Source organism: Aythya marila (assembly GCF_965140915.1).
Source record: "Aythya marila genome assembly, chromosome: 4".
NCBI classification, from domain to species: domain Eukaryota; kingdom Metazoa; phylum Chordata; class Aves; order Anseriformes; family Anatidae; genus Aythya; species Aythya marila.
The window spans coordinates 37,016,615-37,159,482 of record NC_139045.1 but is presented as its reverse complement, the minus strand read 5'-3'; the positions used below and the strand labels follow the sequence as shown (position 1 = coordinate 37,159,482).

The following is a 142,868-nucleotide window of genomic DNA, read 5'->3' as shown; positions in this document are numbered from 1 at the left end:
AGGGACCTTAAAGATAATCCAGTTCCAGCCCCCTGCATTGGGCAGGGATGCCACTCCCCAGACCAGGTTGCCTGCCCAAGGTCCAGCCTGGCCTTGAGCACCTCCAGGGATGGGGCATCCACAGCTTCTCTGGGCAGCCTGTGCCAGGGCCTCACCACCCTCTGAGTGAAGTATTTCTTCCTAATATCTAATCTGAGTCTCCCCTCCTTTAGTTTAAAACCATTCCTCCTTCTACTATCACTATCTGACCACGTAAAAAGTTGCTCTCCATCTCTTTCATAAGCCCCCTTTAAGTACTGAAAGGCAACACTGAGGCCTCCCTGGAGCCTTCCCCAGGCTGAATGTCCCCAGCTCTCTCAGCCTTTCTTCACAGGAGAGGTGCTCCAGCCCTCTGATCATTCTTATGGCCCTCCTCTAACAGGTCCCTGTCTTTCTTGTGCTGAGGGCCCCACACCTGGACACAGCACTCCAGGTGGGGCCTCACCAAGGCAGAGCAGAGGGATATAATCCCTTCCCTCCACCTGCAGCCAATTCCTTATTCACCGAATGGTCCACCCTTCAAATCCATATCTCTCCAATTTAGAGATCAGGATGTCTTGTGGGACCACATCAAAGGCCTCATAGAAGTCCAGGTAGATGACATCGATGACATCAGTCAGTCTTCTCTTGTCGACTGATGCAGTCACTCCATCATAGAAGGCCACCAGACTGGTCAGGTACAATTTGCCCTTGCTGAAGCTGTGCTGGTTGTTTTGGATCACCTCCTTGTCTTACATCACCTCCTTGTCTTGCTTGTGCCTTAACATTGCTTCCAGGAGGATTTGTTCTGTGGTCTTCCCAGGCACAGAGGTGATGCTTTTTAAATTAATTATTACTATTATTTTATTTCTTGTAGATAAACAAAACTACCTGATATTCCCAGAACATCAGGGTCTTTACATTTGTAATCTACTGCCTTAAACCTACCTCTTTTGGTACTAATAATTAGGTTAATGGTGTTTCACTTACATGTTCTCTACACAAACATCCCACAGGGAAGCAGGCCCTTTTTTTCCCATTCTCCCCTCACATTACTATGTCAGTCGTAAAGGCTGTCAAGCTCAGTGCATCACATTTTGCCTTAATTTTTCTCTCCTTGCTTTTTCCATAGCCTGTGATGAAGACTGCAACAAGAGTACCGCATGGTATGAACAGATTCATTTTAGTGCCGCAAACAGTAATGAGAAGAGGGCTGGGAATTAATCCTGTCTCGTCGTGACAATCTCAAGATTGGAATCGCACAACCTTCCCTGGATGTGAGCATCCATCTCTCCTACCCCAGCAACACATATTGGGCAGCAGAAGGAAAACACTTTCCCTGTGCTCCCAGCGCATATGACAGTACAAATAAAATACAACTGGCTGCTGCTGAGAAATCCCCAAATATTACTTCCTTACCTAAAACATTAAGCAAAATCCATTTATTTCTAAAACTATCTCAGAAAGAGAGAATGCCCTACTGACCAAAATTTGTTACTATCCAATCCTGCTCCATGAACTGTGTCTTCACTTTGCTGAGCCCCAGCCATACATTCTTTTGCTGTGAGGAAACTCAGTAGATTTTTCAAGTGGTTAATGATATATATGACACGAGTACGCACAAGTATATTTTTCTTGTCTTGCGGATTCCTGGCTTGTTTATCTGCTTGAATTTCTTCTAGAGAAAATTCAGTCAGGGCACAGTATCCCTGATCAATTTTGGTTTTCCCGTTCTTCAGTTTCTAAGCTCTCTTGTCTTTAGTGATGGTCACCCCCTATCACCATGGTTGTCCCCAGTGGTACTGTGCCAACACGCAATGGTCTCAGCCACAGCGGGGAGGGCTCTGGTTTTTCTTCTCTCATGCCCACTGCCAGAAAATGGGTGTTTAGGGGGACTGACCAGTCTCTTGCTTGCTGTTGGTGACCAGCCCTTATGAGAAGATTCAGTATGCTTTGACTTCTTTTTTCTTTGCTATTCTCTTAAGCACTAGTGCCAGGCTTGGTTACAACCTAAGCTGGGGGGAAACGCTCACCTCAAGTAAATGATAAAATTGTTCATTGTTTATTTACATGTTTGGGGAAAAAAAAAAAAAAAAAAAAAAAAAAAAGGATAAAAGGAGTGTAAATGAACAGGCTCTTATACAAAACCTGACAAAATGTAAGAAAGAAGTGGTAAAATGTCAGCCAGGGAAGAACTACTGATAGAGAACATAACCTGACAACTTTATCAACTCCAGATATATTCTTGTGCCCTTAGCTTAGAGAAACAGGCTCTCCCGTCACAGCCTCTCTGCTTACGTTCAACTAACTGAGTAATCTCCCAAATCAACAGCATCATCCCCATCCCTATCATCTCAGTGACTTCATTAGGGCAGCCAGATCTTTCAGGGAGAGCTGAAAAGCCTACCTATGATTCACAGAATCCCAGGAAAATTAATTAGAAGATTTTCCCTTTTTAACCTAACACTGCAAAATCCGTGGTGTCTTTCTGAAGGGATGTGAGGAGCTGCCATCATTGTCCAGAATCAGCAGCTGTCACAGGGCTGCTCCATCAGCTCTATAATCTGACAAGGGAAAAAGCACAGTAACAGCACCGAAGGGAAAGTTCACACCGAGGCTGTCTGAAAGTTATTCCTAGCTCATAAAGGTAATCCTAGGTACAATCATCACCTTAATGGCTGATAATGTATTCATCATTAGAGCAGAAGAAATTAAAGTTTGTGTGCCAGTACTGAGTGTGCCAGGCTTGCATTTTCAGCTTCACTGTACAGGCATATCAGCGTATTGCTTTAGCTGCTTGTGTTTTATTATTTGTTCCTATAGCAATGGTTTTGTTATTTCCCAGGGAAATAAGACCAGTCTGTCAGACTACATGACCAAATTTCTGCTCGTTTCTATTAGGTGCTAGTGCACTACAAAAACATGATAATCATCCCCTCAGCCTGATGACTGTTCTTCAGCATTACCCAGAGGAGGGCTAGCTGACCTCCTACAAATCTTACAAACTGCACTTACATTTACTGTAAGTTCACATTCTGTTACAAGTAGTCATAAATACTCTAAGTAGTGGAGTATTTACTGCAGCTACAAAATCTTCTACACAAATTGGTAACAACTCAACTAACTATCTGTCTCCTCTTGTATGTTGTTATCCATTTGTTTTCACTCCTAATGACCATAGTCTTATATTGCCTGTCAGACGACTGTGATATATCATGTGATGCATCAGGCAAAATACTAAGTGCAACTTACTGGCACCACCAGTAACATAAAAAGCATCTAACGTAATGTTTTATTATAATCTGTCCTGCTCACTGTGATCTGCAATTATTTTTTACTGAGCTGTGCATTTTTTCTTTCAGACACGGATTTATTTTCAGCTAAGTTCCAAGGCTGGAAGAGTGAAATTAAGTGTTTTCACCTGTCATTCGAGAGACACTGAGGTGTATTCTTTATCTTCCCATTCCTTGTGCAGTTTACACCAGTACAAAATACTGGTTTGATGCAAGCAAAGTGATTGCTACAGGTATTGGCCATCGTTAGATGAGAATGCTAACGAAGGTGCAGTGGCACCTGCTAGCAACTGCAGTGCTTGTATGGGGTTTCTGCAGTGCTCATACTACAGTTACCCATTGCATAATAACTCCTGCTCTGCACAACTTCATTGCAGAGGTTACGGCTGGCAGAATTAAATCCACATTATACCTACCTGTACCGTAATTGCACCTTTGCCTGCTGCATAAATATATCTCTCAAATGTGCCTATTTAAAAGCAATAAATATGACTGCTGCAAGGTGATGTAGATTGTCTCCTCCCCAGCTTTGCTCATCTTAAAGATATCACGCAGCCCTTGCCTTCTTTCAAGACAACATTTGAAATGTCATCCATTTCCTGCTTTCAGAACAAGAAAGCATTGCTAAGGGCAAAGGCCTTTGCTTTACAGTGTACGAATTTGTCTTTCTCTTATTTCCTAATCCTATTATCTATATCTGCTTTATCTGTTAAACCCAAACTCAGCTGTATTCTACTGCCATTAAAACCTTCCAGCAGTGTATCTTCAGCAATCAGAAGCTCACTTCCTAATGCTACTTTTTGGGTAGCACACTCCAAACTGCCCTTTATGTACTCTTTTCTTCAGAAGTCTTTGCTGCTGCTCAGGATCCTTTTGTGATATGAGCACTCTTCTTTGAATCTGTCACCCGAAAGCACTTTCTGAGTGACTGCATTCATTAACTCAGGGAAATAAGTTGTGCTTGCCACAGTGGAGCCTTCTTAAGTGAATCCGTATTTGTTTGAAAGAACAGACCTCTTAAAAAGATAAGATCTGGTGCAGCAAAACCATACACTCCCCACTGACAATGTACTTACCCAACGTAAAGCAGCAGTCTGGCGATCCCAGTGAAAACAGGGCTGCACTGTAAATAATATGCAGAATAGCACCACACATTGAAGTTGTAATTTGATTTTCCTCTGGGTATCAAACATGTATTGCTAGTCTGCACAGCAGCATCAAGCAATAAGCAGAGTGCATGTCACATGGCAAAACTAGCTCTTAGCAATCATCTGTCTCCATCAGCATTCATTTTCACTGTATTTCAGGAGCATTTCTCTGACATTGATATTTGCACCTCCTCGGCATATGTATATCCATAGCAACATACTCTTCCCTATTTTCCCCTTCACCCCCCTTGTGTTCCTTACTAGCTCACATCTGTTTACAGAGGGTTTTATCCTACAGTCCTACCATCTATGTGGGTTGTTCCAGCACTAAGCTCATGTCAGTACTGTTTTCCTTTGATTGTTTGTTTGTTTGTTCTTTGAAATATGTGTTCAAGACCACGGCAGCTTTAATTAGAATATTTGAAAACAACCTGAGTCAGTAGAAAAGTTATAATCTTTCTGACCTGACTATTCATTGCACCCATTAAACATCGCTGTGTGACTTTATGGGGTAGACAGTCAGGCTGTCCAAGGGTAGGCTCTGTATCCTTAACTTAAGCTGAAAGCAGTCTTCTCATTATGTTTTGATAGCCCAAAGCCACAGGAAATAGAGAGCAGGCTGGGCATTTCTGTGCTTTGTTAGAGTGAAAGGACAATCAACATCAGGAACATTAGTGGTGGCAGAACACAAGATTGCTCAGCAGTGTATGAAAAGAAAACTAGTCATCTGAATTGGATTTTCAACAGGGGCCTAGGAGGCCAAATTTAATCATCCACCTAAAATTATCACACAAGTCAATATTCCCTGCTTCCCTTTGCGAGGGAAAGAAACTGATTCTCTATTTTTCAGTCAAGCAGGTGGCCTTGAGGCAGCTAACCAGCTGGCTGATAGCTAAATACCTTTGCCAAGACAAAAGCGAGTAGCATGATGGATTATCTTCCTATTACACTGGAAGTGGACCCTCCTTGCGGGTCAGGCTCCTGAGCTCCCGCTCTGCTAGCACACGGCAAAACTCGTCTGGGAGCTGATGGTCCCAAAAGCCAGCCTCTGCCTGGCCTCTGCTTTAGTTACCGGCTCTGTTCAGGTCAATTTGCTGATAGGGCAGCAATAAAAACACTTGAGTCTTAAATTTCACTTCAGAGACTCGGACGAGATGCCGGTAATATCAGCCAGGCGATGCATCCCGCAGCCCACCCATGGTGGGCTCGCCGTGCTGGCACTCGGGGCTGGGGGAGCACCGAGGTGACATACCTGAGCCAGGCTGGATGGGCTCCGCGGTGCTGCAGCACCACCAAGCTTAGCACGGTGGCAAAATTGTTCCCAGCAAGCTGGAAAAATACTTCAGCCGTGCAAGCAAAGCACAGACTTGCAGAGAAGGTCTTGGGGTTCCTATGTCCAGCCCAGGCATGGATGAGCTTCCCAGCCACTTTGCTCGTGCCTCAGTTTTCACATGTGTGAAATGGCTATGGCAAAAATAAGATGTGACATGGACATTAAGGGAAGAAATCAAGTGTAAAATGAAGAACTCTGAGGTTGCAGGCTCGTTTCTCGTTATTTCCCCGTCAATCCCCTCTTCCTATCCCAGCCTGCTCTTAATCACCCTGTCTACAGAGCCCCATCACTGTTCCCATCACTCTCCCTCCGCACGCAGGCACCACAGCAGTCTGTGCATGAAGATACCGTCAAACATTCCCGAACCTTTCTCGAGGCAGGAGAAGCTCTGCAGACTCCTGCACAGCTGACACAGGCAAAGGGCATCCATAAATTACAGGAGCATTGTCTGGGCCTGAGGACAGGTGGATCTGAGGTAAAATGCTCAGAAATAGCCAGAAAGTAGAAAGGGAAAGGAATTATTCTTTCTGTAAGAGATTTTCCATCTGTACTTTATATGACATTTTAACTGGGAGGCACACGAAGGGAAAATGTTTAAAATACAGATTGCTGCAGCTGCGAGAGGGTTTCCATCCTAGGCAATGCGAATCTTTAGGGAGAAAAACACAGGTTTTGTTACAGTTCTGTGTTACGAATGCACAAGTCAGGAGGTTTTTTCCCACTGCATCGATTTATGAAGACAAAATATTCTCTTTTGTCGGGGGAGAAAGGAGAGAGACCTGATCTGGCAGACAGAGGTGCATGTCTGATTAGACGCATAATTTCCACCAGCTCAATCAGTGAGCCCATTCATGAGCTAATTCACCTCCCACATCACTGTTTGCCGGATTGGGCCCTACAACAATATAAAATCCAAGGAACAGACAGGAGATGGATTGCAAAAACAGCTTCCACAGAGCACAAAACGCCTCAGGTTGATAGCTGAGAATGCACTGCGGTCTCCAGAGACAAATTCCCTCATACCAGCTCTCTTACCACGTCGCAGAAACATTGTTTTCTCGGTTTTAGTTTTTAGATGAAGGCAAGAAAGAGAAATTCTTCAGTGAAACTATGTGCCATTCATGGAAGGAGTTTGCTATAACTGCCATGTTATTTTTTGTATTACAAGGGGAACCAGCAAGGTGTGTTGGGAATATGGGAAACAACACAGAGGGAACCGAACACTTACAGTGTAAATAATTACGTTATTTCTTGTGCATATCTCTGCACCGCAGCTGTATGCTCTAGCTTTGCCTGAGGACACACTGTGAGGCTGTACCCAGAGGTGCAAGACTGGATTCTGCAGGGCGCAGCGAGTCCTCATTGGGACTGAAGAGATGTCAAGCAAATGCCTGCAGACTTTGCAGAACAGAGGGCAGAAAACTGGACAGGTGGCAAGAGAGAGCCTCCAGCAGTCAGGAAGCAACCTAGTAGCCTCTGTCTGCCTGTGGTGAGACATTCAGAAGTTGCAGTTTTCACACCAGCTGCACTTTTCCAGTCCCTTTTCACCCTTCCCTGCTCCATGTCTCAACAGTACACCCAGGTGTGCCCTCAGATCTGGTGCTGCTCCGTGGCGAACTGGAGCTGGCTACGTGATTTGCAGGCGGTGATTTGCAGGGCTCAGATGCTCAGCATTTGTTGAGCTTGCCCACTGATAATAGACAACAAAATGCAAGCCTCACTTCTCAATTACTTCACAGTTTTCCTTCTGTTTTACACAACCAAAGATTCAACAGCTGTCCAAGCCGGAAGACAGATGATTAATTTACCACCGCAGAGGCAACGAATGCCTTCCCCCAGCCCTGTTTTGACAGGTCAGTACCACCTAGCACTTCTGAGAAAACCAACCTGCATGCACAAGGATAGGTGGAAAGAAGCACATAGACTGATGAGAACATTGCCCTTCCTCAGGAGTTGCAAATGCATTTAGGAGATAGAGTCAGATTCACTACATTTAGCTAAGCAATAACTAGGAGGAGATCTCTATGTGGGTTTAAAGGTAACTAAATGCTGAGAGGACTGAAAGGGCCGACAGGACTTGCCTCAGTTCTGAGTAGGCAACATTCAGCAAACATTCACCAAGAAAATATGCTAATGTTGAAGGATTTGCATTTCATCAAAACAATTACATTTTCAGCTTGAAAATGAACATCCTGAGACCCCTTTCATTCACTTGGATTCCTCTTCTGAACACAAATCCAATTAAATTTCAAATTGCAAAATACACTTCTAATCTATCTTAGATATTTCACTTCTAGCAAAAATTAGGATGCCTGTGTGTTTGTGGTGAAACCTGCCACCCCATGAAACTCATATTTTTGATGTTCCTCAGTCTCCCTGGATACAAAAAGAAAAAAACACCAAAGATGTAAAGTACTGTGAAAACTAAAATGCATCTGAGTCAAAAGGAGCTATTTAGTTGTTTTTTTCTTGGTAGTCAGAGAGCCGTGAAGTACTTTGTGTTCTCAGTGTGTACAGTTTCCAGAATAATAGCACAGGAAATGTGTACCTAAGTATGAAATCAGTGAAAAGGGAATGGAGAAAGACACCAACATACCAGAACGATGCGATTCTTGCACAACCGATAATGCTCAGTGACACATACCTTGGGGAGCACAAGCCAGTCACAGAACTCATGCCCATCTCACTTTGGCTGATGTGAAGAGCACCCTGACACATTACCGAATGAATTTTTCATGAAGTATCTATTCCCTACCAACTGCCTCCCGCTACAAGGTCAAAGACCCAACCATGGGCTTCTAAAAATGCCGCGTTCCTGCAGTCCTTCCTTCCCAATCAATGCCCACACGCTGAAGGGAACTCTAAAGTCTAATTCTAAAAAGAATTCTAATTCTAAGAAGGAGCGAAGCTACTGTCTAGAACACCACAAATGGTTTGGGGACAAATTGCACGTCAAGCTCAAAAAAAGAAAAGAAAAAAAATCTATCATGAAGTCAGGTAGCAGGGAAGTAATGTTATACAATACCTTCTGGCCTGCAGGCAGAGTGGGTAGGTGTTACCGCACAGTACAGTGTCTCCAATTATAGGAAGGGGTAAAAGACATGCCAGGAACAGAGGGAAAAGAAGGTGAATCCCAACGGACTGTCTGGTTGCCACGTTGCTTGAGCCTTCCTGCAGGAAGCCTCTGAGGGGAACACAACAACAACCTCCAGGCCCTGCATTCACATCCCAGAAAGGCTAAAGAAGGGCAAGATGGGAGGAGGAAAAAAAAAAGGGTATATAAAGTTCAACTTATCCCCGCCTGCCTGTGAGAATGAGAGTGCAAAGCCAGGGTTAAGGCTTCTAAGATTATAATTCCAAAGACAAATTAAGTTTTATGTATGTAGCCAAGATACAGCATTGTTTGGGAGCAACTGAGAGTAGCACTTAGCCCTAGACTCTCATCATACGCTGCTAAAATCCAGAATATGCACAGAAATTCAAAACGAGATATGGATCTCTCCGGGCTGTAAGACAGTTCCCACCCCAAGGCGTATCATTAGCCAAAGTCAGCATAAAAAATGGCACTGGCTCGTGAGGAGACATTCAGGAAAGGTACATCAATAAAATAAGAATTGCTCACACAAATTTCCCTTGAACCTTTTCCTAATAATAATTAATTCTAAGATGTCTGCATTTTGAATGAGCTTTGGTAAATTCTTGGTTTAAAAAAGAAGAAGAAGAAGAAGAAAAACAATAGGGAGGGTTGTCTCTCCACACGTCTCCCACCCACAGAAAAGAAACCACCAAGGGCCACAGAAACCTGGAGAAATTCAAAATACAGATAGAGCTCTCAGGTAGGGGAAACCAAGCACTCCCACAGAGTGGAGAAAAGAGAATAAAATTAAAATGGTCTTGGCCTCAAAAATCCTGCTTATAAAGTCAAGCCTTTGAGACACCCTAAAATCCCAGCAATGCAGGCAGACTTTCAACCAGGCAGAACTCGAGGGGTTTGGTTCCCCAGTAACACCTCTCTCCTCTCCTTGCCCAAACCCTAGAAGAGAAGAGTGGCTCAGGGTAGGGAACAGCCACCCACAGAGCCCACAATGCCAGTTAGTTGGCATTTCTGGCCCAGCTGAAAGCAGAAGGACTGAGAAATGCCCCCAAACAGCCCCTTCTGCTGAGATCCCCATCCTTGTGCTCCAGATCTAAGGCAGCTCGTGCTGATAGCAAGGAGCGCTCCTGGCTGGCCAAAGCTTTTACAGTCTTCTCTCGCCCATTTTGTGCCCTGGCACGTTTCAAATGCTGACTGCCTTGGCATATATTCCCTCACCAACTTTATCAACAGCAGCTCACAGAGCCGGCTTAAGGAACCCAACCCTGCCTCCCTGCACTGCAGCTCCCCGGTCCCACATTACAAACAATGCTCTCAGAAAGGCTGCCTGTGAGCACATCACGTATAACACTGTGTTTAGTGCCATTCCCCCGTAAAATGAAAGGAGGAAATATCACTAATGGTTTTCAACCTATTTTTTGGTTCTGTTGCTGGGAAGGGCGGGCTAAATGTAATGCCAGTGATAGGAACAGGCTGCAGTGTGGGCGTGTGGCAGGTACACGTCTGCCTCTCTTCACCTTCACGAGCAGCAGTAACGCTTCTCATATCACACTATTATCAGGGGAGCATATCATGTCACCGTGTGGCAGGAGAGGATTTCTGTTCCTCTTCCCACCTGTTTTTTACATCCAAATTCCTCCCTGATAGCGGCTGATGATGACAAACCAAGGCAAAGCCAAGTTTCACTTTCCTCATGAACTATTATCCCACATGAAGCAGGTCTCTGTGAAATGCTTTGCTGTGCCTGCCTCAGTGGCTCAGCAGGAATACATCTGTGACAAGGGTGATGGTGGTTTTCAGGCAAGGAATCTCTCTGTCCTGCCTGCCAAAACTGCAGCCTGTGGGTTTGTACTGCTGCTACTGGTCCTGCATTTCCCTGCAAACATCCCCCTGACATCATGGTCAGTGCACATTAAGGGCTGAGCCCATCCTGTTCTTTGAAAGAAAATTAAATTGTGGGAAAATGCTAGGTGTAAAAAGGGAAGGGAAGGGAAGGGAAGGGAAGGGAAGGGAAGGGAAGGGAAGGGAAGGGAAGGGAAGGGAAGGGAAGGGAAGGGAAGGGAAGGGAAGGGAAGGGAAGGGAAGGGAAGGGAAGGGAAGGGAAGGGAAGGGAAGGGAAGGGAAGGGAAGGGAAGGGAAGGGAAGGGAAGGGAAGGGAAGGGAAGGGAAGGGAAGGGAAGGGAAGGGAAGGGAAGGGAAGGGAAGGGAAGGGAAGGGAAGGGAAGGGAAGGGAAGGGAAGGGAAGGGAAGGGAAGGGAAGGGAAGGGAAGGGAAGGGACGCCCCCCGCAGGATGGATGCCGCCCCCTGTTGCAGGCCGGGCTCTCGGCTCAGCAGCGAGCAACCCAACCGCACAGAGCCGCCGGCAGAGCTTCTTGCACGAGCCTTTGCTGCCATCTCGTGGCATTTTGGGATCTAGCACAGCGCTGATTTCTCCGCAAAGCTTCAGGAAGCTTTAGCTGGCTCTGCCGGCCCCATCAGGCAGGCGCTCAGGGCCCCATAGGGCCCAGCACCCTTCAGGATGAGCCCGCAGCTACTGGGGGTGAGGAGCAGCGTGCTGCACAAAGTCCTCCCGGGTTTGCAACGGGTGGGGAAATAAAATAAGATCACAAGCCATAGATCTATATGTGGAAGGGCTTTGCCCTGGGAGCAAAACCCAGCAGCGCTTGAGACGGTGTTCTGAGCTTTTACGCATCTTCCTGGAGAAACATCTTGCTACCATTTTCTTTTATTTATTTATTTTATTACTATTTTATTATTTTAGCAAACAGCTCCAGAGCAGAGTGCTTACCAGCAGCCGTGAGCTAGCTAGGAAAGAGCTGTGATACAGGAAAGATTGCAGGGAGCACAGCTGAACCCAGGGCCCTGAACGAGCACGTAAATGCACAAGAACAGAAACAGGAGGCGTATAAAGCATGAAACTATGCTGTGTTCACAACTCTCTTCGTTCAGTTTTCAAGGTCTGAAATGAATAACCTAATCAAGGCCAGGGGAAAAAAAAAAATAGCAATCACTGCCTCATTAGTATCATCTCGAAATGTCCAGGTAGTGTCAAATTCTTTTTTCAGGCAAAATTCCATCAGTCTGGAGATTCACGGATACAAGTGAGGAAAGGATGCAGCCCCAAATGGTATAATCATATAAAGATATCAACGTAATTAGGAAAGAAATAGATGGGTGCAAATGATTTCACTTTGAAATCAAAACCCCATAATGGAAGGAAGAGCTCAAAAATCAGCTCACAACTAGCAGCTGTCTCTAGTACAGACATGAGTACTACACTTTGTCATTCCCTTGCCTGGCTGCTTCTGTGCTCTTAATTACTAATTGTGAGGTGCATGTCCATGGCATTTCCTAAGGATCTTAAAGCATTTTTCTGACAGCAATAAGTACCATCTTCTGATAGTCTTGGAAAGCAGGCACCCCTTCAGACCACAAGCAGAGGAATCCAGGCAGGGTCCAGTGAAATATTCTGCACAAGCTTCCTTGGTACCTTGACATAACACAGCTGAGAAGCCAAATTTCTATTCACTTCACAAATTTTTATAATAGCTTTCTCGGCCCAGAAGTAATCAGTGACCTATATTATCAGTGCATGTGCTGGTGAATTAAGAGAATTTTCTCTTAGCTTATTTACAACTCCCTCCTCACAAGTATGAAAATTTGTGTTTGAATGACATGGACGTTTCATTTTGTGCTCATTGCTGGAATATGCTGTGTCTCCCAATTAAAAAACTTCCTGGTAAATTTGTGTCTGATAACCGGATGAACTCTTAAGGCCCATCAGATGAATGGTACAGCAGATCTCAGTAGGATATCTTGTAACATTACAAAGATAACTACTGATACAGCCCAAAATACCCATATTTTTCAGGCCAACATTACAAAAGGAAGCCTACAGTTCAGTTCCACAAATACAAATACAAAGTTCATTTGTTTAAATCACAAACTTACTTACACACACGTGTCTGCCCAGGTTCCTCAGGGTGCTACTGATGGCCCCAGGCACTGTACAACAAGCATACTGCATCCTCTCTAAGGAAACATAACCAGAGCCAGGAGACAAGGACTTCAGAAGGAAGAAAATGGAGCCTTTATGATACAGCATAAAAAATTAACATCATTCATACTGGTATTGCTTTCTTATTTTTCAAGAGCACATTGCTCTGGATTTTGGAGGGAGCAGGGAATGCAAGGCGTGTTACCTGAACCACCTGTAATACCTCAGTCACCTCTGGATGGAAATACACACAGACACACACACACACACTGAATTCTCAGCACAGGAGCAGAGATGAACGTAAATAAATGCGGATTTGAGCACTGGTTATGAACTGTGGGTGTGAAATCTGATGCCAACGTGGACTCGCCTTCAGTTGCCTCATTGATTAATGTACTGGAAAGCCTAGCATAACTTTCAAGGACAGCATGCTCTGTGATCAGTTGGCCGGATTTTCTTGAAACCTTTAATATACCATGCAGTAAAGGGATAATAAAATAATCTCTCTGCACTTTCAGAACCTAGCAGGAATTCGAGCTCCACACAAATACATTCTGTGTGATCCAAGACAAATGTGCTGTAATGACAGAAACGTTTCTGAGCCTCCCTGGTACAAGCCCCCATGAAGAAGCATTTCCAGTCTGAAAAACAAAAGGCAGAGAAAGAGGAAGGCTTTAAGATTCCTCATCCCCAGTCTCGCAGTAGCTAATCTCCTTCCTCTTCAAAGATTGCAGCATTTTTCCCTCAGCTCTGCGTATTCCCCAAATTGTATCTAGAGGGAAATACGTCCACTTAGACATGCATTTATTCCAGTTGTTTATTCTGGTATTACTTTAATCTCTTATTTCCCTCTGGTTTCATAGTATCAGGTACGAAGGCTGTTGCGTGGCCTTTTGCACTTTTTTAATGTTTGAGGAGATTGCTGTAGATAGCCTTGAGCTAGCTAACCTTCCTGTCATTATTTTTCCAAGGACACCAGGCTCACCTAGATCCTCTTAAATCTTCTTCACAATGTCCTGATGGACAGCAATGGAGTATTTTCAGCTCATGGATCTTTTCTTCAGAATAATCTACCTAGGCAGCAATAGCCATATTCAGCCTGAGCAAAAATGCATTTTTTTTTAACTAGGTCTTCCATTTAGTTATAGAGTCGTAACATGTCTCCCAGCTGTATCTGAATTCAAAATAAGAGGCCTTTCATGTATTTAACGCTACAGCTTTAAAAAGGCCTAGGAAAAGCTTTGCAGCTGAATTTGTTTCCTGGGAAGATAAGAGCGGGGAGAATAATTTCTGATTTTATGGCTGGAGCTCTCCATTAAGAGGTCTTCTGAGCTATTTTCTAGCAAATAAAAATATCCAGCTACTCCCCGCTGTTCTCCTCCAGGGAACCTCACAGCCCTGCACGCTGCGTCCCGCCAAGGGAGGTGTGAGGGATGCTGCAGACAGTGATTCACATAACACTGCCACAGCACCCATAGCACCCATAGCATCGGTGATGCTGGCTGAGAATGCCCACCCGGCCATATGTCTGGCCATATGGAGCAGGAGAACCACACACAGCTCCCTATCCTCCTTCATGCTCTCTCTGCCTTGAAACTGGGCAGCCCTGGGGATTCGTTCCTGCTGCCTTGAGGCCATTTGCCTCTCTTTTTGTTCAAGAAATACCTTTGTGCTCACAGTATCTTCTCACCCTGGAGCACCACAGCCAACACTACTCTCGCAGGCAGTGCCGCAGTGGCACTTCTGCCCCCTTCACCTTTTTTTTGGAGGTCTTCGAGAGCCCCATTTCCATGTAAGGACCCCCGTCAGGACACCCAAGCCCATCACCTCCCCTGAAATAACATTGGAAAGTTATTTGGAAGACCAAAAAGAGGAGGCTGCATGAAAGGAGGCTTTCTTTCCAAAGCCAATATTTGAGTTCATCTATGTGGGGAGCCAGAAAGGGGAAGAAAAAGGAAAGGAGAAGGGGAAGGAAAAAGAGAGAGGAGCAGAGAGATGCATGCTAGCGTTTTGTGGACTGTCAGCTGGATGCATGCTTCACTAAGTAGCCATACGGCACTTTTCACCTGTCAAAGCCAGGATGCTTTCAGAGCCTCCCTGCCTGTCAGTCCTTGCTAGCTGCTAGGTGACACCGAACCCAGCACCTCCTGCCCACCTGCTGCAGGGATAGACCACAGCTGCAGCAGCTGCCTGCCGCCTGGTAACATCCTGCCCCTCATTTTTCCAGGCAAAATGCTTCTGCTACTAGGAAACATGGGTAACAGGTTTCCTAGAGAAAAGGGCTTTGGTCGAGTTTCTCCATTTCAGTTGCTTTACTTGAAGCTGAGGCTTGCTATGCTTGCTGTTCCTTCAAAGCTCGCTGCATTTTGATAAAGGACATCAGTGCAAGCAAATCCTTTCATCAGAGAAGCATTGACTATTTAATTTTACAGTTGTGGCTCTTTTCCACAAGGAATACAGAGAATTCATTAGTAATCACACATCAGAGAGTGCATCCACCTACATGTTCCTCTCCTTTGGCAATTGTATAATTACACAATGATTTCTTATCAAAGAAACTTTTCCCTTTAACTTCCACACAATAATTGCCCATGGCTCTGCTTCCCTTTATCTCCCACAAAGAGAGGGAAACGCTAAAAACACTCGTGTCGAGGGTTGTTCTGTTTCCCTTTGAACAAGGGAGCACGGGGCACATGCAGGGAGAGGCATTCACATCTGAGGGGGGTTGCTCAAACCCTCTCCAGCCAGCTGGTGACAAATGCATGGCCACAGGGGACAGAGGAGGGACCCAGTTGGGGGACCCACAAGCTGCCGCAGTGCTGTCTTCCCACGTGGTGCCTTCCCTCTCCTTCTTCCAACTTCATCGTTAGCCCCCACGCAGCAAACGAGGGGCTGCAAATTCCGACAGCGGGAGCGGCCGAGACGATTATTCATCCCTCCGAGGGAGCGCCCTGCCAGCAGAGAGCCACACGCTCTGCGTTCAGTGACTGAGGCACGGTCCCGTGTGTTTTCCCGGCTCAATCAAGTGTGCGAGGAAACTGCCACAAAAGTCCCCAGTGCCAAGAAAATAAAATTTCGGGCAGAACAGCAAACCTGAGCTGCATTTCAATGGAATTTCGTTTGCACCTGTTTTCTCTGCTCGTGGTTTATTTTATTCTTTTTTTAATCTTTATTGACAATTCATTAAAGCCTTATCATCCCTCTCAACAGCAAAAGAAAAGGGAGTTGTTATTGTACCTGTCTGGATAATTGTTGCTGAAGTGTTGTCAAATTCTTAGAAGTGGCTATATATCTTTCATGTCAGGCAACTGGGACTGATACAAAAACATTTCCAGGCGTCTGTAGGTTTTTTTCTTGCCTTTAGAAGAAGACGTAAAAAGAACAAATAAGTCAAAATGATAAATTATGACAGAAAAAAAATCAACATTTGAATTACTTGATAATAGCGGGAGCGCAGGGCTTGAGGGAAGATTAGAGCAGCGTCAGGAAGGAACAGGACTGGAAGTTATTTAAAAGTGATAGAAACCCTCCAGGATCTGCAATCCCACCATTGTTTCCCTTCGGAACAGCAGTTCTCAGAAGCTGCAATTAACCGTAATTGAATTCTGCTTTAGCAAAAGCTAGAATTTTAATTGACTGGGAAGGTGATCATAAATCTCTGCTCGGAAATACAGCTTGGCCATCAGCAATCCCCAGCACGGCACGGCGACACATCGCAGGGAAGGACCAAGCTGTTCTGTGGGTAGGGCTGGCATTAGGCCATAAAACAACTGCTCAGGGGGGAAAACCCCAGCAGCAAGAGCCAGTCCTGTGGGCAGTCACCTCCTCCTGTGCTGGAAGCTGTAAGAATGAGCACCTCCTGCAACCAACATACACGTGCACATCCTGCCTGCAGCATCCTTGGAGACCGATCGCTTCATCCCTCACAAAAACAGCAACCACAGATGCAAACACTCGAGTATTTAACCTACACATCAGGATGTGCTGCATACTTCTAGTTGCTAGCAAGGTCAGCGGGTGGTAGAAGGCCTCAGCGCCTCTGAAAAGTCAAAGGTGCTCGGCGAGAAGTGACAACAGAGGCCCTACTGACCTCCTCAGGGCTGCAGTTGATTACTGCAGAGCACTGCAGGGCAAGAAAAAGCCCCTGGGGTCTATTTCTTCACTGCAAGACATAAACAAATCCCATTTCCTTTAACAGGAATTTATGTCCTGCAGCAGCAAGATGGGACCCCAGCTTCCAGTCGCACGCTCAGGAGGCATCTCCCCTCTCCTCTTCCTCAGCACCTTTGTCCTTTATGTCAAGGCTGCAGGTAACAGAGCCTGGTACAGACAGGGGCTAGGGGTGAGGGTTTAACAGCCTGTAGCCAAGGCAGCCGTATAAAATGGGGTGCTACAGTGAAAGCTGGATGTGGTTTGGAAATGATCAGATGAGTTACAGGCCATACCTAGGGCGTGCTCCAGACTGACACTTGGGAAAGTGACTGTAAGGGTGACAGCAGGAACGGAGGGCAACGCTCCCAATGGGCAGCTCGATGTTACCCTGAGCAGTTGCCCCCAGAGCATCTGCAGTGGGTGCAGGAGCAAGCTGGGGACGTCTGACCCCAGCGACACCACCAGGTGCCCATCTGCCTGTGTTTTATCACACAGCCAGGAAGCTGCAGCTGAGCCCGAGGCCTGCAAGGTAGTTCGGCATCCAGACAGCACTGCCAGCGCACTGATCCCCGCACCTGCTGGCTGCCACTTCAGGTCCCAGTGGGAGCTCTGACTTCAGAGGAATTTAAGGCTTTTTTCTCGCCTTTCCTCTGTGACTGGGGAGGGGGCAGCTGCCACCGAGGTGTGGCTCTTCTGACTTCAGTGCTCCACAAAGGAAGAAAAAGCAATTCCCTTGTGTATAAAAGGGTGCATGGGTATTCTTGAGCCTCTCTCAAACATGCTTGTTTCTCCCTGACATATAGAACGGACTGAGGTTTTTTTAAGGGTATATAGTGATTGGACAAGGGGTAATGACTTTAAACTGAAACAAGGTCGACTTAGATTAGATATTCAGAAGAAATTCTTAACTCAGAGGGCGGTGAGGCCCTGGCACAGGCTGCTCAGAGGAGCTGTGGATGCCCCATCCCTGGAGGTGTTCAAGGCCAGGCTGGATGGGGCTTTAGGCAACCTGGTCTGGTGGGAGGTGTCCCTGCCCATGGCGGGGGGTTGGAGCTGGGTGGGCTTTAAGGTCCCTTCCAACCCAAACCACCTTGTGATTCCACACGTGTGGTTTGCCTGCCCCCTTTTCCTCAGAAGGCTTTGTGGAGAAGCAGTAGGCCAGGAGGGCCAAGACACTAAAGGACACCCTAATGTCTGGACCTGCTGGACAAGTGACCTGGGCAAATCACCTCCAGCAGCAGCACCAGGGACGTCCTGGGGCCTGACCAGGTGTGGGAGGGAAGGACACAGGGCCAAAGCAAGCAGTGTCCTCCCATATCCTCACTGGCCGGCGAAGCCCAGCCCTCCCTCTGCAGGCAGCATTGCCCAGCAAAGCACCCAGACCAGGCCAGGACAGCCTTCAGATAGGAATATACAGCTACATTTTCCATGGCATCCTTCATAAAGCAGGTTATTACATGCCTGGCAACTCACTCATGATCTACTGAGCAATGGGCAGGTTTTCCTCTCTGACGCTAACAGCCCTACACTCACGACACAGAAATATTGATTGCGTCTCTGCAGCACCCAGGTTCGGTTCTTTCAATAGAGGTTTTGTTGTTGTTGTTTTTCCCAGCATAGCCAGAATGTCTCTTTTAAAATATATCCCGCTTGCTTGGTATCATGGATGGTCTATCTCCCTGGCAGTAAAATATCCACTCTGCCATCAGGTCCGGAGTCAAAATCAATCCCGAAATACACTGTTGGCTCAGTAATGACCCACTTGGGTGGAATAAATCACCGCCCAGCTCCCCGCAGGCGCTGATCACACCACACCCAGCCCAGAGCCCACTGCTGCCCGCGGCCCTGCCGCCCTCCCACTGCCTTTTGGGCACCCACAGGCATTCAGTGCTCGGCCCCGAGGGCCGCGGGATGGAGGCAATGCATCTTCCATGAGGAAAAATGACAGCTGCAATCAGGCAGCCGAGCCGCTTCATCGCTTAGTGCAAAGCGCTCGTGTGCCACAGCCGGGGCGCCGCGCCGGGATTGATTACAAATGGGATGACACCTCCCCATGGACTATCTGCTGCATTATTATAAATAAATACCCATTCATTCTGGAGCCTGTATTACAGCGGAGGACAGATTATAGCTCGGGTACACAGTAAATATCCCATTGAGTACAATGTCCCTTCCTCGCCGACAAATGAGTTTTGTATCACACAATACAGTTTCGTGAACGAGATAAGGGAATGGAGAAACACCAGGAGACGGAAGATCTGCAAAAATCTCGATGGATATTAAGGAGCTATTTCTATGAAGGACACGCTAAAAATTCAGTCACTCATCAGCAGAGAGGGACCGAGGGGGGAGGCAGCTGCAGAAGGCTCCTGAAAGGCAGCAAGCCCGAAAAATTCCCCCAGACTTCAGACATCGCCGAGATGGCAGCAAACCCTTCGTTTCCAAACATCCCTCTCACCAGCTCTACCCAGCCACGGCTGGAGGTCTCTGTCCCATACCTCAGGCCGCCCATATGTGGGGAAATAAGCTGGGGGGGGGGAGGGAATCCCATTTCCCAAGGCAATCAGTAAGACTGGAAGTGTTTTGTGTGATTACACACTTGTTTTATGCAATTACGGCAATTACACCCCTTCACCTTCCAGGCAGAAGGTTGGTGGGCAAAGGGGGGCCTCCTCTCAAAACCAACAGCATCTGATTTCACAGGCTTTTATTCCGCCTTCAGAAACCAGAACGCTTGATGTGGGGTTGGGTTGTCTTTTCCCCTCGTTTTCTTTTCATTGACTGGATTGCCAAAGGCAAACAGATCTATGGGAGCTAGCTGAGAAAGATCCTGGCCTAGATCTAGTGTTTCGCACGTCCCTTGATGCTGCTAATGTGGGTAGCAGAACATCAAGCAGACAGAAAATTGGCATTTTTCTTCCCTACTCCATCTTCTCCTTTCTGTGTTTTCCCTTGCTTCACCAGCATCACCCTTCCCTATGCAGACACAGAGAAGGTGAGGATAGTCAGGCAATTTTCCATCTCCAGTCAAAACGGCAGCTTTCCCTTTGGTTACACATTCCAAATAACATGAAGATTGCTCAGTTTCCTTTGAATGCTCTACAAAAAACAACTGCCATTTCCCATCTGTGGCTGCTGGCTTCCTCCCTGCCCATTATCTTCACCCGAGGCCCATCCAGGCACGTTTGGAAAAGCATTAACCGATACTCATCCGACATGGAGCTGCTCTTCCCATTTCTTTTGCTGTTTGACCAGCCCCTGGGGACAGCGCTGAGGGAGATTTGGGACTGCTGTGGTGTTTCTGCTTCTCCGACGGCCCACTGTCACCATTCAGCCACTCCATCACTTGTGCTCTTTCCAACCTGATCCTGAACACATACACATCTTGCTGAGGAGCCAACACAGGAACAGCAATGAATCGTAGTAAAATGCAGTATGTGAGGATGCAATTTTGTCCTCACTTTCAACATAGCCACAAAGCTTGCATGAGATACAGAATTTTGCTTGCATTCTGGTTAATAAATTTAAAAAAAAAAAAAAAAAAAAAAAACAGTCACCACAGTCCATCACTCCTTCCTGCAAGTGTCACACTGAGGTGCTCAGCACCTTTCACCAGGAGCAGATCTGCTGAAAAAAATCAATTATATCTGACACACATGGGTAGATCTGTGAATGCAATTCAAGCCCACGAGCCCCATCCAATGCCTTATTGAATGGGTAGGATCACTTGTTAAGCTTGCATTCGGCTGCCAGTACTGCCCATTCCCAAATTTCATGGTATCCAAGAGCCAAGAGCTGGATGAGACCACCTCACCCCTTCCTACTTCTGTTAGTGAACTTCAAAAATCACAAGAAAACAGCATAATGCATGAGGGTGTGTGTGTGACGTCCCTTAGGGAAGGGGGAAAATCGTCCAAACAGTGAAATAAAGGCAGGTTGGCACTGACAGCACGCTTACATGCTCCACCAGCTGCCAAACTGAGAAGAAGCAATATTCCCAGCGCAGCAAGGCACAGCTCTCAACTCTCTCTTCCAAGTTAAAATCTTTAAGGAAGCAAATAATTTACAGGACATCTGTGACGCTAAACCCACACCAAAATCTGAGTAAACAGCAGCACAAGCCAGGCTTGCCTTGTTATCAGCTCTGCCGAAAGCACTGTTTATTAGCGCTCTAACTAGCTGGTGGCAACGTCCCTGGAACTGATTAAAAACCTGGAGGAAAAAGAGGAGGGAAAATGGCACTATGCTGTGCAAGAAGGGTTTATTCTTTCCAGAAAAGATGGCACAAGCATGGAGGCTAATGTAGCCAGTAATACTGCCTGCCACACGCGCTCTTATTTCTTTGTATTCTCCTCCTCCTGTCAGCTGAAGGAAATGGTTAATCAAAATTCCCCACAACACTGGTGAGGAAAGATTTTTTTTAAGAAAATAAACGGAAGAGATGAAAACTGTTTCTCTGTGACAGTCAGAGGGCTTTTTATTATTTCCTAATATTTTCAGTCTGTGCCCCGAGAGGTGGCAGATCGCAGCATCACAGCCCCACCACCTGCAGGTGTCCACGAGGAGCAGCAGATGAGCAGGCCGAGGGGATGCTCTGCAATCCAGCCGGGGGAACCCTGTCTGCCAGCGAGGCCACACAAAAGGGGATTGCCACCAGCCCCACAAGGCTTTCTCCAAAAGGGCTCTGAGGGGCTTAGTCTCACCCAGCCGCACTGAACGTCTTGCAAACTGTAAAGGAATAAGGAAGGGGAAAACCTTCTTATTTGGAAGCAATTGTAAATGTTTTTCAGCCACTTCCCAGCCTCTCCAGGTAGGTTTTTACTTCTTTTTTTTTTTCCCAATTTAATCACCCGTTTGGTGTACAGAGAGCGGCACCTCGCGAGGGAGAGCCGAAGTGCTGCCGGCTCGGAGCTGCAGCCCCGCAGCAGGGGGGGCAAGGACAGGGCCAGAGCCCTTCATCCTATAATCATGTGGCAGCTGGGGGATAAAAGGGGATAAACGTGACGCTGTGAAGGAATGACAGAAGGAGAGGGACTAACAAAAGGAGGGAGAAGAGTCAAAAGAGAAAGAAAAGCGGTAAGGGACAGGGTTGGAATTAGGTGGTCTTTAAGGTCCCCTCCAGCCCAAGCCATTCTGCGATTGCACCTCGCTACGAGGGGATCGATAGCTGCCCCAGCGGCCCGAGGCCTGCACAAGTGGCCCCGGGACAGCCCCAGGCACTGTGCTTACCAGAAAAGCCATTATTGCAGTTGCAGAAGGCTTTGGGACAAGGTGAAGTTGGCCGCACCTACCAGCAGCAGCTGGAAGCAGTTTGGGTCTGTGCCCATTAACGTGGTTTAACACTCACACACACCTGCCCTGCATGGCACAAGGTGCAAGTTCCAGGAGGAGGAGGGAGCCCCGGGGCAGCACTAAAACCCTTCAGCTGGAACAAAAACCTGACTGTGCCAGTCCTCGGACCGAGGCAGTGCTGCAGGGGGGCTGCTGTGCCTAGGCACCAGCGGCCAGCTGGGTGGCCTCTCCCCCAGGAAGCTCCTTCAAGCCTCGCTGGAGCCACAATGATCAACCACCCCGGCTTTGTCACGCTTGCAAGCACATTTTCTGGTCCACGGGTTTGCTCTGCACCACCCCATCACCAGGCCAGGTCACTGGGCACCACTGTTTTACCTCGGACATGGGCTGCCCGGATGCTGGCAACGCAGGAGGGCTCCTCCAGACACATCTCCCTATGCCCACGCACCCCGAGAAGCCTCTTGTTCCAGCCACAGGAACCAAAAATCCCCTTTCCCTCTGCCATCTTCACATGCCCTGGGCTCACTGTTCTCCTGGGGGGCACTGGCTGCTGTCCCACACCCGGATAAGAGTGGGGAAATGGGCTCGAGACCAGACAAGGTCCTACCCTGCCAGGGTGGGGGCTGAAGGGGTTCTCACAGGCCTGTCCCTGTTTCTGCATGAGCTTCTACAAGCTGCTCAGTATTGTCCCTGGTCTGTCTAAGGTGCTGAAATCACCCCAAATACCTTTTTTTATTGTCACGCATGGCAGTGGAGGGATTCATGCACAGCAATGGAGGGATTTGTCTTTTTCCTTTAAAGTCAGGCACGCTAAGCAGAGTGATGTTCTCACACCACATCAGGAATCAGCTCCTGACCTTGCCTTTCTCTGTAAATTGTCTTCTAGGCTCACAGCTAATGAAAGTCTATTACTGAGAGGCCACATAAATCCCCTAATATCCCTGGAACAAAGAGGGAAAATTAGAATTTCTTTCAGAGAAAGGAACCAGAATATGATGAATTCAGAAAGCCCAGCTGCTCTCTGGGAAAAAAATGACAGCAGTTGTTCCCAAACCGAAGTACGTACGTGTGAAGGGGAGAGTGGTTTGGTGGAAACAAATGAGGAAGAAAGTAGCTGGACGAGACCTGAGGGAGTCACTCAAATGGGAAAAACTGGGAGCAAAAAAAACCTTTTTGCATCTTGTCAGTGTGTCCTAGAATTTGTAATGTTTTGTTTGATGCAATACAGAGAGGCAGAGGAATTTGCCATAAATATGGTTTGTAGGGTACAATATCTGTTTGAAGCACTGATGGCATATTCCACACCCCGTGTTTGTCATGACAAGTGGGGAGGGAGCTGCAAGTTCACCCCTGGCCCCCAGTTCTTGGCTCTGCTGCTCGGGCAGCCCGCGGGTTGCGACAGCCGGCACCGGGCGCTTGCACAACCGCCGGGACAGGCGGCACGGGCAGGGCTGGACCCTGGACAGCCGGACAGAGGGCCGGGCGGTGGGAGCTGCCTGCAGCCCTGCCTCCAGGGCAGCCAACCGGGGCAGGAGGCTGAGCACACCCCCGGGCAAAGTCCAAGCCCGGCTCTGGCCACTGGAGGAAGGTGCCAGAAGGAGGTCGGCATGTGGTGGGGTGGTGTCTTGGGGCACTGAGGGATGGGTTTGGCCATCCCATCTGGGGGTGGTGGCTCATGGTGGCCTCATGGTGGCTCATGGTGGCCAGGGGAGGGTCAGGCTGGAATGAGGAGACATCTCTCCTCAGAGTGGACAGGTTGCCCAGGGAGGTGGTGGCGTCATCGTCCCTGGGGGTGTTCAAGGAGGGGTTGGACGTGGTGCTTGGGGACATGGCTCAGTGGGTGACAGTGGTGGTTGGTGGCTGGAACTGATCATCCGGGGGTGCCTTGCCGACCCCACAGCCTGCGGGGCTATCATGGCGCCCTCACGGCTGCGTGGCCGCGTTAGTGAGGGGCGGTGCGCGCCGCTGCCCCGCCTGCGCGCCCCTGCCTTATACGGCGGCGCCGCGAGCCTGGCCTCCCCCCGTGACGCGCGTGGCAGCGCCCCGCCCCGCCGACGTCAGCGCTGGGGCTCTCCGCCGAGCCCTCGGCCGGGCGCTACCACTCGGAGGGCCGGCGGGGGGGGAGGAAGGACGAGTGCCGGTGCCGGTGCCATGTACCAGGGCCCCGCGCGCTGCCTGTGCCCGCTGCTGCGCCGCGCCGCCACCGCCAGCACCGCGCCGCCACCGCCCCGCGCAGGTGGGACCGGGACGGGAGGGGGGCACCGGGGGGGCAGCGGGGGAGGCACCGCGACCTTGCGGGGGTCCCGGCGGGCGCCTCACGGCTTCTCCTCCGCAGGGTGCCCCATGGGGGGCGGTGGCAGCCGGCTGTACGGCGCGCTGGCCCAGACGCTGAGCAGCAGCAGCGGCAGCAGCAGCGGCAGCAGCGCCGCAGCAGCAGCAGCAGCGCCCCGGGAGCGCCGCGGGCAGCCCGAGGCGGAGCCGGAGCCCATGGAGGCGCGGGAGCTGCTGGCCGAGTGCCGCCTGGTGCTGCGCCGCCGCCCGCCGCGGTGCCGCCGCCGCTTCGTGGACCTGCGGCAGGGAGCGGCCGGCGGCCCCCGGCCCATCCGCGTGATGCAGTGGAACATCCTCGCCCAAGGTAAGGGGGCGAAACGAGCCCCTCCCGGCCGGGCATCCCGCTCGGGCCGCCCGCTGGTAACCTGCTGGTAACCCACCCCCGCCCCTTATTGCAGCCCTCGGGGAAGGCAAGGACAACTTCGTGCAGTGCCCCATGGAGGCCCTGAAGTGGGAGGAGAGGAAGTGCCTGATCCTGGAGGAGATCCTGGCCTACCAGCCCGACATCCTCTGCCTGCAGGAGGTCGACCACTACTTCGACACCTTCCAGCCGCTGCTCAGCCGCCTGGGCTACCAGGGCACCTTCTTCCCGAAGCCGTGGTCGCCGTGCCTGGACGTGGAGCGGAACAACGGGCCCGACGGCTGCGCCCTCTTCTTCCTCAAGGACCGCTTCGAGCTGATCAACAGCGCCAACATCCGCCTCACCGCCATGAAGCTGAAGACCAACCAGGTGGCCATCGCCCAGACGCTGAAGTGCCACGAGACCGGCCGGCTCTTCTGCATCGCCGTCACCCACCTGAAGGCCCGCACGGGCTGGGAGAGGTTCCGCTCGGCGCAGGGCTGCGACCTGCTGCAGAACCTGAAGAGCATCACCCAGGGGGCAAAGATCCCGCTGATCGTCTGCGGGGACTTCAACGCGGAGCCGACCGAGGAGGTCTACAGGGAGTTTTCCAACTCCAGCCTCAACTTGAACAGCGCGTACAAGCTGCTGAGCCCCGATGGGCAGTCGGAGCCGCCGTACACCACCTGGAAGATCCGGCCCTCGGGAGAGTGCCGGCACACGCTGGATTATATCTGGTATTCCCAGCACGCCTTGAACGTGAACTCAGCCCTGGGCTTGCTGACTGAAGAGCAAATTGGGCCCAACAGGCTGCCCTCGTTCAATTACCCTTCAGATCACATGTCCCTGGTGTGTGACTTTAGTTTTAACCAAGACCCTGACAGACTCCTATAACTTGTTGGAATGCCACCCAGTATTGCAGTGTTTTAATTCACTACTGTTTTATTTTACTGAGAACTTTGGAAGCTGTTAAGGATGAGGAAGTACTGTTGACTAAACATTCTCTCAGGCACTTGTTTGGAGTTACGCTTGCCCTTCAGAGCTCGTTCATCTGTAGCCTCTGAGGGAGGAAGAGAGGAGTCAAGGTGGTGGTGGTGGTCTTGCCGTATTAGGGTGTGAAAACTGGAAGGGAAACGAGTTTTATCCTTTCACTAACCCCTGTGTCTAAGGATGTAATCCTCTAATGAATGCGGAGGCCTGAGTATTTAAATTAAAGCACTTGTGTATGTAAAACAACTTGCCCTGGCAGCATGCTAATTTTGTTTATGTTAGGCTTGTGCCAGTACCAAAGGGAACAAGGCTCGACTTCTCAATCAGATTCTCCGACCTCTCTCTGTTGCAGTACAAAGGAAGGTTAATGCAGTTCAGACATGAACAAATCTGAGAGCCTATTAGTGTAGTCTGCTAATTTTTACATGACTTAAGATAAAGATTGTATTCAAAGTGAATAGACAGCACAGTGTAAGGGAGGTCCCCTCTGGTATGAGCAAGTGAGGAGGCAGAGGCTCACTGCTGGGTGTCACACAGTGATAGCCTCGCCTGCCCAAACGAGCACGTGTGTGTCCCTGACACACAGGGCCTGTAGCTAAACACAGTAACCGGCACCTTTGTCCCTTCGGTACTTCCCTCCAGAGGGCATGCCTAACCACAGAGTATTTTCTCATCTGCTTCAAGCATTACTTTTCTAAATGGTTTAAAGTTGTCTCGTTAACTTCGCAGTTTCAGTAAAGGGCCAATCTCTGTGTTGAAAGACTTCTTTTATTTATCTTCAGAATCTAAAGCTACACTGGAACCTTATTAGAAGATAAAACCTATTTATTGAGGGAATTTGGTGATCCTGTACCTGACTTGAAATCATACAGCAGCAGCCTTCAGGAGCACACGCAGGTCCTTTCCATGGCCCAGTGCCCAGGCCATGACAGAGGTGGGGTTGTGTGGTAACTCTTGTGCGTGGCGTGGTGCTCAGTGGTATGATGTGGGTATTGCGTAGATGGATTGCAAACATGCCTCTGTGCCAGAAAAGGGCAGAAAAGGTAGAAGAGAGACCAATAGCTGGAGTTGGGCTGACGGTTAGATAGCTTGGAGAGACGAGGCAGAGCAAATAAAGCGGTACTTCCATGTAAAGTAAAGACTTAAATGTTCTGGGTGTTTATTAATAAAATTCCATGGAAAAAAAGTAATGTCTCTACTGTCATCTTTTTTCACTTCCCTATCATAAATGGGTGATCTCAACTGGTGACTTTCCTAGCTTCAAATCAGTAGCAATGCCATGGCTTCCAGACCTACTTCCCTAACCCTGTGGTCCTAATCTTACAAATGGCCTCAACTGCTCTGACTTCATGACAAGTGGTGTTTCTCAAACTCACGTACCCAAACTTCACAGCAAGCCTGTAGGGAAAGGTGTTACCTGTACAAAAGTTAAGCTGATTTCTCCCCAAGCTAATGATGAAGCCTAGACCTTACATTACTGCAAGTATTCCTCTTCCAACAGTTGTCTGCAGCCACAACCCCTGCCAGCACCCATCTCAGAGCTGCACAGCAGGGTGCAAGGATTCCTCCCTGAGGGCGCTGCCAAGCACAGCACAGCTGACTCCTCGCACCAGGCAGCTCTGTTTGTCATTTAACTTTTAAAACATCACCTGAAGAGCAAGAAAAGACAGGTGACTGCTTTCCACAACCCGTAAGTTACTATATTTGTGTTCCATACTAATCTGAAAAATATAAAAACACCCCATTTAGGCAAACTCCTCAAGTGCTGTGTTGCACAGCTGTAGCACAGGGGCTATGCTGCTAACCCTGGGCAGGGTGAAGGTGATGACTGCAGATTTTGTTGAACACTGTTAAGGGGCTGCTCTGGAAGAGATCAGATCATGGACCAGAGGTTCAGATTCCAGTGTTAGCAACCAGATTATGCAGCGCCACCTTTCAAAAACAAACCCAACAAAAAAGCCCCTAATTTCTATTTTTCCTTTGTGTACCAGCCAGAGCCAAGCTGCAGCACCAACACCGCTCCCATTGCCACTCCCAGAGGGGGATGAAGGTATTTGGGTGGTTCTTACACCACTTTACTCAGACCCTGCTTTTAAACAGTAATTGTGTGGGGACAAACAGCGTGATTTCTAGGATCACTGCAGAGCCTTTCTGAAGTAAAACGGGCTGGGACTCTTATTTCACCCCGGATGCTCGACATTAAGTGTCCCTGCTTCATGTCCTTACAGGGCAATTTTGAAGGGGTGCAGGGAGGGGGGATGTGAAAATCACACCTCCCTGCTAGAACACAGCAGTGGACGCTTTCCGATACATTTTAAGGAAAAGCAGACAAGACTCAGAAATTAACTGGTGATTTCCCTGTCAGTTTTGGCCTTTTTCCAGTACTTGCTATAAAATATGCTCTTGCAAATGGACTGTTTTGGAAAGCTTAAGTGAAATATTGCCCTTGCTTTTGTTTTACTCACCAAGAGGCAGGCCTGCAGCAGTGCAATGCTTTTGCCTGCTATAAATATCAGTACAGTAAATATTTTTCACAGGAAGGAGGAGGAAGGTTTTTAATTATTTTTTTTTCTGTGCAGCAGTATGACTCTTACAATAAAAATTTCTTCAAAGCCCTTCTTGTAGCTGCCTGCCTTATAAGCACACCAAGGCTAGAAGTCTCAACAGATCCCCTGCTCTAATCTTGAATAGAAGCTGCATTGGCTTTAGCAGTGGTGATTTTTCCCCTGCCCTCAAGCTAGCCGAGGGAAGCAGTGACCCACTTCATTAATTTGCTGAAAGGCAGAAGCTGCTGCAAGCTTATTAAAAAGCTAGGTGCCTTGGATAACAATTAGATCAGAAGTAGATACTGTCACTTGCACCTTTCCCATTTAATAAGCTTAATACCTACTATTTGATGGCTCTACAAGGCAGAAATTGAATTTCAGCTTGTTCTGGCTGTGAGCACCTTCCTACACAACCAAGATCCCCACTGCATATGTCACGGTACGAGCTGAGGCTTCAGGCACCCTGCCACTTCCCCACCAACTACCTGACCACCTCTGGCTCACTGATCCGTGATCAGCTCAGACATAATTCTCCAAAGTCCAAAAATTGATTAAATCAATTAGCGGAGGACCCCTAGGCCTTCCCCAGCAGCATGCTTTACTCAGCTCACTGGAGTTGTGCCAAGGCACAGAACCCTTCACTGAAGCACTCAACCTGAGATGCCAGCAGAAGTTTTTGCCAAAAGAAGAATTTTGGTTACAGGTAGGAACCTTGCTCTTCTACAGCTCAGCTGTAGAAATCCTCAGGGAGAGGCTGAATGCCTCCTGTAAGCACATCTCATTACCAAGATGACACAATTCTCGAGAATAACTCATCTCAGATTAATGTAGAGGAACCACATGCGCACACACAGACAAGCAATGCTTGTCTGCACCTACGCAAACACATTGAAATCCCTGCCTGTGAAAGGCTGTCCGTATTTATATCTAGCAGCTAAATATTTAAAAAAAGAGAGAGGGGTACAGAGGCATACAGTTAACAAAAAGGGGCTCTGCTGTCTGAAACCTGGCTGAGCACCCCTTCCATCTCAGTTACAACACATCTTCCTACAGATCCAGACTCCCACAGCACCTAACACATCTGATAAACATCCCCGGGCAGCTGGTACACAGTGTGCTGCTCACTGCGTGGCCAGGGGAGAGAGCCAAAGCACCGCCACCAGGCACAACAGGGGCAGTAGCTGCAGCACCTCGGGGCACAGCTGTGGGCAAGCAGCAGAGAGCTGCTCCTCCATTCCTTTCATTCCTGCCATTACACCACAAAGTCCTGGATCTAACTTAAGAGAAGGAGGTCGTCAGCTGGAAATCCTTTCCAGGAAGACACTTTGGCCCCGGCCGACCTCCAGCATGTCTAAATTAGGTGTGGGAAAGGTCTTAATTACAAATACTCCAGCGATATACATTTCATGCGGTGAGATACTGCGTCTTTTACACAAGATCAAATAACGGCCGTTTAAAAAAGGGTTTCTTACAGAAAAGACAAACGTGGGTTTAAAAATACTATTGATTTCCTCCGTGTTGTCATCTAGATCCTATCTGTTCTACCTCCACAGCATGCCTCATTGCCTGCCTGCCTCTCTTTGTACTGCTCCGTTTCCCTTTGTCCAGAAGAGTTGCCTCACAAACTTCCCAACAAACCTACCCATTGCCCAGCTTCCCCCTGCTTCCCTTTCCAACCTACCTCTTCCTTGGCAGCACAAATCCTCTTCCTTCTTGTACACTTCCTGCTGTGAAAGTCTTTGTCCTCTACTTCCAGGCTCGGAAACACAGTTCATCTGTAACCACCTCTGCTTCTTTGGATTAACTGCTGGTGGAAGGGATTGCTGCCACCTACACCAAACTCATTTTCCTGCTTCAGGTTGTTCGTTCATTTGTTCTTAAACTGTTTCCCTACTTAGAGTACAAAAAAAAAATAATAATAATAATCCTTTCTCCATAGGCTTCTAAGTTCCCCACAGGCTGGTTTGGCTGTATGGAGCTATCCCCACATTTCATTCCAAGGGAAGAATGGAGCTTACTGCTAGGACTCTGCAGGTAACTCCTTCTTCTGCATTAAAAGCTAACATGAAAAAATAAACTCTAGTGCAACTATTTAACACTGGTCCCCTTTATCACTACTCAAGACTTCAGTTCTGGATTTCTGTTTAATCTGCTCCTCCAGGCATGAAGTACCTACATGGTCACTTAGCCTTTTATGACTTTGAGATGACTTGTGTCCCTGCTGCAAAGGCTTTCCAGAGCATCTCGCTAGGAACTTGGGGTTCCTCTGGGCACCTGGGTACCCACAAGGTGAAGCGACGCTTCTGTGTTGTTTGCTGTCATACCCCCACGTGAATCCTCATGAAAACAGGGCAAGCTGCCATGCACCTATTTTAAGCAACGCTCTTGCGCATGGGCTGTAACTACCGAGTAATTCACAAACTGCGTGTTCTCACCCTAACCTACCCTGATGTGATGTATCTTGATACCCACAGCCTAAGTGCAACTATAAATGTAAACCCTATTTAGATCATTACTTCATTCAGAGAGGAAAAAAAAATATTATCTAAAATCATTTACTTGTGCAGAAGCTGAAATATTTACAGTTGGAGATGTCAAAGATAACTGCATCAAAAGAAGCAGCAGTGCAACTTCCTATTTCTCTTTCCTCACAGTTTCTACCTACTGCTACTTTCTACTCGCCTCAGTGAGATCAGAGAGATGAGTACACTCGAGTAGCTGGGTCTGCTCACTTCCACCTTGACTTTGCAGTGCAGCCTTAGGAAATTAAGGTGTAGCTGGAGGAATATTAAGTAGTTCACAGAGCTCTCGAAGTTATTGATTCTCAGAGTCATTTAAGCAAACCCTGTTTTCTTTGCATTAAAGCAACTGAGAGTGCACATAAAGTTACCACCTGTCAGCTGGAGGGCAGGAACTTCTAAAGCTACTGAAGTAGAAACTGCAAGTACTCATGTGATTAGCTACAACGCAAGAGCACTGAGTATGCTCACCCACCTAAAAAAGCACAGGAGAACTAGACCCCTGTCAGAAGTTACCTCACCAACTACTGCAAGCTTCTCAGATACTTCCGTGAAAAATATTTCAGTGTACTGTGTGGGAGAGCTGCTCAGCCATTCAGAGTATAGGAGTATTGGGGGGGTTCCAAATTTCCACGCTATGTCAGCTATCTTAGGCTGAATGCCTAGAAGATTTCAAATAAGCAGAAAAGAAGGTTAAGAGATGAAACCAACATATTAAAAATAAAAAGCAGACCAAACAATTAAATTTCATTTCTATATTTCATTAAAACCTACTTGAATACACTTTGAAACAAGAGTACAACAAAATAGAATATACTTCAAATGTTGAATATACAAACTATTATAGTTCATTCTGAACACTGGTACTTCCCTCTTTAACTAAAAAAAAATTTACAGGTTTAGAACTACCTGACAAAAGCTCATGCTGGGTGTGACCTTTCAAGTGACAGAGTAGAGCTGAAACTGAAATGTATGCACAGATGTCAAGGCTAAGTGAGAGACACAGGCATATTACAGCAAAAGGCCAAAAGCCTGCTGCCATTTTGTCCACAATTAAGAAATTTAGACAGACTTTAACTACCATACAAAATATGTTACATGTAATTCTATAACAATACTGTGCTAGGTACAAGATTCTTTAAAAATTTGTTTTTAATAAAAAAGCTTTACACAAACAAGCCATTAGCTTATTTCAAGAAAGATAACTGAAAATCAGTCTAAGGCTTTTGTTTTAAATCTGCTTAAGCTATGATACAAAAATCCCTCTAGGTTTCTGTCTTCTTTTAGAAGCTCTTAAATCTCCTCTTATATTTCACATTCTACAATACCTAGTAGCAGAGTTTTTCACATAGCACCAGTTGAGTACTGTGGGCACACAGTAGTGATTGCTGGTTTGCATATAAAACGCACCGAATTTGCCATTTTTAACAATGAGACTTTCCTCTCCCCCTGAAAGCTAAAAACCAAGGCAAACCTCTCACACAGCTCTTTTTTAGTGTTCCAGCTCTTAGTGTAACTTGATAACGTAGTGAACTGTTTGGTCCCTTTTCAGTTTCTCTATCATTCCTTCTCCATAGGTTCAGCCGTTTCCCAACTGGAAGAGGCAGTTTCTGTCAGCATAGCAATGTGGTTCAATTCCCACTGAAACACGGGAAAATATATATTTTTTTTTCCAGTAAGTCTTCAACATACGCGTGTTTATATAACAGTTCCAAACTTTCCTTTTCAACTTGGTGATCGCGTCCACTTCCCTCCCCCAATTATGTCAGTATAACCAAACGAGTAACAGTCTAGAAGTCCACGCAGCCTGTTCTTCATTTCTCGCACGTCATGATTCCTTCTGTTTTCACTGCTACAGGAAGGGCAATAGCTGAGGGCGTACTAACTACTACTACGTGGGTTACAGTCTTGCTTCCGTCTGCCGGCTTCTCTTCTTGTACAAGCTGCAGCGTTTTCACTTCCCGTTCCTGTTTTACAGCCGCTGTGTCTGATTTAACTTCTGGATTTTTTATAACCGCACTAATGACCCTGGGAGGAGTCTGGCTGGATGCCTGCTGAGCAGGCACCGATAGTCTCATTACTGGTGTCCCGTGAGCTATAGACACTGGGGTTAGTGCTCTCACAGCCAGCGGGGTTCCAACGATGTTAATACTTCCCGACCCTGACAGGGCCGTTTTCGTTTGTAACTGACACTGTGTGAGTTGCGTGGCGGGGATTGTAATGATTTTGGCAGGCTGCATTGTGATTTTGTCTCCGTTTTCAGCAGAGGTTGGCATCACAGTAGGGATTGTCTGGATTACTACCTTTGGAGTTGTCGCTGTTGTTGGGCTCGTGTTGGTTATTAGTGGCGACCCTGCGTTTACTGACTGTACTGCCACAGTTGAAATTTTCTGTCCCAGAGAGGTCATTACAACAGGCACTTGCATTGCCACTCGTACAGTCCTGCAAAATAAAGACATATGTTTAAGACAAAACACTGGGTAATACTAGTAGAGCTGAAAACAGAGATACACAGATCCAGAATGTGAAGGTTTTTAATAGGTTCTTAAAACCTTTTGTGCATCCATCATGTTTGGAAATTTAGCAGCATTCATCTCTCTCTTCACTTCCTCCTACATCATTTTAAAATATGCCTGAGGGCAAACACGTTGACAGTCAGCTCTGATCTCAAACAACTTTCACAGTATTTACCATATTCCATTGCTGCTTGCGAATCAGAAAACAATTCCAGCATTTATAGTGTAAAAACAAAACCTAAAAGACAGTTCCCCAGCCAAAAGACTCATTAGCAAATGGCAAGCCCAAGCCACGCAACACAAACCTGGGAGCTGTTGTTGCTGGGACAGTAGTAGTGGTAGTTGAGGGATGAGATGATGATGTATCATGCACTGGTGAGGCAATATTCACGACTCTGGTGACTGCTTTTTCTGTTCTGGTACAGGTTAACTGAGACGAATTTTTTCCTCCACGTGCAGAGGTTGCTGCTTTTAAAAGGTTTTCCGCAGATAAAGACACTCTCTCCAATGACTTTTCATCTGTAGGCATTGACAAATCTTCATTGCAGGATTCATTTTTGTCATCATCTATGACAACTATATTTTTTGGCATCTCCTTAAACTGATAAACAAGCCTCTGTCCCTCAACTTTTGCCAGGATTCCTCTTTGATAGTAATATCTGCAAGAAAAGCATAATTTAGTAGTAGTACCACAGCAAATTTTAAAGAAAAGCTCATTCTGTGCTAACAGGAAAACATTCACAGCAATACCTAACATGTGAGAAGGTACAGAAAGAAGCTGGCAGACAATACTGACATAATATCTGAAGGATCTAGCTAAAAAAAAGAATTGAAAAATGACTTTTTACACAAACTTCAGAGCTTAAATTGCAAGTTAACTGGTAACACAAAACGCAGTATGATCTGCAAGACTGCTGCTTTTTAAAGACAAGTCAGCAAGAGGACAAAAATCTTAAACTTTTCAGAATTTGCACTATTGCTATAGGTGAAATTATAGTAGCAAAGCTAAGCATATAGAAGATTTTACCTCAAAGCTCTCCCCATAGTTTCGTAGTTCATGTCAGGTTTGTTTTTGTGTTTTCCCCATAGTTTGGAGACGGCTTTGGAGTCCACAAGTTTAAAGATCCCCTTCTCTCGCTGAGTCCACTTAATGTACCGAGGACAAGTATTTTTGTCCTGGAGAAGGTCCAGGAGGAACTCCCATAAGTACGTTGTATTACCTATAATCAGAAAATACATGAATATGAGAAACCCACTTTTAAAGACAACAGAAAGTTCTCCATATATAGGTAACTCTGAATGGCCTGAACTGCAAGCGAATGCTACGCAGAGAATAGTATGTAATGCAACCTGCAAGAGTTCATTCAGTCTGTTTAGTAAAGCTTCCATAAATATTTACATTCTGAAAGGAGCTAATCCAAGTGAGCTGCTATATAAGCACAGGAACCTCTTCAATTCAGCACACATTCTTAGTTCCTGAGGAAAAAAAAAAAGTGTGAGAGTGCTCCAAGTCACTAGAACCTACAGCTGCTCAACACAGGGGAAGAGAGCTCGTAATTTTCTTCTGTTTTCTTAAGCAGGGAATGGAAATACCAGTGCATTTTACGATGCTGAAGGACGGAAGGGAAGATATAAATAAATCTATTTTTAAAGGCGTACAACCTTCAATAGTAAAACATCTCAAACTGCGATAGGGCCATAACCTCCTGCCCAGGATCTTCCTGCTTTCTTGTGCAGGACTTCAGCACCAAAGGAGCTCTCACAACTGTTGCTGACAGCCCCACATCCTGACCCAAATCTACCCCACAGAGTGACCAATGCTCTGCTAGGTGCAAAGCCTGTCCCACTACTCCCCACAAGTATTCACAGGGCTGAAATGCCACGGACCTTTCAGTAATTTGGGGGGTACAGAAGGAAGTCAGCCTACAGAAGAAGAAACAAACAGACTTCTGAAGTATTATAGGGCTGTACAATTTTCACTAGAGAAGCCCCAAAACAGGGTTCAGGATGATGACTATCAGAATGGCATAAAACATAATATGGGGGTTGTCTATACCAATTACACCTAGGAAAAGGGGTGGGGGGAGAAAAAAAAACAAAAAACAAAACAAAAACACCACACAGATCACATTCCTATTTCACATTCCTATTTGGAGAAGACTGCTGAAACAATCCAGAGTTACAAGAACAACCACCTCAGAATGGTAATCCCAATTCTCTCCATCATGCTTCCAAACCCCAGCAGGTGCCACAGGCCAAAAATAAACACATTAAAGTATTTTTGTGTGTGTGTGCAAAAGGTCAATAACACCTGAAATTTAGTGGCCCAGCATAGCATTTGTTATGCCATGCTGAAGACAACTAAATATGCACTAAGATGGGTTAAGGACCACTGTTGCAGACTCCAAGTAATTAGGTGTCTTTGAAAGACCTCAAAGGAGAAAAAAACTATAATTTTCATCTTCTGGATGACCACCTCAGAGACGGACAATAAATGTATTTTATTAAGTTCTCCAATAAACAGCAAGTACTGAGTCAAGAGCTATCAAAATCCAGCTTCTGCTGTCAATTTCAGAGAAATCCCAATAGGATCTATATAAGAAAAAGAATCAAGAAGAAAACTCCAGAATCCTGGAAACATCCCAGATAAACTTAATGCTCTATTTTAGGTACAGGAAGGGTAATTTTGACAAACTGCATATAACAAATGACCAGTAAGCTCTCACACCAGGAAGACTTTTACTAGTGAAAACGTAATAACTTGCAGCATATTCCTTGGAATTAATCCTTTATTCTCCCCCTTTTAGCTCCTCAGAAACAGAATTCCTGGGTTCACCAACAAATCCTGTAGGAGTCTGCAATAGATTCTTTGCAGAAACAAAAGTGGGCCACAGCATTAGGAAGCAAACATGAACTTCAAGAGAAATCATTCCCTGAAGTGCCTAATTTTTCTGCTGGAACAGTGCTGCTGACTCAACAGTTTTTTTTCTTTTCCCTCGTACTCGTTACTGACCTAAGTAATTTCTTTCCACAGGAAGGCTGTGGGATAGTTACACTACCCAGAAGCACTCTGCTATGCCAGTAAGTTCCAGCAATACCACAGGCATCCTGCTCTGCCAACTGTAGCTGCAATGCATTTAACACAAAAGCTAATTTTAGAAATGTTTAATTTTGAATCATTTTTTAAACCCTTTTTCCCTAGAACGATTACTTCCCTAATACTAGGAATCCAAGCCTACAGACCCCTGAGGAAGAGGAAGACATGGCTGTAGAACATATAATCTGAGCAAGTTTACATTTGGGCCACTCTTAAGCATCTGGAAGCCCAGCCTGGTAGAAGTGAACGCGTACTGCACGTGGCTAGGGAGAGAGAAGTCTCCTGTAAGAGCACGCAGTTCTCACCTCCACTCCTACGAGGTCCCCAGCTCACCAATACTAGAAGCAGGCACTGAGCCAGACACGATCATTACCTGTCTGCCTTAGCTTCATATGGAGCAGATTTTGCACAATGAAAGACATTTTTGTGGCTGGCTGATCATTACAACTGCCAGCTATTTAAGAACGTCAGCCACAGTCTCGAAATAGAAGGATTAATAGCCAGAAAGTATGCGACTAACACAAGGCATCGTGTGCAGCGACAAACTGTCACATTCGTACCAGCATCTACGAGGGGAGGCCCAAGGCCTGTTTTGCTTCCTCCAATGGAAGGAAAAATCTCCTGCAGCTTTATGCTAGCTACTCCACTCAAAGAGTATTTAAGCAAAGGAAAAAACAAAGTAAGAGAAGAGAAATTAGACCTAAACTGCCAATCCTGTAAGTGAAGACAAATAATAGTACTTTTATGCCACTGAATAAATAAATAGTCTTCAGTTCTTCCTGTATAATAAAGTGAAGGGGGCAATTAAATCATATTTACAGCTGCCTCACTTTGCACCACAGAGCATCAGGAACGCACAGGAATGAGTGCCTACAGACAACGAGAGATCCCCTTTCCAACTGTGCACAACCAGCTGTCCTCCTCCTCCTCGATTTAACTCTGTTGACAGTAACCAGCGCTAGGAATAATTCCTGGGCTTTCCTAAAACATGCTACATGTACAATAGCCTACATTTGCAAGCCATTTTTTTTGAAATAAATAGTAAAAAAAAGAAAAAAAAAAAAAGTAACAAACTATTTTGCAGGACATCAAGTTATCCTACATTAAGAAAGCAAATGTATTTTATGCCAGCTCTAGAGTAAAATGAGAATGGAATAAGAACAACACATATTACAACGGTCCACAGAAATTTATCAAAAAGTAGTCACATCTCGCACTTCATAAAACAGAACAGCTAGAGAAAGAAATCACCAGTAGAGACAAAGACTGGACCGGACAGAAACACAGGCCTCCTTTCTCAAAGTAATTTGTGCAGCAAGCTAGGAACCAAGCAGTTCACAAGTACTCCACAAATAACAGAAAGTTCTAATAGCAAAATCAGAATTACAAAGAAGGCTTTAAGAACACTAAAAACAAAATATGAAAATAAAAATCAAAGTATGTACTTTTAGGCACAGCAAATGTAAGGATCTGTGCCCTTCATTCAGGTCCGCTGCTACAGCCAAGACCAAAGCCAACAACAGTGGGCAATGCAGAAGTTGAACTACTTTCTGTACTGGTTTTCATGAGCTAGTGTCCGTTCTTCCTTAGCTCACAAGCATGACAACTCAGAAGCTGTACCCAGATAAGGAATTATGTGAACAGCAGAAATCGTGCTCTCAAAGAAATCTCTATCTAATCTATATCCATCTATATATCTCCCATATTGACAGCTGCACAGTCCTTCAGCTAGCACGCTGCTTCTGAAAACCACTAAAATCTGTCTGCTGCAGCAAAATCTCAAAGCAGCGTTTAGTGGGAACCAGATCCATCTTCTTCAGCCAGGGTAAGAGCTGATGCACTGTACTGCAACTGAGAGGTAACCTGTGAGCAGGTGCACCAGCCTGTCTGACCGCTGGGCAAAGAGCCAGGGCTTGCATACCACAAAATGACTGTTTGTCATGAAAAACATAAAAAACACGTGTCCCTTCTACACTAAACCCCTCACTCAAGCAGCAGAGAAACAGCATCATTTGTTTTTCCCCTTAAGCCAATCCAAATCTATTAGTCAAGCAACATATTCCCAGCTGAAGTTTGTGAATCAATTAAGAACACATTTCCAACCCTCAGCATTACAAAGGCCCATTAGCTGCTTCTGCTGGAGAACAAGCCTTTCAGTGGCAGCTTAACAAATTACGTGCCTAGCAACAAGGCAACGCAAACCACAAAAGACAGCACGAGGCAATAAACGCAAAGCAAATGAAAATTCACAAAGCCTATTAACTGCACAGTGTACTAGGGCTTTTATAAAACAGTTGCGCACAGCCTTGTGCTACATCTTGTACAAACAGCTTCAGAGACATCAAATGAAGTTAAAACTCTAACAAAGTCAGTGCAAACTCAGTCAGCGAACATTTCAAGATCTCTGCTTTCCCTGTGACATTCAATACTTATAAACTTCATGATCCTAAAGACTTAATAAATGGAAAACTATACCTTTGCCTTCTCTAGGCTTCTTCTTGATACCTAGATCTGGAGAGCCATCTGAAATAGCCGACTGTTGGGTCTTCGGTTTACGGCCAGCTGCACACAAGACACAGAAAAAAAAGATTGATCATATGCAGAATAAAACTATTTTATAGTTTGACTCTGCTAAAAAAGCAGTTTGTGCCTTTTTTATGCTATTTCCTTGCTACAGGTATGTACAAATTTACATTCTTAGATTACTAGTACTGCACATCCAATTTAATACAGTGTTTGCTTGCTTATTTCATAGGCAGCTTTAACTCAATTTCAGCTGCTGTAATGGCAGGTGAGCTATGCACCAAACATATGAAGTAAATCTTCAATGTACTTGCATGTTTTTAGTCCAGCGTCTGCTTTACTCTGAAACCTATTATTCCTCCTTCCTTCTGCTTTGTTTCTGAGGCTCTAGTGTGTGTGCTGACCAGAGCGTCAGTTTTCCTAAGAAATTTGTACAGCTGAAACCAGAAGCACTTCCTTCCACTTTGCATCTCTCCGTTAAAAGCTACAGACGAGCTTCTGCTCAGCGTGGGAGTTGTGCCGTGCAGGATTCGCATCCAGCAGAGCATTATGGCAGCTATGGCCCCCACGGCAGCCTCCCTGGTGCCAGGAGCTCTGGGCAGTGCTGGAGGCAGCTCTGGAGGCTTACCTGCACCCGTGCGAGGCTGCCCCAGCGCTCAGCAGGCTGGCAGGGCTCCCACACGCTGCCTCCTGCCCTCCGCACACCGCTCCGAGGCGGCTTAGCTGGGGACTCCTCAGCAGGCGGCAGGCTTAGAGCTGCCTGTGTTCCCTGTGCCAGGGAAATCCTCTCCCAGCGAGGCCTGTGGCTTCTTCATCCTTTTAGACTCCGGTGACCTTTTCACTCGAGGTAAACAGGCCCATGCAGGGAAGAGGATCCTACCTCAGGGCAGCAGACTGTAAACAGTGCAAGCTTCTGCCTTCAGTTCAAGGGAAGCAGCAGCAATTAACTCTCCTCCCTCAGGCACATGAGCATTAACTTTTGCTGATCAACAATATTCCTCACTAAACACTGACTTCAACAGGAATTAATTATGAAGACATAAGTTATAGCTCTATAACTACAGCTGAATGACCTTACACATGTAAGAGCTGGGATTTAGACCGCGTAATAGGAAGAAATACAAAATGCTGTTCAGAAAGTTTCTGAACTTTCTGAGCAGAACCCTGTAACTTCATCTGCTCAGTAATGACCATTCAAACAGACAATGAAAAATAAACAAGTGGTTTAAATCCAATGTACAGCTACAAAAAAGCAGTAATCATTTTCTTGCTTATGTCATTTACTGTTGTCTGCTACGCGCATGTGTTTTCACCAGATCTCAATCTTGCAGATCTCAGGTTTATACCACTTTATCATGACATGGCTTTTTTTTTTTTTTTCCTGAACTAGAAGCAAATCTTAGCACGTCTGTGTCTGGAAGCCCTAATAAAAAAAAGCATTTCTGTGGCTAAGTGAATTATACTGGTGCCTGTAAGAAAACTGCTAGTCCAGAGAGAAACCTTATCAGGTGCCAACCCTTCAGAGCAACCCCATTTGGCAGCTGAATGCTCAGACCTCATTTACTGTTATGATCAGTGTCTTCTCCAAGCCGTACCAATCAGACTAATAAGGAATTTATCTTGCCAGGAAGATCTTGTACTGACTTTGTAAACTAATTTATGTTTTTTCCCTGCTATTTCATTGGAAGATCGCCGAGACCACCTGCTCTCCAAATATATCTGTATTTCAGAGAAACAACATTTACCCACTCAAGTCCACTTTTAATCCTTCTTCACCCTTCCTTCACTCTGTAAGCCTCAAAAAACAGTGAGCAGTTAAATAGGAAAAGACATTCTCTTCCTGAATGGCTTGGTGAAACATATTTTCTTGCTACTTCCTGTTGCTCTCACAGCCTTATTCTCTAAGAATTCACATTGCAGACTTCAATCAATCTTAATAAATGATCAGAGAAATCAGATAATCTAACCTACCTACACCCCTATCGACTGCATCATCCGAGGCTGTGCACGTAAGAAATAAATTTTGAGATTGCTGCTCAGAAGAGCCATACACACCTTTTTTCTTTTTCATCGGTTCATGGATATCAGGGGATGTTGGAACAGGAGACGCATCCATTGGTTCAGACTCCTCCGTTGATACCTCCACCACAGTTTCTGTGATTACATCAGGCCTCATGGCCGCATGGATAAATTCTGGGGTTGACACACAAGGAGGGACAAAAACTTCCACTGTGAAGACAGACCAAAAAAAAAAAAAAAAAAAAAAAAAAAGAGCATCCAATGAAGTTTCTACCCAATTATTTTAATGTATCTGTAAATGTAGAATAGTATTGCAAGATGTAGAATAGTATAGCAAGATTCAATTCCAACAAACTATCATGTAGAAAATCAATCCCCAAAACATGCACACCTGTGAGTACTGTTAGGCATAGGCAAAGTATTATCAGAGAAATAGCGTTTAGAACTAAAGTCAGCTTTAAACAAAACAAATTAGAAAATCTCTCACCCTTAGTGAACTAAGGACTGGACCTGACTGCATCCCAATCTCCATTTCCTATTCTGTAGCTTTGTGGTTTCAGTTTAACCATTATTTCATCCAACACAGATTAAATAACTTTGGAAGGAACATCAAGCTAAAGGAATCATTTTTTTTTTTAAACTGGTAACACTTTGAAACATACTTTATTCAGTCTTTCTAAAATAGAGGAACAGATGAAAATAGGCTTCCCTTAAATTAACTCTATTTTAGCCACATAAAATATGGCCACAGAACCACAGAATGGCTGAGGTCGGAAGGGACCTCTGAGGCCACCTGGTCCAACCCCCTGCTCAAGCAGGGACACCCAGAGCCAAGCGCCCAGGCCCACGTCCAGGCAGCTTTTGAAGATCTCCAAGGAGGGAGGCTCCACAACCTCTCTAGGCAGCCTGTGCCAGTGCTCTGTCACCCACATGTCAGAGAAGCGTTTCCTGATGTTCAGATGGAAAAGTTCATTTTAAGCGTGTCACTATTCGAGTATCTATACCCAACAACTTATCTCAGGTGAATGGTACCACCTGGAAGTATGCTTGTTACAGGATGGAAAAATTGTGGAAAAACTCAAATCACCAGCACTGAAACGAGCAAGAAAATGTTTTAAACAGTATATAGGTCTCTACAGAAGCCGGTTTCCCAACTTGATTGTTTTACTAACAGGTGGGAAAAAGAAAGCCCTCCCTGAGCAGGACCTGTGGCTGACATACCAGGACTCCTGGCATCTCTCAGGCAGGTAGGAGACTCCATATGAAGCAAGGCCTCTGCGGCTTCAATTGTCTTATCTGTGCAGTGTACATTGCTTCCATGAACTGATGCTTCCACTGTAAAAAGGAAAAAAAAGAAAGTGTAATGACACCAGAGTACTCACAGCAGCCTACAGGTATCGCTGTACAGCAATGCTATTCAGTCTTAACCATGTAGATCCCCAAATTGCCAGGTGTCTTTGCACCTTGCTGCCAACAGAAATGTTCAGGGAAGACACGAGACAAGTAACTGACAAGAACCACCACTGGCACTTCTTAGCTGAGATTTCTGGTTCACAGCCAACTCCCCATATCTATCAGGAGTTCAGGAGCTTGCAGCAGCAAACTTTTGGGATTTGCTTTCCACCTCTGATTTAACCAGAATACACCAGATTGTACTAAAGATGGTTGCACACTGGCACAGCAGAGGAAGAAAGGAATCCCATCTCCAGCTACTAGCCCATTACAATATAAAGGTCACCTCTCTCCCGATTTTCAGTCTATCTGAACAAAAAACATACATATAAATACACAATGAGCTTGCAAAACAGTTATATCCAGTTTGGGGTCCTGCTGTTAAGAATATCTGTGAGTTGGGCTTAGCAGGGTTAAAAAAAAAAAAAAAAAAAAAAAGCATTCAAAGACTATGAGTGTGTTTTTTTAAGCAATAGGGGAAAAGGGTAAAAGTCTCTTTTTTCAAGTTCAGAAAGTTTCTGAAAGCTAAGCAATCAATCAAAGCTAATTTGAAGTAACTTGGAGAGAGCCCATTGAAACTCCGATGCGGCGCAGACGGCTGGAGCTGGGCACAACGAAAATGAAGAGGCTTCGCAGGGGGCTCCGATCCCCGTCGGGCCAGCTCCTCACCTCGGGGCAGTGTGAGGAAGCAGGACCCCGAAGGCACCTGGCACGGGGTGCTGCAGCCCAAGGTATGCGTCCCGCTGCTGCCCCGCTGCGTTACCAAGCCTTGTAAGGCAATCTGCCTGCCGCTGCCGGGCTGCTCTATCTTTAGCCGAGCAGGGTCACCTATCTCCGGCTCGGAGAGGGAAAGGGGATTCGGCACTGGCTCTGCACGACAGCTCCAGGGCTCCTATCCCGTTACCGAAAGTGTCCGAGAAGCAACTGGCGGCTGTTCAGGGGAAGCAGGGCCACGCTCCTGGCATGGCTTCTGCCTTCGGAAAGCGCTAGAGACACACAGAGATTTGTGCAGGCACATGTGGGGAAAAGACCCAGCATATCCCACTTTAAAAGCAAAAGTGGAAAACCCACGAGCCAGCAGAACACACACATAACGGGACCAAAACCTGGAGGAGACCTAAATGCAAAATCCCAGGTGAAGGAAAGGTCTGAACCATCCCAGCCGCCCACCGAGGCTTCTGCCACAGCCCTGTCCCCAAGCTATTTAGGGGGCTTTATCTTTTGGAACAGCAGACGCCTGATAAGGCTGAGCTTCAACAACAAAAGCCTACCCTGAGGGCACGGCAAATCCTGGCAACAGAAAGGGTCGGTATTACCCACACTGATCCATGGGCACGGCAGCCTGCTCCTGAGCCCTTTCCCTGCAGGTCCTGGGTGCTCTCAGTGTCTCTCTCCCAGGATACAGCTGAGGGGTGTCCCGGGCCAGGCGCTGAGCACCTGCAGGAAGCCCTCAGCCTGCAGGTTTCTTTCTGAGGTGGTGGGGTCTCACACGAATGGGTGACTTGGTTCCCCCTCACCTGCCAGACAACGCTTTGCCCTGGCCTTCAGAGCCCAGCAGTTACACCTGTATCAGTGCCACCCCAACACCAAAACCAGGAACTCCCAGTCAGCGTTTAGACTATTATTAATCTGCAGCATGGAAAAAATGATTTAAAGCAGGTCGACAAAGCTTTTCCACCACCCTCTCCCCCAGCAAGAATTTCAATTTCCATTCCTGCAGGTTACCACGGGGGTAAGGGGCAGCCTGGGTGCCGGCTCCGGGTGCTGAACCCGCTGGGCTTCACACAGTTGCCACGTCTCAGCAGCAAGGCAGAGCGCTGAATCGGCTTCCCCAGGTCATCCATTCCTAACTGCTTACAGGCATCCCAGGTTTTTCTGCTTTTACCCAAAGCTGCAAGGTATTTCCTGCAGGTAACGCCTGTGAGCTGCACCACGAGGTGCTTGGCACAGAGCAGGAACAAGGTGATAAAGGTAGCTTAAATCCATCTTTGTACTTTTCCAGTATTATGCCAACCTGATTAGGGGCTAGACCGTGAGGAAAGGAGATGCAAGCCCCCCAGCATCAGGGACCAAGGCTGCAATTGCATAGCGAGAAAACCAGGGAGCAAAGGAGCCAGCCCACCTTTGCCCTCAGTAGCCATCCCATTTCCAATAGAAAGAGCACTACCTGGCTGTCAGAAAATGGAAAACATTGGAAATCACAAACTTCACAGATGTCTTCTCAACAGAAGTTCCTCAGGTCTACGTGGAAATTGCCATCTAACAAATACCAAGCAAAAAATAGCAACGCTGCTGCCTGTGGCTGAACAGAGCGCACGCTGCCTGCCTGTCATGGCAGTTAACAAACTAACGCCGCCAAAAGACATCTCTGAAAACACCCAATAAAATAAGCACCACCATCACGTCTGAAGTCTTCTGAGCTTGCCAGCTTCTCCTTTAGCCAGCCCAGGGTTTGGGGCTCAGAAGCACTTGTCTCCCCAGGGAGTTTTCTGACAGTTTTTAGGTGTGATGAGGCAACATCACTGCACCGACACACCTGGAAATGCTCCGTGTCACATCTCAGTGCAAGTCACATCTCAATGCAAGCTTTACATAAAGTACCTTTTTGCCACTCTAGAAAGTGTGTAATTAATAGATGGGAGCGAGTCCAAGTACTCCATCAGGAGGTAAAAAATAGAGCTAGAAAAGAAGAACCAAGGATGAAGTGAGGGCACAGGTTCACAGAGAGTGGATGGGACAAGCAGAAGCTGGGAGGCTGTTCCTGAAGAGGACCAGATAAAGCATGCTCGACCAAATGACGTGCCACAAGGCTTGGTAGCACTTCTCGTGAGAAGGACGGGGGAGAAAAGCAACCTAGAGCAGCAGGGTTCCTCAGTAAAGCGCCAACTTTGATGAAGAGGCACCAGCACGGAAAACCACTGGTGGTTATTCACCGTGCGGTACCTTTCAAGCTCCCGTAGCTTGTGCTGAGACAAGCACTGCTCCACAGCAACCCCGCTCTGCTCTCCGTGCCTCCGCAGCTGTGGCACACGAGCACGGTACCATCAAGGCAGAAGGTTTCCAACTCGAGAACAACGTGTGGGACCACGTTTTTGAAAATCGTCTGAGTCACCAATTTCCTACTGCGTTCGTAACGTGATGTGGGCAGGCATAAAAGACTCCCCGAGCTAAAACAAACTGCTCGGCTCGAACAAATCGCTTAACATTTGGCTGTGCTACCTTACAGGCTCATTTCAGGAGGCACAGCGGTTGCCCAAGCCCCGCTCGGCAGGAGGCCCCTCGGCGCCTTCCCCAGGCTGTGCCAACCCAGCACCAGACCCCCCCTCACCCCCCGGGCCGTGCCCACGTGCGGCGCGTGGCGGCGCGGCGCCACTTCCGTGTTTACACCGCGCTGCCCCCGGCCCCGCGCGAACGCGCGCGCGCCCCGCCAGCGCCCCGGGCGGCCGCCGCTCCGCCGCGCTCCCATTGGCCGCCGCCGCGCCCCGCCCCGCCCCGCCGCCCCGCCGCCGCCCCCCATTGGGCGCCGCGCGGCCGGCACTCCCCCCTCACCCCCCCCACACCCCCCCGCGGTACCGGGGGCCCGGCGGAGCGCGGCGCTTCCGTTGCGGGGCGGGAGGGGGGGGGGGGGGTGTTGGGGGCCCCACGCGTGCGGCGGGAGCGCCCGGCTCAGCCCGGGGGGGGTGCGGCAGGACGGGCGGGCGCCCCGCGCACTTCCTGGTTGCGGCCCCGCCGCTGCTGCTGTGCCCGTGTGCAGGTGCCGCCCGCCCGGTGCCGCCGCCGCGTCCCCCGCCCGGTGCCGCCCCGCCTGCCCTGCCCTGCCCAGCCCAGCCCCGCCGTGCCCTGCCCTGCCCTTACCGGCGCGGATGAGGAGGTCGAGCTGGTTGGTGGGCCCCTCGTGCAGGGCCGCCGCCATGTTTACGCTGCCCCAGCGCCTTCACGTTGCCCGCCGGGCGCGCGCGCGCGCGCGGGACCGGCGGAAGAGGAGGAGGAGGAGGAGGAGGAGGCGGGCGGGAGAGGGAGGGGGGGGGGGCGGGGGAGGGGGCGCGCCCCCGCGGCGGGGCCGTGGCGCTCCCAGGCGGGGCCGGGCAGAGCCGGGCGGGCACCGCGGCGGCGGCGGCAGCGGGAGCGCTTCCTGCGGGGCGGCCGGGGCCGATCCTTCCGCCGCCGGCCCCAGACAGGAAGTGCCGCGCCGCGCCGCGGGGGGAGCCCGAGCCGCTGCGGCCCCCCCGGGCCCCTCCCGGCGCTGCCGAGGAACCACGCTCGGGGTTGAGGGGCTCGCGGCCCCGCTCCGCAACGCGCACACCCCACACACGCGGTGTCTGCTCTGCCCCCGGGCTCTGCAGGGAGGGGGAGCGCAGCAGTGCCGCTAGGGGACCCCGCGGTGTGCTCCCGCTGGAGTTTTTCCGGTGGGGACGAGCCCAAGGACGAGGGGAGGCAGCCCGCGTGGGCACACGCCTGAACGCGCAACCAAACTTCACGGCCCTTCGTTAAAGATCCCTGGAGGTGAAGTGGAAGCCTCCCGCAGCGCGCCCTAGGCTAACAGCGCTGCTAACCCGGCTATTTCAGTGCTCGGTATGGAACCATGTGCTCCTGTCACTGTCCGGGCACCTACCGGCATTAAAAACCACCATTTACCCAGCGCATCTCTTCAGCAAGCAGCTAGGTCCACAGCCCCAGAAATACCCTTGAAAATAGGTGGGCAGCTTAGGTATGGACCCAAAGGGTGCGCCGAGCCACCACACACCTTGGAAGACCCAGGCCTGTGACAACAGCAGCTCACGCCCTTGTACCCTCCAAAAGATGCATTCACACTTTGTTGCCTTACTGATCCGCACGGAATTCAGCAAGGACATCGCTGGCTGCAACTTCCAGCCACAAAACGAAGTGTCTGGCAGGTATCCCAGCTGCTCCCTCTACCCCCTACAAGTAAAGTGAGGTTTTGCCTAAGGCATAAAAAAGAAACACAAAAACAAAAAACAAAAACAGAAGGAAAAAAAGAAAAACATTAAAAAAAATAAAAAAAAAAACAAAAACAAAAACAAACTTTTTGAATAAGCACTTCCAAGGAACCCACGCATGTGATTTTTGACCAACACCATGCATCTGAAAAGAATTATGATAATAATTTGAAAAAGAGTACAAAGTATCGAGCTTTTGGCTTAATACCAGTTTTCCAAGCAGCATTTATTTACTGCAGCAGTCTTAGCATGGTGTTTGCCAATTCACGTGGAATGGCCAAGAACAGCTGCACACATCATTCGAGTTCTTCAGTCTGATCCCACAGAGAGATGGATGCCCAAGGGATTCCTATCAGCTGAAAAAATACAGGCCTACACATTTTGGAGACTGTAAAGTAGACCACTACAATAAACCTACAAAATGATCATTTTGCCCTGAACTTACTTATATACAAGTAAAGGCAAAGTAAAGCATTCAAGCATAACACTGACTTCAAGGAAGAATGTGATTTTCCCTGAAAGTTCTGCAGCTCCTCGGGTTTAAGCTGTATGGTTTACAGTATTTTATGTTAAATACCAATTGATTTGTCATGCTATTAAATCTTAGCAGTTCAGGGGAAAAACACGGTCCATAGGGCAAAAAATAAATGGGCACTTAATTTTTTAATCTCTCTTTTAAAGCCTTCTTTCTAGGCAGAAGGCTAATAAAGAGGGCTACAAAGGCTACTCTGGAGGAGCAGTCAGAGGCCCAAAGAGGCAGGAAATATTCACCAGTGTAATACGACCACATGGAATTGCAGATTAACTGATGTTCCTCTGTTGTCAAGTAGAGAAAATGTATAGAAACGGCATCACTCTTTGTCAGGCAGGAATACGTTTGTTATCTTATCTTTTTATTACTATTGGCTTTTAGTGTTAGAATAATGCAAGTTACACATATGAATGCTGGAAGTTATAAGTAACTTCGAGATGATAACGAGCAAGTGCGTTTGCAGCAAACACACAGCTCCATCCCTATTCACTTCAGAGTTTTTGGCAAATAGGTAACTTGGGCAACAGGAATACTGTCCGAGTGAATTATATCCCCTGACATGTAGGGATGCAGGAGTAAAATACCCATCAACTCAAAGGGATACGGACAACTGCTCACATGAAAAGAACTAAGTTTCACTTTGGCTTTGTAAATCATACTAGTTAAACTTCATACAGATTATTCTGAAGAAATGAAAGACAATCGAAGAGAATAAAATGAATGAGACTGATTGCATGCAAGACAGCTGATATAAAAATTCAAAATACAAAAAAAGGGAAAGTTTCAGCAGATCTGCAGAAGTTGGTGGGAGTGGAATCATCTACCCATAACTTCCCTGAAAAGTCACCTTCAGCAACTATAGAGGAATTAAAAGCCTCCTCTCCCCCAGTTTCGTAGGCAAAATTTCCTTTTCTACCACAGTTCTGACAAATACGTGGAAGAGATCTCTGGCAAAGGAGTCTAGCTTCCCTCAGGAATCTATTCCACAAACTCTGGAACTTCAAATACTAAAATTACAGCCTTCTAACAACACCTTTTTCCTTCACTGCCCATCACTGATGGCAAGCACTGAACCAGAAAGAAAAATGTTTATTTAACTATTTTTAGCCACAGAAGATTCCGGTTGTATTCTAGCATGATAATGCTATGCTCGGAAAAGGCAATTATCATAAAGCAGTTATTAATTCTCAGAGAGGTAATTGGTTTGACTTCATTTGATTAAACAGCCAAGGGTAGACAGCAATCTGTCACTGGGTGATATCTGCAGCCCACATGAATGCTCACAAGCAAAACCATGAGAAATTGAAAGCATGACAGATGAACTATACCCAAATGCCAACCAAACTAAAAAGCTTCAGGTAACTTGACAATTCCAGGAGTGTCTCGACCCAAGTGCAGAGGGGCCACCTTCAATTTCCAAACAGTTACAGAAAAGTCAGATTTGCCCAGAATCCTGAAGAAATTCACCTCTAGCAGCTACAGAAGTAGCCTGCTGTTGAGGACAGCAAATACCGAATGCCTGGTACCACAGGCAAACAGAAAGGAGTTGTTCAAAAGAACAAGTGTCTAAATTCCAGCACAATCACTTATGAGTGCAGAACAAGAAAGACTTGTCTGTCCCCAAAAATACTGAAATATGGAATTCCTTGCCTTATAATTAAATTCTTTAACTTCAGGGAAGTCTAGCAGACTATCACAAATCAGGCATTTCCATAGCACATGACCTGAGTTTGCAAAATTGACAGCATTTGAGATTGGTAACAGACTGGCGTATGAGTTAAACCACCATTGAACAACAACTGTTCAAGACCTAGCATTTACAATTCCTAAGACTTCTTCTCTGGTACTAACAAACGTCTACTCTGTAAATCCACAGAATCTTTGAGCAGGAACTTCAGCCCCTGTAAATACACATGGCTTTACTGAGATCCTAGAATTTATTAACTGCCTTCTCCCTTTTAATATGCAGTTCACCTTTAAAAATGATTACTTTCAAGTTTGTCATCATATTTTTGATCAATAAAGACCACTAACTTGTGCACTCACACCAAGATGGTTTTGGCATGTAAGTGCATTCTAACTACAAGATACAAACTGCAGAATGGTTCAACTTAGATCAGTATCATGACTCTTCGTAGTAACGTCTGACAATTTCTTACTCCCAGTTGGAACCAGAGTTGGGAGTGTAGAGGGGAGCGCAAATCCGTACATCTAAGGTCTAATTCAACACCCCATTCTAGGAAGACGTTCAGGTAGCCTCATCAGCCACAAAAAAAAAAAAAAAAAAATAAAATAAAATATAATTGTGCCTGAAAAGTGTATGTTAAAATAGTTTTTATAAGCAAATACTTAGTCTCAGTGTTCTTTCAGAACAAATGGAGCACTTAAAAAGCAGCAAGGTAGAAACCCGAAGTCTACAAAGAACTGTTTCCAACAACCAGTCTGTTACTGTTACCTAAAAACATTAACATCCATAGTGCAGCTCTTACCATTACGTTCTCAGAAAAGGAAACACCAGCAAGGATGACACAAAATTTAAGCTGCAGTTAAATTTTGTTTCTGAATTAAGAATGTTGCTGAGAACAGATGTACATGCCCCTAGCCTAAATGCTACAAGTAGCACGTGCAACTGAAGGGGCATCATATTGTTTCACGGTCATTGGCATTTACCTAGCAAAAATGCAACGGATTTCATGCAAGTGAGAACTCACACCAGTGTAGTAGCAACATGGTGTAAAAACCGTATAAAATTAACTCACATTCTTAGTCCACAAATGTGTTTGAGACATCAAATTTTTGGCCAAGAGCAAGTACTCCATCTTCACTCAAAGCTTTATCTTTTTTTTTTTTTTTTCCTTTTATCTAGCAAATGGGCTTCATCTTAGCTCTTTGATGAAGATGGTGCCAGCTTAAGCTGAGAGTTTAACCAAGTTCACAGAACTTCCAAATTCTGATTTCTAGTCAGCACAGACAAACTGTTCTCTGCTTTGAAGAATTCTTATCAAGCCATCAGAGTAAAGAAACAAAGTTCAATCAATAGGATACGTCAGCTCCACTGAAACGTATGCTGGATGTTAATTCATCTTTTCTAAAGGCAGTTGAATCAAGTAGCGTATGGACAAAAGGAAGGATACATCGCTTTCGTTATCCCCTACATATGCATGCCAAAAATCAAATGTAAGATTTTAACCAGCTCTAAAGTCAAGTTCTAAGTATGTGATATTTAACAACCAACGCAAACTTGTCTTAGATAAACGTAAGAGTTCACAGGCTCACACTCACATGAAAGAAGTCAGAAGAAAACAATTTTAATAATAATGAGAAAAGACAAATAGCAGCAGAAACCAGAACAGGTAACAACTAGAGACTTTACGCAGATACACAAAACTAGTTCCCATGCTGATAACAGCGTAATAACCTGAAATTTCCCCTGTAAAAGAAGATTTGCCTTAAAAATATACATTTCATACATGCATTTGTTTAAATCAGGGGAGGAGTTAAGCCTAAATTCACTGTTTATTCCTCTCCTCCCTCCTTAAGGATGACTACCAATTTACACGATAGCTTCAACTGAAATTCCTGGTGGGAAAAAAAAAATTAAGAGATTATAGACAAACGTACCATCATTGTTGTCTTTGTGGCCCAATATTTTTCCATCAGATGGTAATCCTGGAGGGGCTCATTTTCAGATCCCCATATTTTCCTGCAGATCTTCTACCCCCCTGTGGCAATAATATTTTTAGAATTAAAACAGAATTTCAGCTTATACCACAGGAGGAATTCTGATGGAACATCAAATTCAAAAATGTGGGGACACTTCACAAGTCAAATGGTATCTCAGCTTCTCAAAAGCAGTTGTTTTGTTTCCTCTTCTTTGATCTTAAGGTTATGAGAAAGAAAAATCCCAAGCCTATACTTGTCTCTTTGATGATTAACCAAAAGCTAGAGGAAAAACACTATTGATGCAAGAAATTAAATTCACTGAACCAATTAAACCAGGGTATATATTGGCAACATGATGTTGGTGTACTTCTCAGGTGGATAAAGTTTTACTGTACGTACAGCAGTATTTGATTAACAGCTGTCTACTGTACAACAAGTTTTGTAAAAAGCAAGGAACACTGGTTTTGCAAATTCATCATAAGTGAGGGAATACAGAAAAAAGTAGCACCGGTGTAGGCTTAAAATCAGTATGAAGAGAGTTCAGAAAGTACTAACCAATTCTCACAATGAAGTTCCAGATAACTCCTGGCAGTTTTAAATAGATTATCCTATCACTTACACACTCATCTAATGCCTTGTTCAATTAAAAGACTAGAAATCAACCATGTGTAAGATCAGCAGATCCTAATTGTGGTACCTTCAGCACTGCACATATGGCAAACCCAAAGATCAGGTTATCCCATTAACTAACACACATCCACAGTAGGGGTTCTGTGTCATGACAAATTAACAGAACTACAGAAACTTAATTTCAGAGTGGTTGCTTCTTTAACGACAGCACCTTATGGTGTTAGGTTAGCTGCAAAGATTTTGGTGAATAAACACAGATTTGAAGGGCTAAATACTTTAAGGACAGACAAGTTCTCAGGAAATGGAAGCCAAGGAAATCTGGATACTATAAACCAATCATTAAGAAGGATGTATTATTTATTACACAAACACTTGGACTGTTGCAGTAAACAAAATTTAAAGATGTTTGTTTTAAAGATGTTGACTCCATCCCCAATAATCTAAAGGTATTATGCCTAAGAGTGATATCATACACGTCAGAAAATAAATTTAAATACTATTTCTAAGGCTTACACTTCACCTATAAAACATTAAAAAGGCACTAACTACTTTCATTGAGAATGTCATACAGACACTTGGAAAGATCAAAAATCTTGTATTTCATTTTTCCTAGAAAACTTTTATCAAGAATTTTTCCTGTTCCAAGCAATCAGGCAGCTTTTCTGGAACAGTACAGAAAAAATACAACTCAAAACACTAAGTGGTTCTTGTTTCTTTAAAAAAAAAAAAAAGAAAAAAAGAGAAAAAAAAATATAGTTAATGGATTAATTTGATAGCTAACTGATTAATTATAATTAATCATACTTGACTCACGAATCAAGACAGTAGTGGGAGACAGGCTGGAAGAAGTATATTTTTTTGCCTTTCAGACTCCTCTCAAGTTAACTAAAAAAAAAATCATTAGTTATAGGCATGGTTATCTATAATGATTATATAGCCTATTTGAATCATGATTTCATGAACAGTAAGTTTTTAAAATACTTTTTTTTTTTTTTAAATACAAAACCACATTACAGGTCTTGATTCTGCCTTGGATCAGCACTGGCGGTCCTTGCAGTACACAGTCTCAAATCCAGTCACAGAGCAGCAAGCCACAAACAAACCACTCAATGCACAGTACAAATCATCTCTTCAGTGTCTTAAGTAAATGCTACCACCTCAGTTACTCCTTTACTTTTAGCACAAAGGGCACTGATTCATATCTCCAAAGGCTAGAAACGTTGCATTGAACTAAAATTATAGAGGATTAGATTAACTGCAAAGTAGCTCGGGGCTCTTGGAATAAATATTTTGTGAAGTTATAAAGCATGTAAATCAGCAGTCATTAGAATTGCAAATAGCTTGTTGCAAAAAAAAAAAAAAAAAAAATGCCACCTTTGGCCAACAGTAGAGATACTGGCAAACATACATGTATTATGTTAAGTGGATAAATGTCATTTCAAATACAGTCAAGAATTCTTTATGATGCCCCACAAGACTGCCTCCATTGGAACAGTCTAATCCAAGCAGTTTTCATCAACATTAGTTAAAAACTCCATCTGGAAACATTACACACTGTCATATATAATTGCATCATGAAAATTGCAGTGGATCGATATTGTACATACTGTACAAATAATAATGAGAAGCTGGAGTACATGTATAGGAAAGGATTACATCTCTCCCCAAAGACCTCTTGGAATCACAAACTATAATATCTATTTATATTTTTTAAAATCATTATATTTTAAATTTCTCATCTACACTACTAAAAATTGGCTTTTCTGTGCACACTTTCTTTATAATTGTATCAAGAATATTAAAGTTTTAAACATTTGAATGAAATGCAGTATTTTATTATGCTGTTACACTAAATTTTTATGGACATATTAAAGGTATTCTGACATTTATAAATACAACCTATCTGTAGCCAAGACACACCCCGTAACAATCCCAGCCACAAACTCACCAAATTATTGTGTAAACTGACCCATAAAATTTAAGACTGTACTTTCAAATATCAAGACTTGGAAGCAGTCACGTATTTCCCCAAACAACAGCTTAAAAGACAGATCCCTACAGAAGAACTATGAGTTTTTAACTGTAATTTCTACCAATTTACTGTAGCCAGAAAGTGATACTTAAAAACTGAGTTCATTTGCAGTAGCTCTTCATTCTGAGAGTGTTGTTCTCCTAGCCCTCAATTTATCAAAATCTTACTCACATGAAGAGGGATACTTAACGTTTAAAAAGCAACACCTCTGAATGCAGAAGGTATCAAAGTACAAGCACTTAACAGTTGTCAAATACAAGTTTAATTTATAAAACTCAGCTTCTGGGGAAGAACACCCTCACTTCTCACTTACCTTACCCTCAGAAGTTTTACTACCATAGTCAAAAATAATTTTTAAAAAATACACATTTTTCTTTACATTAATTTCACTCATAATTGGCATATTTAATTCAAAACACATTCCAGTAAACTGGAATTGCACGTATTCTCACAAAACCCAAACCATTAGTTCATTCGTATCTTATAAAGTTGATGCATATAGTTTTTGATGCAGTGCCACGGGAGATTAACATCCACATTCAGAAAACGTATGAGAAATTTCATCCACTGGTTAGGGAGCAACTTGAACTTAAACCTACCAAGTCTGATGGGAATGCACATATATTTATTGGGCTATGAAGTTAAGCTTATGAGAGGAGAGTCTGTCAGTTTTGTTTTGCCTATCATGAATTCAAACCTTCAACTCTAAAGTAGGCAGCACAAGGATATGAACTTCAGCTCTCCGTGCTCTGCTCAAGTGGTCTCTCCAATTCAGTATCGAAAGCCCAAGAGGACCTGTCCTCCCTTTGTGTGCAGCCACCCCTCCCAACACTCATCAGGTCCTTCGCTGAACCATGTCAGCATGGTAAATCAGCAAAGTTAACCCTGCAAAAATACTGAGCAGCTGAGGGCTTCTCTACTATTTTTTCTTGCAAAATCAGCATACTGAAATGGTTAAAAAGAAGTTCAACAAGTGTAAGCACAAGAAAGCAGGAGGGACCATGGCAATTGCTGCACAGCAGCAGCCTGGCAATTAGATGTCATTAGGCTCCCATAGGAGCACAGCCTTTGTTTCTTCAGACTGTTTAAATAGACTTAGGTGTCCCACAGAAAGATCAAAGCTAATAAGCATGTGCTTTGGAAAAAAGGTGCACAAAAAGATAGACACATCCCTAAATAGGGAAGTCGATTTAACACCAAAGCTCTATTGCCTTCCTCATTCATAATTTGTTACCTTCCCATATAGCTGAGTTGATTTCAGTCCATTAGGCTTTTTGCCCATAAAAGGATAGTCCAACTCCATTCCCTCCAGCCACGCTCTCCTGCCACTAAATCAGCACTAAAATCACTCTCAGAGCAAAGGAAAAAAAAAAAAAAAAAAAAAAAGCAGGATAGCAAGGGACAGAGCAGAGAGCTCATGGGCCGGGGGAGAGAATTGGAAGATGGGGTAAACCGAACAGCGCAGTCTATTGCCAGCTGCCCTGCAGTTAGTTGGCTCAGACACATTGTAAAAGTATATTCTAACCAGGTTCCTGGCTCATCTGATTTTTAAGAATTCCATGTTTAGCTGCCTTGCTAAACCCCTGCATAACAAGGTAACAAACACATAAATGAAGATTCCCCTACTCATGAGGGCACGCAGTGTTACAATTCATTACACTAAACCTAGGGTGACATTTTTATCAGGACAAGCCCCAGTCCTGCTGCCACTGAAGCCAAGTAAAAGTAACTTCAGTGGCAACAGATCTGATACCAGGTCAGGATCTCTACTCTGCAATTAAATACAAAAAGTCACACTCCTCATGGACTTCTAAAAGAAATAAAATCTAATAGGAAAATAAAATAAGTCTACCTGTTTCCACAGTTTCAGTCTCAATTTCTTGTTCCTCTGCTACATCTTGCATCAGATAAGTCTCGTCATCATAAACCAGGACCTGAGCAGCGTAACCCTGTTCTAGTCTGGCACTAGGAACTGGCTCCACAATCACTGCAGGGAATTCAGAGACTGGCTCATTTTCCTATAGAAAGAAAAAATAAAAATAAAAAAAACTCTAAATACTGCACTGTTGAACTCTAAATCAGTACTTTCCTTTTATGCTCTTACATATTTTATGGAATAATAACAATGTTGAAGGGTTTTAGAAGAAAATTTCTTTTAAAGGGAAATATTAAAAAAAAAAAAAAAAAAAAAAAAGCTTATTGTCTACCAGAGGGACATTCCTGAATCTCACTCCTGACTCTGAGCACTTGAGATTTAAAGCATCAGACAACTTTAAGATACTGCAAAACAGCAAGCTTTTTAGTTAAGACACTCAGCTGTGGGAAGTATTTCTTCTCTCCCTTCTCCATGAAACATAATCAAGGCTTTGCCTGTAGACTGCAACATACCTATGGCTGACCTCTATCTTATGAACACTCATGTTTTGGATTAAATATATAAGCTATCACAAAAGAACTAGCTACTTCAAAGCCCATATGCCTATCTCTACTTGTTTAAGGATCAAAATGTCTGTTACAGCATACTTAATCTGTTCAAGTGTTGCAGGAGTGGAACTCTGCCAAACACAAAATTTACCGCAACCTACAGGATAGTAGAATATTATTATTTTTTTTAACAACGCAAAATAGAAGCAAATACACTGAAAATGGTCCTTGTACTGTTTTGCTTGTCTCATCCTACCTCAAGACACATCTGAGATCTTTACTTTAAAGAGGTGCTTAGTACAGAATTTCTTTTTGTAAGCTCAGTCCACAGTTGTACCACAGACTTCAAAGCTTACTGCTTCCACTCCCCTGCAATAATATATCAAATAAGAGATCCTTGAAAAATGGTCTGCTCTATAATACCCCATACAACAATCTCTGGTCCATTTCACACACGAGTTCACAGTAAATTTTTCTTTCAAACTGAGATAAAAGTTATTAAGTGTGTTAGTAAATAAATTCTGTGGGTTTTTTTTCCTTTTTTTTTTTTTTTTCTTTTTTTTCTAACCTCCTCTTTTTTTATTCCATTGCTGTCGAACTCCAGGCCAGGACCTCCAGTGTCAATCACAGCTGATGTCATGGTGCATCCCCTGAAGAGGCTTTGAGAGCTGCTATCTGTCCCGAAGACTCTAATGCTGATAGGCTGAGGTTATCAAACGCTTAAATTCACAATCCACTTCTGTTAAACAGCTAGGAACAGGTGGCTGAAACACAAAATAGTTTTAAGTTATTTGCACAGTTTACACTCGAACGACTTTCAACATTTAGAAAAGTTATTGCCTGATGCATCTCTACATCAAGAGAGGACATCAGTGAACACAACACAGAAAGATGGTGAAGGTAGGTAAAGTTAACTCTGAATATTGTCATACAACACAAGGTTCAGATTAACTTTTAATAATACAGTAATAAATTTCATTTTCATTCTTTTCAATTTGTTGAATTTCATACGTTAATTTGAAAAACAAATAATAGAGTTACATATTTTCAATCAGCCAAAATAATGATGATTTCTCACTGGGGTCAAACAGCAACAAACTCTGAGATGCACGTTTGAGTTAGTATGGTTTTTATACGGCAGCTGTTTCCCTATTAAGTTAGGAAATATTTTTCAAATGACATTTTCTTTTATTCTATTGGTTCCGTAGTCATTTCATAAACGTGTAGTTTCATTAAATTTCATCAACTTTTCAAACATATTGCTCTTCTACAGCAATTCATACCTAACATATATCCCACTAATACACATCTAATTTCTAACCTATGGTTTTACTTGAAATAAAAAGCATTGTAGTAGTTCCACTTCTTTCTTTTTCTATAGAGGAAATTGTTATGATTTAAAAAAAAAGTTTCACAGCATAACACTTTAAGTGAAGTAAACTGTGGACTCTAGCTTATAAAGATACACAACCTCCATCTTTGTGAATTTCTTCAAAGTAGACTAACTGCAGAGCTTTGTTTCTAAACAACTGCTATTTATTTATTCTGTATAAATCTTATTGCTCATATCCTGTCTTTCCAAGAGACAAATAACCTGTGTTCATAAACCCTGGGCCGTGAAGAGCAGTTTACTATTTCAAGATGCAAACTAAGAGGCTTGGCTTCGTAGTCGTACAACAGAAAGCACATATTCCACGTGAGACATAAGAAGCCAATCTGATATCAATTACCCTTGCAAGTAACTCCACAGAGATCAATGCATTGTAACAGAAGTCAGAAACCCATGATTCTTAATAAAATCCACCTTTTTAAAAAGCTAACGCAGTCAAAGAGGTCTAGAAGGGGAAAAAAAATGCATCTTCCAACACACATAATGACGAAGAAAGAATTTTATAATTAATAGACTAATGAGTAAACTCAATAATCCTGCTTCTCAACAGCAGGCAGCCAGCTTCAACTGACTTAACCTTGCCTATACAGTGAAATGCTAGCTCAGATTCACGCAGCAACAGGAAAATCTTCATGGACACAATAGCTTAGGTATGCTAGCAAAAAATATTGTTACTGTTCTCCCCAGCTAGATGGCAACCAAGTAATAAAGTCAAGAAAATAATACTATGCAAAAGATGCTTGAAATGCTTCATTTACCAAAAGTATTAAGAATCCTTCAGCATGCCACAAAAAGGGGTTTAGAAAGGCATTTCTGTTATCAAACCAACTCAGCACAACAAGTCAGTAGCCAAGAAGAATAAGTTCTGACGGCAGCTTTCTAGGCAACTGATCCTCATGTCTTGGAAATCAAAACTGAATAAAAGGACACCACCTTAAGTCGTTGTTATTGCAGCAGCAGAGTAAGCACAAGACATATTCCAAAGGAAAGGATAAAACATATGCCGTTTAGAAAAAAGCAAGGTGCTTTTGCTTATGTAGGCACTCAACTTCAGAAAAAGTTTGATTCATGCCTAAAAATACTTCACTTGCATGAAAAATCAACGTAGTATTACTTTCTTTTTCATCAAGGAAAGACTAATAATCAGAAAGTAATTCTAGCCTTACTAATGAAACAGCGGAAAATAAAGCAAAGACCTCCTCCCCTCCCCACACAGGATTCAAACTGAGAAGACTTCAAAAAGCATCCTCGAAGCCATGTGCACCTCTCACCCTCCAGGCTGCAGCATAAAAAGCCTGCTCCTTACCTGCCCACCAATTCCCACATTTCAAAAGCCTTTAAATTCAGAAATACGCAGAGTGGCAAAACAGCTGTATATGAATACACCCAAATAACCAATCCAAAGGAGGAAAAAAAAAAAAAAAAACCTTTCCCTGGAAACAGACCTTTTTTATTCTAGTTTTCCATTTAGATCCACATTAGAAACACTGCCAAGCACAATCATAACCCAAAAGAGGAGTCCAAAGAAGGGAAAATTTATTTTTAACTTATTTTAATCCGATCAATTTCAAACACTGGCATTATTCCTGCAACTCAGACTTAGGTCCACGCAAGAACATAAGAGCACTACAGGTAGCGCTTTTGCACAGTTTAAGCACGACACAAAGCTAAATTGGTTCCCATGCAGTGCGTTAACACAAATAAACACCCGCACACCACACCGTGCGCACTGTACATTCATATTGAATCTCCTATAATCCCACACAGGTGGCCAAACAGCTGCCAGATTGCAGCAACTGAAAACACTTCATATGGTATACTAGATGAGATTATGTCCAAAAAAAAACAACCTACCCTGCTATTTCTCTGTCTCCTAGGTTACAAGAAGTTTTGATGCCTTCTGCACTGATTTATCTCTACAGGAGTAACCAATTACCTGCAGAATCGAAGTTAGAGGAGTGCAGGAGCACAGATGCTCCTACAGAATCCTCATTTTCCAGCAAAATTCCTAACGAACAAAAACCTTACAGAGAGAAATATACAGGGGGATGACTAGGATGCTCCATCTCTGTGTTCATTGAAGGGGTGGCATCGTCAGATGGATGGCACGGAACCACCCAGACAAGGAATATACAAAAGGCCCAGAGTCTTTAGAGATCGGGATTTGAACTTTACACTCAGACTCTTCCTATCCAGCAAACTTTTCAAAAACCTGACAGGGTGGAAAAAGAGAAAAGCCCACCGAGCAGCAAGTGGGAAACCAATAGCTGCAGCTCAGCGTGGTTTAACAGCTCTAAGCTAGAACAAGGCACAGACTGGTAGGTGTGTGGACACCAGATTCCTGCAGATGCATCCCCTCCTGAAGGAAGCAGCCACGCGTGGGCTCTTTCTGCCTTCACTACACAGCGTGTTCATGTGGAACCCTTTCCACGTTGCTCGTGATTTTCAGCAGCATACCAGATCTATTCCCCATCCTCTCTTCTCCCAAGCAAGAAACACCTAATTCAACCTCTGTAAAAGGAAAAGACTCCCTAACTACTTCCAAAAAATCGCTTCCAAAATCTGTGTTTTCTAAGCTTAAGTGAGACAAAAAGGCCAAAACACAAGACTGAGTTTTTAAGTAAGGGGTGATCAGCAAGCACAGAAGCTCAATCAAAGCACGATTATTGTTTAGTTACAGTACAACATGCAGAAAGCTTAAAAAGGACTACACTTCCTTCACTTCTGGGTGGGTGCTCACACCAAAGCAAAACATGGAATTACATCAGAGGGAAAAAAAATAAATAATTAAATAGACTGAAATTTCCAAAATAGCTGACCAAATCATTTCACTACAGACCTGACATCCAGCTTCTTCTGTTCTTCCTAATCACTGGAAAACGCAGACAAACTAGTTCTGAATCACTTGAAATACCCCTTATAACAGGGAAAACAGCTTGGCTGCACCATCCCCAACTATTTTTATGCATATCTTGCAGGAGAACAGAAACAAGCCTAGGTGCCCCCAACCCCCTCTCCCCCCCCTCCATATAAATAAATAAATCAGAATCTCTAAGCTACAGTCCTCACCTCAACAGCAAGAAGTTTCTGTTCATCACTACAACAGACACAAAGATACAGAACACTGGTCTTCACAGGCTGCACTTGTTGTAAAGGCTACAACATTTCCAAACAGCTTATTGCCATGATTAAGACTGTACTTAGAAGGTCTACATTATGTACCCAAGCATCTGCCTACAAGAAATCCAAACATTCCTCTTATGTTTTGGGTAACTACCAGAGATGGTGAAAGACACCGCACATCGCAACTTAAACAAGTGTGTAGCAGTCATACAAAACACCAAATTGTAAGTCAGTCCCTCGGTGTGCAACCACTGTCAAGTTAACAGAAAAGCAAACAAGCAGCTTAACAGAACTAAAGAAGTAATGCAAAATGGTATGAAAGGGATGGCACCTCTCCTGTGCCAAACTCAGCAAGAAACTATTTAGGACTGGCTTCAAGACTAACTCTGTGTGTAAGACTGCAAATAGTTGTAGTATAGTTTTATTTAAATTATACGCAAACAACAAAATCTGTGCTTGAAAAAAAGATGCACACGCTTGTACCCACACAAGAAAACAAGAAAAACATCCAGAAGACTGTGCAGTAGTGATCAGAGGCAGCTGCTCCCACAGCAGTCTGAAGAAACATAACAGCGCCTGGAACAATGTCTCCCTTTTATTCAGCTGGCATCCAAAATCCTGAGGACGGATTTATGCAGATACCTACACAGATGCAACCGCAAGAGCAGGGCTGCAGCCAGCATTAGCATCACATACAGCTTTTCTCAAGAAAGCCTTTCCTTAGTTTGATCAAACCAGTTAAAGAAGTCAGCTTGAAAATGAAATATGTTATATGCACAGAAACACACCGGCCAAGATCACTGCTGAATCCCCTTAACTGCAACAAGGCTCCACAAGGGCACAAAGGTGGTCTTTCATGGGCAACACCTCACACATACCAAGGACCTGTCACCATCACTCTGATACTACAAAGTAAAGAACACTAGGAAAAAAAAAAAAAAAAAAAAAAGTTTGGCCAACTGAAAGTTCTTCTTAAGACATTTTCCCAGACAACTTCACAGCTCTGGCTGACTGATTTACACTGGCATCTGCAGGCGAAACTGTGAGTTAACTTCATTTTCTTGAAACACTGAATTAGTCTAAAAACTAAAAAGGACGAGTTAGCGCAACAGCTGATGGAGAAAAAAAAAATCAAAGAGAATCACAGGGTCCGCTCAAAAAGATGGCACAGGGAAACCTTTGCATCTCCAGCTTCAGAAGAACAAAACAGACAGCCATGCAATTTATAGCAGCTTGGCAATTACACCGAAAGTTACAGAAAGAGAAGTCAAAATAAGGAGTGGTCAAAGCATAGTTCAAAAAGTATGGCCGCAAAAAGTGGCCACAACATACTTCAGAGCACCAGGAGCATCCATCCAACAAGGCATCAAGCCTATTGCTGAACGTACAGGAATTATCACGTCGGATTGAGCTAATGGTGTACCCAATCCAGTAAGAAACTCGAGGAACTACTTCCACATATATGTAACCAGAAAATCTGTCCATCCTCAGTTTGTTCTGAAACCTCAATCAATAGCTAAAGCTGATGAGCCCCAAGAGCTTATAATGACTTACAAACTCTCAACGTTCTGCAGAAAGCTTTGTGACTTCAGCACGCTTCTCCTGGCCCTTCCCGTACTTTATCCTATTAGCAGGCTCTCTTCCCACTGCTCTCTATTTAAAGATTCCCTGAAACCTTCTCTTCCCTCTCTCCCATGCCCACCCTTACTTCTTACCAGCACTTCTCTTTCCTCCACGTCAATTGCCGGTCCTTAACATCCATTTCCACCGCCCCACAGCCCAGAGCAGGGAACAATTATTCATCGCTTTACATAATAAAAGAGCAGGGGCAGATTAAAAAAAAAAAAAAAAAGATGCAGGTTTAAAACAAACAAACAAAGGAAGCAGTGCACACCAAATACGTGATTCATTTTCAAAGGATGTCCTAGAGAACAAAGGAGCAAGACCTCTAAGTTGGCTTTACGGAGATAAAGCCCCTCGGTGGCTTAACCGATGATGGAGCACAGCAGGCTGAAGTTTGGGGACTTTCTGAACCTGGTAACACTGAAACCTCAGAGAGGAACAGAGCATGGCACTGAGGCCATCATACAAAAAATTATCACCCTGTTCCCAGCACCCTTCCTAAAGGGAGTGATGCTGCCAGAGAGGGAGTGAGGGGAGAAGGCAGCCCCTCAGAGCAGCCCCATCACAGGCAGATAGGAAGCCTTGCATTTACCTTCCCTAGCACCACGGGGAGCAAAGTTTTGCTGTGAGGACTGGAGGTTCGGACCTGCCTCTCCCGCAGCCCCCAGAGGGACGGGCAGCTTTGCTAAGCCCCCCTCAGACCGCCACACGGCGATGCCAGCCTACCCCGGGGTATTCCTGCGAAGCGGGGCGGAGCTGCCCCATCCCCGAGCTTCCCCCACAACCCCACTGCCTGAGCCGCACACCCAGGGCGCCCCTCCGCCCCGACAGGCCGCACGCAGCCTGCTGTCACGGCGCCGGACCAAGCGCCACCACAGAGTCGCGACAGAGTCGAGTCGCGACAGGGGCGGCGCGGCGCTGACAGCTGCTCGCGGCAATTCAGCGCCTCACAGGCGGCCGCGGGAGGCGTGAGGGCGGCGGGGGCACCCCCACTGCCTCTGCCCCCCCCCCTCGCCGCCGGTAAACAAGGCGCCGGGCACGGCTCGGCTCGGCTCGGCTCGGCCAGGCCGCGCTGACAGCCGCCCCGCGCCCCCCCTCAGGCGGAGCCGCCTGACAGCGCCCGCTCTGCCCCGCTCTGCCCCGCTCCGCTCTTACCGTGCCCGCAGGCCGCCTCCCTCCGCGCCCCGGCCCGGTGGGCGCCGCCCGGGCAGAGCCGCCGGGAGCGGGGCGGGGCGGGGCGGGGCGGGGCGGCTGCGGCGGCCAAACCTGCCCGGCTCGGCTCGGCTCGGCACGGCCCGGCCCGGCTCGGCCCCCCCGCCGCCTCTGCACATGCTCGCGGGGAGCCGCGGCCATGCCCCGCGCCTGCGCAACCGCCCGCAGCCGGTGGGGAGGGTGCGGCGCGAGGCTCGCCTCAGGGAGCGGCCGTTGGGGTCGGCACCCGTCGTGAGGCGGCGCGTCCTCAGTGCGGGGGGAAAAGGGAAAAAAAAAAAAAAAAAAAAACACAGCGCTTTAATAAGCAGACGAAGGTTGCGAAGGCAGGTGCTCAAAAGAGCTCGGCAGCCTCAAGGTTTTGTGTGTCAGCGCTGTTGAAGTCTGACGTGCCCCTCAGAGGAGCCCCCAGAGCAGCAGGACACGGATAACGCACATCACAACGTGTGCTCAGCTTCACCAGCGTGCGAAAGCGCTTCTCTGGCAGTTCCCATCTGACCACCCATGCCTCACACTCACCTGTCACTCCTCTTCACCTCCTCCTCCACCAAGGCCAATTTCCAGCCCTCAGCTTCCCCCGTACAGGTCCAGCTCCTCCTGTCCCTTACGCACCTGAACTGGATATTTCTTCCCTCTGTGTCCTCAGAGCAGCAGCATCCTTCCCCAGGGAGGTAAGATCCTTCAGCTGTCATTCAGCCCCACAACCTGACTGGCCCTCCTAGATTACCTCAAAGTAATTGGATATTCCTACATTCCGAAAGGTGTTAGGCAGTATTAATAATATATTAATAATGCAGCCTCTTGTGGAAGTTGTAAACAGTCACTTTGTAAATAGAGCATACATAATAGCCACAAACTGAGTCTGCTAGATGTTTAATAAAGAATACACTTGGATGTTGGAAATTACAGGATTTAATATACCAAATTTTAGCAACAAAGTAATATCTTAACATTTGCTGACAATATCTTGACCTCAATGTTTCTGCTGGAAATTACAGAAGAGCATTCAATGTTTGCATGTTAGTAATGTGATTATAATCATTGTTGTGTAATTATGTTTTAAACTATAGGTGTGTAAGTTTCTTTTTCTGACAGGAATGTAAAGGTAAAGTCTCAGTGGATGATGGACATTCACATTTTATAGGGATTGGAGTTTGATCAGAGATGGTAGCTGTCAACATAAAATAAATTAAGACTACTTACGGCAAAGGAAAGTGCATGTCAAGGAAAAGACTACAGGAAGAAAAAGGTTAGGAGGTCTCCCTGACAGTAGTTGCCTTGTCATAAGCTGGGACTGAGTCTAGCTGAATTTTAGCCATCAGTGCAATTTCTTTTGCAACCTGTCAGAACCAAGTTCTGTCAGCTTCACCTCTGTGCTTAGTTAATCCTGACTTGACATACTCCTTTAGTTATTTTTCTTTCAATGAGTTCAAGTTAAAATTCAGAAAAAAGAAGGAAACCTCTTAACCATGATCCTCTTTAAGAAGAGCGAACAGCTTCCTTCAAAACATAGGCCCACTGCCAACCAAACAAAAACCATATGAGCTAAGGCTTCTCTGAACATCTCAGAAGCCCCTTCATGGTGTCGCTGGGCATGAGGTTGCAAATTTAGAGGTGCTCTGAAGACAGACATTAAGTGACCTCTTCTGTAACACCAATGTTTGTTTTCCTGCTACATGGCCCGTGCAGTCCTCTTGTTTATTCAGTTTTACTTCACTCTCAGCATGGATGCCAAGGTATAAGCATTTTTGCACCCCTAATCTGGGTTATTTATGTGACTCCCCACTTCTCACTTTTTCTCCTAATGAGCTGAGCTGCACAGCCCTCTTCAGTGAAAGCTCAGTGGCACCTCAGCTGTGGCAAACACACACTGACTGCAGAGACCTGTGCTTCTCTGCAGAGAAAATCAGCAATGTTTTGAGATCATCACAACGGCATCCTTTCTTTTCTTTTTAAATGAAATTAGATTAACTCTCCATACGCAAAATTGTATTTCTCTTAAGAACAGCTCTTTTCATTTAACTTAAGCTAGTTGAAAAGCTAAGCTGAAAAATATTAAACTTGAAACTGAAGATAAAGCAGGGCCACTTAGGGGTTTGGACCAGTTCAGTTGGATGATTTTTGAAGTTACGTAATTGATGCAGCTATAAGGAACAAAAAGATAGCCCCCAACACCCACTGATAAAGTGGGCTTGCAAACAATTCAATTCAAAACTGCTGCTGCAGGGATACTGCTGTGTGATAATGTAGGGTCAGCACTTCAGCAGATGCTGCTCTGTCCCTTTTGTAGAAAGCTGTGCTCCACGTTGTTTTTTAAAACATTGGTCCTCAAAAATCTGTAGCCTAATTCTATATGCCAACCTCACTGCCCTCAGTCATGCAGTTGAAAGGGGAAACTTATACTGATTCAGACCCAGAAGTATGACCCAGAAGAAATGGCAAAGAAATGACGGAGTTAAGGTCCCACAACTGTCAGACAGTTCGCTCTGCAAATCATTATTAGTGAAGTAGCAGTAACTCTAGAGGTGTAATAAGGTTTTATTTTTTCCCGTTCCTAGGATAAATTTTCAGGACATATAAACGATTTTGTGAAAAATCTAGAGAGCACAACAGTAAAAAACATTGATAATTTCTAAAATAGGAATTACAAGGTCTTAGTTTTCTTGATTTTTGCGTTTTGGTGTTGTTTTCGATGTGAACTTTCAATAGACTCTATATTGTGTTTACAGAGTCATGTAAAAGCATACTGTTCTTTCTGTCCAGTTTTCCAACATCACTAAAATAAGATATGCTTTCAGCTTAAAAAAAAAGCTTTGAGGCCTAGCTATCTTTGTATCTGTCCATCTGTCATTCCTCCCCTTTTGACATCATTTGCAAATTTGAGGTCCATTTTATAACAGGATAGAAATCTCAAAAGGTAAGTTCCTGTAAGTTTCTGGAATGCAAGCAGTTGAGCAGAGACCTCCAGCAGCATGCATCCCCTCTGGAGGAAGCAGCTATTGTTTGCGCTGACCCACAGCAGCCAACTGATGTGTTGACACATGTATGGCTGTTTACCAGCTACAGCAATGCTATTTCTTAGCTGACTTCCCGTCTCTACCACAACAAGGAAAGTGTTTGGGTTATCTGGGTACACAGTGGAATACTGGTGGCTTTATGGGATTAAAAGACATGAGGAAGGCCCGATGGCACAGCAAAAGGGTCACACAGACCACAGAGGCTACAGCAATCACTTCATATGTACAATTTGGAAGAATTTAAATGGTCTTGTTTTTATTTAAGATCCTACCAGACAATTTATAGGAAGGAAAAAAAAAATTACTTTTTAAGCTGAGAGATCAGAGTCTATTGCTGGTGGAAACAACAAAAAAAAAGTCAGAATGGTGGTAAGAAGCAGGGGTAGAGTTTGTATGGTATCACCTCTCTTAGTTCTTATCCCCCAGTGCAGAGAAGAAAAGTAAGTCAGGAGACCAGTTCCCAATCTATCCTGACAGTAAGTTTTTTCTTTTTTTACCCCTCAGTGAAACAACTTAGAGGGATCTGAAATAAGAATGGCTATTTTGACAGTATACTGGTAGCTGGAGCAGATCTTGAATACCAATCCCTGTCAACTGCAAGTAGCAACACAGAAATTTTGAGCCTAGGAAGGGCCACTGAATATCTACATGTGACAAAGCAACAAACATTTCCCCCAGGCCTATAACTTTGTACAAGAAGTGTAAAAAGTGTCAAAGAACTGGAGAATGGTACATGTGAGGTACACAGCATGTTGATTTTGTTCATTTAGACATACCATTAAACAGGAGTCTCACAAAGGGCCTTTCTGAAACAGGAGAGCCCTTTGAAAACTGATGTTTTGCAAAAAAAAAAAAAAAAAAAAATTTTAAAAACAATTTATGTAATTCTAGTTTATTTTCAACTGTTTTTTCTTTAAAGAAAAGAGTGTCCTCAAATATAAATTTGTCTTTCATAGCATATTATTTCAACTTCTGAAAGTACTTTGCATTTATGGACATCTAAGCTTCGCAACTAGGAAGTGTCTTCATGTGGATAGTGTCTGAGTGAGGATATCTCAGAATTAGTACCTCAGACAAGACTGAGAAGGGAGATGCTGAAGGCAGACAGGAGAGGGAAGGGACAATTCCAATCATTAAGGTTTTTCTTATTAACAGGTTTAAGTTACAACGTCAAGTGCTTCAGAGTACTTCTGTATTTATAACCAGGGTCAAACACTGTGTAAGCTCCTTCTACTTCTGATACCGCAAATAAGCAAAAAGGGGCAAGACCACAGTGATTTTGATTTGATACAACTCCATTAATCATTTATCATTTAAATGGCAACAAAGACATTCACATCCAGCCTCATTGTACTCCCATTGGCAAGAGCTGTCAGCCCTTCAACAGTTACTCCGGGTTTGGCTTCTCTCTTGCTCTAACAGCCTCAGCACCACATAGTTTGCATTGGAAATGAGTTGCTTACTACAACAGTGGGACGAAAAAAATCTGTATGATTTGGATTTTCTCCAAACCACAATTAGCAAAATAAAGAGCCAATTTTCTCTAGCGAGCAAAATCATGCATTATTCATTTCTTCCTGTATTGTTCAGCTCCAGGTTTGGGGAGATGCTGTCTCTGTTCTGGGTTTTAGTAATCCACTGCCTTTGATTTAGTGCCCTCTTCTGTTTGATGATGTGAGTGCACGTTAGCCAATAGTTAATTATTCTCAATTAGCCCTCACTGGAGAATAACATCTCCCTGTAACTACTGAAGAAATAAAATATCCTGATGCAGGAAGAAAGAAGCCATAAGAAAATCGCTTTAAGGGAAGGTGATATATGAAGTCTCCACAGACCTCTCTAATTTAATTAAAGACAGAGGAAAGACACAGAGAGGAATTATGATCCTGATATATATTACTCCCTCTCTTCTTCCACTTATTCTCCATATTTTCCCCCTTAATTCTCTTGGTTTACATACTGCAATCAGTGCTGAACTGAAAGGATGAAGTACAGATAGCAGAGCTTCCTGAGACAAAGCACCAGAACCTAGCAACATATAGCACTTTTCTTAGGGCACAAGCAGAGCTCACAGATACATCCTTTGAAAGGTTAATAAGTCTTGAAGATTTAAAATAAGGAAAATTACTTTTCACTGAACATCCAAGATCTTTAGGTGATTAAATAACAGTGGATCTGCACATGGAGCTGATACCAATCATTAACAAAGCACACGAAGAAGAGCTTTAATTCCATTGAGTCTTCCTATTTTTCAGAGCTCCTGTACATCAAGCATTGATCACTATCAGCCTGAGTTTGCTAAAAAGTCACAAGGAGGCAGAATACATTTGCACATAGCTAAACCACAAAGCAAGTCACAGTTTAAACAATATGTTTAATTACCTGCAGTTCAGATAAACAGCAGTAATAACTCCAGCACAGAAATCTCTAATTTTAGCCCTTCTTCCCCTCCCAATAAAGCTAGAAGACCCACCATCTCCTGCAGCATCACAAACAAAGGAACAAAGACCAGGACACAGGAAGATCCAGTTACCTACTGTGCCAGGCAGTGGCTGTAGCTCTGGGACAAACTTTACTTCCCTCATTCTGCCACCTTCCATTTGCTGCAGCAGGCAAGCAGGGCAAAGTGTACAACTAAGACAGGCCTTTCCTAAGGGCAGAAGTACCTGCAGCATGTTAGGCAGATATAAGCACTGCTCGCTCCTATGTCCTTTTGCACAAAACACCTCCTGTCCTCGCATCTCTCCCCTCACCCCATACGTGGCTGTGCCATCCAAGCACTCACACACTGCAGTGACACAGCCTAAGCCTTCCATCCCCTAATCACAAGCAGAGAGGAAACAGCACCTGCAGTAGATGATTACGGCCTCCAAAGTGGAACTCAGCTGTGCCATGTACTTACATTTACCCACCTGCTAGTGAGCACAGCAAAATCAATCACTGACCTCCTCAGTCATCACTCAGCTGCTAGGAGATTTGTGTCCTTCCCACTTCTCTGGCATAGCAATAATTGGGGTTGGCTAGTTGATTCAAAATTAGAGGGAAAGGAATCAACACAGGAAAAAAAAACAAAAACAAAAACAAAAAACAAAAACAGCCCTGATGCTTGGTTTGTTCTTTTTCTTTCAGAAAGCCAACTATTCTATCCCATTGAAGCTTGATGCTTTGGCACAAGAAATCTTGGTTAAGGTATTTCACTTCCAGATTTTCCAAATTTTGAGTACCAATTTGTAGTTTTAGTGGTCTATTTAAATATTAGTCTTAAGTTTTTAAGAAGTAAGTAAAAACTGAAACTCTATATTGACATCAACACACTGATAAAGAGTAAAACTTCAGCTGTTAGACAGACTTTGCCTGTCTGCAGTACTTAGCTAAGTGAATTGTGGCCAACAGCGACGGGTTGTGATCCTTCACGAGAACCAGCGCTAGGGGGAGGTGAAACGCTTCACTGACTGGTTTCACAGACAGCCTGCTAGCTGCAGAGAAGCATTCTGCAGTTTGGACAAATTCAGGACTCGAATTTTATTCTGAGCTTTAAAGTATATTGTCAAACACCACCTTTTTCCCCATCGTCTTTAATCTTGTCATCTCCCTCTAACATCTGCTGTAATCTTGTTCTCCTTAATGAGTTTCTCTTCACCATTTTCTACGCTTCATCACAGCCTTGGTGTTGCAGCTCAGAAAGTCACTTTTCTGGAGGTGAAGGAACAGAAAAATATTCATCTTGGCGGTAATTAGACTGCATGCTAACATGGCTGATAAAAGTGATCAAGCACCTAAAGCAGTAAGAAAAAGAATTTCTGAGAAAGCAGCAAGGCATTTTGCATGCAGTAATTGGCTATTTATTTCTGCACAGCAGCCTCTGCATGTTACAAAATCTCTCTGCTGTTAATCTGGGATAATCAAGTGTTGAAGCAGGCTGTGTTGTGCTACCTGTCATCACAGCTAAAGTTCATGATGCATTCCTAGTTCCCTTGGCCTCAAAGAGTAGTGTCTTTGGGGTTTTGGATGTGGTTTTCTGTTTGTTTGTTTTCTTTTTAAAGAGGATCCCTGACATGAAGCATATATACAGGTTATCCTGGGATTGTGAAATTTTTTTTTGAAACTGGGAAGATTGCTTTGGAAAGCTCCCCGAAGGTTGTGCTTCAATTCTTCATTAAACTGTTCCCATGGGCTAATATATTTTGCTCAACACCCAAGCAATTCCAGAGACAAAGGGACAGTCAGAAAATCCTACAATTTCAGAAACCCTACAGCCAGCTGTAGAAATCAGAGCTTTTTTCACTGGGAATTTCTGAAAATGAATAAATAAAAAGAAGAGAAACCATCCATCACAGAATGTTTAATCTACCAGATAAATATAAACAGACATCCAACAAAATATCAGGCTAAGACTTTTATTCCAGTAGCTTTGTCTACAAAAAAAAAAAATGCTCTTAATCGCAGTGGCTTTATCCTCTAAGCAGAAGGCTATGGAAGGGCTTCTTGAAGCTCAGGAGCCTGATTTTGCTTCAGCATTATTCCAGTCGTTCTTACAAGCAGGTGCAGGGACAATAGGCCACATTCTTGTTGGAGCACTGTTATAATTTGCTGTGTGACAGGTGGAGGAGCATGAGTTTCTTTGTGCAAGGGTGGGAATTTTAAAATGCCATCATTTCCCCTTCAGCATCTTTACAAAGTTCTGCTCGAAGAGAAAGCAGACAGATACACCTTTTAGTTCACAGTTTCTATAAAGTGTTTATAATAAGTCTTATTTGGGCCTCACTTAGAACTGTTGCCATTCATGACGGCTGTAATGCTTTTAGCTGATGGGAACCTCCGTAAATACTTTTAAATAGATACTCATTCATGTGCATGCATAAAGCAGAATGGAGGGCTAGGAGAACACAGGCTTACAAACTAATTATTTGTTATAGATTTTTCCATTATTAATACTAACAAGGCAAGGCTATTTAGTGGCTGTACATTTTGAGAAAGAGCGAAAAAGGCCACTGGCCTGCAAAGGCCCTCGTAGCAACTTTACCATGATCTGTTTCACAGTTAGCCCAGGTTGCAACATGCCCCTCTCTGGGGGAGAGTATTTTGACAGATAACAGCTTGTTCTGAGCTTCCATAGCCATTCTGCTCTTCATTAGCCCCTAGGAACCCTTGTCCATCTGAACACCTCTGCCATAGCCTTCCCTGGGGATTTTGCTGGCCACTTGCCAGCTCCCAGAAGAGCTTAACCAGAGCCTGAGTTGCTCCTGGTTCGTACGGGAGCGTTCTCTCAATCCTCCATCATGTTATGCCACCGCTGCAATGTCACTGCTAAGACAGAACAACACGAAGACTACAGCAAGCTGAACGAGGGTTGGGAGGAACGGGGCCCAGCACCCCCAGGGCAGGAGCCACCACTTGGATCAAGCGTGGTAGCTCCAGCCAGCGTTACTTTGATTTTCCTCGTTTCTGTGATTTGCCATAAAGTCCTTATTGCTACTGTGTGCACACAGTTCTTGTTCTCAGAGCAGAAGCTTTACAAATGTTTTCTCCTGGCTACTATTGTGCAAGGAAGGATAGCATCTACAATGTTCACACAGGAGGAAAATCAGATTTCGTACAGCCAAATGTCCTATGGTAAAAATTGCAAATCCAAATCTTAGGAGCAAACAAGGTTATTATTTCCCCGTGACCCGATGTAAAAATACTACCAGGTAGTTTTATAAGGTTTTAGCTTAGTTAGAACTTTTCACTCCATGTGGAATGTTACAATGGTATAAATTGTGCACCACAGTTTGGACCAAAAGGAGGAAATCAAAGTAAACACCTAGACAGCCAAGAGCTAAAACAAGTTCACCTGACATGGATTCAGTTATGCCTACTGCTTCTCTTGGTACATCTAGCTATCGTTACATGCTGGGTGGTACTTTGACACTTGTTACCAGGTGCTACTTTCTAAAGCAGAGATGTTAATTGCAGAATAAGTGTCTGCCTAGCCAACTTAAATCGTATTAGGTTGTCTGCTGCAGCAATGAATACTGGTCCTAGTAAGTAGCGTGCAGTGTGATGAACTGCACGGATTGTTTTGCATCTTCAGGGAGGAGTATGAGGTTTCACACAGGAATCGGCTGGTTGATTGCCACAAATATTTCCATCAAACTTTTCAAGGGCTTCAGTGCCGCTCACTGGGGAAAAGAAAAAAAAAAAAGTGTTTTAGAGGGAGCATCAGTAAATGATGTTAGCAATAGACTTCATTCAGCAGGCCTGTTTCTCTGGAACTGTCAACACGCACCGTAGTTTTGACTGCAGGTTATCAGTTAAGTGATTGCAGCATATAAACGCTACTGCTGTGTAAATGATACTTATCTGATGGCTTGTAAAAACTTGTTCTGCTATAAAGTACAATTTCAAGGAATCCCTCATCTTCAGCCACGTTGCCCAGGTGTCAATGATTTCCCCTGCATGCTGGGCAGATTCACTAAGCCTTATGTCTACAAATAGTCACTTAACTTTAAGCATGAGGTAAAGCAATTGTGTTTGTTGAGATTACTGATATACGTAGCTTCACAGCAGTGTCAGTATGGGGCCAAGAGCCACACACAGAATAACTGCTGTACCCTGAAAATTAAGGGGAACAGTGAGTTCTTACTCAGACAAGCTCTCAGCATAAATTCAAGGCTTGAACTGAGGATTTCATCCACTACTACTACTTGTACCCCTTCGCTGAATAACTAGTATTTTATAGAAAGTGAACTGGAATAACAGTGCAACAATTTAGGGTTGCAAGACATTAACAGGAAAACAAAACAAACAAACAAATCAATTCCTACCCCTATTACTTTCTTTATGTCATCGCATTTGTGTGTCCCAGAGTGGAGAGAATTTCCTGGTATCTTGGCTTTCTGATGTGATGTCCTCAGGTGCCCGTAGCTTTCATTTTGAGCAAAACCAGCAGCTTTGAGAAGCACACTCTTTCAGCTTTTCTGCACATCTCACCCATATTCATTAGATATATGTTCCCCTTCATACCATAATTCCCAGTAAAATACAGACATTGTATTTGGTAGAGGAACATTTTACACAAGTATTATGTAAATTATTTTATAATGTTGGTGTTGGTTTTATTTTTTTTCCTTAGTTTCAAATGCTAAAACAACATGTAAAAAGACCCAAGACATTTGGTTTGTTTACTAATGCAGCTTAAGGACAGCATTTACCTCTTATCAAATGAAGATAAGAGGCATTAAGATAATTTATATTGCAGTGGATGATGGAATAAGTAAACCTGCACTTGAGGCCGATTCATAGTACCGTGCCATTATGTTTCAAGTGCTCACAGACATACAGCATATATTTTGAGGACACAGTGAAAAATCAAAGTTTCTTTGCTCTGTTTCCTTCTCCTCTTGCACCGGTGCTCCAAGAATTAATGCATGAATTGTTAACTGGAAGTAAAAATAATGTAGAGAATTCCTGACCTGAAAGGTTTATTTGCTTAGCTTTCATTTGTCTCTATTCTAATTAGTGTCGTTTCTACCAAGCTTCATGTTCATTTCTCAGCCAATCTATCAATCAATTTCTTTCCCCTTAGGGTTCTCTCACCATCTTACAGTCCATTTTGGAAAGGGGGTCACACAGAATAATAAAACTCAGACAAAATGTTTTATTCTATGAAGTAATACGTCCAACTGATAATATCTAAGTATTCCTTAATCCCGGTCTACTGCAACAATTAGTTGAAGGCTATCAGTCACACATTTCAGGAGGAGCTGCCTGATGGATCAGAACCAGTAACAATATTGTACTCGATATTTTCCCCTAGCACAAACTAAAAGTGCAGAGAGCTTGATCTTGAAAAATGTCTTTAAAAAATAAAAATAAAAGGCGGGTCACTTGTATAGCATAATATCCCAGAAGACTAGTATCTCTGTAATTGAAATCAGCATCGAAAGAACAAATTTGGCCTTGCAGAGAACCATAATTCTTGGGTCTTAATCCAGTTTGCAGGGAACTAAGCTAAAGACATAAATAAATAACCAGTGTGGCAATTGGTAGTTTTGCTCCCTAACCTCTAAAAGATGTTCCTAACCAATAAGAAATGCTTCAGTTAAGTTCTTTTTTACAGTGCACTTGTTACATGTGGAAATACCAATTCACCATCAGAGTGCACGTGCAGACTTGCCACATCCTGCATTTGCCACTACCCGAAAAAAACAGAAAGGTGAATTGCAGGAAACCTCAATGCTGCAATTGCACTGTGTACCTTTAGGGTTCCTTAGCAATTTCTTCGGGTATCTCCTTGTCCACAGAAACTGCAAATGGAGACAAAATGCTAGTGAGAAACATTGTATGGTATACCTGCAGAAGAAAAGGAAACAACTTACTCAGCTACAAATAAGAAGGGTCTTTTGGACTAAAGGAATATGATTTTTAAAGTCATATCTGGTATACAGACATTTTTCTTTATACTGTTTATATCTAATTGTAAAAGAGTTAGCAGCCAAACTGAAAATCTCTGTGATGTTGATTTTAACACACATTTTTCTTTGCATTCAATTATATTGTTCAACTTCAAGAGCAATATAAGAATGAATCATTTATAGCTGTACTGAAACATTGTAAGGCTTATAAATATCGTTTTCTACATTTTTCTATACAGCAATGTAATTTAAGAAAATTCTATCTTTCAAATGAAGTCAGACTTTTTAAAGAAAAAGTGTTACATCACATAGAGCAAAAGGCAGAGTTTCATGTTTTTACTGGACTGTATGTCTAGCCACTTGGCAGGGCACTGAGCTCAAAATGCCTCCATGGCCCACCTACTGGCACCCATTTCTAATGCATAGCAAATCACTTCAACATTAAATTTTCTGCTAACACTGCTGAAGGCAGTCACCACCAGCAGACACATTGTGTCACTTCAGTTCTGCATGCTCTTGCAGCTAGTTCAGTGCAAGCTGCCACCGGTGGTTTTCACAGACCAAAGGTTTCAGACCCAGCTGTACTCTTGCACCTTTTGAAGTCTGCCCCGACTCCTCAGCATCAGCGTCCTGGTTCCTTGAGGCTGTGTCAGACATCTCTTGAGCTGCTGAGGCTACTCCTTCCTCGACACTGTCTAAGTTTTCCTCATGGTCAGAAGAAGCTGCAACATCCAAGACTTCACTCACAGTTTCTATGAATCAAATCAGAGAGATAATTGTCTTGTCTTTCCTGTCCATTCACTGGCACAAATAAGGGAAAGCAGTCAAGGCTCACAAAATGTGAAGTACCTGCCTAACATACATGCTGGAAGTAATTGGAGGCAGCAGAGTCTATGAGATGATTAAATCTTATCATGCAAATACACTTTTGCAAGTGGAATTCCAGGAAATATCACAACTAGTATCTGACTCTTCCTAGCCCTGGGGCAGAAAGCTATAAACATGAGATGTTTTTATGTCCTAAAGAAAAAGTACACGTTCTCCAAACTGTGTATTCTCTTACAGATACAGATTTTATCTCCTGATGCCTATTTATTAGTGTATCTGTGTACCTGCATTTTACAGGGACACCAAACACATCACATTTTAAAATGTTACTCAAGCAAAATGTCTCTTCTCATATTCTTCTAACCTAGGCTTTGCATTTTTGAAAACCTGTGAGTAATTGTCCCTGCTTAATACCGAAAACTCTAGCTAGTGCTTTCCCTCCTTGGAAATTGGAGTGGTGTTCACACTCAGTCTTTGAGTGCACATGGACAGAATTTTGTAGGAGCAACCTTTTTGATGCCACAACTGAAGTGCTCCTTTCAGCTCCTGGCTGCATCAGCTGGGGCAGTTTAAACCACTCATTATCTATTGCTCCAGACACTATCTCTAGCAAAGATTCAGACTAGCCCAGGAAGACCATTTTAGCAGGTTTTTTTTCCTTATTGCATTTATGACAAGCTACTAGGTGTCATCTGTAGTTCTGAGCACCATGAAAATGCACCATGAAAATAAATCCTGTTCACTTTGTAATTCTGTTGCTATCACCACGGCTTTCTTGACATGTCTATATTAAACTGAAAGTTGCCCAACAGCAACCTGATAAAACTGTACTTTACATCAGGACATATATGGAAAATTATTAAACACCTAACAAGATTTTAGCTTCTCTCTGTTGTTACAGTTAGAAACTTAGGGAAAAAAGAAGGTAAAAAAGGTAATAAGCCATTCTGTGTGGTCTGCTCTTACATTATTATCATTCGGTTCAGCATGGTGACGTGACATGTTCTTTACAGTCAAACATGCATACAGATCAAGAGAAGTCTTTGAATGTGGTTTTTGTTGTTCAACTTGATATTGATCATCTACCAGTTTTCAGAGAATTTCAGTGTGCTTTCTTCCTATTACCATTGCCAAAATATCATACAAAAATGGTATCAACCTGAACATGGTGCTGTACAACTCCATAACCATGACTGCTATTTTGCATGTTAATCTGACCTTCCAAAACAAGTCTCTATTTTTTAGTGGTTTTTACACAGCTCAGTCTTGGAACAAATGCAGTGTTCCGCTCACAAGATAAACACATTTTTCCCTGTTCTAGGGAATTCCTGTGATCCCAGGGCAAACGAAGTTTAATGATTACCTGGCAATCTGAGAACAAGTCACCCTCCGCTTGCAGAATCGGGTCTGTGACACAGTCACTTGTCTGTGAAGGGCATTACAGATTACAACAGGGTCCATCGCATCTCCCTCTTCTATTGATCAGCTAACAGCACAAAGCATTAAGAAGTTCAGGAGTTTCTCCTTTTTGTTTCCTTAAATATTAATTTAATCTCAGTGGGTTTGCTTGGGGTTTTTTATTATTTATTTATTTTTATCTGCATGCTTTTCATATTTTTTTCAGTGCTGTCTAACATCTCTGTTGTTCTATGTACAATACTGCAGTAACACTACATAAAAGAAGATTTTAATCTGTGCGAGGTACAGTGATGACTCGTTTTTCATAATCCTTGGAAGCACTTCTCTGTCCATTGAGTTTTCATGAAGCTGATAATAAGCCTGTCATGAAGCTCTGTAGAAGTTAATAGAGGAATAGAGGGTGTATTGAAATCACTTCTAACTTTTGTTAGTTCTACAATTCCACAAGATTTAAGCTCATTTTTCAAATAGAGCCATAGAGGTGTTATAGCATCGTAACTGATTGTGTAATTTTCTGAAGGCTGATCAGTTTGAAATTCCAAAGTCCCCATATGTCTTTGTGCAGTGATGACTGTGACCCATTTTCTCTATTTACGTGAGCTTTCTGGTGATTTCTACATGCTTTGACTGAAAATAATCTGCCTTGTGTAACTGCCTCTCTGCAGTGAAGACACATGTTATTTAAGTACTGTTTATATAATGCTCTCCACTGAATGCCCAGCTGCTTTCTTATAAATATTATACAATACTACGTCAGCTCCTTAACGTCTTCATCAAAACACCTCTTTGAAGTGTTCCAGTCAAATTAGTCTTAAATGACTGTAAACCCAACCCATATAACGTAAAATCTAAAAATGGCAATGCTCTTGATATTCTTAGTTTTTCTGTATTCACGAGTTTGTTTTTTTTCTTAATTCTGTAGATAACAAACAAAACAACCAACAACAGCAGCAACAAAAAAACAAGCACATCATGCATTAGCAGCACTGCAGTTAATGATTTCATAATTTTACAGTTTCATTCAGTGCTTTTTCCTGTCCCAAATCTTTGTAGGACGTATTACTCTACAGAAGCTGTACACTTCATAATTTTAGCATTCTACTGTTGCACCTGAAGATCTGAATTAGGAGCTTAGCTTTCTAGTCCTTCCAACAAAAGCTAACAGAGAAGAACTTCAAGCCTCAGAGAAATCAAACTAATCATGTTTACCAGCAAGTAGCCAGGCTATACATATTGCATTAACAGCTGTTCTGAAAGTGTTCAAAGGGATTATAACATACTGAAAATTTAGAGAGTACAAAGACCTCAGGATATTTGAACCACTGGCATGATGTCACTACACAACCATCAGTACAGAACTCAACACCTTTATAATATCCATTGCTTCAGTGTAACACTGAACTCAAACAAAAATATCCCCTACTTTTGCCTAAGATAATTACATGCACTTTTAAGTGGGTTTTAGCTCCCTTTGCTTTACAAGATAACCATTTCAAGATAAAATAAGCCCTTCCAAATTGTGCATGCAGAAACATGACTGGGCAAGAACCAGCTGCACATTAAACATGCACCAAACAATACCAAACTAGTTATGTTATGAAAGCCCATCTGTTTTAAGTTAAGTAAATATAAAAAAGGAAATTGATTTTATGGACAAAAGGAAATTAGCTTGTTTTGGTTTTAGACAAGGCAGCAGCATTAGGAAGCTCCAGTAGCTTATAGGCACTATGTCCAACATCCAGTTCCACCCAGCAGTATAATTTTTAGAAAACTGTATTCCTATAATTTCAGTGAAAAAAAGCTTCTTCCTTTGTAAAATATTTATTCCTGCAATCTCTAAGGATACAATTGTTACTCTTACAAATGCTACAAGCTCTAGCATTGAGAAAGCAGGACTGTACATTTCTGCATTCAGAATAGAACAGGAAACATTCCAAATCCATTGCATTTCTGCATTTTCATGGTTTTCCATTGATTGTCTTAATATTAGTGAGCTCAGCATTCTCCCTGCAGAACAAAGCATGATAAGCAGGGACTTGTATGACCTCTATGACTGATGTTTGCTCCAGCTAACAATATAAAAAATAAAAATCAGCAAAAAACACACATAGATTGATTTTCTCCTGCTAATAACAACAACATATAGATGCACTTTCAGAACCCAGATCCTACTGCTTGCATAGCATCATCCCCCAAAGCTTTGAAGCATTTTAAACAAGCTTTAAAACTGTCCTGAGGGACTTTTCAAGCAGGATCAACTTGGACTTTTGTCTGGGACTCAAGAGTTCCAGTCTGAGGTCAAACCAACTTCCCTTGGCAGTTGTGTCCCGCCACGTGGCAAACAATATGCTATAGTGTGGTCCTGAAGCAGGCAGGTGAAAGGGAGGGATGGCACAAGCTGAGTGGGCACTGATAAGTTCGTCTGAAATCTGCTAAGAACATGGCTCCTGCAATGTTTTTGTAAATGATAATGTTTCTGATAGCACTTTCTGCATGGGAGATATTGTCAGGTTTTAGAGTTCAGTGTTCATAAAGCTGAATTTTCCATATTGTGTTTCATACCACATACCATGCCTGAAAGCTAACAAACCAAACCAACAATGGTCAAATGCATACGTATTATTTCCTGTCAGGTTTCATTGTAACAATTCCTGAAAAAAAATAGTAAGATATATGAAATCAACAAGAATTAAAAACAAAGTTAACTTCTTTACCTACTGCACTCATCTCCTGTAATGTCAGTATTGTCAAGAGGTGAACTCAGAAAGTCAGAAGTGAGAAATCTGACTCCCCTGTCTAGTGTGCAAGTGTGAACTACTCTGGAAGCAAAACTTTTTTTTTTTAATTTTTTAGAGAAAAAAAAAAAAAAAGCAAAAAGCAGAAGTCTTTTTTAGTACTAACTTAAACTAAAGTTTAAACCTTGCAGCAATTCAAGAAAATCAACCATGTTAATGTGAGGGTTAGGTCTTCTTCCACTAAAGTAGCAGTTAACAATTAATTGCTAAGAAAAACAAAACAAAACATTTTACACGTAGAAAGAAGTTATCTGAAAAAGGAAAGAACTGCCGTCCTCCTTCCTCATGCATGTGAAGGACTTTACCTTGTGAAGAAATACACCCTCCTCTTAAGACGAACAAATAGAGGAGACTGACACGTTAGGAGCGGCATGAAAAAAAGAAAAGTCCAAGTTTAAAACAAAAAAAAACAGTTGGAGAGTGGGGGGCACTCCAGGAATTCAGTTTCATTCCTACAGCCAAACTTTCACTACCTTTGGCCAGTTGACTCAGCATTGCTTCGGAGTGCTCTCCTTGTACAGAGTGCTTTAGTGTTGAAACCTGTTGATCATTCTTGACATCTAGGGATAACAATTTATAGATGACCAAACAAATAGCCAGCAGGTGTAATTATACAATCTTGTAAAATAGAAGAATATAATAAACAAGACTTTACATTTTACTGTGTATTTTTGAAGCATTTTCTTAAGCATGCTTTTCCTATGCACAATATACATGGATAAGAGAGGTGTTCCTGATTTTAAAAAGAAAGTAACATTCAATTTTTCCCTTGCTTGGGGATACGTGGAGATTTTTTTTCCCTCAGGTTGGAAGTTTCATAACAAGACCATATAAGATAGCTACAGCCTTCTTAGTAGAGACAGCCTGCATTTTTCCCCAGTTTTGCATTTCCCTACTAATACATTTATACCTATCCTAGTGTAAGATAGCTTTAAATGTTCTTAGCTGCAAAAAATATGGATAGCTGTAAATGTTCCCTGTTCTTTGATCCTAATCTTTTGATTCATTTTAACAAAATGTGTATTTTGGTTAGAAAAAAAAAATCAACTGACATTCACTTTCTCCATTTAAAAATATTTTTAAATTACATTTTAAAAAATTGTACTTTTCTGAGTGAATCATTTCACTTACAGACGTATTTTTCATGTCATGTTTGTGTTTTGCTTTGAACAGTCAAGATGAGACTGGTATCTTTCATGCAGAAAGTCATGCTCAATTACTTCTGAAAATATTCTTTGCAGAAGAATTTGGCTTTATAAAGCTAAAATAATACCAGATAGCCAGCATAATATGAATGGAATCTGCCTGGAGCCACAGAATGCACACAAACCAAAATACCAAAAAAGGCTTTGATATTTCAAGCTACCTATAACATAACCAATGTCACAAAGTAATTCCAAAGGAAAAAAAAAATCAAATAACTGAAAATAGGAAACAGTATTCTATGGACAGTCCTTGGGTGTAAAGCTTCTCCCCATTAAGCTCCACTGCAGGTTTCTAGGGTGTCCCCTGAAACATTAAGATAGGCAGAGCAAAACGTTCCCTGTTCTTAGTTTAAAGAACTGCTCGTGAGAATCTTGCAGTGAAGTAGAATTCATTTAAAATCTGACACATTTTAAAGTAACTCAAGAATGCATATGTGAGATGTTGCAAAATAGATCACAAAAGGCGGGAGTACCTGTCTCCCTTAGATCCTGGATAGGTTTTACCCATGCCAGACAGTTGCCCAAGTGGCAACCAAAGTTGTTGGTTTTGGAAAAAGAAGTTTCTCTCTGCAGTGAGAAACACTGGCCAAAAATTAATACAAAAATCCCAGTGCTGGTTTGCACTGTCACCACTGGGGAATAAAAAGATGTCACTCATGCCATTTTCTCTAAAGCAGGACACTAACAGTATTCCTCCACATGCTGTATTTACAGAACACATTCAAGTAACACACATATTAGTATATAACATGAAGTGAATGCTAACGGTGTAGACTGACCAACGTAAGTCCTTGCTTTCCAATTTAAAGAAAATTATTTTTCAAATTGTATTTTTTTTTCTTATTATTCTTGATGTGGAGTTATGAATATTTTATTAGTAAAATCAGTACTTCCATTTTCTCCTTAGTGGTGAAAACCATTTATACATTATTCACTTTATGCCATTTCATCAGCTCTAATATTCCTTTAGTGATTACTTGTCCCCTTGTTCTATAGTAGACAAACAGGAAGACAGTTACTTTATGTAGTTCTCACACACTTATTTGTTTGCACCCTTGGCTGGGAATTACTAGCATTTTTCCATTTTACTGGAACCGCCACTTACTGCATGCTGTAAAAGTCTCTGTTCGGCTGAGGTGATCAAAACTGAACAGTCTTTCTGTTTACCAGCTCATGTCTTCAGATACTCACAGCTTCTACAGAATTATTTTCTAAACATTGTTCATATTCATCCCACAGATTTTTCCAGTTGTTTATGCTATGATGACGCATCTATAAGCTCAGTTTTATGAAAGAACAACAGGAGAAAGAGATAAGAGAACAGTGGCCGATATATGGCAATCAAAAGAATGGAAAATAAACACAGCAGCCCAAGGGACAGATCGAGAAAGGGACAAACATGAAGCAGAAATGGCCAACAGTAGTTCCATGGACATAGATGCTGCCCCAGTAGGATAACATTCACATAATTCTATTTTCTAAAGCCTAATTTAGCTCACTTCATCCAGTATAACCAATGAAGAGAAAAAAAAATCTTCTAAAAGGAGATTCTAAATAGAAAACCCTTATTATAGTTGACAATTAAGCACTAATTTAGTCAGATGAGAGGAATACTTTCCCTCATTCTATTTGTCTTGTGTCACAACATTCTCTATCTACAGACCCATTTAATGCCATATATATAAAAATGGCAAACAGTAGGCCTGTTAGGAGATGCTTCTGATTTACACAGGCAAGGATGAGGGCTGCAGGGAGAGTACCAGTGTAGTGACTTTCCCAAGCTCCAACTGTTGACAGGTGATGTAGTAGTTAAGGTCTGTCCAGCCCTATCCATGCTGCATCCTGCCCCAACACGACTTTAAGGTCGTAAAGAGCTGCAGGTAGAACAGCTTTTCCTCCTTCCTACATCTCATACAAACAAATGACTGGGAGGATGCATTTGTTCTACTGAGCAACATCGTTATGAAAACCTCTGACTAAGTATGAGCAATCACTGAGGAGTTCTCAGCAATATCAAAATACTGCCAGTGTCACAGCGCAGATCAGAAGGCATTTGAGTACGCACCCAGAGTTTGGTAACTTACCAAGCAAAACCAACGTACACTGGTCACGTAGGGTGTTTTTATCTGCTTGGCATCATTGTGTGATGGGGTCAGCAAGAGTTCTGTCCGGAAAGCAGTAACTCCTGCCCAGCACAGCCTACATTTGTTTCTCTAGGTTGCAGACAGCTGGCATTATAATGTCATTCAAAGCTTAACACAGAAAACACTGGCACATTCACACACTAATCCTCCCCAAACCTAGTTACTCACCCCTCCTAAATCCAGTCATGGAAGAACAGTGTTTGAAATAATAAATGGAGAAGAGACCGTGTTCTTCACTACTTGCAAAATTAGAAAGGAACCTACACCACGGAAGTCTACGAGCAAATGGCTTTGAGCTAATTGGTTTTGCTATTCCAGCTGATAATGGCAAAACCAGAGTTGGAACAAAGTTTGTAGCAGCAATCCAACAAACTAAGACAGTCGCTAATGCAACAACTCTGCTGAATCCAAATAGTCTCTTGCCAATTTGTGAATTTTATAGCATTTGTTCTATCTGAGGACTAACTGATCTTTATTTATCATCACACAGTGTACACTAAAAGGAAAACAGCGTGAAACTTACCAGCATCAGGCAGTAACCAAGAGTGACAGTGCAATTGCTCAAGTAATAGAAAAAGCACAGGAAAACAGAATTTAGAGTAACAGTGAGACACAATACTTTTTTTAGCAACAACAAAATTCCAGATACTAATACTGAGTTGTAAATTGCATAAATTGAAGCAAAGAGAAAATTTCAGCCAAGTGCAACTATAATTAGCTTTCTAAAATTGAAATGACCCTGTTTAAGTACCTATATCCAAGGTTTTGTGGTTTTTGAGCATTCATAGATGCTCACTCATTTTACTTGCATACATACATATGTATCTATGCATGCTTGAGCTTGAGATGAATGTCCATTTGTTGGCTACTTTACACTTCCAAATATATTAAAGCAAGCTTTATAAATTAAGAAAATCAATTGCATTTGAGAAAGTAGAGGTGTGATGGTAATAAAAAATACTTGCACCTTCATCTGCAGAAGTAGTATCTAGCTACCTACAAAACTAATAAAAGTTATTTAAATAAGTATTCTTTTTCAACTTAAATCTATATTTCCCTTGTAAATTCTGAGAGAAAATACTTCTCTGCCTTAGTAAAAGTGCAGACACTTTTTCTCTAAATGAAGAGAAAACCATAAATGATCGACTATTAAATACATAGTCGACATGTATTTAACAGAACTGAATTCTGTTAAATACAGAATTTATTCTGTATTTAATAATACAGAACTGAAAGGTATTTCCAGAATATTTTTAATAAATAAAATTTTAATTTAATTAAATTTAAATTAAATTTAATTTGATAAAAGAAAACATTTTAAATTCACAAGTAGCTGCTTATTGCAAGTAAACACTCTGGACAAAGTGCATACAGAGAAGAAAACTTCTGGCTCACAATAGTAACTTCTTATATTTAAAATATTTTGTTGATTGAAACTGGCTTGTAGGAAAGGGATACTTCTTTACGCTTTTGTGTGCTGCTTGTTAAAGCCTTCACGAGGTCAAGAGCCAGAGGCATCTGTCAGCTCCTTGGAGGTCTGAGGAAAGAACTGCCTCAGAAGCCCTGCTGTTCTACTGCAGGCGGGCCTGGATGGGAGGTGCAGATGCATGGCATGCTAAGGTGACCTGGTGACAGGCGGCCCCGCTGACCTTGCAGCCTCCCACTGCAGGATTCAGGTTACGCTGCAGCCAAGGCAGGACAGCCCCAGAGGAGGAACCTCACACGAACTGCTTATGGGATTCACACCGTTCGTCCTTGGCTTAGGCATGACTATTAGGAACGATTATTTAAAATTGACTTTAATAGTGACCAGCTGCACCAGAAAACTGTTCTCAGATCCCAAGTTTTAACACCCCGGAAATGCCAGAGATTGGGCACTCCCTTGCCTCGGACACTAGTAATCGCTGAGGTGAAGTACAAGTGCTGCTGCTTGACACGACACGTTCTTGCTAACATGTAATTTCCTGATGAGAGGTTGGAAGGAAGATGGCTGGAACAACAAGCAGAAGTCTCTCAACAATTTTACGTCTCACAGGTTTCTTTCTGCCAGCTTACCACTCAGCAAAGAATAATTGCTGCAGCAAGATTTGACAGAGGAGATGGCCCTCATAAATGTCTATGCAACAGAAGCTCTGTTCTAGTGCTGGTTTTTCAGTATGTTGCCTGAGAAAATAGATTTAGGAAATCAGTAATATCTCGATACCTCATCGACTCCCAGTCTACACGAGCAGTAACAAGGCACAGGTTTGCTCTTCTAAAAATAGTAACCAACTACACAAAGTCACTGTGTCTGGAATTGGATACTCAGACACGTACACACATTTCTCAGGCAAGATTCTAGAGCCTTAGCTGCTTCATCTTCAAAAGAGAGATGAGAATATTTACCATACAAAGATCCCACCCTACCCAACAATTAGTAACTATCCATGGATCAGGATTGTGAATAGAATATTCAGCCACTTCGGGATACAAGAAAGCGTCCGCTTCTTAAAATGAAATTTTGCAGTTGCTCTGTAGAGCAACAGAGGTAAAGACTTTTTAAAAAAATCTCTATTTATACCTCTGATTCACTAACTTTGCATACACCAGACTGCTTCCTTTCTAAATGAAATAGTGTAAATATTCTACAGAAGTAGATTTCTTTTTAAAGATGTAGGTATTTTAATTATTACCTCATAATTAATTTGTTTATGTAAACTGTAATAATCACAACAAATATACTTACTCATACTTTTATGAGCTATTATTACATTTACCAGGTTGGACCAAGTATTGTTTTAAAACATGTTATTTTTAATGGATTGTTTTGCAGACAAGCACAAGGAACCATTCACACATGAATTAAATCCCGTTTGTATATAGAGCTTTCACAGAAGTCAACCATTTGAAGAGCTGCACCACCTCTCAAGTTGCTTTGTTAAAAAGGCAATTAAGATGCACCCATACCTCAATAGAGCCTCCAAGGAAAAAGGTGGAATACAATTCAGGAATCAACTAATACCTTCCAAGGTACTACAATTACCTTCCCACACACTAGCAGCCAGAACACTTGTAAACTCAGTTTGACTCATATTTTAGATGCAGGTAAGTGTGCATTTGTTTTCTCAAAAAAGAAGTCAACCACTGGCACGCAATAAAGGTTCCATGTTTAAGTCAAGCTTAATACTCTCATTGGTTTTTACACATGGTACAGCCACACTGAAGTCTTCCTTTCCAAAGAAAGAATTTCAGTGAAGTTTCTCCTTCATCATAGGCTTGTCAGTTGCTTCCTTTGTTTTTAAAAACTGTGAATACCAGATGCAAGTGTTTGCTGCTTTCCTACTAAACAGAAATTCCCATTGCTTTGTGTGTATCCCTTCCAATTTTAAATTGAATCATTCATGAGGAAAGAGGAAAAGTCATTGCTCTGTACTTACAGGATAGCAGTAAATAAATTTGATTGCAAAAAAAAAAAAAATCAAACTAAATTATAAAATTACGTTTTATGCAGCTTATGGATAGGTTTGAATACTTATATTGCCGTGATTTTAAAATGGAACAGTAAACAAAAATATTTCAGAGTTCAAAATGCTGCCTCCAAATGACTCATGTTTAATGCCAGCTTGATGTTTTATTGAATTTTGAAATTTTTAACCTGATCTATCTTTAAGACCGAGACCATAGTGACATGTTGGTTGTTTTGCAATTCCGCTGAAGTTAACTGACAGAAGAGCTATATTTAGTGTGCACACCCTAGGAACAGCCTGTGAAGTAGTGGACCCTTAGGAATCTGCTCACAGAACAACTGTTTAACCAATCACATTACCTGCTCACCTTAACGTAAGATCTTGAAGAAGGAGAATGGGGTCGTAAAACAAACTTAATTCTTCTAGTTTTAGACTAGCTCTGGTGCCACAGGCAGCATGCTTTTAGAGACACTGATTAAATGAACTTTCTTGAAAGTTCTGTTACCTTAACACTTATGATACGTCAAGGTAACAACTGAATTAGCTTTCACTGCAGGACAGCCTCCAATAGGAATACTGGTGTTTGTTCTTTGTGTTCTGTTCTAAGAAGCAGAGTTTAAGAACTCACAACATATACACACACACAAAAGTGCATTCATAAATTAACCTTGCACTGCAGCAGCTTCTGAATTAGCAGCAACTTCCGAATTAGCAGCAACTTCTGAATTAGCAGCAACTTCCTGCTGTGCTCCCTCCACAGCAGGGGGTGCATCCGCAGCTGGTAAGTCACTCTCCCCTCCAGCTTCTGGGGACACCCCAGAACTCTCATCCTGTGCTGCAGGTCCAGCAGCAGCTAATGCATCAGCTTCTTCCGTGGCTGTGTCTTTTCCAGCAGCTTCAGCTGTTTCCTCTTCATCACCTTTTAAGGATTTATTTAATACAAATGAAGAAAGCATAAAGTGCATGCATGCAACACAAATTCCCCAACTACTTCTTACCATCATCCTCATTTAAATTTAAAAATGGGAAGCTAACTAAGCTTTGAGATCAGAATATACAAACCAAGTCAATAAATCAAGAATGATTCCCTCCTATTGTCTAATGTCACACCAAAAAAACAGATGTTTACAAGATAAGGAAACCATATTCTTAATTACCAAGTTCCACAACTGCTTCAGAGTAGCAAGCAAGAGTGTGGCTTAAAGCAAGTGACTGTGAGAGGTGGGGGTGCAGGGAAGGATAAAAATAAAATGTGACAGGGACCAGACCAGACCAAGTGTTGCTCCAAATCCACTCTGATGAAAAGGCCAGTGATAATGGACTCTGACCTCACAGGGAGCAGGATTCTTCTCCTCTTCGCACCCAGTAGTGACGTTACCGTACTGGGAATAAGACATTTGCCACCATACCTGGGAGCTCTTAGGTATTGCATTATCAATCGGGCTCACAGCTCAGAAGCACTGCTTTCCAAGGCGCAGCTTCACTTTGTGCAGGGCTACATTCAAGGTGGCTAATTTGGCTGGCAGTAGCTGCAATAGGGCAAAGCCCAATACAGAATTAGTTTTCAGATGGGTCTTGTGCCATCTCTTAGCTCTCCTTTGCCAGAGGTATTCTGCTGTCCCTGTTTATCCTGCTTTCTTTAACGTTATACTTGCTGCACTGTGACCATACTTGGGACTGCAAGAGCCATAGCACCCAAGTAAGAAAGATAAGACCTGTGGGACTGAATGAGACAAGGGACCCTTACTGAAACGAGGTATATAAATCAGAAAATTAATTGCGAATTTTAAGTGAACAGTGTTCACTTTACTGGAGATATGACCACTTACAACTTTTTTTTTCTTTTTCTTTTTATTTTTTTACCTAAAACAGTCCTATCTGTCTCAAAGAATTGCCTAACTGCTGTGGGTCAGACTCTTTAGAAATTGAAAATCACAGTTTTTCCCAAGCATGCAATACTTCATTCTCAGCTGAGACAAGTCATTACAAACAGCACAAAACAGCAGAGAAGATGCACAAACAGCATGCAAATATGCACTAAGATCAAGAAAGTTATATAGCAAGTGTTCATTGCAAGTTTACTACTAGACCCAACTCACCAAGTGAAAAAACAGAACTGGAAATAAAGTTTGCAATACAGTGTAAACTAAGTGAGAAAGAAAAAGGAAAAGAAAAAAACTTAAAGAGACATAGTCAGAATTTATTTTATTCTTTTATATTTGTTTAAAAACTGAACAGATCAATTTTACGTCTTAGTCTTGCATTGGCATAAGAAAGCCATCTGTTTGTGTTTAGGTTTTAACACAAGTCTGCTCAGTGTTCAGTACAAACCAAAGCTTTGTACTCCACAACCTGATCATGTCCCTTTAAGAGAATGCTATCTTTCAGAAAAATACATTGATTACTTAAAGAACAGACTAACAGCCAAGCTCAGCATTCAGTACAGTTTATTGGACAGTCAGATATAGAGTGCATTCATTCAGAACAGCCAGCATCTCAACCTCAGAACTGCCTTCTACAAAGCAGGTTCAGTAATAGCTCAATATGGTTTGGCCTTGCAAACATAGGTGCTTCTCATAAAGTCTCACAAGTATGGAGTTTACAATAGAAGGCATAAAGTCATCCCATGGTAGGTGAAATGGTGAACGACTGTCCTTTGTTTGTATTTAACTTCCTCGGGTTTGGAAAGAGATTTCCCTTGTATTTTAGTCTGGAAAGTGTAAAAGCAGAGTACAGATTAGAAAGATTGAATCAGCTTGCATTAAGGTAAAAAGAAAAATCATTGCTGAAAAGGAGGAAATACGGAATAAGTTAAAAGGAGACACAAGCAAATGGAAGACAAAGCTCTGTATTTGCTAAATAAACAAGTAGAATGTTCCACAAGGCAAGCATCATTTTGCAGTTCAAGTGATGTCCCAGATTTCCAACTGCAACTTTGAGTCAGGCTTCTGCCAGGGGCTTTTTAAAATCCCTCCCTACATTTGAGAGTAGATTTCAGTTAAAAAGAAATACAGAAAATTTGCTATTAGATTTTCTTATAAAGGTCTAATTTCATCATTAAATAAGATACCATTAAATATGATTTCAACCTGCTAATAAACAAGCAAGCCTGGAATAGTATTTGATGGTTTCTCTTGTTTTGACAGCACCATTTGCTGCATGAAGTTTTTTGTAATAGACAATTTGGGTTTGGGCACAAGGGGAGAACTTTCCTCAGAAAGAGAAACCATGAAAATTACTTAGATCAAGAGAGTCTCTCTCTGATCTGCTGCACCCTAGTAGTAAGCTCTTCCAGCTAGAATGTTCTTCTTACCATATGATAGGTAGCAAATACACCATGAACATTCTGTTTGGCATACTACTTTTCTATCTGCCATTTGGTTTCATTGTCAACGCTGTTTTACAGGGCATTTTAAGCTTGAACTTAAGTGATCCTAAAAAGTATTAGATTACTTCAAGAACTTAATTTTTAATCACTCTTATCAGCAATGCTTACTGTGAAACAGTGTAAGGACTTGACCAAATCTAAAGAATATGTGGAGAAAGAAACTCCAGTGGAACTTCTGGGAAAAGCAATACTATGGTAACACACCACAACAAGATACACAAAAAAATGTGACTATGCAGGGCACAGGAAAAAAGGGGAGGAAGGGATGTTAATTTTTTTGAGAAAGCACATACAGGATTCCATAGGAAAAGTAAGAATAGAAACCTCTTTGGGGAGGATACAGTTGGGAATGAAGAAGGATATTTAAAAAGAGCTGATTCAACAGTAGTTTTGTATTGTGAATTGGAATTGGTCACTCAAGTCCAATTGAAAACTCCGGCTTGAGCATCTAGCCAGGAGTCCAGTATCCAAAACAATATAGAAAACAAGTGTCAAATGTCTTCACTGAATGGCCCCAGAAGTGTTTTAGTGTTCTTACTATCAATAATGAAATCATCTGCCATTGGTTGTTGCATTTATGGAAATTTCCAAGCAGCACAAGGCATCAGATATGGGATATCTGGAGAGTACCTGAGCTGACAGTTAAGTTACAGAGCACTGGCTACTCTTACCCACGTCTCAGGCAACACAACTATAGCCTTCAACAGGTAAACAGTACCACCGACTCTCTTGGTATCCTACTCAGACATTTTGGTAGCCTAGGGTTAAGAGGCAGTACCTTGCAGAAATGAACCCTCAAAGAAAAGGGGGAATATACTGACTACATTCTGAGTGGCCTGGAAGGTTCTGTTACTGGTACCGCATTCTTCTGACTGCCTTGGTTGGCATAACCCTTGTTTCTTCCCTGAACAGCAGAAGGCTAAGTCACTGGGAAGAAATACGTACTTTGGTCCTGATCAGATTTTTTGTTTGATGGACAAGGAAGGATTGCATTAAAAAACTGTGGCCATCTCAGCATCCAAAGAGTAAGTTTAAAACCTTTATTATTTCCAGATGCATAAAAGAAAGGAGATTAAAGTATTTTGTCATTTAAAATCTTAAGTTCTATAATTTTAAAGCTAAAAAAAAAATTAAAAAAAAGCTTTAAAGCTTTCAAGCTAAAGGCTACATTGTGGAACTTCAAGAAGAATACTTCCTAAAGAAATAATTTTAGAGGCTAACAATATAAAGCATGTTCTCACATTGAAAAAGAAATTAAACTCAGCATACTTTAGGCAAATCTATTCTTTGTGTGGAGGCAAATACATGAAATCAATTCTCTAGATGTCAGCCTCTGAAAAAAATAAGGAATAGCTTCAAGTGCTATGGCTTCATGTTTTTAAAAGTTTTTTGTTGTTGCTCTAGCAATAACTCAATAAACATAAAGAGACCCTGAACAAGGCATTTTTATAATTGCTTTTCATAGCAAGGCCATGCTTGCCAAGGTCCTATCTTTCAGATTAACTTCATTGTAACACTAATTGATGTAGACAGAGACAACATTCCACTACAAGTATTTGAACTAACTTGGTCTAATTATTTAAGCATGAAGGATTTGCCATTCATTTAGGTGGTGTCTGTTTTTCATTTAAATCTAAAATGAAAAGGATTAAATCAAAGTTGTGGGACAAGAAATAGGTTCTATTTACAATATTTAAATAAATAAATAGATATTTCTCCCAGCTCAACACATCAAGATTGAACTGCATTCCCTGATGACATGTGGCCCGGAGCCAAACTGTCGGCTGAGAAAGAGATATTATCTCTTCCCACCCCTCATCCCCACCAAAAAAAACACAAAAGAACAGAACTGATTTTGACAGCATCGTGCATTCAATCACGTTTCATTAAGCTTTCCGTAAATCAAATGAAAATGCCCAAGATAAAATCAATGGTTCACACATTAGCTCTTTTCATCCAAAGATACCGCAGGTTGATCACAGGACAGATCCACTGCCTAAGCATTAAGCCCATCTCCAAAATCCGAGCAGAACACCTTTGTCTTTACTCCCAGTCACAGATCTTGGACTCGGACAGGGTTAAGGCCCAATTACATAATCCAGATATCTGCTCCAGATCCTCGTGTACCCAGAGAACAAGAGAAGAGCTCGACTCACCCTTGCCTGACCTGTACGAGCTTTTCCGCCCTTCAGCTCTCTCCTGAAGAATATGCATATGCTCAATGTAGTTGCTGCGGGAGGAACCAACGGTTCTGTAGGTCTGAAAAAGAACATATCTAAAGATATATCTAACTAATATATCTGCATGTCAACTAATAGCTAACTACAAAATTACAAAAAAAAAAAAAGGAAAAAAGGAAAAGGGGAGGGTTTCAAACAGCTACTACTGCTTGTCTTAAAAGGCATATCAAATTATTATAAGCAAGGTAAAAATATCCAAAAAATCTATTTTGCTTCAGTAACATATTTACACGTTACCTATTTATAAAATGTGTAGATGTCAGAGAGAAAATACAGTGTTTCAGGAATTGAACAGAGTATTAAAAAAATATATATATGGCCAGATATTTATTTTTGTACAAACTATGTTATGCAAAAAGCTGACTGCAAGAGAACTTAAAATTCTTTCAGACATGCAGTCACACAATCTGATAATATTTTGAACCAACAGATGCTGCTTACCATTTTAGAGGATTATTTTGTGGGAGATAGAAACCTGTACCTCTTTGGGATGTGCTAGTCACTATTTCAAATCTCGAGGGAAGAAAGCTATAAAAGAAAGGCTTTAGGGGCATGAAGCACAGAGCCTGATATATTTAGAGGCCAGGTGGAAAATGATTACTGAACGTGTTTGAAAATAACTTGGTGTGGTGGTTTTACACTTGGTGTTTACAAAACTCGAACGTGCTTTTTCCGAGTGATTAATATTCATATCCTTCTTATTGCCCCAGTTAACCAGGTTCATAATCTTCCCCTTCTGGGTTCACATCCCTCTTTCCTTCTGCAGCGCGTCCTTAATGTTTGTAGTCACAAGAAGAGGCAAGGTGTTAGAGACAGATGCCTCACTCTGTCTTTAGACACATTCATTTCACATGGCTTTAAATGCGTTTCCCACTGAGAATCACTGTAGCCATGCACATCAAAATAACAGTAAAATAGGCAAGCACTATACATTGTCTCATTAATTCTCTTGGACTGATTTTTATGTTAAACTGCTTCAACTCTATGCTATGACAACCACATTTTATTGACAGAGTTTACATCCTGGCCATATTTTTTAAATGCAGAACACGCCTGAAACCACATCAGCTAAGAAGGATAGAGCAGTGAATAGAATGACGGAGCAGAGGGAGCTCCGCTGCCAATCACTTACATAAAATAAAGCACTAAAAGCAGCAACGCCAGCAAGGAGATAGTAAATCATGTTCTCTCCAGAAGAGCCAGGAACACTCCCAGATGACATCTGGCGAAGCGGTGCTAGAAAAAAATGTAATTGATAGCGATGTAAAATGGCTGCTAAAATAGGATCATAAAGCAGAATTTTGCAGTCTGAGCTTTGCATGGGAAGGGACGATCAAAAGAGCTGTATCAAAACTGGGGGATGCAGCTTAGCGGTGTTTAGCACAACTGGCTAAAACGGGGTGTGGTGGCTAACGTGAATGGGGTACACGGCTGAGGTCTTCCTAAGGGCATTAGATTTTCTGTTAGCTGCTGTCTGCCTGCATCAGCTTCCAGGTGCAGGGTGTCACCTACAGAGACATGCTCTGCCTAAGAATCAGAAGAATTAATCTGGTGTTATTCAGTCACGATCAGCAGCGGTACCACACACCAGCAGCGCGCTTTAAGCCGCAGCCGTTGCCTTTTAACGCCCCTCGCTTCGTTGCGGACCGGCCGCTGACCTTTAGCTGCACACCCGAACCCTGCCTCCAGCGCTGGGCGGCGGGGCAGGGCGGCAGCGTTACACAACCCGCTCGGCGCACACCGCGCTCGGCAGCCGCCCCCACGCAGCGGGGCTGTGGGGAGCACCACCCGCCCCCTCCCTCAGGCGGGGGAGCCGCCAACGGCCCCCGCGCCAACGGCCCCAACGGTCCCAACGGTCGCCGCGCGCGCCCACCGCACCTGCCCCGTCCCATCCCGTCCCATGTCAGTCCCCCCGCCCCAGCCGTACCGCGGTGCTGGAGCCGGCCGGCCGCTGAGGGAGCCCGGCTGAGGCGAGCGGCCAGCGCCTGCGAGGCGGCCCGGCACAGGTACATGGCGGCGGCGGTAGCGGAGCGAGGAGCGAGCAGCGGGCGCTGCGGGAGCACCGGCACCGGCACCGGCACCGCACCGCCCCCGCCCCGACCCGCCCCGCAGGCGGGCGGAGCAGCGAGCCCGGCCCCTCAGCACGCAGCACAACGCCAAGGGCGCTGGGGACGGGCAGCGGGAGGCTTCTCGCCCTTGGCTGCCCTTGGCTGATGGCAGGTGCGGCTGCGAGTGCTGCCTCATACACCAGCACCACAACGCACGGCTCTCGGGGGCTGGCACCTCGCTCCTGCCGCTCCTCCAGACATAGCCAGAGCGCAGCGCTGCACGCACTCCCCCTCTGCTGCCCTTCAGAAATACTGCAGAACTGCAGCACTGCCCCTCCAGCTGGGAGCTACCGCAGCTTCACGGCACAGGTCCTCGGGGAACAGCTGGGCACGACCCTCTGGGACAGGTCTCAGGGAGCCGTGAAGCAGAAAAGCGCCTGTGCCCTTCAGAAAATATGCAATACCAGTTAGGAAGGGGTAACTAATAACTAATGAGCCATAGGTCAGTTAAACAGTTCTGAGGGCTGAACTTTCATCCTCACTTTCTGTAAGCACAAAGTACGTTTATCTTCCATGCCACAGCAAAAGCAAAGCAAGCTTACTGGTAAGGAAATACTAGTAGTCATCAAACCCACACAATTTAATGGTTGGCTATTTCTGATTTTTATTTTTTTGTATTATCTCCAATAATGCTTCTTTTCTGTTCTACAGGACAGGAAAAAAAGAAATCAATCCAGACCACAAAGAAATGAAGAACAATAGTCAGTATTCAAAGAACTACAAGTTTGCAAACAGATGTGTAACTAATTACAGCAGGTCTTTAAACCACTGCATCAGCCTTTGAAAGTCTATCTAGTGAAAACTGAGCTGGAAGCTTCCCCTTTGGCATGTGAGGTAAAAAAATGCATTTTCAGCATTTATACAAATTACAATTTTATTAGGATTCTGGTAAATGTCATTCTTTTATTTGCTTATTTTGGAAATTCAGCCATGAAAATAATGGCAAGAGCACACTCAATTTTTGAAATATTTGATAAAGAGGAAATATAAACTTCCTCTTAAATCACGCTTGAATTTGTAACGCAACTTCCAGATAATAATAAAGACAGTTTGTGAACATTATTTTCAAAACTGTGAAAAAAGTAAATGCTATATGAAAGCAGTTTATGAAAGCCAGTAGAATGAAAACACATGGCAAGAAGAGTCTTGGTAAGTTTCTTCCACATTTTATCATTTATTTTATAACAATGCACATGAAATGTATGAACAGGTAAGTGTTTAGATACTTTGTACTTCTGCTGTGCTCATATATTCACAGGACACAACCAATGATGGTATTTCTTACCAAGCCTCTGGTCAACCTAAGAAAGGGGAAACAAAATTAGCAAGAAGGAAATACACACAGTGAAGTGGGTTAGAAAGGTCTCACAACGTACTATGTTTTTAGCTGGACAAAAATATTTTAGGAAAAATAAACTAATACAGAGAATCTTGTAGTCCTATGGTTGTTTCTTTCAAGTAGCATGTTAACTGCTGAGTTAATAACATTTTTATATGGCAGAATCACAATTGTGTTTTTTAAGTCAATAAGGACAATTTGCTTAATAACACAAATCCACAAGCACTGATTTTATACCATTCTTATGCATAACATGCAACAACAGCTAAGAAAAATGGTTCCCACCATAGAACTGTTAAAAAAAAGAGGCAAATAGAAGCTATTTCTAGTGACCTTGACCTCCTTGCTAATAAAAGCACTCTAAGGTTTTCTTTTTGGCACCTAAATTTATTACAGACACTGTAAAACATGTTATTTTCAAAAAGTCTGCACATCCAAGACAAAAAGCTGGCAGTGAATGCGCATACAAATTAATACCTGAAACTATCGGTCACTATTGAACTGGGGAAGAAGTTGCAGAACAGCAAAATATTAAAGAAAATAATATGGGAAGAAAAAAAGCCAACAATCAAGACTTTGAGAACTAACCAGTCAAAAAGATCTGCAGAATTCAGGTTTTTAAGTCAAACAGCATCTGCATGTCCATACTCACTATGAACATCCTGTACACTTATGTTTACTCGCTTCTTTTCTTCTTTCATATTCCATTACATCTTCATTATGCTGCTTGAATAGCTGTAAAAGTAGCATATGTTAAATGTCTATACAACTAGAACCAGAGGATGAACAAATCTGCAGGAAATTAAATTCCCATATTCAGAACGTAAACCAGTATATACCTGTTAGGAATCGGGGTGATAGAAGTTAAACCACATGTAAATTATCAATTGTTCAGTAAGGTATGTTTTATCACACCTCCCTCCAACATTTTCTGCTGGCTGGCCAATTTTTTTTTCTCCCCCTTTTACTGTCAATCCACTACCACCCCAAAAATGGGGATGGGAATCCATCCCACCATGCAAATCACTGTCATCATGCAAGTGCTGCTTATTCTCGGTGTTTCCTCAGGAGAGCTACCACATCCTGCTTGCTCTATCAACATCAAGCCCAAGAGTTCTCTGAAACTGAGCATCCTGCACCTGCGTTTTGTGCAGGAGAGGGGGGCCCTAATCACCTGCATGCAGGTGAAAAATGCTTAAGGAAAGAATGCGTGAACAGTATGATAAACCAGAATTGTTTGGGCACATCCTTACATTTTATTTAAAGTGAGTTAGGAAAAACAATGTTGAAAGCATTATGCCAACAGGCCTGAGGAATTCATTCCTCGCTAGTGGCTGTTGTGAAGTTTGCAACAGGGCCTTAATAGGAGCTGAATAACTTATTATTTTTTGTAAATTGAACTGCCTCATGGATTCAGGAAGGCACAAGTCACCCACACGTGACGTGCTGCTTCAGTCCTGACACCTGCTATGCCTATCCATGACCACAATCAATTAACTACGCTGTAGCCATTATCTTTGGATCAGTACGATCTGGGAATTAAGTTCAACAAAATCAACGAAAAGCACTTACGAGAGCCCACAGGGCAGCACTGGTGCTAAAAGCCAAGCCGACTCCAAACCAGTTCGGATGCTCGTAATTATTCTTTCTCGCTACGAACGCAGACCGGGTAAAAACTGTGAAGGCAGAAGGTTCCGAACACATTATTTTTTTTAGTGCCAATTACTCGGCAGTAACTACCGACTAAGTCAATTACTGGCGCTAATAGGAAAGGGCTCTAAAGGAAAGGGATCTAATTGCAACATCGTTACAGGACACCCGCTCCGAGCCGTGCCGCAGCATCCCCTCCCGGGGCTGACGGAGGAGGAGGAGGAGGAGGAGGAGGAGGAGGAGGGCTCGAGCAGGGTTCCCCTTCCCCTCCCTTCCCTCCCCACAGCCCGGCCCCGCTCACCGAGCCCGTGCCCGGGCCCCGCCAGCCGCAGCCCCGCCGCCGCCCTCAGCGCCGCCGCCATCTTGTCGCACGGGCGGGCGGTGAGCGCGCTGCCGGCCGCCCCCTGCCGGCCGGGCGGAGCCGCCATGCGCCGAGGCGGGGCGGGGCGGGGCGGGCGCGGGGTCGCGGCGCAGGCGCTGCGCTGGGGCTGACCCGGCTGGGGAAGCCGTGCGCGGCGGCGGCCATTTTGGCGGTGCCTCTCTCCGGCCTGCTCGGTTACCACGTGAGCCGCCGCCCGGGGCTCGGGGCAGCCCAGCCCAGCCCAGCCCAGCGCGGAGGGCAGCAGGGCAGGGCCGGGCAGGGCCGGGCAGGGCAGAGGGGGCGGCCAGGCTCTGCCCGAGGAGGCTCCCGGCGGCGGCGGTGCGCGATCGGCGGGCACGGGGCGCAGCCCGCGCACCCCCCCCCCTCCCCGGAGCGCCCCCTCGGCGGCGGCAGCGGCGGCGGCAGCGGGAGCGGGAGCGGCGGGGACGATGCCGGCGGTGAGCCTGCCGCCCAAGGAGAACGCGCTCTTCAAGCGCATCCTGGTGAGTCAGGGCCGCGGGCTCCGGCTGCGGCGCCCTGCCGAGGAGCCTCAGGGGGGTGAGCGGGGAGCGGCGGGGTTACGGCCTGCAGGCCTCTGTTAGCAGGGTCAGGCTCTGTACAGTTTTCTCTCAGAAAAACTCGGTTTTTGTCTAAAAAGCTCGCGCCTTCTTTCAGCAAAGCGTAACCGGCTCGGTTGGGTCCTCGCAGCGGCCAGGAGTAACGCCAGCACTGTAGCCCCTGCAGCTGGGTGCATGTCTGCCATCTCAGCGGTGTGTACGTGTGGTCTGTCACTGCGCTCCCCAAAATGTGCTGTGGGCGTGAAACACGGCTGTAGAGCTGGAAATCCTCACAGACCTCTCGCCCTGAGACGTGCCTCTTCCATTAGGGTTAGAGCACGTACAGCAAGCTGCGAGGTTTGTCTCCAGGAAAGCTCCAGTCCTTGTTCTGAGCACCTAACTTTGTACGCTGTGAGCTGGGAGAGTAATCATCATGTTGCTACTCCCTCCTTTTCCTCTGCATTGGGGATGAGCAGTGTGGTTACAAGGCAGACTGAATCAAGGTGCCCATCTGTGTTTAACGCTGTCACATTTTTCTAATTTCTGGTCTCAGGGCTCAGCACGTGGCCCTCTGAGTATTTGTGCGGAGGGCAGGAACAAGGGAGGAGTAAGTTTCTTTTGGAGAAAATGCTGGCGAGGCACATACGAGATGAGTAAAGCTTCACAGTTTGGTTCGGGTCAGGAGAGACAAAGGTCTGCTCTAGTCCAATCGGATTTCTGTGGGGTGAAGCAATTCTAATTTTGCCCTCTTTTTGACTGAAAATCTTCAATGAAAACATAGGAGTTTCAGCTTCTGGCTGAACTAAAAGTTATTCTGGCCTTTTGTTTTTCTGTATCTTGCAGGAATAAACCTGCATTAAGGCTGCCCCATGATTAAATGCATTTGTGAATAAAAAAGGGTTGAAGTCAGTTTCCATCACTGAAAATACAGCTAATGAACTGCTTGTCTGCCTCGTAGATAATGACCCTACTTTGTAAGGCTTTGATTACGTGGTAGACACGAATGTGAGGCGTCTTTCAGGAAGTCCCATTTATCAACGCAAGTCCAAAGGAACACGACTTATCTGCTCCTGTACCACTGCTCCATCTCGCTCTTCCCTTCCTCAGGAGGCTGTAATCTCCATGATGCCGTGTCCTCAGCCACCTCCTCCGGGGGCCCACGGGTGGCTGAGCAGCAGGACGGGGAGCCGGAGCCCGCCTGGGCAGCTGGCTCACCCGTGGGACTCGGGCTGCCTAATGAGGTGGCCTGATTAGCTGCCCCCGGGTCAGCGCCTGCTGTCTGCCGGCCTGGGCAGGCCCCCGCAGTTGTCCCGTTGAGCAAGCCTGGGATTTTTTTATTTTTTTTTTAATCAGCAGATGCTTTGGGAACCAGCCCAAGTGGTATTGAAAGGATGCATTACCCATCAAGTAGGTAATTACTGACACACAAGCTGCTCACAGAAATGTGAAATCATTCACACCCTAATTTTCATGGAAGTGGTAAACATAGGAGTTAAGTAGCTAAGTGGCTTTATATTCCTGTAAGTGAAGTATACAACATCTTTTTTTTTTTTTTTTTTAAATCCACTGTGTATTTTCCTGAGGCCTTATGTTGTTTTTCAGTATGCTTGTGGTACAAAATTTAAATGTTAAGGCTTAGCAAAAACTACTCTCAGCTGCCTAGCCTGAATTTACCTTTCCATAGTGAAAGGCAATAATTATTTCTTGGTTTATTGTTTTCATCTTGCATGATCAGTAAGTGTCTTTTGCATAAAAATTGGCTTGCAAACCAGCATTTCCACCTAAATGACAAATTCTGAGTTCAGAAAGGTGTGCACTTTGCCTTTGTTTGTTGCGACACGCTAACTAGCCTAACCTCTCCTAGTCACTTTACAGGTATGTGGAGGTACTGATAGGAAAAAAAAACATGTGAATGGCATTTCACAGGTTGGTGTTCCTACAGTGCAGAGAGAAGGGAATTTGCTTGACTAGTTTGAATTAAAAAAGCAGTCGCAGGATGATCGATCACCATCCTGCTTAAACATGGGCTTCCACTGAAAAGAAAGTTTCTAGGTTATGTTGTTCTTATGCTTAGTGTCAAGTCAACACGTCATTATTTCTGTGCTGTTGCCATTGCTCAAAGGTCCTCTGGAGTTTCGAAGAAGAAAAGTGGATCTGTACATTTTCCCCCCTCTTTGTTTTTGATCCGTTTGAACATATTTGAGCCCATGTCATTCTTCTGAACACAGAAAATCTTTGAGCTGCCTACAGATTACTCGAGAAGACTTGAGGCAGACCGAGGTAGAAGAAAGGGTAGAATAGCAAATGCAGAAGATGAAGGAGTAGAAAAGTAGACTTCCAGGTACCCAGAAGGCTGAATGTACTTTCTTTCTAGACAAGATAAGACTAGTAATTGTAGGAAATAAGACTGACTGATTTATATCGAATATAACTGGTGAATCTTACTGGCGGTTTGCCAAATTACTCAGCCACTCTTCCTGGTCAGATACCATTCATCAAATATGGTCAGTTTCATTTTCCAAGTCCCATTAACAACATCCAATTAACTTTTGTTTGGATGTAGAAGTTGGACATTTTGAAGATGTGCTGGAGAAATATTAAATCCAAAGCTGTTTGCTGTGCCAGATACTACGTGGAAGTTGCTCACTTCCTTGAAGCAGCAGAGGATATGACTCTCAGAGTCTCGGTGTTCACACAGAGCAAAAAGGTGCAAAATACATCTCACCGTAGCTGGTAGGCTTGGGCAGGAAAAAAGCAACTCCTCCATGTTTCAGTAAGTTAAATATTTTATAATGCAAATGATGAATTAGGTGAGGAGCTAGGGGTCTTCAGGCCTGGTTTAAAAAGTTCCACTGATCCGTAACTGCGGCGTCTCATACAGGTGCTGTGCTGAAGCAGCCAGGCGCTGTGCTGGCCTAGCCTCCTGTATGTTCTGCTGTATGCAGATCAGAGGCTCCCGAGCTTGTCGGGACTGGTGATTATACGTGGTCTTGGTGCTGGCTGGGGAGGCATACATCTCAGAGTCAGCTCCCTCGTGCTCGGAGGGTTTGATTCAGCGCTACTCCAGCGGGGCGTTACAAGGGCCCAGGTGTCTGTTGCAAGAGGAGTTGTGAGTTTCACCTGGAGTTGGTCAATTTTACGGTAACGCTGCAGTGTGTGTGTTTGTCTTTGAGCCCTTCTTCTTTTCCATGCTGGCGTTGACAAGTGTTCTTCTACAAGCTACAGGAACTTCCTAATGACATAAAAAAGCCTGTTGAACAGCGTCTCTACAGTGGCTCTGCTGTAAATCTGCCAAGTCCCTCCTGCTGGGCCATCTTCCTGTTTCTCCATTCCAGATTCTGCTCCCTGTCCCTCCACTTTCAAACTTGACAGACCTGCGCTTCTCCTTCACTAATACTTCAGCCGGCACCAGTCCTTCAAAAATAATATTCTGTCTCAGCAGTTCAGCTGCTGACTTTCAGGCTGCTGAGGCAGCAGACTTGGAATAGCCTTTTAAGTGATCTGGAGTCAAGATTAAAGGCTAATTTCCAAAATTTCACTACTATCAGTAACCAAATAAATTAGCACATTTTGTATGCGATCATCGTTGCATTTACATGACTGTACAGTAATCAAGTGTATTCGCCTCTGAAGTTTCACCACACATTATCTCATCTGAACCATGGAATTGCTAACAAGGCTTTTCCAATATCGTGGCCACAGAGATGTCGATCGTTCCTTTTTCCTTTGCCAGAAGGAATACCCCACTCGGCCTTCCTGAAAGTAGGAGGAAAAAAGTATTTCTTGGTTGAAACATTGGGATGGAAATAAAGTACGGACCTTCTACTTCAAGTGGAGTTGCTGTGTCTTACCTGTTCTTGTTTGGTTTTGTTTGTTTATTTGTTTGTTCTGTTTTTGTTTTTTTTTTTCCCCAGAAATATTTCTCAAGCTTGCTAAAGAAATTAATTACTGCTTGAGCTGAGGATAGCATTAAGGAATCACTTGAGCAATACTGCTATGACTAGGGCTTGTTCACCAAATTAGGTCACTTTTGTCATAAAGGCTCTCGGAAACTGTACAAACAGGATTCCCCGCTGTACGTTTCTGAGGAACACTGTAATTCTGTTCCTTATCTGTTTCAGTAATGAAAAGGAAAGCGTTACTGATAAAAACACATTTATCCTAGTGTCTTAGTGGTTGTAGTATCATAACCAGTCTTGGGTTTTTTATGGCTGTAAGTACTTGTAGCCAAAATTCTGTGTTGACATGAAACATTGTGGCAATGTAATTGATCTGTCTTACCTAGTGTATTTTGCCAATAGGTATTGTCATTTATTTTGATTAGAATTTAATCAAGTCTTCAAGTCTGTGGTTTTTTTTTTTTTTCCTATTTTTCAAAGGTGTTTGTGGTGCATTTTTGCTGATTGCACTTTCTGGGCATCCCATGTTTAAATCTGTTTTTCACAGCAGCCCCGTGGCACTGCAGCAAGAGCCATGAAAGTTTCTGATAATGCTGGTAAGGGCCTTTAGAGAAAACGTGCAGTTATTCACTGCTACCTTGCTAACTGGGGTCAGTGACATTCGTTACAGGGAACCTGCCTGCTCCCACGATATCACACCATCAAGCTAGCAAGCCTTGTAATGCTGAAGAACAGCCTACCTTATCTTAATACCACATTAAGTATTTTGCAATGTCTCAGAGCTAAAAGACAACATCTCATACCTCAGAGCTAAGGGTGAAGAATACTCTGGACATAATACATAGGTAGGAAATGTCACCGTGTGTCTCCAGCTGTGTCACGAGTTACAGATGAGTTGAAATGTCTGTCCAAGTCTGGAATGACCTTTTGTGGGGGCTTCTTCATCATTTCCTGTATCATATTTTGGAATTTCTATTTATTTATTTGACTCTTTCAGAAGATGGTGAAAAACCACATACCTGCCATCCATACCAGATCTCTTGTGAGGTACCATCAGTTCTGTGCAGCATTCAGAGATGAAGCCTGAACACAGGGGATCTACAGGAATGGGCAGAAAGTCAGCTGATCTGAGCTTGCATGGAGCCAGATCCATGATAATTTTTCCCAAGAAGGGAAAGGTTAAAATAAGCAAGTAGCAGCCGACGGAACTGTTGTTGAATAATTGATTTTTCAGCAAAAGCCTTGCTTCAGTGAGTAAGAATTTCTAGTTTTTCTTCTGGAAGAGATTTAACTACATGTCAGCAGCTCTTGCCAGCGAAATTTTGTCAAATGCAGGAATGTGCGGCCAATTCAGAACTACAGGCTGATTTTTCCTGCCTTGGCATTAAATGGAAAGGTCTGCTTATTTCTTATCCTCTTCCTAACTAACTGCAGCTTGAACCTGTTCTGTACCGTTGTTAAATTCTACCAAGGAATGCTCGTTATCAATCACTCCAAAAAGTAAGGCAAGCACTGCAGGAGGAGGGTTTCTTAGTCCCTTCAGTTAGGCATTTGCTGAAGCCGTTCCTTAGGCACAGCAATTCTGTTAGTTAGCGCCATACGGCAGTGGAAGAAGGTGGTAGGTTTCAGTCTGCTAGCAAAAAACGATGCAAGTTTGCCCCAGAGTTTTTCAGTGTTAAGATACCTGTTAGGTCTGACTACTTTTTCAGTCCGCTGGTTTATACATCTTTTATTTGTCATGAAACTGACTCGGTGTGGTTGAAGCCCTTGCCTAGAGCTGTTGAGCTGTTGGATATGGTTAGTGCTCAAAAGACACACTAATTCACAGTGAGTGGTTGCTCCTAATGCTTCCAGCTTTCAGAATCTTCTTTACTACATTTAGCTTGAATTAGTGCACCTTAGTGACTTGACCTGATCTCGTCTAGCTGCAGAGAGTAACTGTGCTGGAAAACAGCCTTGAGCTGCGCAGCGCCTGGCCTTGCTAGCCTTTAAGTTGCTGCATCTGAACGGTGCTGGAAGAAACAGATAGCATCCCAGCGGCAGACGTGCATGTCATGCATGGTAAGTGCACGCCTCAGCTAACATGAAGGCCAAGTGTGCCGAGGCATTCTGCTGCAGAAGCTCTCACGGCATCGTAGTTGCCAGCGCTGCGATGTGGTGCCACAAACACGTGTGTGCACGGCTGCTGCTGGGAAATGCTGCGCGGTCCCATGAGGAGCTGGTTCCTGGAGCTGAGACTCGTCTGCCTTGCTTCTGCTCAAGACGAACAAACCCTCGGGGAAGAGGTTAGCAGAAAGTGGAATCCCTCAGCTGCTCTGGCAGGGACAGGCTCCTCTCCATTGTACTTTCTACTGGGGATTCTCAGATGCACCGGCAAAAAACTTGCCTGTGCATATATGTCGATCAATTATATGGCTTCTTACCAATGGCACTTACAAGCTATGTGACCTGCTGAGGAAGAGGGGTTGAGTACAGTGGGCTAGTGATGAGAAGTTAAGGTTGCATCTTCGCTGTTTTCTTCAGGCTGAATCCAATTTTGGTTCTCATTCAGTGAACATGATCTTACTTTGGCTAGTCTGTCACAGCCTTGACTAAATTATAATGATAGCTTTGCTAGAGTTACTGCCAGTTATAAATATTTGGGGGGAGATTTTTTTTGAGTGCTCAAATTTACTGTAGTTTTATTTCAATTATCTATAACCAATTATAAAATGCACTTGTGAACGTCTATATGACTATACAATATATAAAGTAAGCCATGAATCGCTGAATTAAGTCTGGATAAAAGTCATGTCTGTGCTCTTGTTGGCAGCCCTTAAGAGTGCTCCTTGATTCAGTAGCGTGGCTTGTCAATTTTCCCTTGTATACAAGCTCATGGGTCACCAGGGAAATAGCTAGTGGAGTCTTTTCACCTTTCTTGATGGGAGCCATCAGGGAAGAAATGCAGAGCACGGTGGGACAGTGTGTGTGCGAGGCAGCTGCTGGCTGAAGACTGCTTCTGCCCAGGTCTCTGGATCCAGTTCCAGTGTCTCCAACACGGCAATGCGAGTCCTCCTTCCACCTCAGACCTGGATTTTAGAGAACATGGGCTAGCTCGCTCTTCTAATTTCACTTTCAGTCTTTGCCTAGCAATTGCTATGTGCTCGAGTCTGTTGAATAAATGCTTGGGTAGGAAGGGAGGGTTATGAAGGCAAGCTCTGTCTTACCAGCTAGGGTCTTAAGTGATTCTGATACATTGCCTCATTTTAATTCTTCTTAGAATTACGCTAATTAAAGCAGGTGTTACATCCTTACTGTAAATATGGAAAAGTAATTAAATGTTATAAAAAGCATCGTGGTGTGTTTAGAGTAGGCTGTCATTCTGGCTGCAGCATGTATGGAAAAGCTCATTAGATGTTTTTAAACACCTGGTAACTTACTAAAGGGAAAGCTCAGAAGGACAGCAGATGGGTAAAAGAGAACCAGTGCTGATAGGGAGTCAGATGGCTTTCTTTTGAAGCATTCAGCTTAACCTTACTGTTCAGATGTTTAGCTCTCCTGTTCTATCATTGCGAGGTGTCGCAAGCCTAGCTGGAGCGCTTGTCTGTCAGGCATCACAAGCCGGTTGTGACTGAGGGCTTTGGAAGTGTAAGTGCCCAGGAGATCCATGCGGAGGAGTTTTGTTTAGAGAAGGCAGCTCTGCTCTGTAGAACAACCTCTTGTAGAGCAGCTGTCCCCAAGGAAGAGTCCGATGCCAGGCCATAACTACTGTGGGCTTACTCATCTGGGAGGAGAGCAGCTACACAGATGAAGACTTCCTGCTGTGTTTTTGTCCTGAGAGTACTTGAGATATCCCTATTCCTACAGCTGTGTTTCTGTTTCGTGTTTTTTTTTTTTTTTTTTTAAAACTTTTACTGATTCTTTTCTCTCCTCTTACTGAAACTGACTCCCTTGAGTGCTTTCTCTCCCAGGCAATTTTCTGTTCTTCACTTCCCCTTTTCAATACCTCCTGTCTCCTTTCTCCTGCAAGATTTTTTTTTTTTTTCCCCGTGTTTCTGTCCCTGTTCTTCAAGCCACAGCTTCAGGAAGATTTGTGTCAATAAGATTTCAGTAAGGTTCAGTAAGCTGCTGTGGTGACATGTGCTGCATTCCCCACTTCCTTCTCTCTCATTCACAGCTTGCTAGTCAATAACCTTTTTGGAGAGGGAGATAATTATATACATGAATGAATGATAGTGGAATCTGAGTGCTGCTCTTGGGCATGCTGGGGTGAAATAATTTCATCTTTTCTGAAGCAGGACGAAACGTGACCTTGATTGGATTTGTTCCCTTCTTTCTGCTGTTTGAAGTATAGGATGTGTGTATACCTAGAATAAGGAAATTCTTAAAACTACGTGACTTGAAATGCTTTCAGTAACAAAATGAAATCGAGTAGAAGTATTAACCTGAAAGGTTGGAGAAATTCTCATCGCTCATGCTTTCAGTGATCTGGCAATGCCTGAGAACAGAGACCATACGATAGTTCACTGAGGGTATGTGCAGCTGTGACCAGTTCTTCATTCTGCACTTGGGGTGATAAAAGTGCCTGATCAGTTCCTGGTAATTTCTGGCTTCTGTCCAGTGCTCTCTGGGTTGATGGGATCTTATCCGCAGACTTCAGTGGATATAAGCCTCTAAGATTTTTCCTCTTTGCAGCCTAGAGGGAGAATTTGTTACAATTCTCGGTGAATTTGCTCTGTTAGAGAGTGCTTCATATCATACATTTTGTATTACCCTGGAAAAAAAAGTCAGTGCGCAAATATTTCCTGTTTTTTAGCATATATACCGTCTTGGCTGACTTTCCTTGAACTTCAAGGTGAAAGAGCGGTTGTTAGACTGCATAAAATGAAACTGCCCAGAGATAAGGTTTCACGTTCATAGCCAGTGTCTGAACAGCTGTACTTAAAGGCGAATCACACAGCCCAGGAGCACCCTTCCTACCCCTCCTGCCTGTGACACTGCCTGGCTTGCAGCAGGGACACGCTCGTCAGTTCCTGTGGCCGCACCACTTCTGTGGCAGGTTTTGCTGCTTTCCCACCCACCTAAGTGGGAACAAACAGCAGTTCTGCTTGCAGGGAGGGTGCCTGGGCGGCAGCTTCTGTGACTGATGATTTCAAAAAAAAAAAAAAAAAAAAGTTGATCCTATTGTGTCATAAGCTGGGAGAAATGGTTGATTAAAGTGACTCAGCCAACTTCTTCAAAGCAGGTAGCTACTAAAAGGTGTAAATAATAATCAGTCAAGCTTTTTTTTTTTTTTTTTTTTTTTTTTTTTATACAGGTTCCTCTTACCTAACCCTTAATCTTTCTTTGTTAGGTGGTTACCCTGCTAACCTTTTCCCTGTCTTTGGAGATAGAGGGAGCCACCGTTTGTATTTGTTCCTCTCCGAGTCCCTCCTCCTGACCACTGTCCTGTCCTTTCCCAGGACTCTTCTACCACTGTGGGGAGCAAGATCCTTGACTTGTCATGCTTTTCTCTCTTCAGCCTTGGTGTTTCACTTGTGTGGCCCTTAGTACTTAGAAAGTACTACATTCATTTAGTTATAGACTTTTTTAAACACCTTTTGGAGTTTGTTCATGCTTTCATCAGTGCTTTGGAAGAGAAGACAGGGCATTAAACAGCGCTCTTCAGGGTGCCAAAGCAGCATGAAACAAAGAAGTTGAGGTAGATATGCCATCTTCTTTTTTAAGCATTCCCATAACGTTCATGTAACTCTTCAGTTTTTGAAAATTCCTGCTTTCCTTGAAGTCCCCTTGGGTTTGCCTCACCTAACTTTTTGTATGGGACTCCTTAGGGGACACATACGATATATTCTTATTGATGTGTTTGCATGGTTAGTTTTGAGCAGTGTGAAGAAAGATGGAATCCTTGACAGGCGCTTCATTAGCAGGACTTGAGAGCTGTTGTCTCTTGTGTGGTTTTACACTCCTGCCTCCAGAACTGGTAAACCAGAGTCAGTAAAGATCCTGTTACGAATGGCTTCCAAGTTACCCCAGGAGTTGGGGCTGTGCTCGAGTGATGCGTGTTCCTTTACTCTTATACTCGAGTTATGGCATTGGTATTTCAGTAAAAATGAAACCTAAGAAATTCTTCGAATTTGCTTAAGTGACTGAAAGTGATTGTGTTGGTATTTGCAACAACAGTGCTTCTTCCTTCCTTGGGTTCTGTTTAAAGATTAGCACAGGCAGTGGACTGACAGATGTAAAAGATAAAAACCGGTTTTAAAAAAACTGGTTTTAAAAGTTCATTCATCCTGTGTGCCACTTTTTATGTCACTTTCATCTTGCATAATGAAAGGAGTCCCACACAGGCAAATTGTTAGACTTAATAAAACTGGAATTGAATGTTTATCATTTCAGAATCAGGACAATCCCATTTTAAGGAAAATGAGGATTTAATGTTAAGGCATATAGTAGTACGCTTCAGGCCTTCTTCATTGTGAAGGTAAACGTGTTGGTCCCATCTCTTTTCTTTTACATGTGTCGTCTTGTCGTGTTAAGGTGACAAGCTCTGTAAAATAAAATGGAGAAAATTAGGAGTGTGGCTTGCACTTCAACTTTTAAATTAGGGTGCTGTTAAGGAAGGCTGTGATACACAAAATGTCATCTTTGTCTTTCAGCGTTACGGTACAGCAGGCAAACAGAAAGCAATTTGCTTCAGAAATTGATACTAGCATTTATTTTTTTTAATAGTTTTTCCAAAGTAATGCCAAATTCTCTTCCTTGCGGCTAATCCTGTTCCACTGTACACCTGGGCCAGTTGTGTGAGCAGGGAATTCTGAACACACATGGATTGCTCTGGGTAGCATAGCACATTGGATCCTGTGCAGGTGACTGTGATGGTCTTAGCTGCACCCAGTGGTTTGTGTTTCTGCAGGGCTCTCCCTTCACAGCGTAAAGCTGTCTTGCAAGGTTCACTAGGCTTTTAAAAAGTAGTTTCACGTCCCAAAGCTTTGAAGTATTCCAGTCATGGGGACTTCATGCAGGTACCTAATTTTTGCGGTGTTAGCATCTTTGCTGAAAAACTTCAAAAATGAAATGACAAGGTACGAACGTGGGTATCTTGGAACGAAATGTAACGTTAATACCTGAGGCTGCAAAAGCGTGGATGTGTGTGTCGTGCACATGAGTATTCCCCATGGGTTTTGTACTTGGTGGCGGTGTCCTAAGTCTGGAGGGCATTACCTCTGCCCTCTTGGTAATACTCCTCAACAGGAAATTGTCTGGTGTGTGTCTGTGCTTATGCCTTTCTGGGTATTGATACATATCTAAGGGTTGGTGTGGGTGTATTTGTCTAATGTCTCCAAATTTCGAAAGATGGAAGAATTTTCTGACGAATGATGTAATGTCATCTTCTGGGGAGGAGCTTTAGTCGGTGTGATAATGAGTATCTTGGTAAAATAGCTGCAGAAGTTTCATGTTACACAACAAGCACATTTATAAGTATATTCAAAGGTGTCTAACTGGAAAAATGAAAACTGGCAAAGAATATATGGGATTAGCAGAAAGGATACACAAAATGGTTTTAACATATTGAGTCTGTGACCTCTGAAAGCCTGTTCTGATGTGTAAAAATAGTGATGTATATTTAAATGGTACTTCCAGTATTTTATATACGTAAAATAGCTGTTAACACCTCGTATATGTGAACATTCAGGAGCTTTTGGGAAAGGAAGAAGTTGTAATGTATTCTAAATTGACTTGAAATCAAAAAATGCTTCCAACAGCTAAAATAACAGATCTTTAAGAACTGGGAAACTCCTAATGAATGGACCTGTGTAGATACAGGTCTTGCATTCTTTTCATGTTTTGAGTCGCTGTTTGGAAGGATGGAGGCTCTGAGCTGGTGATGCCAAAGGTAGGTCATACCGGAGTTTTGACTCCTGAGCAGTTCAGAAGCTGTTTGGCAGGGGCTCATACCTGCCACGTAGAATTCCTTGTTTGTTTTTTTTTCTCATGTCAGAGCTGTCTTCCACTTAGCGTGCAGTATCCCGTAACTGTACAATATCCCCAGTTGGAAGGGACCCATGATGATCATTGAGTCCAACTGTTGGCTTCAAGTGGGACCACCCAAAAATCAGCCCCTGTGTTGCATATCACCCTGGTTGTGTGGAGTTCTGCTGGAGAACTGCAGCGTGCTGGTAGAGCTCGGATCGCTTAACAATCTTCATAGCACCAAGACCCATTCATTAATTTTGGGGTTTACTCAGCTTCACTGTGGACGACTATCTGCGGCAATAAAAACCACCAGGAATTAGTAATAATTCCATTCTTGGCAACCAAAGGCAATAATAAAAAACTGCTGTGAAACATGCTATTAAACATATGCTGACAGTGTATTACTTGCTCCCTAATTACTGTGAAGTATTTTTCAGGTTAGAAGTGAAATACAGTTCTGGATGGGAATAATGAAATACAGTGGTGCAATTCTGGGGCGAAATACAGACAGAACAGTAGCAATTCTGGCTCTAGTAGGTTTTTCAGCAGGTTGTTCAGTTTGGCAGGCCTGGGTGGCCTCGTTCAGGAGGTACTGCCAGAGTGATTATTGTCACAAAATCAGTGCGCATGCTTCTCACTCACTCACTCACTCGCTCGCTCACTTTTCCTTCACTCTTAAGAAATTTAAACAGCATGAGGTAGGAGTTATCAAATCAGTTCCAGAATGGCAGCAAGCGTAATGAAATGTTGTGGAATATCTAGTGGAAAGCATCAAAACAGTTCTTGGTCTGAACAAAATTCTGTTTCAGAAATTCTTCGGATGCTATTTTTGTTCAGAAGATGGTGGAATAACTGTAAAGCTTGCTGACCCTGAGTTTCTAATTATAGCTCTCACATAGGGATTCCTGTTGTCCTGAAATCTTATTGCAAAAGTGATTAATTAATTATAAGTTCTATACAGTTATTATATGCATATTCACTTTGGCCTGTATGGTAGCTCCAAGCACTGGCACTGCAAGACTGGTGTACTACCATGCAGAGAATTGTTTCTGCACTGATAGCAGGCTAACTCGTCTGATTATTGACAGATTCTTGCTTGTTCCAAATGCTTCCCCTGTGAATGGGAGAGTAACTAAATACTGTTCTGTACTCCTTTAGTATACACACCCTGATTGTGATGCACCGTCTCTAACTCAGGCTTCAATTCACGTGATTCAAGTGCTTGAGTTACTGCTTCTTGTCAGTAGATCTTCTGTGATGAGCACTTGCAAACTTGTAAAAGAATGGGTGACTGGCACTTTGAGTCTTCTAAACACGTGACCACATTCAAGGTCTGAGATGCCAGAGCATATACCATAGGCATGCGTCATCTGTGGGGCTTGAGTAACAGATTTATCACTTGAATTGGAATTTTCTATGTTACCGTTTGCAATATGGCAAGATAATGTTAGTGTATAACAATTTTGAAAGTTTGGATATATATGGGATCTGTGTGGTGTTCGAACTGATATGAGCAGTTCCTTTCAGAAGTGGTTTAAGCCAAGATCCAACGACTTTGTTCCCCATCCTGTATGGTTATTGGAGATGCCTGTGGTCTTTCTGTGAAAGATGGTTGAGCTACAGTGAGATGAATGCTTACCAAGATAAGTTATTTAGTAAGGATTGCTCATATGTTAAAGGAAAGTTGAATCTCTCTAGGCACTTAACATTTCCTGTGATATTGGATAAACTGCTGTATTAAAATATATATAAAATAAACAGCTCTACATTTAAATGTGTGTTCTCGTGGACACGCTTTTTCTGGTGACCAGAAGTTTTTAATTACAGGAAGGTAAATGGGGCTTATTAAAATATTAGTAGCTTTTCTGATTAATACGTTTTCACTGATGCTTAATTTCAGGAGGAAATACTTTCACTCTGAATATTTTGAATAACCATATTCTGTTCTTCTTCAACAGCGGTGTTACGAACATAAACAGTATAGAAATGGGTTGAAGTTTTGTAAACAGATCCTTTCAAACCCAAAGTTTGCAGAACATGGAGGTAAGTTTTCAACTGGTACGTCCTCACACACTTTAAGATAGAGTAATAATTTGTAAGCTTTGTAAATATATATACCATTTTATAGTTAACCATTGCTCTTAAAACAGATTTTCTTAAAGTAGTAAGAGCATCCAAAAACCTGCACCATGACAAAAGCAGTCTTTCTGCTAAGATTTGTAGTTTAAAGACTGGTCGTACTAGTAGTCATAGCCTGCCGTTCTTTATGCTGGCAGCCATTATAACATGGTGCAAGTTTATGAAATGTATATTGTTTAAATCACTTTTTCGGGGGAAATTATTATTTGTTCATGATCAGGAAGAAGTGCAAGACAAAAGGCAGAGGTAGATATATATTGTTCAGTCAACTTTGTGGTCTTGTTAGTTTTTCTGAAGGAGTAGTCTTTTTGGAAGAGAAGGAGGACAATGTTTGCCCCTTACTGTATTTTCAGTCTGTTTTTATTATCTGAGTTGAAACTTTTTCTGTTATCCAAAAACTTTCTTTGTGAACTAGGTTGGCACGGATGGATGTGTAGAAGTCTCAAAGTGTTGTGAATAGATGCTTGAGGGATCACATTAAAAGATTCCCTTCTCAAAACATTTGTAGAGCAAAAAGTTTTTAATGCCTTCACTTTTGGTAGAAATACTGAAAAAAAAAAAAAAAATTACTGTCACGTATGACATACTTAAGTGAATAATCTGTCAGTTTGATTTTCCATGTGAAAAAAATGCGAAATCTTGATGTTGATAATGGTGTCTAAATTTGAATGTATACTATATTGAAAGTTGATATTTTAAGCTTAAAAGCATATAAAAATGAGTAACTGATATTTATTTAATCTTTGTGTTTTTTTAGAAACCTTGGCAATGAAAGGACTAACATTAAACTGTCTAGGGAAGAAAGAGGAAGCATATGAACTGGTGCGTAGAGGCCTAAGGAATGACTTGAAGAGTCATGTATGTATCCTTTTTGAAATAGAACTTCCACTTATGAATGGAATTTTTTTTCTCTATTACTTGATTTATAGAGTAGCAACAAGAGCCGGTATGATTATGCTTCAAACTGGAATTTCAGAATTTAAAGTTGTGTCCAGTATATAACAGTATTTTGTTTAAGCTGTCTAACGGGCAAATGAGTTGCAGCTCTCCTTGCAGTCACAGTTAACTCAGGTTATTCTAGCTTGCGTTGTATATATTTGTTTTTATCATTAAGCTGCAACTCTAAACTTGTGGTGGGCCAAACTAGACTTTTAAGCACGTGGTTTGCTCTAAAAACAGTAGTTGCCATTACATTGATAGGTTGTCATATACATCAAGTGTTGGAAATGCAAGCAATACAGTTGTCTAATTTAAGCCCTTATTCAAAAATGTGTTTAAGCTTCGACAGTCTTTTTCAGAGATCCTACTACAATTTCCTCATCCAGTACGTGAAAAGTAGAGTTTACAGCATATCCATGTAACTGGTGAACTGTTCTATATTTTTAGTTTGCAGGCAGTTTCTTCTTATAGCTGAGGAAAAAAAAAAGTAATGATAGTGATGACATAAAACGGCTTTAGAGCTTTTTACCAACTGTTCTGTCACTGCTATGTTACATATATTCTCTCCCTGCTCAAGTTCAGTAGCATCCTTAACAGAGTTTTCCAGGTTGGCATGTCTATGGCCTTCTTCAGAGGTCAGACAAGAAGTACGATGAAGCTATCAAATGTTATAGAAATGCACTGAAATGGGACAAAGACAATCTTCAAATTTTGAGAGATCTTTCTCTGCTACAAATTCAAATGAGGGATCTTGAAGGTTACAGGGTAAGTGTACATACTACATACGTTATCAGCTTCTAGGGAATTGTGGCAAAGGCCGCGAATTGTTTCATGACGCTTTTAAGAGGTATACGGAGTTAGACTGTGAAATCCAGCATTAAAACTGTGTGCTTGACACTTCATGAAAGTAAAAGCAGACATACAACTGAGCAATTTCTGTGAAGTATACAGACTAAGTCACATATTATACTATTCTTTTATCTCACTGTGGAATTGTTTTGCTAAACTTTTTCTCATGCTGCATAATCCAGCTGTAGACAATCCACGGTCTCTTTATTATTTACTTTGAGGGATTCCTGCATGTCCCGAAGAGTAGTGTTTTTCAGGCAGAGGAGTTTCAATTTTTTTGATCACTTTTTAGCATATCTCTTCAGTGGCCTCTTCTAGATGAGTGGCCACCAGTTTTCTCTCAGCAATGGTTGACAATACTAAGCAAGAAGTATGCTGCATGAAATGCCATATTTTGCTTCCTATCTAACCTGGACATTAGGACACAGCTTCCTCAAGGGCCACGCATTTCCTTACGTTTCCTGTCAGCTGTAAGATTTTGTATTGCTCACTTAAGATTAGTCTGAACAATTTTAGAAGATAGTTTTCTTTCTTACTGTGCCATGGAGGGATATATGACATCATAAGTATTTATAATTCAAACATTAATGAGTTGAAAAAAGCTTTAAGTATTTGTGTCTGGAAGCTTGTATGCTTTTAAGCTTACGTAGACAAGTGTAATAGGGTATCCCTTTTCTCTGCAATAATCTCTGTTGAACTTCAGAAGTTACCCAAGGGACTTAGGATAATATTTTATATCAGATTTCAATCTTTTCAGTGATTTAGAAATTTGACTCCTCCCTCACTGAGACATGGTAGCCGAAACTTAGCATAGGTGCCAAAAATTCGTTTGTAAATGTATGTTCTCTTTGAAAAGGTGTCTGGATAAATGTGATGACAAATAAATAATTAAGTATGCAAGAAACATGTTTATAGAATGCATTAAGGAATAAATGTTAACATGTTTCATTGTTAACATGTTAAATGTTAACATGTTTGACCTGCCAGTAATCTATGAATGGTCGTATACAAGTTTATGAAGAGCATGAAGAACTGGAATACAACTGGGGGGAGGGAGGGTATTTTTGTTGTTTTCTTTTTGCTGTTCATTCTTAGCTTTAGCTTCTACATTTTATAATATCGTAAAGGATCTTCCTGCAGTCTAATGAACTGCTGTTACTATTTTTAGTTCTTTTTGATCTGTGCTTTTGACTGTTTATGCTGTTTAGTAAGTAGTAACTTTTTTTCTTAATTTTAAAGTATTTGAAGGTGTCTTCCAAAAGTATGTAACAAAACAAGTCCTGTCTTTTCTGTCAAATTAAAGCAGCGTAATTCCAAGCAAATCTGTTGTATCTTCCAGCTGTAATTATTTTCTGGCCAAAGAATAGGGATATGCTTGCGTGACCTATTTTGCATAACAACATTTCTAATGATTTAATATATATATATAATTTCCAAGGTGAATTGGAAACATCACTATATAATAAATATTCCTGCAGCTCAAACGAAAGCATCTTTAATTTCATCCTGTTCACAAGCAGTAATACAGGAAAAGCGTGTATGTAAAACCTTAACAAAGTTAGTCTGACTCATAAGTCTTTTCGATTTGAAATGATGTAAAAACACACTTTTTTTTTAAATTCAGTTGAGATCACTGTAGTGTTTCAAAGTTTCTTTTTTTTGGTTCAAAACTAATTTTTACATAAAGAAAGGTAATTTTTAATGACAGTCATTAAGTATCAGACCACTGAAGACGGAGTATTGCATAATGAATTCTGTACAGCTTCAGAATGAAGTCAGGAAAATTAATAGCTACTTTTTTGCAGGAAACAAGATACCAGTTGCTTCAGCTCCGACCAGCACAGCGAGCATCGTGGATTGGCTATGCTATTGCTTACCATCTGTTGGAAGACTATGAAATGGCAGCAAAAATTTTAGAGGAATTTAGGAAGACCCAGCAGGTAAGAGGAGAAAATGGAATTCTTGTGTGGATTGCTTCCTAAGACAAATATTAAACATTTCCTGTCATGATATGCAAACTTTATGCAGTGTTAGTCAAATGAATTAAATCCAAATACATTCTAAAAGCCTGAGCTTTCTCATGTGTCTTGTCCTGTGTAGACATCACCTGATAAAGTGGACTATGAGTACAGTGAACTGCTGCTGTATCAAAATCAAGTCCTCCGTGAGGCAGGACTAAACAAAGAAGCTTTGGAGCATCTTTGTACCTATGAAAAGCAGATCTGTGATAAACTGGCTGTTGAAGAAACTAAAGGTAATTACTTTTCAATGATACACCTAAATGCATGGTTATAAAATGGAATGCCTGTGCTGTCAGTTTTTTTTCATTTTTTGCAACTTTAATTTAAAAACAAATTAAAGAACTGTATCAATTCTGTGCTGTGTCTATCATATGCCTCTCCCAGGTAGAGAAGTCATCAGCAGAGTGCAGACATGCTGTTCTGAACCTTTTGAGCTGAGTGTTTTCAGACAGATGATTCTGAATTGTTCTGAAGTTGTTTGGCTAGTGTAGCCAGACCTGTGCCATCCTAGGATTTGATACTGGTCCTGTCAGAGACCACTTGCTGTAAGGGCAGAATAATCTTTGGCAAAGTATAAAGCCTTTAATGATACTCAGTTGCTCTTAAAGTGTATGGAACTAGACCCTTTGGGTGGGCAACCCAACATAATCTTCTGCTGTTGGATTATAATAATGCTAGCATATAACAACAGAACAATATAGTATTCTATATTACATTCCATTGCTGAAATTGCAGAATGATAGAAGTTCATTCTTATGACTCTTTTTAACAGGTACAGTTACTTAAAGTCTGCCTTGTTCCTCTTCTGCATGATGCTGCACAGTACTCCTCTCACTGTTTATGTAAAACTGCCAACTTATCAAAGCTACTGTCTGTTCTTAGCCCACACTGGAATCTATTTAGGTGATTGCTTGAAGCAGAGATTTTTACTCTTATATTCATGTAGATATAGTAGCCCGCTCCCTGTTCCTGCTGGACAATCTCACTGTTGTGCAAACAAACTACAAATGGACTAGTGACAATGCTATGAAAATTGTGTGGTATGTCCTCAAAGAAAGTGACTGCAGGCAGCTCTCTGCTGAATGGGTTACTTGGTTTGCATATGATTGTAAACAGGTGTTGGGATTACGTCGCTGCAGACTGTTTCTTCAGACATAGCATGGGCTTTTGGTTTTGGGGAAGGGGAGTTGCCTTTACAACTTATTTGAAAGACTTTTGGCATATTGTGTTCTCAAGTTTTTGCTGAAAGTCTGAAACGTGGTTTTCAAACAGGACCCCCGCCAAAAAAAAAAAAAAATCTAGTGAACTACTGGGGGGAAAAAAAAAGGAAATGCTCTTTGCAGTCTGTGCACTTTCAGTAGGGTACTGCTGTTGTGTTGTTGGTTTCAACTTAGCTGCAGTCAGATGCCATAGAAAAGCCTGCTAATAAATGAGTGCTGTCTTTAAATTTCAAGTGTATGTGCAAAAGCCATTATGGATGGAATACAGTTGAGAAAACCCGAAAATAGTATTGGCATTTGCCACCATGGTAAAAAATGATAATTTCCACCAAAGAGGAATAATTTAAGTGTATTTTACTGCAGGTAGTCCCCCAGCCCTATCTGTGGGACAAGGTATCTTTTGATAAAATTACATGTTGGTTGTATGGCATAGAGAAGAGTTAACACTGACTTTTGCATTTTGCTCTTGAAACAGGTTAAGAAAATCTTAACCTTAATCTAGAATGACACTGTTTCACCTCTTGTGTATAATCTTCTAGTGTGTCACATTTACAAATATCAAAGCGTTGTAAAGTGTAATTTTCTCCTTTGAGATAGGAAATCTGAATTTTGTTCCAGCTCCAGCATCAGGGAAGATGCCAAGTACAGTTAGATCCAGACTTTAGTTTTAGCCATTGTATCTTGTAATGAATTATCATTAGAAGGAAACTTGCTTGTAGAATCTTGAGAATTTGTTAATCAGATCAATGTCTTGATTTTAAAACATTTAAATTAGTTTTATGAAATATCAGACTGAAGAACCATTCTTTTATTTGCAGCTCTGCAATTGCAGTTTGGTTTTCAAGATGCTATACGCATGAAATACTGTGTACTGCTTTTAATTGCCTTCTGTAGTAAAAACTGCGCTTAAAGTAACCAGTCATTTCTGTAAGTGAGAAAAAAAAACATGCATCTTGCTTTTAACATTAAATTTTCAAGTAAGTTTCAAGAGTTATTGACTGAGTTGTGGGATCTTACTTTAACTGCACCTGTTGTCAAAGAAAAGTATCTGTCAGCTAGTTTGTGGTGCCACTTTGATCATTTTTTCCTAAGAAGTTAGAATCTACATGGAGTCAAGGATTATCTAATCTTTCACTGTAGAGTAATTAATACTATACTGCTTCATTCTTCTGTTACCTTAATTAAAATTTCTTAAATTTCACACAGGAGAACTCCTGCTTCAACTTGGCAGACTTGAAGAAGCAGTTGATGTCTACAAAGGATTGCAAGAAAGAAATCCTGAAAACTGGGCCTACTACAAAGGCCTAGAAAAGGCACTTAAACCAGGTAATAATTTTATATATTGTAGTAAGCAAGCTGTTTCTGCACATATCTTAATATTATGTTATGGGTAATAGAGGTTTTGGAAAAACAGATGTGATTCTCCTGAAGGGTTTTCTTTGGTCACAATTTTAGCACAGTGTTAAGACAAGAATTCTTTTTAAGATGAGATGCATGCAATTATAACCACAATTGGAAGAGGAATGTAAGGATACTGAACATTTGAAATCATTTCTACTGCAAGTGGAAATTAATGTTCTCTAGGAAGTATATGCTCATTAGATCTTACATTCTGACTCTTCTTAACCAGGTCTAGTGATTTCCCTCATCTCTTTTCCCCACTTTCCCATCCTGACAAAAAAGTAAACTGTAAAATTCTGTTCCAGCAAATATGATGGAGAGGCTAAAGATTTATGAGGAGGCCTGGACGAAATACCCAAGAGGACTAGTTCCAAGAAGATTACCATTAAACTTCTTGTCAGGTAAGTGCATCTTTGAGCAGGTAACGATCAGCACTTGTGTTTCTTAGATGCTAGTGTTTTATCAGCCAAACCAGCCTACAATTGATAAGTAATGTGTGGTAAAACAAAATCAACAGGTCTTTTTCTTCTCAAGGTGAAAAGTTTAAGGAATGTCTGGACAAGTTTCTAAGGATGAATTTCAGCAAAGGTTGCCCACCGGTCTTCAATACTTTGAGGTCATTATATAAAGACAAGGAGAAGGTAATATTCTTTTATCCAACTTTTACATTATCATTTTGATCTATTACAGCATGATAGTAGCGGTTACACACTAAAGAGAGCAGCTTTTTTTCTTCAGTGCTCACTATGTCTGCACTGCTGTTTATTCTGTTCTAGTATTTTTAGAAAAATCAATCAGAAGCATACATAGCCTTTTGTGCCTAGTTTGTAAATGTAGAAAACTAAGATTTACTAATTAAAAGATGCACTTAAAAAAAACCCTTAAGATTTACTAATTAAAAGTGGGGGAGAGGTGGAGAGAGACTGAGTACATTCCCATATGTGTTGCAATTTAGGTTATTGCAAAATTTTCTTACCAAGAATAACTAGTCTGGGGAACACAAAGTAGCTGAAACTGAGATGAAATACCATCTTGCTTATAGTTTTTTTTTTTTTTTTTTGTCTTGTAGGTGGCAATCATAGAAGAGCTTGTGGTAGGTTATGAAACCTCCCTAAGAAGCTGCAGGTTATTTAACCCAAATGGTGAGTGCTAAACTATCTTACTTCATGGAACTGGTGCCTGGTATAAGCATTGTAGGACCATTCAGAGGCAGGGACTCAGTGGAGAGTGACGAAATTTGAATCATGTTTTTATTCCTGTTCCCAAAACAGAACCAAACCACAATCACCCTTAGAAGATATTTCAGCTGTCAAATTTTAAGTCTGTACACATGTATCCAGTTATCATTTGTTTTCCAGTTTTGAGTTCAGATGTTTTATTTTCAAGGCTTGAGTTGATCAATGTACAGGAAATTGTCATTTGAAAGCTATGTTGTAATGTTTAGTAGCATTGTCAAATTGTAGCATTGTCAAAAATGAACTGATACTTATTTGATGTTTCCTACTGATCTGGTAGGACAATCTACAGGGTTTCTTTTGTTTGGAGCTTGCAGTGAGGTGTTTTGTCTGCCTTGTGTGGTTTTCTTGTTTGTTTGCTTGGTCTTTGAGAGATTTAAAAAACAAACACTACCTTGTCCATGTTATGGCTCACTACTGTTTTTGTTGTGAGTTGTGGTTCTGCATGTATTGAATCAAACCTTCACAGTTTCCTCTGTAGTAGTTTTATGATGTTTCGTTAGTTATTAGCTTAATCACGTTGTAATGGAAAGTCTCCAAGAAAAATCTGCATAAAATATCAACAAAAGATGGTTTTGAAGTTTTGGTAGGTGGATTATAATGGTGTAATAATGAGGGATAGTAAGAATAAAAATATACATTTAAAACTTCATGGAATATTTGTTGTTATTAAAAACTTTTTACTGAAGTTGTAACCAATTATTTCCCTGCTTTGCAAAAATAATTTGATTCTTCCTTATGAAATTGCTTGTTAAGTTTTTGTTTGAGTAGATAGCTTACTATAATTTCAATTAAATTTTTGCTTTGATATTAAATTTCATTCAAATAAACAACATTCTTCCGCCTTAAAATGAACAAATGCATATAATTGCATTTTTAGTTAAGTAAACTGAAGAACCAGAATCTTCTGTCACGACCAGAACCCCCATGCCCTTTTCCCCCACCCCCCCGCAAGGCGCCTTTGCTTCATATTCAAAATTAAGCAGCAAACTTAACTTTAAGGCTTCAGTAGTACTGTGGGTTGCAAGTTTTCTCTAGCTTTGAAAACTGACTTGTGCATGGCACTGTTTTGTTGGATACACTTACATGAGTAGTGACAATAAATCTGTCAAAGGTAGAGACAGAAAAGCTTTTTAAAGCTGTGGTATGGAACAGACATTTTTGTTTGAAAATACTCAAGTCTGTGGACTGAAAAAGTGTAAATGCCGAATGTACTGAAATGCTTTACGGTGTTAGTGTGCAACCGTGGTGTTCAGCAGAACTTCTTGCTGTATCCCTCACCTAAAATTGTGTTCAGTGCACTCTGTGCACTGTGGTTCTGCATTTCGGGCTGCCCTGGCTAAGGGGTTAGTTGGACCAAAACGCAACCATCTTCTGACTTGCTAACTCATGTTTCTTTTCCCTTAAAATCATGGTGTGAGAAGGGAAGAAAATGTGCCGAAGTCTTGTCAAAACTTAGACTCAGAAGTTACTTACCTGGACCCAGGAGTTCAGAAACACTCCCAGGTCTGATGTGGCAGCCTGATATAGAGGCAGAATTAACTTTAGTGGCTATATGTGTAGTTCTTTGTTTGTTCATTTTTTTTGTCATGTTATTTTAAAAAAATGAACCAAAAAAATCTCCTTCTGATTTTCTTACTGTAGATGATGGTAAAGAAGAACCTCCAACCACTTTACTCTGGGTCCAGTATTATTTGGCTCAACATTATGATAAAATTGGACAGCCATCCCTGGCTCTAGAATATATAAATGCTGCTATAGAAAGTACTCCCACTTTGATAGAACTGTTCCTTGTGAAGGCAAAAATCTATAAGGTAAGTTTGGCTCACTCTTAGTGATCAGAGATTATTCTTTTGTCATGCTGAAAGACTTTTACACTTGCTTACATTTCAATATTTTGGATGAAACACTGAAGTGCTAAGCTTGTTTTAAAGACATGTGAAGAATCCATGGAAAATGTTGTAATGAATATTAGTGTGTTCTGAAAGAAGGGTATTGGTTATCTGGTTTGACTTCTTTTAGTGTGCATGAATAAGCCCTTGTGAAGATTTTTGAAGTCAATAAAGGACAAGCTTACTGCAAGATGTAGATTATCAATTTACAATTATTTTCATATTAAAGATCACCCTGATCAATTTAGTTGGTATTTTAAATGTCATCCACTTAATATTACATGCACACCCTTCTTTTCTTAACTATTTAAAAACAATTTCTCAACTGTGATATGGTATTCCATCAGAATGGGATAAACCGAAGTGGTTTTAGGTATTTTCAGGAAAAACTTCTAGTGCCAGAAGACCTGTAACTCCATAATGATGGAAAGTAGTTACTCTGCTTTTTTTCTTCAAAGATCTGTTACTTTCCCGAGAAAAGCTATTTATAAAAATAAGTCTAGAAAATTAACTAGTTATATTAAACAGAGAGTTGGTCTACTGTACATGTTTTATATCTCCCGAGTCTAATTTTCATTTCTGTTTGTTTATAAGCATGCTGGAAATATTAAAGAAGCTGCAAGGTGGATGGATGAGGCTCAGGCTTTGGACACAGCAGACAGATTTATCAACTCCAAATGTGCGAAATATATGTTGAAAGCAAACTTCATTAAAGAAGCAGAAGAAATGTGTTCTAAGTTTACACGGGTTGGTTGCGCTTAACTATAGCTCTTCTGAATAATGTGGGCCTAATCCCTTATGGAATATTTTTTTAACTTTCCACTCGCCTTTATTACAATCCTTAAGTTCTGTTTCAGAGCAAAAATGGTTGCTTGCTTTTACTAATGGTAGTTGGTATTACGGTTTGAATTACTAAGCATGATTCCATAGCATTAAGTGCAAATGCAACATTAAAACCTGGATTTGATTTCTTTTGCCACGTAGGAGAAATACAGGATGCCCTTTCAAGAGAGAACTTTTTTTTTTTTTTGTTAGAGTTCTTTGAGTTTAATATTGATTCTATTGGATACTTGAGAGATTTGATCAAGCAGCCTGTCTTTCACGTTTTAACAGTAATATATTAAGGCTAGTCAGAATTCTCTCTTAAATAAATTCTCTGTGGCTTCTGGGTGAAAGGCATTCTGAGATGTCCTTCTGTGAGCAAGCTTTCACCCCCAAGGCTATGTTTAATAGTGACGACACGAAGCTGCGCATTGTATCTTTTTTTCTTCATCTGCTTACAACCAATTAGTTGGCAGGGAAAAAAAACTGATGCAGGAAATTAAGTAATCTGTGTAATGCAGTTTTTGTCCCTGCAGTAACCTATTCTGATAGGTGTGGTGGTCTCATAGATTAGTTAATTTTTTTAATTGAGTTCTCTTGCTGTTGTTCTTTCACAGCTGGAAGTCAAAATAGTTCAGTACAGTCTTTACAGAATATTTGGCAAATGATAGCTTTTTTAATTCTGGCAGTATGAGTTGTGTGTTGCTAATGGGAGGGAGGCAAAACACTTTTGGGACCTTCCTGCAAAGTAAAGTTGTTTTTGCTTGTCCCAATTTAGTCTTTGTTGAAGACTAAGAAGAACCTGGAGTAATGTAGGTTGAACAGGGGATATTCATAAGGGGAAAAGGAAAGATTTTTTTCTGAAATGGTGAGTGGGTGTGTGCAGGCAAACAGGATGGGGTTTAAGAAGGAAAAAAAAATAAATATATGACCTCAGTGGGTTTATGTGGAGCTGTTGATGCAAAATTTCTTAAGAATCCAGGTTAATTCACTCTCACAATGCCTTAAGCATTTTCTAGACGATGTCAAAAAAAAAAAAAAAGCAAGCATCCTGGTTGCCCCGAACTGAACTTTAAAAGCATGATTTGATGATGCTGCACTTTGTAATCTTTTTTAAACTCCTTTTGATCTTACATCTAGTGCTCAAGTGCAAGCTTCATAAAAAATAGAAATTAAAGACCTGAATTAAGCATAATGAAAATGAAATTTTTTTCTGACTTCTAGCTTCCCAGCTCAGCCTGGTTTGAAAACTGCCGTTCTTTCTCATTTGAAGCATTCTCCTTACCCTTCCTTTTGAATATTATCTGACTATTATCTGTCGCTTTCCCAGCTTTGGTTCTTGGCTGATTCTTCAATAGCTTGGTTTTTGCATGATCACGTTTGCATGATCGTGAACTCTGTGAATAGCTGAGGCTGACATTAAGCTTGACAGGTATATGATAAGTTCTACAGATGTATACAAGCATGTACAAATACCAGATTTGAAAGAAAACTGTAATTGTTTCTGAATTAGAAGTGATGAAAGCTACTAGTACTGCTTTGCTTTCCCATCACTCTATAGGGCTAATCCCATAAGAAATACCTATTGTTTCACAGGAAGCACTATCAGTTACTTCCATACTTAGCTTGATCAGGAAGTCTCTGGAAGACAGATTGGCAGTTTTAGGGGGAAAAAAAAATCCTGCAGGTGTCAGTGTCATGCCGTGTGATAAAATTTTTCTGTAATTTCTCTTCATGCTGCAATATGTTATACTTGCAAACCATTTTGAAAACACTGAGTGAATGCATCTCCTATCCTAAAGATGAGGAACTCTCACAGTCATGTGGTGACTACCTGGCTATTAATTGTGTCCTTGAGTCTTTGAAAAAGTGAAACGTACAAGAACAGTTTTCTTCAGCTTGGAGTCATGATTAATGAACAAAGCAAGTTCATCTTGTTCATTGCTTGAAGCATTGTTTAGGTAGAGGAAATAGAAAATTCAGTGGAAATGCGGGACCACATATATGAAGATGATACAGTAAAGATCAGGACGGAAGTGCACAAAAGGGCCAAATTAAGGAATGACTTTTATGGCAACTTCTAATTTTCAGGACTACAATTTTGAAATTGGTCGTTATTTTGATGGCCTTTTTATTTGTACTTTTAACTGGCTAACAAATTGAGATTTTTTTTTCTGTAATGCTGTTTTTGCTTTTAGGAAGGAACCTCGGCAGTAGAGAACTTGAACGAAATGCAGTGCATGTGGTTTCAGACAGAATGTGCGCAAGCTTACAAAGCAATGAATAAATTTGGAGAAGCACTTAAGAAATGCCATGAAATTGAGAGAGTATGTATCTAGTCAAACTGGCCAGGTTGGAAAACACTAGCTTACGTTTACTGTGCTAATATGTTTCTGTTCTGAACAGTAAGAGTATACTTCGCATAGATTCTGGAGAGATTTTGTTTCTCATTGGGTGCTGGGAAGCTGATTAAATTACATTTTCTTCTAAAACTGACATTGTAAACCATGCATTAGGTTATAATAAGTATTTCAAAGATCCAGGAAAGAACAGAAAACAGTAAAAAATAAGCTTACTTTTGGTAGAGTTCATTTTAAAAATAGACAGGTATTTAGGCAGAAACCAAGAGTATTTGTATTTTAAGTCCAAAAAGATGTTGGCTGAGCTAAGAAGCCCAGCCTAAAAGTAAATGAAAGATGTCACCTGTCTTTGAGGGCCACAATAAATGTAATAAAATAATATTCTCTCCTTTAAAAAAATAAATAAAAACTAAGCTACAGGTTAAAAGAAGCTATTAGAAATATAGAGACTTCTTAATGTAAAAATTGTTTTCAAAAACAGGGGAATAAAACCTCCCTGCACATTAAATGGAGATTTTTTTTCTAAAGGTAAAAAATAAGATAAAATGTTTGGAAAGCTTACGTTTAAAAAACAAAATAACAAAATAACAAAAAAAAACTTTTGTTTTTCAAGCACATAAGGGTCTAAAAACAAGACAAGACATTTGAGGTATAAAAGAAGTACTCAAAAGGAGGACTTAATAGGAAGCTACACCTCTTTGCAAATGCAGACACTTAACGAGATTTCCGCAATGATGCTTATCAGCTGGCAGGACTAATTACTTCTCAGAACAAATCAGAAAAATGATTCACAAACAGTGGTCAGGCCCATATTTTATTTGCTCAAATCCTTTGCAGAAATCTGTGTAAAATCCTTTGAAATAATTTGTTTAAGAAACTGCTAGTATTGCAATTTGCTGTGTGTACCAGAAGAGGTTTGTAGATTTGGAGTTGACTTCAAAATGTTTTTGGCAGTCGTCCAAGGAATTAAGTCAGTGTTTTATGTATTTACTAGATTAATTGATGAAAGGTGTAGTAAAGATCAGAAGCAAGAGATAAATCTGTTGTATTCAGAAAACATAACAAAGCTTTTGTAAGGAAAAGCGTTGCCTCTTTAATCTTTAGGAGGTGTTCTGCATTTCAGAAATGCTTTTGATGTCAGCTTTCACATGAGGGAATCTATGCTGTCTCAGAAAAAGAAGGAAAGTTGATTTCATTGATTTGATTAGCTGGTTCATGACTGCGAAAGCAAGAAAAGGACAAAAAAAGACAGTTTTTACGAGGAGTTTAACACGGAGACTCTTGGGGTCTCCCTTGTTTGATGTATTGATAAATGATCACAGAAAGGAAGTTAAGGACTTGTGATGTAAAGCGATTAAAAACTGTCTGCAGAAAGCTTTAGAGAAGCAAGTTGAAGAGGGGATTGACTTTTCACTCTTTCTCAAAAGTAAGGGGACTCTGAGTGGCAGTGAGGAAGCAAAAAGAAGTACTTGGTCATATCACATGTGATTTAAGTGTGGAGTTCATTGCTAGGGTACTTAATGGAAGTCAAAAGTATAAGCTGAAAAAAATTAGCTGAGTTCATAGAAGAAAATTTGAGTGCCATTTAAGTACAGCAAACCTTTGAGCTGCAAATGGTCAGAGGATAGCTACAGTAAAGAGGTTGTGGACTGGATAAGTTTTGATTCTGACCTAAGATGCCATCTGTTCTTTTCACCATTGCTTTTTGTTGTTTTTCTTTTCTTTTTTTTTTTTTTTTTTATTAACTCATGTTTTAAAAAGACGCAACAGTAGTCAAACAGTATTCTTCTACTAAATTATTACTTTTGGAGGGGGGGAATGTGCAAAGTCAAGGTTAGTATCTTGCTGTTAATACTTGCTAAATAATGTGATGTTGTGTTAGCATTTTGTAGAAATCACAGATGACCAGTTTGACTTCCACACGTACTGTATGAGGAAGATTACTCTTAGGTCTTATGTGGACTTGCTAAAACTAGAAGACGTGCTTCGACAACATCCGTTCTACTTCAAAGCAGCACGAATTGCCATAGAGATATATTTGAAACTTCATGATAATCCCTTAACAGATGAAAATAAAGAACACGAGGCTGATACAGGTATTGAATCCTTTATTAAATATATTTAATATGTAGTTTCACTAGTTAGTGGATGTACTATAAGAATACTGGGCCTTCATAGTTGTCCTTTGGAAGTTTTTTATAATAACCAAATACAAGGTTTTTATCACAACTCAAATGGTAACTTGGAGCGGAAGTAAAAGTAGATGTTCTACTGAAAGCTAAACTGAAACAAGTTTTTATGTAGGTATGAAAAATAATGCTTTTTTTTTTTTGTAGTGAAAATTAAAATTCATAAGTAAAAACAGATTTGTGTTATGGAATGGCTGAAAAAACATTGAATTCTCGTGGTTGCTCATCCATGAAGTAACAGATAGCAGAAAGTGTGCTTGGAGTGGCTCTTGCTGGAAGAGAAAAAAAAAAATTGCAAAAGTATGACTAGCTAGCACCCTACATTTTAATCATCTCTTGCTATTAATGTAGAAAGCGTTTAAATCCTTAGTTTTTGGGGTTTTTTTGCTCATCTTCTGATTGGAGAGCAACTTACGTGATTATGGCTTGGGGCACCTCAAATGGTATGAATAGAGGCTGTTGAATGCTTAAAGAAGAATTTGTCAAGTTTTAAGATTTCCCATCTCAGTTCATTTGTGTGGCTTCAGGTTCACATTAAGATGAGTAGAAGTGTAATAGAATTTGTTGTAGCTGCTTTCATTTGCTTTTTCATTTAGTTCTCTATGCTTTAATTGGAGCAAGGAGAGGATCTGAGTATGAATCAAATTTAATATATCTCTAGGGCATTAAAAGCAAAACTGGAACCATCTACACTGAAATGTAACCGTTTCACACTTTTGTTAGATCATTTAATATGTCAGATGTAACACTTCTGTTGTGTAATGCCAAAGGAAGAAATCAATGTGTATTGGTGTGCACTTTTACTCCTGGCATTTGTGAAGCCATGTGATAATTACTTTGCCCTGCCCTCAGTTTGCTGTACTGTACTAATCCTTATTTTCCTGATTTCACATAGGAATTTAATTACAAAGTAGTAGTGTAAACAATAAAATGTTTCTAGTAAACAAACTTTTACAAATGTAGTGGCAGCATTATTAGTTAGTAGACACAGTTTGAAAGAAACGTTGATGTATCTGGCAACAGATTAACATTAGACATCAACGTTGCCTGTCTTTGCCCTTTGTGTGTGTACAGCAAATATGTCTGACAAGGAGCTAAAGAAGCTACGAAATAAGCAGAGAAGAGCACAGAAGAAAGCACAGCTGGAGGAGGAGAAGAAGAATGCTGAGAAAGAGAAGCAACAGAGGAATCAGAAAAAGAAGAAAGATGATGATGATGAAGAAATTGGAGGACCGAAAGAAGAACTTATCCCTGAGAAATTGGCAAAGGTGCTTTCTAATATTAACATTAAGCAGTTGTAGAAATTTGTAGAAAAGTTACTGTGAGCATGCAGACAGTTTGAAAAACATTCAGATAATTATTTTGTGTATGTCTGCTTTTCACAGGCAGCCTTTAAAAAAAACTATTTTCTAGGGATTGTTGGGGTATACTTTCAAATGTGTAACTAAATCACTGCTTTTATGTCTAGTTTTGAAAGACAGCAATTGAAGTCATGGACACTTGCTACAGGTGAAATAATTATCTTAATGTGTGGATAGCACCAACTTGCTGACTATACTAGCTAGCAGATATAATTATTTATATTCTGTATGTAAGATTATTACCATTGCATTCTTTATGGCCCATATCAATTTTACTTATTAAGCATAGACATTCTGTGGAAGAGGAGACTTTGAGACATTAAATGGTTTAGCAGCACTTATTTGCATTTGTTTTGAAAGTGGAAGGCAAAAAAGAATAAAGAAGCTATTTAGAAACAGCAGTGGACTAGACTGAGGTGGATTTTGAAATTTGGATTAAGACTTGTAGAGATGGATAAAGGAGAAGTATTGTTGTGATGGAAGTTGTACCTGGAATAAGTGGGAAAGCATTTGAAAAACCAACTGGAAATAATAATTTCTACTCATGGTGATATAGTATTCAAGTATTGATGAATATTGCACATATAACACATTTCTTCATATTGCACATATAACAAATGTTACTGGTTCTTGGGGGGAATCTTGCCTTGAAAGGTGAGAGTGGCTTTATAGTCAAGAAGGAAGTGACTTTAAAAACTTTACTATTTGCTTGAGAATGTTATCAGCATTCCTGTAGTTTAGCTCATTGGTTGCAAGAAGAAGCACTCTCATTGTGGTGCTAATTAAGATCAAAATAGATTGGAATGTAATGAAATGGAGCTCTGGAGTAGAAGATGTCATGGGATATCCCAGGAAATCCTAGGCTGCCCTATATAGATTATAGGGAGTAGTTGCAGTTGTATAATACATGCCTCTGGCAGATCTTCCCTAAATACATTGCAAATTTGATATTGGAACGTTGATCTGGAGAGCTTCAAATACAGTTGGTTCCCAGGGCTGGAAGACCATTTTTGACATAGTTGGTCACTTGCAAACAGTTTTCCTGAAACAGCAGAACCTCAGCTTCCTTGGTGGATGAAAGATAGCTTTGGCATTGAGGTCATAGCTTTGAAATCTGGTTTGTTTTATGTTTCAAACAGTTTTAAATGCAGATTTGTGACTGGTTTATGTGAATGCTTAACAGCATGTATAAGCCATGCAATTTTTTAATGAAAACTGATGGAGTATGTGATTAGCAGGATCTATGTAAGGTGTTCATCATTGTCTTCACCAGTTACTTGCGCAGTGCAATGAAGCGTATTGCTTCAACATTCTAAGCCCTGTGGGCAGGCAACAATTAAATTCTGTATCCAGTTCTTAGAGAGTAAGTTGTGTTCACAGGGCATTTCTTGTTCTAATTATCCTCGGCCTCTTAATGCAAGAGTTCTGTCTGTAAAGAATCCAGGTACAGAATTGATTTGCATTAAAGCCACCCATTTACTGTGTTACGCTAGTGAAGACCCACTGACCATTATCAGTATCTAGTTGCTTCTCGCTTGCCATTAGTATCTTAACTGGGAATGTTGCCATGGCCTGCAGCTGTCAGGAACCCACCTGCAGCTCACTTTAACAGACTCTGTCAGGAGCATGAAGCAGTTATTTATCAACATTTTGGGCCTGTGTGTGTAGAATACCATAGAGAATCATACTGTGTGTTACAACGCAGGTTCAGCTGCAATGGTTACTGCTAATGTGTGATAGAAGGCAGAGATGTATCTTTCTAGGAAAATGTGATTTGTAACCACCGCAAACCAATTAGAATTGACAGTCTGTGTTTAGACACCAATATTGAGTGAAAGATGCAGAGTTTGAAATCTAGCGGGTTCTTGTTAAATTATTACATAATTACCTTATGAGAGTAACTCCCTGATGTGACTCAATCAAAAATTCCTAATTCTATTGTTGGAGAGTTAGTTCTTAGTTTTAAGCTTTGTAACTTAGTGTTGTGTGTCCTTCCCGGAATCTATAGGTTGAAGCACCTTTGGAAGAAGCCATTAAATTTTTAACACCTTTGAAGAATTTAGTGAAGAATAAAATAGAGACACATCTCCTTGCCTTCGAGATTTATTTTAGAAAAGGTAGGTGAGAAAGCTAACAAAATAAAGCAATTGTGGTTTTTCAAGTTGTGTATTAGCATTTGAGTGAGCAGTGAGATGTGAGTCATCAGACTGTATAGAGACGCATTATTTCATTGGACCAATGCCACAGCCATGAGAGTTCTGTAACAAATCAGAAGTTTGAGCACTCGGTGATTATCTATTTTCTTTCGTGTGTAAGCCATAAGACTGTAGAACCAGTTATCCCAAATTGCACTTGCCCTAGTTACTTGTTTGTATCAATAGTTTGCAGAACTACATGCTGTAAAGTGGTGGTGTGTGGTTTCTAATGAGTTTTTTTTTTTTTTTTTTTGAAGTACTTGTTTTTTGAATTTTTGGGGGATCGGTTAAATACCATGGTTTGAGAACTATGTATGTTGAAATTTACTTACCAGTTTAACAAGTTTATTTCACTGGTTAAATAAGTATGTGTTAGAAAAAATGATGCAGTACTCACCTTTATTTTGTTCTGATCACTCTAATTTCAAACACAAGATATTCCTGCAACATACTGCCATGAATTTCAGCTACAGTATTTGACTATTTGCCAACACTTTCTTTTCAGAAAAGTTCCTTTTGATGCTTCAGTCTGTGAAAAGAGCCTTTGCTATTGATTCCAGTCACCCTTGGCTTCATGAGTGTATGATTCATCTCTTCAGCAGTGGTATGGATCTGTTTGATATATGGCTTGATCTGTATGTTTCCAGATGATGCCTAACTACACAAAAACATGGATTTTTAGTATACGTACTGTTAGCACAGTTAATTCTGAATACCTAATAATTTAGAAAGCTTTTTAAACAGCTGACTTAGGTTAAATATGCTTATTATGACTGCAGCTGGATTTAGTAATTATTTCAACAAGTATCAGTCAGTTTGTGTTTTTAAAGCTATGAGCAGTATGGTGACCTCCTAAAAGAGTTGAGTCAGTGCAGAAAATGGAAACTGCTGAGCAAGGAATGCAGCTTCTCTGCTCACAGCCTGTAAGTGTGTGAGGAGAAAGCCTAGAACTGTGTCCTCTTTTGCTAGAATGTTTTTCTCCTTTCCTATGCCCCAGAGGTCACCCTTCTTCTTGATGACTAAAGACTAGATATATTTAAGAACAGACTTTTATGATCTCAATCTTTGAGATAGGCTTTAATAGACTTTAATCAGCAAGGTGGAAAATGTATCAGAGTAAAACAGCCTTGTTTTTTTCTAAGCATCAGAAAACTGTTGCAGTTAGGCTTTCTCCAACCAATCCCACTTACTTATCTTTTTCTTATTTCATGCATCTTCCTTTGAGATTCATTTTCTTCAATTATACTAATAACTTAAACATGGCAAAATAATAGTGGAGAGTAGATTTTACTGTGATTACTTCTAGTAACTTTTTTTTTCCAATTCAATAGTATCTGAAAGTAAGGATCTGCCTGATGCGGTTAGAACAGTGTTAAACCAAGAAATGAATCGGCTTTTTGGAGCAACTAATCCAAAGAACTTCAATGAAGCTTTCCTTAAAAAGAACTATGACTCACTACCACATAGGTTATCAGGTATGTTGCCTTTAGCCTTTTTTTGCACAGCTTCTGTATTTTCTCTGCCAATCTAGCAGAGGCCTCTCAATATCTGCACCAGTGATGTAAAAATTACTTGTTCTGTCAGGAATGCTTTTCCTCTCCCAGTTTTTTTGTGACAACATCAGATTGTCTTTTGAGCTTCTTTCATTTCTTCTATGTGCTGCTAAATTACAAGTTTTTGGACGTCTCTGCCGTGTTTTAATTTCTGATATACATTAAATGCGTCATAAAACTGTAACTGTATTTAATGCATCTGTGAAATAGATAGTCTAGTATGTGAAGTATTATTCAGACTTGCAGAGTTTTCTAATAAATGTATTTGAAGAGGTTGACTGCCAGATGAAAGGTGTTGAGTGCCCAGCAAGACAGCTAATGCTCAGAGCTCTTGGTATGCCTAACGCAGGGAGCTCAGTGCTGGTTACCCAACAGTTACCAGAGGCTGTCTGTCAGTAGCAATTGCATTACAGTATTGCAGTACCACATGGGAAACAGGATGTAAACCACACTGGGGGGCAGTGTTACTGTTGTGTCTCAGTCACCCTAGACCTGGCCACAAAAAAGCAGTGAGTTTATTCTTTGCATCTTTTCTGACATCATATCCCTTCGGCTACACCTTTGCTGTGGGACTCGGAGCTGTGTCCTGGTTGTGTCCTGTTACTGTATTATAACAAGAGCTCTGTGTGCACATCTGTTCTGTGCCCCAGTTTCTGTGTGAAGGAAACGTGAGCGCTGGTGCCAGAGGCGACTGGTCTGTTGCAGCAGGTCTGATTTGTTACCTTCACTGCACGTGATTCCAGAGGATGCTGCAAAATGCAATATAGAAGTGGCCTAGTTGTTTCAATGCTTTGTCTAGCACTTAGGAGAGTAGCTTTAAATCTACTATTAACTGCTCAGGTATAAAACTTTTTAATGCTCTGAGTGGTTCCATTTTGAACTACAACTTTACAGTTCAGTATTGCCTCTTAATCATACTGTCTCTGTATTTGCTTATACTACGCTTTTGGTCTTCCATTGAGTGATGAAGTTTATTTTTCTTATTGCAGCTGCCAAAATGATGTACTATTTAGATCCTTCAAGTCAGAAAAGAGCGGTGGAGCTGGCAATGACCCTTGATGAATCCCTCATTAACAGAAATCTTCAGGTAACAGTTATTTATGAATTGTAAACTATTACTACTTGTGTATCTATTTAAGGTTATGCAAGCTATAGGTAAGAGGAAGCTTAAATGGTTGTTGCACCTTATGGTAAGGAGTTTGAGTTGCCATGTAAGAGAAAAGGCTCTCAGTTTCGTCTGAACTGAAACATTTTCTGTTCTTTTTGAACATTTTAAATAATGTAGTTTTGTCATAATATGAAAATAACTAGGTAGCAGCAGAAATCATGTTATTGCCTTAAGCAGTGGAAAAGCTTATTAAACATTAGAGCATGCACACAGTAAAGATGCTCGCACTCCCTAGTAAGGAAAGGTACATTCTGTCAGAGCTTTAGCTGTTATACAAGTGACTGTTCACAGGGAAAAGACTGTGATGTGGGAGTAGCTCAGACTATGAAGGTTTTCCAGTTGTTCTCCCAGAAAGCTGTGCAACTTCTAGTTTTAATAAAAGGTGTGTATGCACATTTTGATCTTAATATGTAGATAAATAAAAAGCTCATTAAACTTTGAAGCTCTGCTCCATGTTGGTAGTCATGGGATTACCCTCCATAAGCCACCACCACTCCCCTTCCTATCCTTTCCTCCCCCTCTTTCACCTTCTTCTGTGGAGGCTACCAGTCCTGGCTTGCAATTCAAAGAATTCAAAAGGGGGTAATTTATTTATTTTAGTGTCTTCATACATTCCTTATAAAGAACTAAAGTAAAGATGTTTTTTTTCTTCATATGATAGTACACTGGCAGAACCTTAGCTGATAAAGCAAGCAAAAAGAAATAGTTTCCTTTTTCTATATAATATAATACTTTTTAAAGTATTATATTTAAATATATATATTTATATATATAAATATATATTTAATATATATTATATATATTAATAAACATGTGTGTATTATATATTAATATACATTATATATACATTAATATACATTGTACGTGTATATTAATATATATATTAATATACTTATATATATGATAAATATATATATTGTGTGTATATATATATATATATAATAAATATATAATACTTTTTGAAAGTATTTCTGTATCCCTGTCAAACCATTTCCTTTGGCATAAGGAAGTGCCAAAGCACTTAATTAATAGAGACTCCTTCACAGGCATTGCAACCTGTAGTACACTGCATTTCTCTCAGTTCTCGTGCTGTTTTCTTTCCCTTTTTTGCTCTTTACTTCTGGGGACTTGAATTTTTTAAATCTACTGCAAGTAAAGTTGGTGAACTTTATGGTAAAATTATTCTTCTGTGAGCAAAAATAAGCCTTTTCCAAAACACATTTTTGGAAATATGATGTGTTCAATAGAACTTTACGGGGAAGTATTTTAATAGATTATTTTGACAAACGGGAGAGGATAGGGTTGAGAAACGACAGTGTCATGACTTCTAAGCTTGCTTAGAATATAGAGGATTCAGGTCTTTTCTCTAGCTGATCTGGGAATGGGACACAAACTCAGATCTTATACACACTAAATGCATATTTAGCACCCTGTAAACTTTTTGTTTTTTGTTGCTATTGTCTGAATAGTCTTAAACTATTTAAGATAGAATATAAATAGATTTAGAAAAGAAAAATAAATTACCTTCAACAGCATTTTTGCATGGTAGCTGTTTTTTTCTTTTTCCTGAGAATTGGACTGGGGAAAGATTAAAATGTAATCAAAAATAGTTTGTGGTTTTGGAGATGTTATCTTGTTTGGTAGGACTGTAAGAACCATCTACTGACACAGCAGTGTATAAAATCACATATGCAGCATTATGAGAAAATGGAAGAAGTTTGATTTAAGCATTCTTGATGCTAATGTAAAGAAGCAGTTTGATTTCTACTAAACTTCTAAATGGAAAACTGGAAGTGCCCTAAAAATACGGGAATCTGAAGGAGTCTGGGCATTTGTTGAAAGGCATTCATGAGGAAAGAAATTGCATTTCATTTTTAGTGGAGATCAACTGTCTCAGGGCACGCTGCAGGCATGTATCTGGATACATTTGACCTTCTATAGACACCAGAGTCACACAGAGCTCAAGTGCAAGGGGAAAAATGGGCTTGCTGAAGAGAACTTCAGAAACCCATAGCAGGAGGACAAGTAGTTAACCTCAATACATACAACAAATAAAAGCTGTAGTAAATTTCAGAGGATTGGAAAAAAAAAACAAAGATACAATAGCATGTGAGGTAAAGGATGTTAAATGCTGATGAGCTTTAGTGAACCTCAATAACTAGCTCAGTTTCTCATGTTTAGAATGCAAATTGAAAACAAACAAACAAACAAAAAAAAAAAAGTCTTTTTCCTCTTCTAATTTACAAAATGGATATGAAACTGCGGATATTTGTGAAGGATGTGAAAATAACCAAATTGGCTCAATTTGGTAATTAGTCACACACCAGTAAGTCATACTCCCTTAAATGTTAAAAATAAATAAATAAATAATTGTGGGATATAATTCCACAATCATGATTCTTCTGATTTCTGTCTGAAAGCACATTCACAAAAATCAGTTTTAGGAAATTATAGTATGTATTCTGGATTCATTGGTTTATTTGTGAAGATTAAAATTGGCATGCATGTTATGCATTGCTTAAATGCTCAGCATGTCTCAAGATCTGGGGGGAATCAAATCTAAAACACCCATTTAATGGTAAGTGAGCCTGATTCTTGGTTGCCAACCAGTGAGAATCATTTTAATTTTTTTAAAGGAAAATCAGGAGTAGGTGACATATTTTCATCTTCAGTCGAGATCTCCAGCTGTGTTTTAAATCTGCTAAAACTGCATTATTTTGAATCAAACTGCACTGGTCTTTCATGCTGTGTCTAGTGAGGAAAAATGTCATTTGGTACTGACAGAAACCTGAAAACAGTACTTGGGGTTTGTGTTTCTCTGTAGTATTACATAGCTTGTTTGTGAGTGTTCAGATGAACGTTTAAGAAACCATAACACTTCTTTATTTTTCTCTTTAATTAGACATGTATGGAGGTATTAGAAGCTTTATGTGACGGTAGCCTTGGAGACTGTAAAGAAGCATCTGAAACTTACAGAGCAAATTGTCATAAGCTTTTCCCTTATGCTTTGGCTTTCATGCCCCCTGGATATGAAGAGGATATGAAGATCACAGTTAATGGAGATAGTTCTGCAGAACCTGAAGAACTGGCCAATGAAATATGAACAACTTTATTGGAAAAAAATGACATTGGACCATATCTGGTGTATAATATTTTTGTCACGCACCTGCTGAATTGTTCTAACTTACACAGAGAATGGAAGGAAAAAAAAATGTTGCCTTCAAATAGTTTTACTTTTTTTTATCCTGCTGACAAAGTATATATATAAAATATCTAACATATTACTGGATATAGGTTGTTCGGTTTCTTAAAAATTAAAAGCTGCTAAAATTGAAGAAAAAAACCCTTATCCTTACCTACCTACCCATGTTTTTAAACTAATTTATATGAAATCTGGAGGTGTGTAGCCCTCAGAGCAGGTGTGTGGCAGAAATATTACTTTAAATTTGTCTTGTGAGATTACTGTTATCTCAGACAGCAAAAATGCTGTTTTAGCACTGGATTCTTTCACTGAGCACAAAGAGTTGTTGGGGCTTTAGCATCTGACTGATTTTGATACGGGGATGATTCTGTCCATAGGAAGTATGCAATGTGAATCAGAATATACAGAGAAACCCGCAACATACGCGTTATGTTGTGGATGCTGGGACATACCAATACCAAGCAGAATTAAAAAAAACATAGTGTGTTCAATAAGCTTGTTGTGTCTCTGAAAATCACTGTACACGATCAGTTTGGTGTTCTTGCACCACAGTTTTTAACTGAAGGAACCAGTGGGAATTATATCTCTCTGAATTAAACTTGGGGGGTGGGTCGGGGAGAACCAACTTTGCTGTTTTTGAGATGAACCTATCCGCGTAGGTTGGCCAAACTTTTTAAAACTGTAATGCAAGAACCAAATAAAATTATGCACTGTGATGTGGCACCAACTAATTAGAAAGATAGCATGCATTTTTCACACAGAGTGAAAACAAAATGAGAACATACTATGGCTTGAAGTTGCAAAGAGGAGAACTCCTGACTACCATTTTGACTGATCAAGAGACTAATAGTTTAAAACCTCAGCAGGCCTTGTTCACGTTATGCAGAAAAAAAAAAAAAAAAAAAGTGCTGCAGTTTAGATACCTCTGGAACTTTTCCACAGTGTCACAGGTTTGTAATACTTGAAGCCCTACATTTCTAAGAATATATTTCTTGCTCAGTTGTTTCAGGCAAGCCCAAGACTTTGTAACTTTTAAGGGGCCCAAGATTTTTTTTCAATAACAGACCAGCTTCTTATTCCTGCAGTTACAGATGTAATTTCCTTTGTCAAACATAAGGTACCAAATATAATGCAATAAAATGTTTTGAAAAACAATTGTGTGAATATTTAAACCAATCTCTGTTGTACTTTGAAAATGAATGGGTTCATTAGAGCGCAGCTCAGGGTTGGCTTACTGTGCTGTCCAGTTATGCTAATAATGTCACTGCTGATGGGTGGATGTTGAGTATAAAGTGCAAATGCATTATATGTGAATACTGAATGTCTGGGAAGTCCTATAACACAGAATGCTTTACTACTTGGCTTTTAAGTTACACCAATGTTATGTTGAATTTTATTTTCCAAGTCAAGCTATGTTCTACAAGTCTACTGTGTTAATAATACAGCTGTGTGCTCAAATGTTTTTTTTTATAGGCTCATCATAAAACAGAGCAGAAAATAAACTACAGCTTATAAAGTGAGTGCCTTCTTTGCTGCAGGAGTTCAGTTTAGGGTATGTCGTGTGGATACACAGCCTTCCTCTTCCACATCATGGATGTCAGTGATTGACGCGTGCAGTTCAGAACTCTAGGAGGATTTGTTGAGGTTTGTAGTTTTCTGTCAGAAGAGCAGTTTTTTGTTTCTTGTGTATTCAGCGACACTTTCTTTTCACCGTTAGGTTATCCTTGCGTATGTCTGTAGCATAATACATGTTGGAAATGTAAGTTGTATTGCTGTATTTGTATATTTAATCCGCTGGGCTTTAAGGGACTAGAATACCTGTAGAGCCTTTAACTGACTCTGGTATTTAATGTCTAGATCTCAGTCTTTTCTGCGGCCTGAGATACTTGGACTGCATGTCTTCTGCAACTACTGAAGATGGCTCAATCTTGCATACACGAGCTATGAGCTTTTGGCCTTGCCTCTTTGAGTATTGCTGCCATTTTCCTGGCTTCTGATGCTTAGCTGGAGGCAGATGAACGCTCACTTTTTTAAACAGATTGCAAACTGCGTCAAGCAAAATTTGTTTTTCAAATCCTGTTTTTTGGGTGCTGCCTATAAATGGGATTATTTCCTTTACTTTTTTTACTGCCTGTTTTTGTGTTGAAATAGATGAAATAAAAGCAAGAAGTTATCCCTCATTATGCAAGTGGGAAAGGCTATTTCTGTGGGCCTTCCAGACACTTCCATGTGTGCATCTGTTGCAGTTCCCCCGAAGACACTTGTAACCTTGCTGAAAGGCATCCACGGTCCTTCAGAAGCGATGCTTTCAGATTAAAGAGGTTGCACATCCCTTTCCAGAAGGCTGCTGTCCCAGGCAATGAAACTACGCAAAGAGTTTATCTGGACAAGAAGGTTCTTTAGCTGGCGTAGGAATTGTAATTCCTTCACCTTCACACATCTCATGTTAGGTGCAAGGTTGACTCCTGTGGAAGAGTTTGTAAGAGGTTGAAATGAAGTTATAATCCAATGCAAGGAGTAGTCTGTGTAGCACGGTACTCTGTACTGCTGCTACAGTGAGAACTTCCCACTGCATGGTGAGATCCAAAATTATGATCATTGGTGTTCAGCTGCCAAAGCAGGCGAGCAGGGATCGCAGCTGTGGTCAGAGCGACCGAGAGCAGCAGCTTTTTAGTGACAGGCTTTGGCTTGGTTCTCCAGTTTCTTCTGGAGAAAGGTGTTTTCACCACGGGTGATGACATGCCGTGGGTATCTTTTTCTTATAGGAGGGTCGGGGGGAGGTGTTCACACGATAAAATTTCTGTAGACGAAGACGGTAAATTGTGCTAATGCATAAGCAGTGTCAGAGAAGTGGGCTTGAATCACAAGTAATTGAAAGTGGTGATTTGCCCTAAGATGATGGGAGTGAGGAGTGTCTCCTTTTTCATTTGGAGACCAGAATATTCAGGCATGAGGTATGTGTACAAACCAGTAAATACTCTCAAGATGATCTATTCAATAGCTCTTATACTTTGCATCTTAAATGCCTTAAAAGCCTTCATATTCTTCTGAAGTTATGTTTTTCAGCAGAGGTCTTAATACTTCCATGATAGTCGGGGAGGACTCATTTCCTGGTGCGTGGCGTCTTGAGTACAGAAAGAAATCTGTCGCTTGGTTTTTTTCCTAGCATAGGGAGAAAATTCCAGGCTTTCCAGGGAGCTCTTTAGGGCTAGATGAGGTATGTATTGTTAGCCTAATAAATCTTCTGTTAGTGTTTGCTGCGGCTTGTTTTTACAGGTCTGGGGATTCTCAGCTGAACAGTAGGCCCTGGAAGTTGGTGTGAGACCTTATTCTTCAGCCAGACAGAATTGTATTTGGCTTTTTAGAAAGAAAGTACCAGTGAGAGTAGGGTGAGATCAGGCCTGAGAAACCAGAGGTGCAAATACAGTGTCAATATCACGTGAGCAAGTTCAAATGAAAAGATTAAAATAAAAGATCTTAGTCTTACACGATGCCTTTGAGGGTTTGAGCAATGGTGCCATTGTTCTTGTAGTGCTAGCATCCCATACACCACAATTGTGCTTTGGACATGTGCCACTAATACTAAAACGTTTGATATTATGATAATCCAGCTCAATGTACCTGAGCAAAATTGATTTTATTTTTCCCTTTTCATGATTGCTTCAAATGTTTTTGTAATTGTTCTGTACTGAGTAGCTAGCTAGCCTTGAAATCTCCCCCTATCTATCTTAAGGAAGTTTGCTCTAAAAACATGGTTTGTACCTGATTGATCATGTTAAGCAGCAAAAACTGCGTGGAAGTAAGAGTTGTGCTTGTCTGGTAACAGACTGCATCCTGACCTCCTGCTTTGTGGTTCTGCGGAGGAAAAAGATGCAAAGCTAGCGTGGTTAGACAGCGGTAGCAGTAAGGAATCAGTCTGTAAGCGTGTTAATTAAAGGTATTCCAGATGGAAATGGTTGCTGAGCTTGGGAAAGACTCGCTTCTAGGAGTGTTCTGGTGATGAACTGGACTCTGATGTTTTAAGGAGCAAAGGGCATATACCTTTACAAACCATGGTCATGTCATTGTGATGATATTTCCTGGGAATTTAGGCATTAAAACCAGCTTGTCTCAGGCAGAGACTCTTCTTTGCAAGAGCATAGAGACAGCATTGAGAATGGCGAGGAGAAACTGCTTACAGTGGCTTGGCAAAAGGAGACTGGAAGGAGTTATGAGGAGGTGACATAATAGAAATCCTGTTTTAGATTAAGTATACAAGTATCGTTTTTGTTACTGGAAAGTGCTGAAGCTGTAAATACTATAAATGCAGTCTCCTGTGTCAAAGAAGCTGTAAGTGTGTATTACTGTAGAGTGGTACAAGCAAACAGTAGCACGTTCACAAAGATTCTAGCTTTGTATGTTGGTCTTTGAGTAAACAATGGCAGAAAACCCAGAGGGCAAGGGTTGTCCGGTTTACAAGGGGCCATATCAAAGGGTCTGTAAGAATATTTCAAGATAAGTATCACTAGAAAATCCAAAGCATCTTAGAATAGCTTCCCTAAGATGTTTGTTGTTTTAATCGAAAATGTTACATCTGCTAATTTTCCATAAAAAGGTAAAAATTCTACAAAATATTTCTGCCTGGCACTGCCCATTCAATATCTACCTCTACTAGTTCTAGTCTAGTTCAGCTACTGCTTAATTTTAGCCATTTAGCACATAACATATGAAGAAATGTCATTTACCTGGTTGGTGAACAAATGTATGATAATGGATACGTTTAGTTTTAAAATGTAATGCAATAAACTACAAACTTAGTGAAAGTCCTATTGTTGGTTCAGTGCGGCAGCATTATTTATTGCTTCATTGCTGATCCATTCAAAGATCTGAAATTATGAAAGTCCACCGAGTTACTTGCAATTGTACTGGGATTCGCTTTCCCTTCCAGCCTTCCTAACTGGTTACCAATGTTGTACTGTGTTTTTACGCTCTTCTCTGGTGATAGCAAATATCCAACCTGGCAGGAAGTCAATCAATGAATAAAAATGCTGAGTTCTGTTTGTAAACGAGTACTAGTGTTTCCTTGTAGGGTTCGGTGTCCTGCTCAGATGCCTAACAGCCGTGTAATAAATTATCCCTTGAATGGCAGCAGTCATGGATACTTCTCTTAATTCCTGGCTGGCTGTGATCGTGGCAGCTCCATCATGCTGATGGGTCACACGTTGGGGTGGGGGCCTCACAGATGGAGGAAGGCCAGTAGGGGAAAGGACCTGGCTACCTTGGGAGTCAGGCTGGGAAAGAACCAAGTTGGCAGGGAGGTTTCACCAAGTTTTTCCTACCCTATGAGCTGCTT

General features: G+C 42.1%; 5 protein-coding genes across 11 annotated transcripts; 2 read left to right on the top strand and 3 right to left on the bottom strand.

Annotated features, from left to right (window-relative positions):
* The first annotated feature begins 24,405 nt into the window (after window positions 1–24,405).
* On the top strand, window positions 24,406–27,168 carry NOCT (nocturnin). Its single transcript, XM_082760055.1, has 3 exons — window positions 24,406–24,564; window positions 24,664–24,963; window positions 25,058–27,168. The coding sequence occupies exons 1-3, from the start codon at window positions 24,480–24,482 to the stop codon at window positions 25,891–25,893; spliced, it is 1,221 nt and encodes a 406-aa protein (XP_082616181.1). The 5' UTR covers window positions 24,406–24,479; the 3' UTR covers window positions 25,894–27,168.
* Window positions 27,169–31,794: 4,626 nt separating this feature from the next.
* On the bottom strand, window positions 31,795–64,330 carry ELF2 (E74 like ETS transcription factor 2). 3 transcript variants are annotated; one of them, XM_082759967.1, is made up of 9 exons: window positions 64,192–64,330; window positions 57,469–57,664; window positions 56,329–56,494; window positions 42,431–42,544; window positions 41,246–41,419; window positions 39,143–39,229; window positions 34,598–34,790; window positions 33,876–34,229; window positions 31,795–33,496 (listed from the first exon to the last, which is right to left on the bottom strand). In XM_082759967.1, the coding sequence occupies exons 2-9, from the start codon at window positions 57,538–57,540 to the stop codon at window positions 32,869–32,871; spliced, it is 1,788 nt and encodes a 595-aa protein (XP_082616093.1). In that variant the 5' UTR covers window positions 57,541–57,664; window positions 64,192–64,330; the 3' UTR covers window positions 31,795–32,868. The 3 variants fall into 3 exon arrangements, with proteins under 3 accessions (XP_082616093.1, XP_082616095.1, XP_082616094.1); XM_082759969.1 differs by lacking the exons at window positions 56,329–56,494; window positions 57,469–57,664; window positions 64,192–64,330 and adding an exon at window positions 51,773–51,809; XM_082759968.1 differs by lacking the exons at window positions 56,329–56,494; window positions 57,469–57,664; window positions 64,192–64,330 and adding an exon at window positions 46,517–46,734.
* Window positions 64,331–71,619: 7,289 nt separating this feature from the next.
* On the bottom strand, window positions 71,620–95,304 carry MGARP (mitochondria localized glutamic acid rich protein). Of its 3 annotated transcripts, XM_082759964.1 has the most exons (7): window positions 95,051–95,303; window positions 94,256–94,359; window positions 93,040–93,142; window positions 88,163–88,414; window positions 76,252–76,410; window positions 75,502–75,550; window positions 71,620–73,423 (listed from the first exon to the last, which is right to left on the bottom strand). In XM_082759964.1, exons 1-6 carry the CDS (start codon window positions 95,133–95,135, stop codon window positions 75,504–75,506), a joined length of 750 nt encoding a protein of 249 aa, XP_082616090.1. In that variant the 5' UTR covers window positions 95,136–95,303; the 3' UTR covers window positions 71,620–73,423; window positions 75,502–75,503. The 3 variants fall into 3 exon arrangements, with proteins under 3 accessions (XP_082616090.1, XP_082616092.1, XP_082616091.1); XM_082759966.1 differs by lacking the exon at window positions 76,252–76,410 and having other exon boundaries at window positions 71,621–73,423; window positions 95,051–95,282; XM_082759965.1 differs by lacking the exons at window positions 71,620–73,423; window positions 75,502–75,550 and adding an exon at window positions 75,556–75,596 and having other exon boundaries at window positions 95,051–95,304.
* Window positions 95,305–95,816: 512 nt separating this feature from the next.
* On the bottom strand, window positions 95,817–98,655 carry NDUFC1 (NADH:ubiquinone oxidoreductase subunit C1; the record flags this gene model as incomplete). 2 transcript variants are annotated; one of them, XM_082758559.1, is made up of 4 exons in its annotated part: window positions 98,522–98,655; window positions 98,143–98,246; window positions 97,223–97,305; window positions 95,817–96,532 (listed from the first exon to the last, which is right to left on the bottom strand). In XM_082758559.1, coding segments are annotated over exons 1-4 (315 nt in total). In that variant the 5' UTR covers window positions 98,649–98,655. The 2 variants fall into 2 exon arrangements, with proteins under 2 accessions (XP_082614685.1, XP_082614686.1); XM_082758560.1 differs by lacking the exon at window positions 95,817–96,532 and having other exon boundaries at window positions 97,222–97,305.
* A 65-nt stretch (window positions 98,656–98,720) lies between these two features.
* NAA15 (N-alpha-acetyltransferase 15, NatA auxiliary subunit) lies at window positions 98,721–142,547 on the top strand. Of its 2 annotated transcripts, XM_082759244.1 has the most exons (20): window positions 98,722–99,084; window positions 112,949–113,033; window positions 113,887–113,991; window positions 114,676–114,833; window positions 116,723–116,857; window positions 117,018–117,171; window positions 119,365–119,484; window positions 119,865–119,960; window positions 120,094–120,200; window positions 120,629–120,701; window positions 122,439–122,608; window positions 123,281–123,433; window positions 125,707–125,835; window positions 127,751–127,964; window positions 129,132–129,325; window positions 131,427–131,535; window positions 132,119–132,217; window positions 132,945–133,088; window positions 134,156–134,253; window positions 137,237–142,547. In XM_082759244.1, the coding sequence occupies exons 1-20, from the start codon at window positions 99,031–99,033 to the stop codon at window positions 137,435–137,437; spliced, it is 2,598 nt and encodes an 865-aa protein (XP_082615370.1). In that variant the 5' UTR covers window positions 98,722–99,030; the 3' UTR covers window positions 137,438–142,547. The 2 variants fall into 2 exon arrangements, with proteins under 2 accessions (XP_082615371.1, XP_082615370.1); XM_082759245.1 differs by lacking the exon at window positions 125,707–125,835 and having other exon boundaries at window positions 98,721–99,084.
* The last annotated feature ends 321 nt before the right edge of the window (window positions 142,548–142,868 follow it).

What these genes read in the sequence shown, in the direction of transcription:
- ELF2 (XM_082759967.1), bottom strand. Translation starts at nt 57,540, where the DNA reads ATGACATCAGCTGTGATTGACACTGGAGGTCCTGGCCTGGAGTTCGAC. An exon ending in ATGGAATAAAAAAAGAGGAG is followed by an intron (nt 56,495 to 57,468) that starts GTTAGAAAAAAA and finishes TTCTTTCTATAG; the next exon opens with GAAAATGAGCCAGTCTCTGA. An exon ending in ACCGATGAAAAAGAAAAAAG is followed by an intron (nt 39,230 to 41,245) that starts GTGTGTATGGCT and finishes TCTTGTGTGCAG; the next exon opens with CTGGCCGTAAACCGAAGACC.
- NAA15 (XM_082759244.1), top strand. Translation starts at nt 99,031, where the DNA reads ATGCCGGCGGTGAGCCTGCCGCCCAAGGAGAACGCGCTCTTCAAGCGC. An exon ending in TGTGTTCTAAGTTTACACGG is followed by an intron (nt 123,434 to 125,706) that starts GTTGGTTGCGCT and finishes TTTTGCTTTTAG; the next exon opens with GAAGGAACCTCGGCAGTAGA. An exon ending in AATGCCATGAAATTGAGAGA is followed by an intron (nt 125,836 to 127,750) that starts GTATGTATCTAG and finishes ATGTTGTGTTAG; the next exon opens with CATTTTGTAGAAATCACAGA.
- MGARP (XM_082759964.1), bottom strand. Translation starts at nt 95,135, where the DNA reads ATGTACCTGTGCCGGGCCGCCTCGCAGGCGCTGGCCGCTCGCCTCAGC. An exon ending in CTTTTAGTGCTTTATTTTAT is followed by an intron (nt 93,143 to 94,255) that starts GTAAGTGATTGG and finishes GTTCTTTTTCAG; the next exon opens with ACCTACAGAACCGTTGGTTC. An exon ending in AGAAGCTGCTGCAGTGCAAG is followed by an intron (nt 76,411 to 88,162) that starts GTTAATTTATGA and finishes TTTGATTCATAG; the next exon opens with AAACTGTGAGTGAAGTCTTG.
- NOCT (XM_082760055.1), top strand. Translation starts at nt 24,480, where the DNA reads ATGTACCAGGGCCCCGCGCGCTGCCTGTGCCCGCTGCTGCGCCGCGCC. An exon ending in GCCGCCACCGCCCCGCGCAG is followed by an intron (nt 24,565 to 24,663) that starts GTGGGACCGGGA and finishes TCTCCTCCGCAG; the next exon opens with GGTGCCCCATGGGGGGCGGT. An exon ending in GTGGAACATCCTCGCCCAAG is followed by an intron (nt 24,964 to 25,057) that starts GTAAGGGGGCGA and finishes CCCTTATTGCAG; the next exon opens with CCCTCGGGGAAGGCAAGGAC.